The sequence below is a fragment of the Meriones unguiculatus genome, chromosome 17, assembly GCF_030254825.1.
Source record: "Meriones unguiculatus strain TT.TT164.6M chromosome 17, Bangor_MerUng_6.1, whole genome shotgun sequence".
NCBI lineage: Eukaryota > Metazoa > Chordata > Mammalia > Rodentia > Muridae > Meriones > Meriones unguiculatus.
The window spans coordinates 58,960,082-59,089,572 of NC_083364.1; the positions used below are offsets into that span (position 1 = coordinate 58,960,082).

At 40.8% G+C, this 129,491-nt stretch overlaps 2 protein-coding genes across 5 annotated transcripts; both read right to left on the reverse strand.

The window, feature by feature from the left end:
- Window positions 1-244: 244 nt before the first annotated feature.
- LOC110546884 (transmembrane protein 45A) lies at window positions 245-80,102 on the reverse strand. 3 transcript variants are annotated; one of them, XM_060370573.1, is made up of 7 exons: window positions 79,753-80,102; window positions 20,202-20,394; window positions 18,348-18,554; window positions 17,137-17,321; window positions 5,084-5,229; window positions 3,426-3,598; window positions 245-774 (listed from the first exon to the last, which is right to left on the reverse strand). In XM_060370573.1, the coding sequence occupies exons 2-6, from the start codon at window positions 20,389-20,391 to the stop codon at window positions 3,448-3,450; spliced, it is 879 nt and encodes a 292-aa protein (XP_060226556.1). In that variant the 5' UTR covers window positions 20,392-20,394; window positions 79,753-80,102; the 3' UTR covers window positions 245-774; window positions 3,426-3,447. The 3 variants fall into 3 exon arrangements, with proteins under 3 accessions (XP_060226556.1, XP_060226557.1, XP_060226558.1); XM_060370574.1 differs by lacking the exon at window positions 79,753-80,102 and adding an exon at window positions 25,022-25,248; XM_060370575.1 differs by lacking the exon at window positions 3,426-3,598.
- Window positions 80,103-101,900: 21,798 nt separating this feature from the next.
- Lnp1 (leukemia NUP98 fusion partner 1) lies at window positions 101,901-119,096 on the reverse strand. Of its 2 annotated transcripts, XM_021663551.2 has the most exons (4): window positions 118,898-119,096; window positions 118,595-118,789; window positions 105,363-105,593; window positions 101,901-102,246 (listed from the first exon to the last, which is right to left on the reverse strand). In XM_021663551.2, the coding sequence occupies exons 2-4, from the start codon at window positions 118,748-118,750 to the stop codon at window positions 102,097-102,099; spliced, it is 537 nt and encodes a 178-aa protein (XP_021519226.1). In that variant the 5' UTR covers window positions 118,751-118,789; window positions 118,898-119,096; the 3' UTR covers window positions 101,901-102,096. The 2 variants fall into 2 exon arrangements, with proteins under 2 accessions (XP_021519226.1, XP_021519225.1); XM_021663550.2 differs by lacking the exon at window positions 118,898-119,096 and having other exon boundaries at window positions 101,903-102,246; window positions 118,595-118,891.
- Between the last annotated feature and the right edge of the window lie 10,395 nt (window positions 119,097-129,491).

Sequence of the window (129,491 nt, forward strand, 5' to 3'; positions counted from 1 at the left end):
TAGCAGAGTAAATGGCATGGTAGCCACGTGAAGCTGTACTAATACCATGATTCTCCTCTGCTAATCTTTGACAGCTTTGAAACCATGTGTCTCAAGACCATTCCTTTTTGAAAAGCTCACAGGAAGACTTTTGGTCTACCTTTTATGTCAAGTTCTCCATAAAGGAATGGATTCCTGTACACGCTGATTCTGAATCATGTGAGGGTGAGGCATACTTTAATAAAAAAAAAAAAAAAACCGAGGATTTGATGTTTCTGCACCAAGGTGCACACATTTATTTATTTTCCATTGTGGCAACAAGATAAACAAATAAAATTCAATATTTAATGTAGTACAGGTGATGGCAAGACCACAAATCTTGAAGGTATATATCAGGAAAATAATATATATAATATATATAATTTTTATAATATCGACACGAAACTATATATGACTTTGGGAAAAAAAATCATGATTACTCCTGAATACCATGGCATGCACAATATGCAAAGTGAATTTGTCACCCAAGGTACTTTCAAAGCTGAAAGTAAGACGTTTCAAGTCCAACACTTTAAGAAAACTGGAAATACGAAGAGCATGGAGTCAGGCTCAGACGACTGCTCTCTAGACAAAAGGTCAAGAAACAAGGCCATGAACAAAGGCAATGCAAAAAGAGAAAGACTAGAAAGACTAGATGCCCATCACACTTCTTCTTCAGACTCTTGCTCACGTTCAACATTTTTCAGGAGTCCAACTTCTGAGATGCAGACCTTCCTATGTCTAGATTTAACTAACCTGGGGAAAAAGAAAATCATCTCTGGTTAAATGATATTGAGAGTCAAAACTTCAGACAAATATACATCTAAACTGTAACAAATTATAGATTATCCCCACAAATGAACAGAGGCAGTCTCCAAAGGGAAGTGATTTATAGTTAGCTTTCAGGTACCTGAAAATAAGTGTGAACTACAGCAAGGTCTATGTAAATATAAAAGATATGTCTCTCAAATGTATTATGATATTGCTCAGTTACATGCCAGAAAACAAAAGATCATTTGTAAAACAGGCAGAAGGCTCTATTGACTGTGACAAATGTAAATGAAACTGACATTGGAGGAGCATCTTCATTAAACCCACATCTACCTACGGATTGCAAACAGACGTCATCTCCTGTAAAGAAATACATGACATTTCCCTAGGGTGATAGCTCAACTGAATACACAAATCAAGTCTGGGCTGCATTTCTCTTTAAGAAAAATTTCTTCAGCCTGTTTACACTCTGACTTTTACTTTCTCTCTTCCTTTGTCTGGCTTGCTCTGTCCATATATCGTGCTATTCCCTGTGCTCTAGATGCCACACAAAAGCTTCATAAGAGCTTCACCAACATCACCCCATTTTCTGGCCTAACCCTAGCCAGAGTCAGAAGTGATTCTAACCTATAACATTTGACACATCAGTGACATTTGTAGCAAATTGACAGGAGGTCACATCACTCATCTGTGACTAGAAGCTGCCAAATACTCAGCCACCACAAACTGACAATAGCATCTCCAATAAACAATAGCTGAGCAGAATCTCTAACTTCTGTTGATTCAACAGCAAAGAAAAACAGCTCAGTTATTTGCCTTGATTATTGACTACTGATTTTATTCATTTGTTCTGAACACTCCAAGCCAGTACCTTTGCGAAAGGTTGATGTTCTGTAACAGGATAAGGGCTGGGGGGCATTTGCATCACCTTAAAAAAATCCCACACATTCTTTCCATGTAGCACAATACCAATTCATGTAAGATGAAAGGGAATAATCAGTTATATGCCCTTCTTTAGACTTGGGTGGAAAGTAAAACAACTTACTGCTTACTGGGAACGAAATGTTAACATGCCAGTCACTCCCACTACTTCCTGCTCTTTCTGGGTTGTACCTGCTCTTGCTGCAAGCCACTCAGATCAGACACATTCACACCTTTATCAGGTTTTAGGTGTCTATGGCTCATGTGCAGATACGATCCCAGGAGGCAGTGTGAGAGGTGGGACGGAAAAAAAAAAAAAAAGGAACTGGCTTGGTGGCACATACCTTTAATCCTGCCACTCAGGAGCAAGAGGCAGGTGGATCTCTGTGAGTTTGTGGCCAGAAAGTTGTAGGCCAGTCAGAACCACATAGTCAGACTCAAAACAAACAAACAAATAAAAGACACTCAAAACAACACATCCCAAATAAAAGTAAATTGATTAGATAGATAGATAGATAGATAGATAGATAGATAGAGATAGAGAGAAAGATGATAGATACTCAGACATAATTGCTAGTTACTAGAATGGGGAAAATTAAAGAAATGAAGATCAAGACATGTCTCTGATCTTGTTTCATATTCTCATCAATAAATGTCACAAAATGCAGGCCTGATGCAAGAGTTACTTCCCTGAACCTTAGTGCCTGGCGTGTGAACAAACTCCACTTTGCTCTTTACAGCACCTCACATGACTCACTGTGGAAAACATCTCTGGAAATAGGCCTTCTCACTTATAGGCAAGGACTATTGAAACAGTGGTTTGCAGCAGAGGTGCATGGATGGGACACATTACATATGCAACAAGATTCCCAAACACGTATGTTTTACTTACGAGCTTACGTAATCAAGGCTGCAGGCAAGGGGAAGAATGAGGCAACCTTGAGCCATTCTTTTGCAAAACTGAGATATTTAGAGCTATCGCTCAAGGATTTAAGGAGGAGAATTCTATAGTTGAGATGTGCTTGTGTGACACTCATTGTGCTATAGCAGACAAGTTGGATATAATTAATGTCTGACACTTAATGACGTGTGGATAAGCAACAACTTTATAGTCAAACCCTGACTAAAGGAGTTTCAAGGATCCCTATTCTCAAAATTAGGAGTGAATGAATTATCCAGGTGATTTCACTGAAAGATAATACTGAATCTTTGTGATATTTTAAAACGGTTGATCAAGTATGTATCAAAATACTTCAGGGAAAGTTGAACTCTTGGTCTTATCGTTTCAATGTCAATATTAAAGGAAAATTGAGAAACATATAAAATATGATTTCTAAACAAATAATTTATTTAAGTACCTCTGGAATGCAGACCTCAGCTAACAAATGTTCACTGAGCACCTACTATATGTCTGGCAATGTGCCAGTAGGTATGTGGCTATGATCATGATTGTGTCCAACTCAGGGACACAATCTAGCTGGCAGGGAGTACTAACAGGAACTAGTAGTCAACATATGACAATTGGTAGATTACAATATTTAAAGTTACAGTTCAATATGAACCAGAAGAATTATAAAAGGTTTCAAAGAAGAGATGAGCATTTAGTGTGAATATGCCAGGCAAAGGGAACTGTCTAGTCAAAGAGATTAGAAAACCATGTGGTGGGGACTGGGAAAGGTTGAAAAATAAAACTAGAGTTTCTTGTTGCTAGGGACCTGTAAGTGGACAAGCCATTTATTAGGCATCTGAAGGCTTTTGAAACAGGAAGAGACAGTAGTCTTCTCTTGGCTCTGGAGGGGAGCTGACACGAAGCAGAGTTTTTCCTTGCATTCTGGCACTGTTCCTGAAGACTGCCCGGCCCCTAAGTAGATGAGGCTCAGATGTCAGCCTAGAACAACAGGGGGAGAAAGCAAGACTCAGTAGCCCAGCCAGCCTTAACAACGAGCTGAAGCGCATGCTTTAGGGGAGTGCAACAGGACGACCAGAAACAACCGAAGGAGAGAGAGAGCACCTACAGAGGAAAGTGTGACTACCCAAAGCCCAAGAGGGATGAGTGGAAGCTAGAGAAGGTAACAGGTTTGAGTTTCTTTTTCAGTGCCCCAGTGTCACAGTTGCTCTAGTGAAGAGCTCAGGGGAGGAGGGATGAACTAGAACCCATGCCTACGGGATGCAAAGCCATTTATGGCAGAAGTTGACAAACCGCAGGGCCTAGAAATAGCCATCATGTTCTAGGAACCAGGAGAACACACAAGACGTGCAGTATCCTCCATAGTATTATGGATTGTGTCTCCTTATAAGTTCTCAGGAGTTAGTGTTCACCATACTGAACACTAGGTACACATGACTGCAGGTGTAGAATATCAGACTCCATGAAAAATCTGAAGAATTGAGTGTTAGAGTCTTCGTGGCAGTAATTAGGATCAGCTGAGCCCACTGTGCTTTGGTACTGGCTATCCTGGAAGCCGTGGTCATCCTCTTTCCTTCCTACTCATCTTTTGAGCTAACGTTACCTGCCAATTGTGTGAAGCCTTCCTTGTGCAACTGTTTCTCTCTACTGATTCCACTCACTGCACTGCATTTTAATTGTCTACCTCTCTAATTTGCCCTGGCTCCAGGACAAAAAACTATGAAGTAGCCCCATGGGAGGGTCTCTACTTCATAGTTTTATAGCAAATAAAGAGGAAGAGAATATGGACAAAGAGACAAGACCACTTGTTGAGGTTTTACATCTTCAGGAATGTAAGCACAAGATTTCATTTAGGTTCTAGTATCTCTATTTAGTAAACAATAAGATTCATACACATTGTGGTTGAGTAATGAGTCTGAAGTCTTAGCTGATAGGCAGTAGGACTAGTATTCTCAGCAATCTTCTATGTTGCTCCTACCATGCTCAGAGGTGAGATCAGGATTCGTGTATAAAAGAATGCATCATTCAACTTTTAGAAATCCTAGAGTTATTGTCTTATTTAATTTTATTCATATATATTTGTCAAAACAATGGTCCCAAGGTTCTCAAATAGGACAATAAGAGTATGGACCCATGAGTAAGTGGAGACCTCACTGCACGAAGGGGAAGTGGACATTCAGAATAGAGAAGAGTACATGTGAAAAGACAGAGGATCCAGAAGGCATGCTATTGGGTGAGGCATAGGTCCGAGGCAGGGCAGCCACACCACTGAACCACTACAACTTTAAGTCAACATGGACCTTTTTGCTGGCCATTTTTTGTGTAGAGATAACTTCCCAATACTCTAGTCTGTCTTATGAGAAGCTAAGAATAAAATCCTTTTTAATTTGAAGTTCAACACTGTCAAGTCTTGATGGTCATGTGTCAAGGAATGGACCATCAATTAAAAAAAAAAAAGTAACTTACCAGGTGATAAAAGCATATATTGTTCCGATGACGACAAAGATTGATCCATAATGCCAAGAAAAGCACATGGTGAGAAACATTTTATTCTCAATATCTGACAGATTCCATGTGGGTCTTCCACTAAGGGGGTATAGGACAAAACTAATCTGCAATCCAAAACAAGCATGCATTAAAATAACCATATTCTCAAAGAAGGTTCATTTCAAAATGTTTGCTAACTAAGATGACTCCCATTAGAGATATCACAAACACAATGTCAGGTTTTTAATGTACATTTTCAGTGTATATTTTTGAAGAAATACACATATTTCTTCAAGGCATATTTTTGAAGAATCATTTTAAGCATAGTTCAAATTTCAAAATGTTTATCTTTGGCCTTGGATACATTTCTATTTTAGAAATCCTTGGGGCTCTATACTGCACAGCCTCACTCTGGTATTTCAAAATCAGACTGCAAAATGCATTTTAATTAAATAGACGCCCATAGAAACGGTTATGTTAAGTGGCAAAAGGCTGGAACTTTCTCCTGAGGATCAGGTAAAACACAAAGATAATAGAAATTATCACATCCACTAAATGCTGTACTGGAAATTCTAGGCAAGGAAAATTAGTCAAGAAAAATAAAGACATTCATTTTGGAAAAAGAAAGAGTAAAATGATCTATAATTACATATAATATAATCTCACGTATAGAAAATCATAAAAAACTTATCACCAAATTATCAGATCCCATGAAGGAGTTTCACATATCTGCAATTTGAAAATCAGCCACAGTCATCACATAAATGAACAATGGAAATCCCACAATAAAGCTTTTTTTTTTTAATGTACTTACACTAGCACTGAGCATCTAAGTGAAGCGCTCAAGAACAACCCTGGAAATATAGCTCTGTGGTGGAACATCTGACTACGATGCGGGCTCTAGGTGCCACACCCATACCTGCACACACACTGAACACACACACATTGACGAGCTTGAAAATGTATACGGCAGAAGCTGCGTAACATCGGTGAAAGAAATCAAGAGCCCAAGAAAATGGAAAACCACCTCGAATTATGGGCTAGATGTCTCAATATTATTGAGACAGCAAAAACACCCAGAGCAACCCGCAGAGCCAAAATAATAGCTATTGAAATCTTAGTAGTTTTTTTTTTCACAGATTTTATTTAGTTAGTTAGTTAGTTATTTAGTTATGTTTTTTGTTTTGTTTTTGAGACAGGGTTTCTCTGTGTAGCCTTAGCTGTCTTGGACTCACTTTGTAGACCAGGCTGGTTTTGAACTCACAGCATTCTGCCTGCCTCTGCCTCCCTGAGTGCTAGGATTAAAGGTGTGAGCCACCATGCCTGGCCATAGACATTTTTTAAAAGAGCTGATCATAAAATTCATATGGAATTGTATTATATCCATTACTAGTTTTTAAAAAGCAAGGGAAAAGGTCACCAAACTGTAGGACTCCCAGCTTTCAGTTTTAAAACTTACTGCTTGACTATAGTAATCAAAACTACTGCATTGATATATTGATAGAAATACAAAGTAATGAAATAGATTAAGAATCCAGAAATAAATCTACATATTTATGATCAATTAGTTTTTTAGAAAGGGGGCAATCAAGAGGAAAGAATTATCTCTTTGAAAATGCTGGCACAACTGGATATCCACATATACAATAGTGAGTCTGGATACCTGTCTCACATCATGTGGAGACTTACTTCACAAGATGGCAAAAGACTAAATATGAGAAGAAAAGCCATTTAACTTACTTAACAAAACACACAGAAAATTTTAATGATCCAAGATTTGATAATGATGGTGCTGAAGCCAAAATTAAGACTTCTGTCACAGTTAAAAACGAGATCTTTCGACTTCAAAATATTCCATCAAGAAAACAGCACGGGAAAATATCTGTAAATTCTACACTTGATAAATACACAATGCTTAAAATATAAAAAGTACTCCTAAAATTCAACCAAAATTTATCTCAGTGGGCAAAGGGCTTCAGGAATCATTGCTCTGGAGGAACTAAGTTTACAACTGATTACTAGGCACACAGTAAAGGAAGCAACAGCTTTAGGAAACAGGGATGGAAAATCAAAACCATAAAGAAAGTCCATGTGTTCTCAAAAAGATACAATCAATAAACAAAAACTGGACTGATTTTTTTGATTTTACGGCCGAGTTGGAATCCTTGTTCATGGCTGATAGGACTATAAACTGGTATGGGCATAATGGTTTAATTGTGGTAGAACTTCAGAAGATGAATATTAAATTTCCATATGATTAAGCACTTTCAATACCATCTTCCCCCATATGGAGATGTGAATATTTAGTTGTGCCATTCAACCTTGGGAGCACATATCTTTTTTTTATTCTTAAGGTAGCATAGCTAAGAGTTTGCCTTCAAGCTCTAGAGGAGACCCCACACTTTGAATTAGCCCCAATAGTAGAAGAATTCACATTTTGGAGACCTTTGTAAGCGTCCTGGAACATTTTTAGTTATTAGGTGTCCATGAGCTTTCAGAGTTTTGAGAGGACCATTTTGACTTAGATCCTGTGTCTTCTAAAATGTCATGTGTGGAAGCATCGCAGTGCAGATGGTGCTGGACCAGTAGCTGAGAGCTTTATATCTTGATCTGCAGGCAGGCAGGCAGTTAGGCAGGCAGCCAGGAAGATAGGCAGAGAGACACTCTGGGACTAATCTGGGCTTTTGAAACCTCAAAGCCCACCAGTGACATACTTCCTCCCAAAAGGCCACACCTCCTAATTCTTCTAATCTTTTCAAACAGTTCCAGTCCTTAATAAATAAGCATTCAAATATATGAGCCTATGGGGGAGTACCATTCTTATTAAAAACCACCACATTCTATTCACTGGCCCCGATAGGCTTATGGGTATATTATAATGCAAAATGCTTTCAGTCCAATTTTAAAAGTCCCCATAATCTATCACAATCTCAACATTGTTTAAAAGTCCAAAGTCTTTTCTGAGACTCATGGAATTCTCTTAACTGTAACTCCCTATAAAATACAAATAAAAATGCAGATCACATACTTCCAACATAAATGACACAGAACATATGTTATCATTCTAAAAGGGAGGAAAGGGAGCATAGTGAGAAAATACTGGATCTAAGTAAATCTGAAAACCATCAGTGCAAATTCCAAATTCTATATCTTTATGCCTTATGTCAAAGTGCTCTTTAGATCTCTAACACACTTCTCTTGAGCTGGTGCTACCCTCAGTATCCAGCTCTCCATGGCAGGTACCCTACAACTCTGGCATCTCCAACATCTTGGGGTTTCCAAGGCAATGTAGGTTTTACCTTCAGAGCTTCATGCAATGGCCTCTCTGGGCCTCCATGCAGGGACAACCCTGACACACACATGACAGCTTTCCTTAGCCACAGTGGAAGATTTCACAACCCCTTTCCTTTATCCCCAGGTTGAAAGCCAGAATCACATGGCCAATGCTGCCAAGTTCTTCTGCTCCATGGGGCTGGAACTTGTCCCCCTCATTCAATTACATTTTCATGAGCTTTCAGTTATTGACGGTGATGCCTAAGCTTTCCTTTTCTTCTCTAGTTGGAAGCTTAGCTGGGTGAGGTCTTGCCTTGAGGCCACCACTCCCTTTATTCCATTTAGCATCAGGCTTTTCTTTAAACTTTTTATCTCCATGAGCACTGGACTTAACTCCATGGCACTTTCTGGTACAACTTTTTTTCTCAGTATGTACATTTTTAATTTCTCTTTGTTCAATTTGCTCCTTTTCATTATATGTTTTCATATGAGTGGTAACTAGTAATCACATGACAGTCAATAAGAGGCTGTCTTGAAATCTCCTCTGTGAATGCCATTAATCTAAAACTCTTCAATTTAGTCTCAGGCAGATTTTTAGAACAAGGGCAAATGGGAGCCACATTCTTGCCAAAATATCACAAGAATGGTCTCTATAAATACAAACATTCTTCCCTCTGAAATTTCTTAAGTAAACCCCTGCAGTTAAAATCTCTCTTAGCACTGTCTTTCATGCTCTTACTAGGATGGCTTAATCAGCTCTGCTTAAAACAACCAACCACTTTTCTACTCCAAAGTACCAAAGTTTTCCTTCCATATTCCTCAATAAAATAAAGTAAAATAAAAAAAGCATGATTAGTCCTGCCATACTCCAGTCCCTGGTACTAACTTCTATCTTAGCCACTGTTCTATTCCTGTGAAGAAACACCATGGCTAAGGCAACTCTTATAAAGAAAAGCATTTAATTGAGACTTTCTCACAGTTTCAGAGGTTCAGTCCATTATCATCGTGACAGGAAGCATGGCAGGAAACATGGCACAAGAGCAGTAGTTGAGATCTTTAGATCCTGATCTACAGGCAGCCAGGAGCCTGGCTTAGGTTTTTGAAACCTCAAAGCCCTCCTCTAGTGACACACTTCCTCCAACAAGGCATACTCACTCCAACAAGGCCACACCTCCTAATCCTACTAATCTTTCAAACAGTTCCACTCCTTGGCAAATAAGCATTCAAATACAAAAGCCTATGGTGTGGGGTGGGGTGGTCATTCTTTTTCAAACCAACAGAAGAGCACTCCAGGTGGTGCTGAGAAAAACAGATGTAATTTTTGAAGAAATGAACACCACTGAAGAGAAACCTGTGCTATACTAGGACAATGGGAGAGGCTTCTGAAGGTAAAAGTTCACCTCTCTGAGGCTCTATCTTCTGAAGAACTAAGTTCATCTGAAGGAAAAAAAAGAAAAAGCTTAAACTGAGGGGCTCTCCATTCCCTGAAGGAAGTGTTTTCCCCAGAGTCAGTACATTGAAACTGATATAGCTGTAGATCGAGGGGCCCAAGTCTGTATCTCAAGCTGGAAGCAGAACTTGGTCACATGATGTTGATTTTGCATACACGGAATACAGAAGATTTAATGAGTAGTGGAGTCTCATTCTATGGTTTTAGAGAACACCCATGGACAGGGTTAGAGTCCCTGAGAGGCCATTATGTGAATCCGTGACCTTGAAGCCTAGGATGCAATAGAGACCCCAGGATATTAAAGATGTCAGAATCAGGCTTTTCTCGGTGTGCTGAGGAAGGCTGCATACACAGAGCAGAGCTAGCTCAAGTGGAGGCTGAGTGTGCTATAATTTTTATTCTCCAAGGATCTGTGTGGTTTCTCTAGTTTCCATTACAACTCATTTCTAGCTTTATTCTTCTACAATCTGATATGATTCAGGGAGTTTTTTGTTTTTTGTTTTTAATAATCTCTTTCTTTCTAAAAAATTTATGTGTGTGTGTGTGTTTGCTTCCTGGTCTGGACATGCAGGACCCACACGCAGGTGCCCACAGGGCCACAACTCCTGGAACTGGAGTTACAGGTGCTTAAGAGCTGCCTGATGTTTGGGTGCTGGGAACTAAAGCCATGTCTACAAGCACAGCAAGTGCTCTTCACCAACAAGCCATCTTACCAGTCCCAATTCTTTGGTATTCTCTAGGCTTGTTTTGTGGTCTATATCCAATCAATTTTAGACAGTTTTGAGAGCTGCTGAGAAGAATATGCATGATATACCTCTTAGATGAATTTTCTGTTGACATCTGTTAATCCAGTTGGTCTGTTAAATAGTTTATCTCTGAAGTTTGGGAGGCCTACATAATGATATGGATAGGGAATTAAAGTCTCCTATTATCATTATATTAGGTCCTATCTGACTTTTCAGGCATTTTAGTGTTTGCCTTGTGAAACTGGGAGGCCCAATAATCCATGAATAAATATTTACAACTGCTAATTTTTTTGAATTGTTTCCTTTACTATGCAGTGGCCTTCTGACAACTTTTAGTTTGTAGTCTACTTATCAGGTATCAAACAGGTCTTCCTGTTTTTTGTTTTGTTTTCTTACAAGTGCAGTATATATTTCCTGGAGACACATACTTTGGTCTTTTTTTAAAGATTTATTTTATTTTTTAAAAATTTTATGTATATATTATGTCTGTGTGTAGGTATGAACACATGAATGCAAGTGGCTGAGGAGGCCAGATGCATCAGTTATGCAGGAGATGGAATTACAGGTAGTTTTGAGTTGCCTGATGTGGGTCCTGGGAATTGAGTTCAGGTCTTCTGCAAGAGCAAGAAACACTCTTAGCCTCCGAGTCTTCTCCCTACTCTCTAGATCTTGTTTTTTTGTTCAGTGAATTAGTTTGCATCTTTTCATTAGGAAGTTAAGGGCATTTTCAACTGAGAGTATTATTGAGTTGAGCTTGCTGTGCCCTACAGTTTTGCTGATTGTTGGGGAGGAAGAAAAGAAAAACAATATTGACAACCATCATGTTACAGAGGAAGGATGGTTGTCCAAGTCTATTCTGTTGAAATATAAGCTACCTTGGGACAACTCAACAATAGAAGTAGAAACCTACACATTCTAAAAGATAAAATTAAACATGATTAATGACTAAAATATGAAATAAAATGAAGTACAGATGCTGTAATTCAGTGTCACTTCTGAGTGATGCTGAATGTGGTATCTCTCACCTTTTTGCTTCACCATTTGTCTCTGCAAGTGAGGGCAAAGCTGCCAGGCTCATTAATTCACACAAGCCAGGCTGGTACATCCACCTGGTGAGACAGGTTTTGATGTAGAACTCCACCTTCTGCTAGAATTATTCAGACTGCTATCTCCCCATCTTCCAGTTAACACTTCCTTATCTAGTGTTTGGGAAATCTTTTTCCATCCGTGTAGGTGGCACTGAGAATGTGTGGAAAGCCTGCCCTCCCATACCTGTCTTTGTCACTAGATAGTGTCTTTCTGGCCATGGACAGACCGAGGCAAGATCCCTGAGCCAGTTTATGCCCTTATTTCTCAGGTTCCCATGGAGTCGGTAGCCTGGGCAGATGGGAGATGGATCCTTCTTGAATAATTTATTCCAGTGTGCCCATAGAGGAATCTCAGCCTTAAGGACCCTATCACATTGTGTCTCCAGCTCCATGGCCGAAGGGGCTCGATGTCTCCTGACTAAACATACCTGGAGCACAGAGGTGAGAAAAACAAGGCATCTCCCAGCTTCCAAACAGTGCAAGTAGTGTGTTGATGTAGATGACTGGCTGATGGATTTTTCTAGCTGTTTCTTTATTAAAATCTCGTGCAGGCTTATTTCTTTCCTCCTTCATCTCTCATAACTAGGGACAGAGTCCCTAAGCATATTTTTACCCTGGTTCCCCTCTTTTGCTGGATCTTACAGAACTCTGATCTAATCTCCCATTTTACCCAGAATCCACGGTTGCTTTGAGAAACTTGCAAACTAAACTGTTTCAAGTAACCTTCATTAAACCATCATTAAAGAATAATAATAAAAAAATTAAAAAGCTACCATTTTAGAAAATGAGTTTACTGGTTGGTCCAAGAGTAGAGGTGTTTACAATGAATTGATCACAAAATGACTTAACTATTTTTATTATTATTTCATGTCAGAGTGACAGGAAACTTGTATTTCCTGGAACCTCACGGCCTAGGGTTTGAAAGCTACATCTATGTCTAAACACCAGGGTGCAGCCCATGAACAGGGGCCATGAAGACAGCTACTATGGAAGCCAACGGACTTTAAGCTAAACTTAAGTCATTTAAGAACATTGTAACTCAGGACCAAAAACTAATAAACCTATTAGGCCATCATTTAAAATGAACAGAACACTTTTATCAGCTGTAGTAATTTATTTTCTACTATAAAATTATAAGAGAAAGACCTATGAAGAATTTTTTTTACTATATTTTGTATGCCACCCCTTCTCCCCCCAAATGTGCTTAGTTTAAAGCTTCACTATTATTAGTTTTCAACTGTAGTTAATTTTTTTCTCTGATGAGGAATAAGCCAGAGTGACATTTTCTATAGCTTACAGTAGGAATTTGATATTGCTGTATATTTTGATTATCTCATTTATGTCAATATGAAAACTCCAAACAAGTGTTTTATCTACAATATCGGGCTTTGGAGGACTACCATGAATGAATCAGTTTGCCATTTTAGAATGGATGTTTATTTACAATAAAGATTTATCTATTTTATGTTATGTGTACGAGTGTTGACCTGCATATATGTGTGAACAGCACTTCCGTGCCTGGTGCCAAAAAGCGACAGAAGGTTGCGAGCCACCAAATGGGTGATGGAAACCCTGGGCCCTCTGCTAGAGTGCCGTCTGCTCGTAACTGCTCAGCCATTTTGTTTTTCTTAATGTCCGGACAAGGATGAGTTACAGTTTGGACTCAAAATCCAGGCAGTTTTCCAGTGAGGCATCTTTGGGACATGGGAACAAATGGAGCTAAGTTATACACAGGAGACAACTATGCGCAGTAAAAAAGAAGCAGCTTCCCCACTGTCTTGTGCTCTGAGGAGGTTGAGGAGAAACAAAGAAGAAAGCCTAAAGTGAGTTTCTGAGTTGCTCCCCCACAAGGAGATTTGGAAAAGACTGTCCTGGAATGATGGGCACAAGGGAGCTTCTTTCTTTTTTGAGTTACATGAAATGGCTTAGTCATTAAGTAAACATGTTTTAAATGCCATGTGATTCGGGAAAGAAACAACTTTTTTATAGGTTAGGAGGGGAATTTCTCTTCTGTCCAAATATGACACAATCATTTCAACGTGAGTTATAAAAAATGACCAGTCTGCATATTTGTCTCATTCAGCTCACATCTCCGTAAGTACAGTTCCAAGAGTCCGAGTGTGCTTTCTCTAATCTGCCTGTATGTAGTTTATGCACTAGTGTGGGCTACTTGTGAAGAAGATGTGGCAAGCGACAAAAGTGGCAGAAAGCAAATCACAATGCAATGCCATTAGCTTAGGAAAGAGATTTAAATGTAAGCGTCCACAATACTGCACATACCAATAAAACACGGTGCAGAAGACATTCCTCTAAGCTGCTAAACATTCTTATTTCAGAGGAATGAAAGCATGAGGATGTAGTTAAACAGTTATTTCCTGTTAGTGTAAATTTACACTGGTAAGAATGTTCATTTTTTTAAAGGGTCCAAGACAATGTTTAGGCTAGACACTTAGTCATGCAAGAGACTAATCTAGACATATTGGTAGGTTAAAAAAAACTTCTAAATAATGAAAAATTTATCCCTAGAGATTATAACCAAATTTTGGGGTTTGTTTTGTTTGGTGTGTGGATTTTTTGTGGTTTTGTTTTGGAAAAACTTTTCAGGAAATGTGAAAATGTTATTTTCGTGCCCAAAGCAGCAGCATTAAGCTGTTCTATCCTTGGTTGAGGTATAATACGGCTTCTCTCTTTAGGTCAAAGAAGAACTAATCAGTAAATATTAGCTAAATATTGATTGATTTTATTAATTGTAATCTTGTAATTCCTTTCTTCAACTCTCTATTTGTTTCCTCCAAGGTTCTTACTGGCTTTTCTTTACATGAATATTAAGTTCAATAGTAAAATCAAACTAGTTGTATGTATGCTACAATTTGAATAATGCTTGGCTTCTCATGATCCTTTAGGTAAAGGCTTGCTCTCCATGCTGTCACTATTATAGGTCATCTAACCTTTAGTTCTAATGACCTAAGGAGTCTTTTAGGCCCTTAGGTCATTAGAGGCCTATCCTTGAAGGAGAACTCTAGAACCCTAGCCATCACCTCTCTCTCACTTCCTAATCCTGAGACAAGTATTCTCTGTATATATTCCTGCTGTGATGTGCTCACTCCCTATAGCCTAAAGCCAAAGGGACTAGAAAAACCATGGATCAAGACCTCTAAAATTATGTGGGAAAATAAACATTTTCTCTCTATAATTGATCACTTTAGGTATTTGATGCAATAATAGAAAGATAGATAACATAAAATCCTATACTGAGCAAAGTGATATATGCCCTTTCAAGCACACAGAGAATTCATATTGACATCATGCTATATACTAAAGGAAGTGTTTGCACCCTTCATATAAAACACGTTCTCTGAACACAATGTGATTAAACTGGAAATGAGTGATATTTAGAAAAGATACACTTTGAAACTTAAAATTGTGTTACTAGACAGAGGGCTCCAAGTCAGTGATAGGTCATAAGAAAGATGCTCATTGAGCTGGAGGCCACATTTTTGGTCCCCAGTGCCATGAAAGAAAAACAAAAACAAACAAACAAAAAACAAAACCTAGAGAAAAAGGAGTTAAAGATAACCTCGTAACAAAGGAAAAAATGAAAATAAGAATTCAACCAATCCATACTAGTAATGTAAAACTCCCACAGACTTCTAGACACGAATCTGAAGAAAATGATCACAGATACCCACAGTGGGACATGGCACAAGAGCCTGGCTTTACCCTAACAGCTGCCCCGGACTAGCGCCTGCAGGCCTCCAGCTCAGCTCTGCTCCGGCCATGCACTTCTATTTGACCTTTGGCCCACACAACTTCAGGCCCTGCTTTTGTCTTGAGTGAAGTTAGATGTTTTAATTTTTTTTTTTTTTTTTTGCCTTTTCTTTTTAAATTTCTTTTTTCCTTTTCCCCTCTTCTTTTTCAAATCCCTGCCGCCATGGATCTACCTTATATGTCTTTGCTATGTGTTCAGAACAGAGACTACGCACTGAAGTGTAAGCTCACTGTGTCAACTTGACCAGAACTTTGCTCTTGGGAAAACAAAAACAAAAACAAACAAACAAACAAACAAGAAATACACCATCTTTCCTTTTGACCACTGAACATATATGCATGTGGGGAAACACTGCAATTCAGTGTACACTAGCTCTTTCTGTGCCATCCTCTTTACTCCATTTAGGTTCCCCGCGGTGGGTTAAGACCCTATGTAAGCTAGCTATAATCAGGAATTGTCTGCTTGATCACCTTACAGAATATTTACCATATTTATCATAAGGCACACTTCAAACTAACATGTGAACCTAGCCCCATCTTACCCTAGGTCTTTGCACCACACGCTCTTCTACCTTCTCCCGAGTGTGAATGTCACACCATCCTACCCCGTTTAAAACATTGCACTTCTCTCTTTGGCAATCCTTTATCAATCATGGGAAATTCAAGCCCCCAAAATAGCTTTATTACCCAAAATCCTGGAACTCTAGTGACTAAAAATCTCCTTAAAGTCTTGCTCAATCAGACAACGTCCTTGCCTCATCCTAAACTACCTGAGATTTGGGATTAGAGAACTCTAGATTTAGATCCTGCTTATAGTACTGTTTGTGCATGAGGAAATAGCTTGTTCTTGCTCAAGATACCTGTAGGCAAATTAGAAGTGATAATACCTAACCTCTGGATTGCTGTGAGTATATGGGGAATACAATAAAACAAAATGGGCTCTACTTCTGAGCCACACCGCCAGCCCCTCACTGAGGAATTCTAGGCCGGGGCTCTAGCCTTGAGCAAGGTACCATTCAAGGCCAGAAATGCAGCTAGAAAAATCTGGAATTAGAGGAGTTAATGAGCCATGAGTGCTAAAAACAAAATCTTTGTCCTCTCTAAAGGTTCACCACTGAGCCATCCTGTTAGCCCCATACTGTTCACAAAACCCTGAACTTCATTCTGCATCACAGACACCATGACTTGTTGCTTCCCTTTCCTCTCTGGTCCTGCCATTCCTCCCACCTTCTGGTCCCCTTTCCATTCCAAAATCTCTCCCTTACTGTATTATATACAAGATAAAACATGAGATAATTGTTTTCTGAAAAAAAAAAAAACAACTATAAGATAAAATAAGATATACATAAAACCTATATGATGGCCATCATAGTTGTCTCTCATTAAGTGTCCTCTGTCTTTGGCTTTCATATACTTCTTGAGCTTATGACCCATTAGGCTATTGTAGTATGATCAATCGCTTAAAAGCAGAATTATCAGCCTGGAGTTCCTACATAAAGGACAAATGGATCTGTTGTGAAAGAATACACAACCTACTTCCTCCACAGCAGCTCTGATGGCATTCTCACTATAACCACCAGGTTACTCCAAGAACACCATTTCTGTGGCTCTCACAGAATAGAAGTATCGAAAGCAAGTGCTTCATCGATTAAGACAAGAAACTGCAGATAAGTGGCACCAGGTCTAATAGCTAGAAGTCCTACTCACCTGCCAGAACCAGGTCCCTTGTAGTATGATGAGACTGGAGCGCAGGACCTCCAGAAGTACATTGGTTTTCATGAGGAACTCCATGAAGGTAACCAGACCCGCCACGATGGTAGTGAAGACCAGAAGTTGGTGCACAAAGATATCCAGCATCTCCCGACCGTGTGTGTGGTTGAAGAAGATAAAGGCTAATAGAGGGGACACATATATTTTTCTGATAAAAACCAAAGGCTTCCCCCTGTACCACTCTCTTTCCACAGAATTTTATACAAACAAAGCATTGTCCCAAACAGCAAATCCCTCACTGGTTTCCATAGAAATGTACTTTTGCTTTGGGGGAAGGTAAACATTGTCTCTTAGAAAGAGAATCTTTGAATTCTAACCCCACTTGCCCCTTTCTCCAACCTTTGTTTTCTCTTTTAACATACCAAAAAAAAAAAAAAAAAGAAAAAACCTCAACTATTGTTCAAAGAATTATCTATGTAAAATAATATATTGTAAACATGACTGTGGTGGGGAGCTATAATTATTGTGAATGTACAGATGAATGAGCTGAATTCAAAGCCTCACTTTCAGGGATTCAGCAAGCATACTTCAATTATGATTATTGAACACTTGTTTGATCCCTCTCCTTTTGATAATCTGAAAGAGCAGCTAAAAGAAACATCTTGTTATTTTCATTATCTTCTCAGAATTAGGAAGTCATTTCTTAGATACTACACAACACATTTGGGCACAGTTTGTGTTTCTGATATCGGAAAAGCTCATTAGAGGTTGGTAGACATTTTCTATTGTGAGTGGTTGCTTTAAGTAATTCGTGACTTCTACTCCAAGGTCATCTTTCACTGCTGACAGTGAAAAGAACGAAGGGCTCCAAAACAACCGAGAGGTAAGTGCCCACTGCAGATGACTTAAAAACAAATATGAAATGCGAATAAGGCTTTTTGAGTGGCTGTGTCTGCCCGATCTATTAAGTTAAGCTGTAAAGATGGAAGAAAGGCGGTACCTCATCTAGGAGAGCCATCAATTCAACTATGACCCAGACAGCCCTGCCAATCAAAGGCACACACACACACACACACACACAAGATGTGGGGTTTTTCTTCTACCATGCCACACCACGGTTAAGGTTAGGGTTAGAGTTGCTAAAGAACTACATCAATGCCCACCGACCAACAGAAAAAGAACAGAAAACATATTGCTTTCATACTTACACTCCACAAAGATGGCATTTGATAACATTAACTTGCTTAAGGAAAGAGGAAATAAGTTGGTAGTGAAACATAAGATCTGTGCTACACCCTGTAGCCCAAAGAAGAAGTACATGGTTGTGTGATGCCACTCCAGAAGCAAGTACCACTGGCCATCTTTATACAGGGTGAGAAAGGGTCCTCCCGAAGTAAACTGCTCCCCAACCATACCTGAGGAAGAAAATATCACAGTTTTAGCAAGCCTCTTCTTAACTCTACTCTGTGTGTGGGAAGACAACAGGAACATGTGGTCAATGCTTACTCCAACCTTATGACATTGACTCCTCCCTCGGAGTTTCCTCCAAAAGCCTAGAGATAGTGATCGGGACTTGATTCAAAAGTTTAGAGGCTGGTTTGGGTAACCAGCTTTATCTACATATACACAAATGAGCCAAGCAACTGATTCATACCCTTAACACTGGTAATTTTTATTTAACAATTGTTTCTAATTTAACGACTCCTTTGAGGTTTAGATTTATGATATGTGTCTTATCAAGGATTATTACTTTCTTTCTAGATACTGCAATCTTAGGCAGCTTTTTCAAAGTAGGGTGTTGTCCCTGATTCCTGATAAAACTGATAAAGAATTTAGCTTTTTCCCCAACTTCTGAATAGATGGTTCATGCAGCCTCCACATATAGCTACGTATTCATGGAGACAGTTTATTTCCCTAGAGACACTGTCTTGTTAACCTCTAGAATGGGCAAGAAAACTCCTCTCTTTGGAAGTGGTTACTCTGCAATTTCATGGTCATGACAAAGTCCTACTGACGTGAATGAAAAGACTCATTAAGAAAATTAGAAGTGCTACCTTAAAAAAAAAAAAAAAAAGGAGCGGAGCGGCTAAAGCAGTACTGTAAAAATGCAAAACCTTCTCATAAAATGTTCACTAACAAAGGGAAGTTACTTAAGTTAAAAGTTACCAGCACTCTGTCCAATTCAAGAAACAAAGTGTATAAACATGGAGCAAGATATCCTTAAGCCTTGACTCTATCATCCCTCAGCAATGACTTGCAACTGAAGATTTCCCATAATCATGTCACTGTTTTAGTATAATTTACAAAATGGATTCTCACAGAGTTTACTCTTTGAAGGAACAGAACATCTATTTCATAGGCTCTAACTTATGATACAAAAGGAATTCACCTGACTGGATATGCAAATTAAATACTGACTCATTAAGGATTAGGTTTTCATATAATTATGAAATGTCACATTCCTAAGATTGCGACACTTGTAAAACATAATTGGGATGAGCACTAAAAGACATATTAATACAAAATTCATTTAGCATATCTAAATCTTTTTTAAATAAATTTTTATTTTTTATATTAATTACAGTTTATTCACTTTGTATCTCAGCTGTATCTCCCTCCTTCATTCCCTCCCAATCCCACCCTACCTCCTTCATCTCCTCCCATTCCCCTCTCCAAGTCCACTGATATGGGAGGTCCTCCTCCCTTCCATCTGACCCTAGCGTATCAGATCTCATCAGGACTGGCTGCATTGTCTTCCTCTGTGGCCTGGCAAGGCTGCTCCCTCCTCAAGGGGAGGTGATCAAAGAGCCAGCCACTGAATTCATGTCAGAGAGACAGTCCCTGTTCCCCTTATTAGGGAACTCACTTGAATACTGAGCTGCCATGGGCTATATCTGAGCAGGGGTTCTAGATTATATCCATGAATGATCCTTGGTTGGAGTATCGGTCTCAGAAAAGACCCATGTGCCTCTATGTTGCTCTAAATCTTGTATTGAATTTATTTGTTGTTGTTCATGAAATACTGAAAAGGAGAAAACATAACAGAGCCAGTCCCTACTTACCAGTAAAAGCCATGATAATCACGACAACTCCTTCCCATATCTCTGCTCGACGTAATAATGTTTTGGAACTAAGGTAGCAGGTCTTAGTTTGCTTTTTGTAGACATATTTCAGGATACCCTTTGTACACCACCAAAAGCCCATTATAATGAAGAATGTTCCAGGGAGAGCATGACCTCTGAAACTCCCCATGTCCTACAAGGATCAAAAATAGACATTTCATTTAAACCCAGCAGAAATATTTCATGCCGCTACTGAATATATTGTGTGTGATGATCTATACGTATACAGTAGATATTACCATAAGATTGACAAGTAAAATTAAAATAAATTTTAATAATTTAATAAATTTTCAAGTAAAATTAAATAGAAATTTGCATTTGTTTAACATCCACCATGTATTAACCACCATGTCGAGTGTTTTACATGCCATCCTTAACCTAACTTTTGAAATATACCTACAGATGAGAACTCGCTACTCAAATTTCAGCTGAGACCTAGGTTTGGGGAAGTTAAATGACTTGCAAGGATCTTATAATTGATAAGCAGATTTTTTTTTTTTATTTCTTCAAGACACAGTATGTATAATAGCACACACTTACACTTTACGCATAAAGCAAAACAACATGAAGGTTTGGGAAAGTGTGTTTAATTTGATACTGCCTATAGATCTTTAAGTACGTAATTTTAAAGGATCAAGAATTATTAAAGACAAGTAGGATTCCTGAGCTATTTGTACGTTCTTTGGCATACTAGGCAGGCTGCATTTGCTATGTTTCTAATTCCGGAGAGTTGCCTGACCAAGGATTTGGTTCATGCCACGTTCAAGCTGAGTCACCTAAGTCTACTTGAGAACCTTAGCTCTCCTCTTGCTTCAGCTACTTCGGCATGACACCTCCAGTGCACAAAGATGGTCAGCTAGCCTGATGCAGCTGTGTGTGTGTGTGCGTGTGTGTCTGTGTGTGTCCCTTTATTAATGTAGATCACTGAAACTTTGAGGTTTACATTTACAACAGCATAGCCTGATAAACACCGACCCAAATCACATTACAAGTTTTCCTCACATTCTTGCCACACTCTAACAAACAGAAGTGCCTCTCAGGTTTCAGTCTGGGGTACAAAACAACCTTGAAAAATGTGAGTTTCCAATTTTGGGGGAAGTCTTTCTTTCAAACATATTTATTGTACTATCAACAGAACAGCGAAGGAAGAGTCCAAAATTATCCTGCAAATCTAACAGTAGGTCAGATCCAAGCAAGCTCACAAAAGAGAATTTCATGGTATTCCTAGTCTAGGAAACTAGAACCTTTATTTCTTTGAGCAATATTTCTACCGGGCCTCTTAGTTTAGGTTACTCCCCTCTGACTTAAAGGGATGATGTAAAGGAAATGGATGCTGACCCACATACTGCATCCTACATCTACAATCAAGACCCCGGAAGCTCATTTCATGCACCCTTTAGTCATCCGAACTTTCCAAGAGTCAGACTACATGACACATCTCTAAGTTAGGACAGGTTCTGACCCTGACTCTCTGTGCTATAGTTTGGACCATGTACTTTACTTAACATGTTTAGGACGTCCGAACCGTAGTTCTTTGTCAGTAAAAAAAGCGGGTAGACCTTGAAGATGCATGGAATTTCATCTCTGACAAGCTTCCACTTAGCAAGCTAACCAGCAGCATGCTGTTGATTCCACCTGTCTGTCTGGTGGAGACAATCACATGAGCTATAATCACACAAGTGCTTCTGCACAGAACTCAGAAACACACACACCCAGCATATACATTTTTAAAGTTTTCTCTTTGTTTTTTTAAGGAAATAATTCCATATGATTTAGGGATCTTGAAACACTCTGTTATTTCTTAATATAGGAAAGTTTGTTTGTTTGTTTTTTAATAGGGGTTTCCAGAGTCTTAAGATTTTAGATTAAAACTAAAAATTTTTTAAATTTAATATCAAATAAAAACAACACATATGTCAAGAATTAAGAGAATGCTTAAAGAATTGAAAATACAGCCATTGAAAATACAGTTTTCAAATAATAAGTAACATATTTAGTAAAACTAAAAGGATAAAAATGAGGAGAGGCATACCCTTCATACATCATACTCCCCCCAATAACTACTAAAAATAATTTAAAAATTTAAAAAGCATATTTTTTAATGAGAGGAGGGGCTTGTATTCAGACTAAGGAGACATGAATACCAACTTAATTGCTTGTTACTTATGCGGTTTTTGTTAAGTTACTTAACCTTTGAGTGTCTGAGTTTGCACCTTTGTAAAATGGGATGAATAATAATACCTGCATCTAAAATAATTACCCCATATCACTATCAAACAATGAATTCTGTCCTCTACCTTCAAACCACTAGAGCAGTGGTTCTCAGCCTATGCATTGTGACCCCCTTTGGGGGTGTTGAATGATGTATTCCCAGGGGTCACCTAAGACCATCAGAGATATCAGGCACTTACATTACGATTCAAAGCAGTAGTAAAACTACAGTTGTGAAGTAGCAATAAAAATATTTTTATGGCTGTTGGCCACCCCTAAATAAAGAACTGTGATAAAGGTTTGCAGTGTTAGGAAAATGGAGAACCACTGTACAAGAGCAGAAGAAACTCGAACCTAATAATATCAGAAGCTTCAGCATTTTAAAATGCCTTTAAAAGGAAGTGACATAAGATGAAAACCAAACAAAAGGTAAAGAGAAATGGCAGGTGTGAAAGAATGGATGGCTGCTCAAAAGTGAGCTGATCTAGGATGACACCAGTGGGCAAGCAAAAAGTGAATGCAGAAAAGCCCATGAGGCCTCAGTCCTGCTCCAAGAACTGCAGGCAACAGAGGAAGGCTGGGGACAGAACAGATGGGCTTCCCCTGGGAAGAGCACAGCACTGATTGCTCAGTGCCGAATGGTCAGCTCTGAAAACATACACACAAGAAACATTACACGGACTGAACAGGTCCATACACACCTGGCATATATATTTGGGGATATATATGGACATATATAGACCTCTATGTGTATAACAACAGTTAGTAAAAAGTGAGGCCATAAATTTGAAGGAGTGGAAGGGTTTTGAGGGAGCAAATGGAAAGGAGAAATGCTGTAACTGTATAATAATCTCAAAAGTAAATAACTTTTAAAAATTTTAAAGAGAACATGAATAGCTATCTCTGCTTGAATACTGACTACTGAAAACCAAAAGGCATCTACATAATTCTTTTGTCAAGCCTAAGTGTGTAGCTATCAACTCTTCTTCTGCTACTGTCATGGAGAGTCATTGTGGTCTTCCGTGGTATTTAAATAAATTCCTCAAAAGTGGAGACTGTAAATGTACACTGCCACTTCCTTCTAACCCTAAGATAATGGCACAGAGGGACATACAGGGCAGGCTGTAGTTGCTTTCATGCTTTAGAGCTGCTTAGTGCACTGAACACATCAGTAGAAGAGCAATAGTTAACATAGAATCTTAAAACGTGTAACTCTTAGTCAGACAATCTTCCTGACTCGCCTCTTTGTTGAGTGCAAGTGGGACCATTACCCCTTAGTCCACTGCTAGGGTGTAATAAGGAATGTAATAAAGGAGGAGTCACAAAATGCTTCTAGTGTACATCGGATGATCACAGTGGGGAAAGAAATGAGTTCCTGATTCAGTCACAATGCCACTGTTCTCTTGTTCCAAAACAATTTGATAATTCAGATGTTGCCAGCTTTAGAAGACTCCGCAAAATAAAGACCCAACACTTCTGATATTTGCCTGGCAGAAGGTCCCAACACACAGTCATTCCTAGCAATTAAAATGGCAATAATTTCACTTATGTTCATGGCGGAGAGAAAACTTGCCCACATCCTCAAATACATATCTCTTGGCTTTTATCTCAGAAAAATCATTATCTATCAATCTTTTTGCTGCTTCCTAATCTACGGATACCTGCTGATGTAACTTGTTGCTTGGAAAAGCCAAGTACAGTAGCAGAGTCTGGTGAGCTCTAAACCCCTAAACTAAGCACCTTCATCATGGGACCTTCTTTCTCACTCACAAAGTAGAACTCACAAGGTAGCCAGTTGTAACCATGGGAACAGTAAATTAAGAGAACCTTCCTCTTGATCTTTATTGATTCTATCTGCAAGTTCAATCACTGTCCTCCAGATATGGTTCATTCTATAATTCAGACTCTTCCCCCATCCAAATATACCTATCATTCCAAACAACATCAAATCTTTTTCTTTTGGATGAAAAAACAAAACAAAACAAAACAACACCTTCTTATATCCCACTGCATCATTTTTGTTGACTATAACACAGACACACACACACACACTTACCTAGCACCAAAAAGAGATATGTTTTAAAATTCTAATACTTAAGAGACAATATTATATTGTTGTAAAGCAAGTGTGTTACAGCCACGCAAACTACAGACTTGCCCTGTAAATAGAAAGAAGGGAAACTCAGCCAAGAGTAAGATATTTTTCAATTTTCTCAGTAGAATCACAAAGAGCTCATTTCAATAAAAAGTGAATATTAATATGAGAAAGAACATAAACTACATTTTTTTCTAGAGCTACCACTAAAAAAGTATTTGTCTTACTAATTCATATTTCAGGACACACTTGTAACTTCTATTTCACTCACATAAACTCATACACACACAGCAACTATTTCTTGAACATCACTTTGCTACTGGCCTCATTCAAAGAAACTGATACAGGCATATGTTGCTTTGAAATTCCTTAATTCTCCATCATTCCACATCAGCAGTTTACCTCCCCAATGTGAACTCTTTTTTTTAAAGAAATTTTCATAAATTATCCTTACCTTAACCCTGTGCTCAAAATCAAGTCTGAGTCAATTGTCTTCTCTCCAGAATGTATAATGGTCCCAGAGTCCGAAAGGAAAAGCAGCTGTTGAATGCCTCTAAATCTAACACTGCCTCCTCCTGTTGCTTTGACACTAAGCCTATGTGCTTATCTTTCCAGCATGAAGTCAAGCAGTTAAGTTTCAGATTGTGTCATAGTATATTTAAGTCCAAGTAACACACCCTTCTAAACATACTGCCTCCCACCTGCCGGGCTGCTGGCCTGAACCACGCGCTACCTGCTCTGTGGGTCAAATAATCTCTTTTTCAGGACATAGAGACAAGGAAAAGACAAGAATAATAGATATAGCAATGATATTTAATTGTGTGCTTGAAGTTCCTCAGAGGTAAACCAGTTCCTATAATGTGCAGTACTGCAAGAAAGAGATTGCCACAGATTGTCTGTGATTGAGATTGCCTATGATTGAGTCATAGACAAATTGAAGCTATAGGAATAGAAACTACTGTAGGTCAGCACTACAGCTCAAAGAATATGGAGCACTAGCCGAGCGTCTACCTGTATTGCACCATACCATCTCAGGTTCTCAGGATACCTACTGGTAATAGACATAGCTCCTGCTCACACCAGAAAGGAGAAAACAGCAACTGAAGAACTCCATTCCTTACTAACAGGTCAGTTATAAGTTTTTATGACAATTAAGATGCTGGCACACATAAAATTGGGATAAGGTTTCATTCTAGAAGGATAAATAGTGGAAAAGGGTCACTGTAAGGAATGAAGTGAATGAATGACCCATGGTAAGCAGGATACAGGGGAGAGATGGCATTCTTAGAGAGTGAACTAAGGGGAACTTTTAAGTACCATTTGCAGAAATGTAAAGTAGTGTGCCCATCATAGAAAGCCACATGGCTATAAGATTCGGTAATTCCACACTACGTAAATATTCAAAGGAAATAAAATGAAGTAAAATATACATAATAAAATAAAGAAAAAATAAAAATAAGTGTGTCAAAGAGACAGGTTCACTCAAGCTCACAATAGCTAAGACATGGAATTAACCTAAGCATTCTTCAACATATGAATGGATAAAGATGGGGCTGAAGAGATGGCTCAGCAGTTAAGAGTGCTTGCTGCTCCAACAGAAGACCAGAGTTCAATTCCCAGAACAAACATCAGGCAGATCATAATCACCTGTAATTCCAGTCCAAGGGAATCTGACTCTCTTTTGGCCTCTATGGGCATTTGCATTTATGTGCACATACTGGTACACATATACAAAGAGATCAATAAAATAATAAGTGAAAAATGTTTATGCACATATACACAGCCAATACTACTCAGATGGAAAAAAAATCCAGTCACTTGCAGCAACATGAATGACTTCAGGCGATTTCATGGTTCAGAAAACAAGATAGATATAGAAATAAAAATAACTCACAATCTCACTTATTTGTGGAGTACGAAGAGGTTGACTCTATAGCAGTAGAAATGAAATAGAGGCTCCTAAAGCCTTTTTACAAGGGGGGTAAAGAGGGATGAATTCAGATAAAGACTGGTCTGTGGGTACAAAGCTACTTCTAGGGAAGAAGAATTTCTGATCATTTACTGCCCAGAGGGAGAATCAATTCAACACTAAAGCATTAAACATTTCAAAATAGCAAAAAAACAAAACAAAACAAAAACAGTTTTGAATATTGTGCCACAAAGAATGACAGCTAGATGAGGTGATGGATGTATAAAATACACTGATTTGATTTTTGTATGTTTACATGGATCAAAACACGTTTTTCATAAATACATACAATTTTCAATTAAAAACAAATAATAATAACATAGGATAAAAACCTTTTAAGAAGAATGGGAAGAAAGGGTTGGGGAGAAGACTGAGCGGTGAAAGTGCCTGTTGCTAAGGCTGATGACCTGAATCTGATTCCTGCTACCCACACGGGAAACAGAAAGAAATGACCCCTGAAAATTATTCTTCAGCATTTATACATGCACTGTGGCACACCCACACACAGACACCCACAGCAAAATAAACACATTAAATTATTTTAAAAGTAACAGGGGAAGTTACACAAGTTCTAGCAGATGCCTAATCTGATCATAGGATCAAACTCCAATGTTTCCAAATATTATTGAGTAATTCTGTTTTGATTACTCAAACCTTGACAGTTCTTGGAGAAAAAATAAAGACAATATACTTTTCTCTGCATAGTGTATACAGCGATAAAGGAATATTTAAACACATTTATCTTATTGTCAGATGCTTAATCTTTGAAAACTTTAGTGGAAGTTCAAATAGCTCCATACAGTGTCTTAAAGGTTCATGTCCCAGTGTTCTGAACATAATTTCCATATCTTCCTAGTCCTGGTTTCCCCAGTCAGAAGGCTTACATGGCTTCATTCCACTTACTCCTCTTTACAGACGAACTCAATACATTGTGGACACCAAATGCCTATTTTGATACAGATATATCAGGTCAACCAACTTGCCCTAGTTCTTTAGCCCAGGCTTGTGATCTCAACTACATGGGAGCCTGAGGCAGGAGAGCTGTACATTCAAGGGCAGTCTGCACAATTTAGCCAGACCCTTTCTCAGACTAGACTATAAAACAAACAAACAACAAAACAAACAAACAAACAAAACAAAGAAATAAACAGGGTAGGTAGGTCTAGAGGGCATAGCTCTGTGGTAGAGCACCAAGCAAACAATAGCAGTCATGAGAAGGACCCAAGCTGTGCTGGCTTGTTTTCTATTACTATGATAAATGCCAGGGCCAAAAGAATGTATTATCTAGTACTTAGCTTATACATCTCAATCACAGTTGATTATTGAAGGAAGTCTGGGCAGGAACTAAAGCAGGAAGAGAGGCAGGAGTCATGGAGAAACTGCTTACTGTTTTGCTTCCTCTGTCTGGTTCAGCCTGCTTTTTTATACAACTCAGGACCACCTGCCCAGGGGTGGTATCTCCCTCACTGGGCTGGGCCTTCCTACATCAATAAGAAAGAAACTACACCCTTTACAATAGACACAAATAACATTAAGTACCTTGGTATGACTCTAACCAAGCAAGTGAAAGACCTGTATGAAAAAAAACTTTAAGTCTCTGAAGAAAGAAATTAAAGAAGACATCAGAAGGTGGAAAGATCTCCCATGCTCATGGATTGGTAGGATTAACATAGTGAAAATGGCTATCCTTCGGATGGCATTCTACAGATTCAATGCAATTCTTGTCAAAATACCAACACAATTCTTTACAGAACTTAAAAGAACAATTCCCAATTTCATATAGAAAAACAAAACACCCAGAATTGCTAAAGCAATCCTGTACAAAAACAGATCTTCTGGAGGTATCTCCATCCCTGATCTCAAGCTGTACTATAGAGCAACAGTAATAAAAACTGCATGGTATTGCTATAGAAACAGAAAGGTGGATCAATGGAGTCAAATAGAAGACCCCAGAAATAAACCCCCACACACTTATGGATACTTGATTTTTTTTACAAAGAAGCCAAAACAACACAATGGAAAAAAAGATAGAACCTTCAACAAATGGTGCTGGTCTAACTAGATGTCTACATGTAGAAAAATGCAAATAGATCCATATTTATCACCTTGCACAAAAGTAAAGTCCAAGTGGATCAAAGACCTCAATATAAAACCAGACACACTATACCCGTTAGAAGAAAAAGTGGGGAAGAGCCTGGAACTCATTGGCACAAAAGACAACTTCCTGAACAGAACACCAACAGCACAGGCTCTAAGAGCAACAATTAATAAATGGGATCTCATGAAACTGAAAAGCTTCTGTAAAGCAAAGGATACTATCATCAGAACAAAATGACAGCCTATATATTGGAAAGTATCTTCACCAACCCTTTATCTGACAGAGGGCTAATATCCAAAGTATATCAAGAACTTAAACAAACAAACTAAGTAATCCAATTAAAAAATGGGGTACAGAGCTAAACAGAATTCTGAATAGAGGAATATCGAATGGCAGAGAAACACTTAAAGAAAAGATCAATTTTCTTAGCCATCAGGGAAATGCAAATCAAAATGACCCTGAGATTTCACCTTATACCCATCGGAATGGCTAAGATCAAAAACTCTAGTGACAACACATACTAAAAAGAATGTGGAGAAAGGGGAAGCCCTCCTTCATTGCTGGTGGGAATGTAAACTGGTACAACCACTTTGGAAATCAATCTGGTGCTTTCTCAAAAAATTAGGAATAGTGCTACCTCAAGATCCAGCTATACCACTCCTAGGCATATATCCAAAGTATGTGCTCAACTATACAACAAGGACATTTGCTCAACCATGTTTGTAGCAGCTCCATTCGTAATAGTCAGAAGCTGGAAACAACCCAGATGTCCCTCAATGGAGGAATGGATACAGAAATTGTGGTACATTTACACAATGGAATACTACTCAGCTATTAAAAACTAGGAAATCATAAAATTTGCAGGCAAATGGTGGGATCTAGGAAAGATCATCTTGAGTGAGGTAACCCAAAAGCAGAAAGATACACATGGTATATACGCACTCATAAGTATGTATTAGCCATATAGTATAGGAAAAACCTACCAAAATCTATACTCCTAAAAAAGCTAAACAACAAGGAAGACCCTAGGGAAGATGCTCAACCCTCATTGAGAAGGACAAACATGACAGACATTGGAAGCAAGAGAAGACAGGGAACAGGACAGGAGCCTACCACAGAGGGCCTCTGAAAGACTCTACTGATGGAGGTATCAAAGCCAAGGTGAAGACTCATAACCAAACTTTGTGCAGAGGGCATGGAATTTTATGAAAGAGGGGAGAGATAGAAAGACCTGGAGAGGACAGGAGCTCCAAAAAGAGACCAACATAACAAAAAATAAAAAAAAAAAACAAAAAACAAAAAATACCCCCAAAACAAGCAAACAAACAAACAAACAAACAAACAACTGAACCCTGAGAGCCCTGCAGAAACTTTTGCCCCAACTAAGGACACTGCATGGAAAGGACCTAAAACTCCAGTTCAGATGTAGCCTATGAACTTGGTATCCAAGTGGAGTCCCTAGTAAGGAGAACAGGGGCTGTCTCTGGCATGAACTCAGTGACAAGCTCTCTGAATAACTCCCCCTGGGGGGTGCAGCCTTGCCAGGCCTCAGAAAATTACAATGCAACCAGTCCTGATGAGACCTGATAGGCTAGGGTCAAATAGAAGGGGAACAGGACCTTCCCTATCAGTGGACTAGGGAAGGGGCATATGGGAGAAGAGGATGAGAGAGTGGGATTAGGAGGAGACGAGGGAGGGGCCATATCTGGGATACAAATTGAATAAATTATAATAAATGATAATAAAAAATTTTTAAATCATTAATCCAAAAAAATAAAAAAGTCTCACAGACATGCTTACAGGTCAGTCTGATGGAGGCAATTCTTCAAGTGAGATTTCCTCTTCCCAGATATGTCTGGGTTTGTGTCATTGACAAAAAAACCAACCAGCAGAAAAACAGAAACAAAACAAAACAAACCAACAAAAAACCATTAGCCTTGACAAGTGGTACATTTTCATTTACTTAGGAAGCTGAAGCAAGAGGATTATAAGTTTAAAGCTGAGTTCAGCTATAGAGTAAATAAGAGGCCAGCCTGGTAAACTCAGTGAGATCCTTTCTCAAAATCTAAAACAAATAAGGGGCTACAGATATAGTGTGGTCATGGAGTACTTGCTTATATGTATTTGAGGTCCTAGATTCAATATACAATATGATAACAAACTAACTAACATAACACAGAAACAAACAAAAATAGTCGCAAGCAGGAAATATGTGATCTAGTAGAAACGAGTACACAGATTACTCTAAACCATCAACGAATATATAAAAACGGGGACAAAGAAGGAGCAACATTCTGACTGTAACTAACCTACGGAGCTAGTGGCCCCCAGCTTCTTGGTAAATAGGTCTCATTTCCTCTCTCGGTGTTAAACCTATGGCAAGCAAGAGCTGTACTTCTCAGGACACTCTGTATCTAACTAACAATTAGAAACAGCCAATGAGCAATGTATGAATCTATTTCTAGGTCGGAGTAAAGAGTGGAAGCTTGTTAGCAAACACAGGCTCTGTTCTTCATGAGGAACTACGCCTCTTGCTGCCACCACCACCTGTAGGGTTCAACTCCAGCCTCTTCAGTGGTCCAGAACAACATTACCCAGAACCTCCCCTGAGGACTAAGACTGCATCGCTGATCTTCCTTCCCCTGAGGATAGCCTCTTCTTAGAGTGAGCATGTACCAATGTTCTGCCTCGACAACATTCAGTCATTTGAACTACTGAGCTTTCAATCATTTATCCAGGCCAATATATCCCCCTTTACTGATGAAGTATACATTTCTCCTTTAAACAACCTCTGTAATACAAATACCAAGAGCACGACCCATGAGAGAAAAAGGTGTGTTGGTTAGACGTCATTAAAACTAAATACTGTCTATGTAAAAGTACTAAAAGAACAGAAGGCATGGCACAGAGAGAAAACACTTAAAAAACAAACCTGACAAGGGAGCCTCCCCTATCAGTGGACTTGGGGAGGGGCATGGGAGGAGATGAGGGAGGGAAGATAGGTTTGGGAGGAGATGAGGAGGGGGCTACAGCAGGGATACAAAGTAAATAAACTGTAATTTGTAAAAATATAAATAAATTTTTAAAAAGTGGAAAAAAGAATTTGTCTCTAAAATATATATATTTTTTAAATTTAGGATTCAACAAGAGAAGGTAACTAAACTAAAAATTTTACTGAGTAACATCTGAATATTTATTTCATCAAAGAGAGTATACATATCAGAAACAAACACATAAAAAGATGCCCAATGGAGACTTATAAAGGAGAACAGCAGTATTAGCATATGCTTGTTTAAAATACTGTAATCAAAATGCTAACAATGTGAAATACTGGTGTGGCTAGAAAACTCATTTCTATGCATCTGGTTGGGCAGCTTCTCACTCTGTGATCCAGATTTGTGCTCACAGACATTTACTCATATGAGTTGGGATCTTAAAAACCTGCATATGAACGCTATTAACTGTTTTGTTCACAACTACCAACTCTGGGGAACCACCATGATGTCTTTCAATATGCAAAAGCATAAGAAAACTAGTATGTGGGAGAATATTCAGCGATAAGAAGAAATAAGCCTTCAGGTGTCAGGAGACACCTCTGCTTGCCAGTCCTTGGTATTTTAGCCTGTGTGCATTACAGCACAAAGTTCTTGTTACTGAGGACCTAATGAATGCACAGCACAAAGAAGAGACTTAATGAAACAGAAAAATGAGTGTATTTGCAGCATCTTCTCCTGCTAGAAGGTCCTTCCCTCTTTCTCTGCCACTTCCTCCATGAAGTCTTTCCCTTTTTCCTTCCTTCCTCCCTTCCACAACTGGGATTTGTTCTCTGACAACAGGTGGAGGAAATGAGGGCAAGAGAACTGGTGCCCAGGAGTCTTGGGAAGGGAGATGGCCTGTGAGTGTCCATCCATTGTCCTGTCTCAGCCTCCTCTCGCTCTGTGGGAGTACTACGTGTGCCTGCGGTAAGCTCTGGGGATCCAAACTTAGAATCTCCTACTTGTTTGGCAAGTGCTTTACACAGGAATCCATCGCACCAAAACAAAAACAGAAGACCTGTGGGATGGTCCCAAATATTTCAATTATTAAAATGCAGTCATAATGGGCAGTAGTGGTGCACTCCTTGAAATCTCAGCACTTGGGAGGCAGAGGTAGGTAGGTCCCTGTGAGCTCAAGGCCTACAAGGTCTACATAGCCAGCTTCAGAGCAGCCAGGACTACATGGAAAGACCCTGTCTCAAACAAGCAAACAATCAAACAACAAATAAAAAGCACTCATTATATTCAAAAGAATAATTTTATTGGTCCAGCTGTGCACATCTGTAGGCTGGATCCCTTCAAGTTTGGCATCTGCTATTCAGTCTTAAAAGTCTAACCTTTGATGTCAGTCTCCCCCATTTAAAGTTCTAGTTTCTGTGGTTTAAGATATCTGCAGTCAGCCATGTCCTGAAAAGATTATACAGAATGTTCCAGAACTCAACAATTTGCAATTGTGTTATATTGCTGTAACTAGTTTATGAGTTACTATTTTACCCTCTTAGGGTGCCTACTTGCATGCTGCTGCTGAACTCCATTTCCATCCCTTTCAATGCTGTTCTGAAGTCAGCTGTATGGATCTGTTCCTGTTCTCTTTGCTATCAAGGGTCGTTTGTCTTTGTGTATAAACTTTAGAATCAGAGTGTCTGTTCTAGGCAGGAATTTCCACAGAGTATGACTGGAATTAGCTCCCATCTTACACTATAACCTATAAATTTATAATGAGGTACCCTTGCCTTGTCCGTAAACCTTAAAAGGTATCTAGGTTTTGACCATTAAGTCTGAGTCTCTATGACGTTGGCGATAGATTTTGTTTGGATATCTTGGATCTAGTTGAGGGTGTTCTTTTTCTATACTTACTTTGCCTTCTATCTGTTTTCAATTGAGGGTGGGCACGCACACACAATGAAAATCTACAAAGATAGTTAGAGTCAGATAGTAGAAGACAGTACGTGTTGGGCACCATGGTAAGGATTGTAAGGTAGCCATCTTAATATAATTCAGTAAAGAAGGATCCTTAAATCATCCCACAACACAAAAGTCTAGTTTCTAGTGAAAGACATCCAAGAAGAGGGTTTTCCTGAAGGACTTTTGTAGCATATCCTAGAGTCACAGATAGTTCACTCTCATTTAACCTTGCATTGAAGCATGCCTGAATTCCTTGCAGGTCCTAGAAGAAGCTAGAGAATCTTCGTCAGCCTCCGAAATGTTTCCAATTGAAGGCATGACTCCCCAAGGACGATTATACCACTCACTGTGAACACAGAAAAAAGAGCAGCTAACTCTGGTTTACACTGGAGTCACAGACATCCAGCAACTCAAGCTAACTTACTTAAAATAAATAAATAAGAGCATGAAACTAACACTGAGCACACCTGAATCACCAGCGCGGTAAACATTTGTTTGTATAATATCACCTCTGATGAAAGAGCTGTTGAAAACCTATACAAAGTTTTGGATGTCCTTGGCATATCTAAAGAGAACATCTTGCAGATCTGTCCTCACAAGATTGGCATTCTTGACGATTCTTTGCCTGCCTGCCTGCCTGCCTGCCTGCCATCCTGTGTTCTCACACCGTCTCTCTTCAGCCTTCCACACCCAATTCCCAGGAGGGAAGAAAGGAAATAAAAACTACACAAGCATGGGCCCATCTTCTAGCTGCTTTTGTTTGAAGCCCATTTATGGCTGCCATGATACAGTGATGGATTTTGGCACATCCCTAGAGTTTCTTGAGAGAAAATACCACTTTCCTCAGAAAAGTGCCTCTAAGGTTCTTTGAGGGGTAGGTGTGGGGAAACTGGGGCACGTGTCTGTCTGCATATTCACTCACACCCTCATTCCTCCATCTACCTACCCATGTTGTCAAAAATACTTATAATAAAACTTTACTGGGCCAGATATAGTAGTACTAGCCATTGGTGACATGCGACAAACAAGTCACATCCTTATAGAGTAACTAAGGCAAAAAAAGAGTCACAGAACAACACAGTGAAGCCTTTATTTTACCATTACCTGCACCACAAGGAAGTTTGTCAGAGGAGCAGGCTCTCAGGCCCCTCCCTAGTGCTAACATCCCGAGTCCTCATTTGAAGCAGATCCCTGGTGACTCACAAGCACACAAAAGATTGCGAAACATTAGTCTCAGGCAAAGCTTCTCGGCAGCAGTGTCACTGACATTTCACACTGGTTCCTTCTTTCTTGTATCGGTAAGGGCACTATACTACCTAATGCACGGTAGCGTGTGGAGGGGGATCCCTGCTCTGCACTACGACATGTGGCCAACACACGGCTTTAGCTGTGACAACCAAAAAATACCTTCAAATACTGATAATGTCCTCTGGAGGGCAAAATCCTGCTTTATTTCCCAATTAAGAAAGTCTGGTCCAGGAGATTCTTGGTCAAATGCCCTTAACATCAAAAGGTTTTCTTTTTTTTCTTAAGAAGAAAAAAAATCCAGAAATTTGACTGTCACTTACATTGAAGTAAGTAACACCAAGGTGAGGTGTTACCTATTATCAGGGATATACAGTACATAGTACCACAATGAAGCAAACACACAAAAAAGCATTCGGAAAAAAGTTTGGGCAATTTCTGAGTGAAATACTTCACCCAGAAATCTTTGTTTGTGGTTTAATATTGCAATTAAGGATAAAGGTGAACATTGGAATTAAAGACAGCATACATCCTGTCAAGGCCTCATACTGCACTGTCATCTCTGGCAATTATATTTGTACTAGCTGCAATCATATAAAGGTGTTTTGTTTTGTTTAATCAATGGGCTATTGTGCACTATGATGAATATCTGTCCTCAAGCAGCAAAAGTCAGGCATGGAGATGATGTTTTCAAATCCAGTGAAGGAAAATTAATACACTCTATAAGCGAAGCCTGATGCTGGTGCTGTGGTGTTAGTGAAGTTCAGTTGTGAGTGGAGCAGAGGTGGGGTGGGAATTAAAGTGAGTACCTCTGGGTCTCTGCATCGGGAAACGTGTTTCATTTTTATTTTCCACAAGTACTTTCAAAGAAATACTCATGCTAGGATAAAGTAACTTCTGATTTTGACAAATGCCTATGACAGGGTAACAAAGAAGATAATTCCCATTAGAACGAAAATAAAACAGGCCGCAAAATAGTTCAGGCTGAGCTTGAGGAAAGAGAGACTTTGGCTCCACTTTGAAGATATGAGCTCAGCTGTGTGGAAGGATGGAGCCTGTGGTAGGGATGACATTTATAAAGGGGAAGAGGTCAGCCATTCAGCCCTGTGGCCCAGCATTGTAATTCCGTCTTTTTCCAAAGCAGCAGCTCAGTTTACAGGCACTTGATACTTTATCTCAACAATCCCGAGCTAACCATGAGGAACAAGGAACCCAGGGCTCCTGTATTCTTTCTATTGCGGGTTTAACAGGTTACAGGTCATATTTACTGTCTTGCCCCTCTGAGGGTCATAAGTCTGGATGGGCCTCAGAGGCAGAGTCATACAGGATTGGCAGGGCCAGGCTCCCTCTGAAATCCCTACGGGAGAATCGCTTTCCTTGCCTTTTGCCTTTCCCTGGAAAGTTACTGCATGCCTGCACTGCCAGGCATCCTCTGCCTTCAAGCCAGCATTAAAGCATCTTCAAACCTCTGCCCTGCATCCTGACCTCTACTCTCCACAGATCTCATCCTCTTGCCTCTGTCTTACAAGGACCTTGTGATTACATTGGGCCTACTGGGCATCAGGTGATCTCTCCAAGCTTTAGTCACACCTGCAAAACCTTTCTACCATGTAGAGTAACCTCTGCCTGGTTTCCAGAAATTAGGAGGCCTCATCTTTGAAGGTCTTTGTTCATCTTACTAATATGGCGTTTAAGAAGACCTGTCACAAGGATATGTGGCATTCATAAAAACAAACTAACTTCAAAACTGACCAAAGTCACAAGAGAAGACAATAGCAACAGGAGCTTCTACATATTACTACTTTCAAGTTATTTGAGGTAGAGACAGAAGATTACCATTAAGTCCTCAATGCAAGACCCCCATTAGAAACCCTTGACATCTCATTAAAAGCTACAATGTATCGTAACTATATTTCATTGGATACATGTACAAAATTCTCAAGAAGAAAGCAAAATTATTTCAAAATTACAATGTCAGAATCACAATCACCACAAATTCTTTTCAGTTAGGTTGAGTGGGCTCAGGATACACATTTTTCAAGTTTTCCAATGATATGGAATTGAGATGAAATATGTTAGCAGGGCAGTGATGGCATATAACTTTAATCCCAACACAAAGGAAACAGAGATAGGTGGATCTCTGTAAATTCTGGATCAGCCTGGTTTACATGATGAAGTCAGGGCAGGACCCCATGCTGATAAGATAAGGCTGCTTACAAAGACAGTCTAGGGTTCAAAATGACAAATTTTTCCTTAAAGTTACTACGTATATTTTTATAATAATGTCCTTACTCATCTAGAGGATGGATACAGATCAATCTTAGGTTTATGTAAGGAAAGGATGATGTCATACTGCCCTAAAGGACCAGCCGATCTCTTTAGTAAGTGGGACTCCCTTGGGAAAACCATTGCCAATAGGCATTTTGGCCTAAAAGGGATATTCTGTTAATCAATATAAGGACCCAAAGTTAGGCTGGGAGGCGAACACGCAAGCTGCATGCCTCCCACAGCCAAAAGCTTATTAAATGCTGACTGAGTTGGGGTGTCATGCTGCTCTGGACAGCCAGCTTCTCCCTCTAGTTGGGAGGTATTTTCCAGGATGATAGGTGGTGGTCATGCCTGGTACAGAGACACAGAGGTCTATACATGTGGCAAACTATACTCCAGCCTAAGCTAGGTCCCCAAACTCAAAGGCTACAATTCATATGTTTGCAAGGTGAAACCATCCATTCCATATGGAGAAAAGGATGGGACAAAAATAACTGTATCAAATGCAATAACCCAGGCCCAAAGCTCTAGTACCTTATACCCAGAATGTGCTTAAGCATTCAAGGTAGAAGGGAGTTTATATAAATATATTTAAAAGGTAATGTCTTTTCTGCTGCTCTGGGTGTCTGGTTTATCCCTTTAGACATCAGGCTCTTACTTGGGGGATAGATGGCAGTTCGGCCTGATGTAACAGGGGCCCAAAGGAGGATATTTGAATCTATACAGTCTTGTTCTGACTTCAACAAGATAATGATTGTATGTTCAATGGTAATGGTAATATTACACTCTCTCAAAACGGAACAGACAGGTAAAAGAGAGGCTGCTAAATTAAATCATTCTATACTTATGTGACTTCAAATTACAGAACAAGTACGTAACTTATATTGCTGATCCCACTATAAGGGAATAGCTCTGGGACTGGCTGAGGCATGACTGTGCATAAACAATAATTTTTCATGGCTACAGAATCCCCAAGACTTATTATTACATGCCATCTTTCATATGACATGAATGAAGATTTACAGATATCTTTCTTTTGCTCATACATAGAGTAGAGAACCACCAATAATTGATCTGTGCATCCTGCACATCTTATACATTTATAGTTTTAGAACTGTATAATGCTTGTGAGAAATTGTATGTTTTCAGAGCAAAAGAACTGGACACCGGTGACACTGGGTCAAACCTGACAAGATTCGTCCTTCAGGATACTGAGACACTGACGTTTTTATTCCAGCACTCTACATGCCCCAGCCATATCTGCTTCGGTTGCTGGTCCTTCAAAACTTGCTCCCAGAACAGCTTCCGAGAAAGCTGCTGATCTCAACTGGCCCAGCATTTCAAACTGTTCCAAAAAGGACTTCTATTAAGCCTAAAATTTCTCAATATTTAGAGACTGAACCACAAATGTTATTTTTAGCTTGATTAACCATTTTTTTTCCAATTTTATTTGGGTTCCCAAACGGTATCCTATGCCCCCAAATCAGCAGGAAGCAACCTTGAGAAGAACAACATCCAATTTCCCTTAAGATGGGGTGGCCTGATTTTTGGTTGTTTTCTTAAGTAATGGATGTTTGTTGTTATCAGTTAGGAGAATTGGTTACAAGTTATTAATGTTAGAGAAAATGAGGTTAGACTCAGGGGTTTCTCTCTTTTCCTTTTCTTTTCTCTATCTTTCTTAGGTAAAGAGAAATGGGTTGAAAAGAAAGAAGGGGGAATATAGAAATAAAGGAATAATAAGACAAAAGGTAGATTATTGTTTTTATTCTTCAACTTAGAGATACGGTTGTATTTAAATAAGGTTATTTTGATACATTGGTATAAATTTTGGTATATTGAAACAAATTCAAACCTCCAGTATTTTTAAAGCTGCATTACAAACTGTTTAGAATAATTAAATAATGTAAGTCAATTGTTACTTGATCAACTCATGGTCTTGTCAGATACTAGACTATCACAAGAATATATGTCCTACGTTTAGCAGATTGATATGATTCTATAGATAGACTATGTAAAAAATGAATAGATATATAAGGTCTTCAAAAACCTCAGAGACCCATTGAATATAGCATTTAAAGATATTTTTATTATTTTAAGGATTCTTTGACAATAAGACAGGTCAACTCCTGGCAGTACCCAGCTTACCTCAAAAATGAGCATCAAAGAACCTCCATATAGAGATGGCTTCATCACTGTTTCTACAACAGACAGTACCCTGCCTAAACGGGCAGTTTCGGGTACAGGCCAAGTTGATTGCCGAGCTCTGCCAAGACAGAGTAAACAAGTCCTTAACAGTTCCTGCCTCACAAATATGTCTGTCAAATACGCTGGGCCAGAAGGCTGAAGATGATGCTCCAGCATTATAGAGTTTGGGGCTTTTGTCCAGGCAGTGAAGCGTCGCTGTCATTTTTTTTTTTTTTTTTTTGGAAGCCGTTAGTCTGTACTCTGATTTACTCAAGTAACTAATTTTAATCCTTCTCAAGTCTCTGATGGAATTGAAGACCAGGTAGTTATAGTTTTACAATTCAGTTTAGTTGCTTAGGAGTTAAAAAGATGTTTTATGGCATAGGTAGATATTTTTAGGTTGATAAATACAAGCTATGATAGAAAATAATTTAGGTACAAAACTGTAGATTCATCCAGATAGGATAAATATTATTTTCTTCAAGATTGCCAGACACCTTTAGAATAGGCATGATGGACGTAAGTCTTACCTACTGGTTCTTATAATTGTTTTTACTCTACATAGTTTAAAAATAGCCTTTTCATTAGACAAATTAATTAATTAGGGAGGGGAAGTGCTTGCTGTCTCTTATGAGAACATTCTCATGTACACCCGGCCTTGTTGTGTAAACCTTGCTTCACCTAATTTAAATTTGATTTAAATTTGGTTAATAAAAAGTGCTTACACATCTGGGTTGGGCAGAAGCTCGGGAGGCATGGCCAAGGTTCCCATGCTTGGAGGAGGGAAGGAGAGAGGAAGAAAGCAGAGAGCCAGGATGGGTTAGGGTGGAGAACAGCGCATGGCCGCATCCACATGGATAGAGGAAACCAGCCTAGATGAAGAATATTAGCAAGTATTTTGAGATTATGGATGGGAAGCAGCCCATGTAGAAATTATTAGAGCAGATGGTGTGGGATGGGGGCTTGAGAGGCAAAGGTAGCTTAGGAGGTAACATCTGCCTTGTCCCAGGTGAAATACGGCTATTCTGAACTCTATCAGGCATCTGTGGCTTTCATTGACTGTGATAGCAGGTTAGATAACACCGCCGTAATAGTTATAGGACTAATAATAAACATTACTAAACCACACTTTTAAATTATCAACAACAGAAGTATAAGCGAATATAATATTAGCAAAATGACTTCATAAAGCCAGAGATAAAGACGGAAGTAAAGTTCCCACCTTGCAGCAAGCGACATCTGATGAGAGAAGCCACTTTAACTGCAAACTCCTCAAATCTCTCCAGAGGAAAACCTAACTTTCCTTGGATGGGAAACAAGGGGATCTCTAACCTTTTTCTTAGTAGAAAAAGATTAGAAGGTAGTGAGCACAACCTGCCCTGCCCCCACTCATCACTGAGTGAGAAACACTTCAGAAGGACTCACCCTGGTGTGATGAGGGAGAGGAAGCAGAGCTGTGGGGTTCCCCTCACACTGAAATGTAAACGTCAGGTGGAAGAAGAAACCAGAAGGCCTGGAGCTGCCAGTGGGGCAGTTTGTGGGATGTCGGGTTGGTCTAAGAGCAATCAGGACTTGCCAGCGAGTGTGGTGAATCTCAGCCTCGCTGCTTATGCAAAACATCAGGAAAGTATAGCAATATTGAGTGTCTAGTCCCTGCCCTAATCTGATTAAGTCTGAATCTCTGGGCTAAATCCCAGAAATCGATCTTTTATTTTTCTTCCTTTCTTCCACATTTCTTCTTTTCTTCCTTTCTTTTTCTCTTTCCCTTTCTGTCTTCTTACCCATCCTTTTTTATAATTTTCTGTCTTACACGTCTGAGCAGGAGCGGGAAAAACAGCATTTCTCAAACATGTAGCATGCATACTTCTTGCAAAGGAAACCAAATCAGAGTTGGCATTTTGGTTTAAACTAATACTATGAATGTTTTTTTTTTCTTTTTAAAAATTTTCATTCTACATATGGATGTGAACTTTCTTAAATAATAAAAATGTTTGGTAAGCTAGAAAAATAAATTGACTGACTAAAAGTAAGTGTAACTGTAAAATCAACACAAGCAAGCAATCATTTGCAAGGCACTGAGCACAGAACAAATGTATGACAAACAAATAGTTAACTGTCATAACCAAACTACCTCTTAAAGTTTTTGCCTCCCTTACCAGGGTAATATATTCATGGTGAGGAAACATTCAAACCAGAGCAAGTATTGATAGTTACACTGGATAGCCGGTTTGCTTTAGAATGTGTGTGTGTATGTGTGTGTGTGTGTATATATATATATATACATTTACATATTACTATGTGAACCATATACATTATAATATGTATATGTAAGTACATAAAAGTATTATATATAGATAATATATATTATATATATATATATTTTACTATGTGAACCAACTTTACTCAGTTTCCTCTATTCAAAATAAACCTGACTGAAAGATTATTTGGCATATTGCGCCATCTTCTTTCTTCCTTAGCCTTGAGAATTAAAACAGTGCTGTTTGCACCATCATAATCCTAAAGATAAACTTGAATTCCAACACAGATTACTGGCTGACCACCAAGAACACACAAACATCACCTACAAGCCGTGTGTGTGTGTGTGTGTGTGTGCATATATACATATATATAAATGCTTATGACATTTCCTAGGCATTTTAGAGATGGAAATGCAGAACTATGTTATTATATTTAAAGACTGGCAGGTATCCAACACAGGACAAGCATAAGAACAAAGGAGCAAACTCCAAAATTATGCCTAAATGAGGGGAAAATCAGAATTATGCCTGAATGAGGGGAAAATCCTCTTTCTGGGAATATATCAACCAACAAATGAGTAAAATAATAGAATTTAAATTTTATAAATCCCAAATTAAATTAACAGATTTGGTCAATGCTAATGAACACAAACCTACAGAAGAGGAACAATCCAATATGACACACCTAAAATATCCCTGTAAAAACAACAACAACAACAACCCAACACTAAATCTAAGTGTGACCTGGATTATCTGTGTGATAACCAATTTACAGGAAACCGAAGAGCAAGGGACTGTGTTAAATAATATCATAGGAATGCAATCAGTGAAATCTAGATGATGCAATATGCTACGAACAAAATGATATGTTAATGACAGGTAACTTGTGGCTACTGTTTTAAGTAAATACAGAAACCATGGACCACAAATCTATCCTGGGTTATAACTATGAATATACTGTATGGTCTTTATTTGGATCCTAATTTACACAAAAGTAATATATGATTATTAACTTAATAGAGATGATAATAACATACGTTTAACTTCTAAACTGTATTTTAATTGGTGTATATTCATTACATATGGTACTGGGTTTCATAAGGACATTGTAATACAAGTATGTAATGTACTTTGAGCATAGCACTCATTTCCCCTTTCTCACGCTCTCCTTCCCTGGTTAGTCTCTTTTGTTATCTTAGGCAGTTTTGCTTCTACTTTCATGACATACACACACATAGAAAATTTTATAAAATCTAAATCTATATAAAAATCTAAGATCCAGAATCAAAATTAGTACTGGCCTGATTCCCTTAATATAATAACCTCCAGTTAAATGCATTTTTTTTTCCTGAAAACAACTTTGTTCTTCTTTACGGCTGAAAACGTCTACACACAAACCCCTTTGGTTTATTCATTCCTCTGTTGACACAGACTTAGGGTGGTTTCCTATTAGCCATTGTGAGACGTGCTGCAGGAAGCACTGCTGGGAAACTTTCCCTTTCAGGCTAGTCCTTTACTGTGGGTCATACGGTAGACCTGTTTTTCTCTTTTGAAGACTTTCCATACTGATTTGCATACTGGCTAGACTACTTCACATTCTCACCATCATGGAAGAAGGGTTTTCTTTTGTCCATATCTTCACCTGAATTTGTCATTTGTTTTCTTAGTGATGGCTGTTCCGAGGTGGGGTGAAATGAAATGTCATTGTAGTTTTGATTTGCACGTCTCTGAGAGGACTGATTTTGATACATTCATTAATCATTTGTATTTCATTACCTGAGAACTGTGTTCATTTCATTAACCTATCGATTGATGAGATTTTTTGATGTAATAGCCCTTACTGTTTTGAGTTCTTTGAGTACTGTAGATGGTAATCTTCTGTCAGATATCAAATGAGCAAAGATTTCCCTCTCATTTCAGAAACTGTCTCTTCACAAAGTTAATTTTTCTTTTGTTATACAGAGGTTTTTGATGCCTTGAGTCCCATTTCACTTACTGCTGACACAATTTCCTAAGTTGTCTTGCCTAAAACTATATGTTTAAGTATTTTCTCAGATGGTTTCATAATTTCTAGCTTTACAATAATGTTTTTAATCTACTTGTAATTGATTATTGTGCAGGACGAGAGACAGAGAACTAGTTTGATTCATTTATAGGCAGATACCCAGTTATCCCAACACAGTTTGTGAAAGAGGCCATATTTTCTTCAATATATATATTTGGTATCTTTGCAAAAAACTCAGGTGTCTATTGCTCCATGGCTTCATATCTGGGTTATCTATTCTACTTCGTTCATCCACACATCTGTTCTTATGCTAATGTTGTATTGTTTCTATCACTATGGCCATGTAATAGAACTTGATGATGATGTATCCTGCCTTGTTCTTTCTGTTCAGGATTGATTTGGCTATCTGGAATATTTTGTGCTTTCATATGAATTATATTACTGTTTTTTTTCCCTGAAGATTGACATTGGGGATTCGATAAAGATTACATTGAATCTGTGGATTGCTTTTGGTTGGATGGCTATTTTCACAACACTAAGTCCTTCAATCCATGAGCATGGGAAATATTTCCGTCTTCTATTGTGTTGCTCAATTTCTTTTATATCTGCCTAAGTTTTTCTTTGAAACTAGGAAAGGATAAAAGAGATGGAAGAACGAGGGCACAGAGTCTGGATTTTCAGCATAGGGTTTGATTAAGAACTAGCATCGCAGAAGCTAAGGCTGTGCTGAGAGTCTGTGACCCCAAGAGTTGCAGTGAACCTGCTTGACCTGAAAGGCTGAAGCTCAGAGGGAACTTTTTCTTTGCTCTTTAATCCACTGCACTCCCTCCACCTCCACAGCATCTGCACCTGCATCTGCTCTGTTCTTCATCAGAGTGGTTCAGGCACAGCATGTTGACGTGACCTCTGTCACCTCGATCTCCTCCCACTAGCCCAGAGCAACTTGTTCATCCGCACACCAAGTCGTCTTCACTCAAAATGTCTTATAAATCAATCAAATAATGCCAAGAATGGGATTAGCTAATAGCCTTGCAAAAGCACGAATGGAATTAAGTAGCATTTCTTAAAATCATGTGCTCTTGCCTCCTAACTCTCATTTCCTCTCAGTTGTGAGAGGCTTAAGCAAAACTCTCTTCAATGTCTCCACACGGTAAGTCCAGTCTGGACTCCATAACCGAGCATATGTCGCAGGGGAGAGAAAAGTCCATCTAAGAAATAGGAGCTTGATTTTTAGTGTTTCCTTCCCACGCTCCTAAGAAACATACCTTTTTGGTCATGTGGTTGAAGTCATTGCTGCCCTGCTGAGATAGCTCTAATGGGAATATTTGCTCACATTGGTTGTTTCTTTGCCTTTAGCATAGTGTTCTACATGATTCCTGGAAAATAGCATTGATCTTATCACCTGAATTTTTGAAGCTGTAGGATATTCCATTTATAAATTAAGTATGCTGAAAAAAGTATTTTCTTCTGAACCAGAGAGAGGGCAAGTAAGAGAGAGAAAGAGAAACAGAAAGGTGTAAAAATAAGATAGAAACAGACCATAAATTCTAGTCTCCTTAAAAATCAAGTTCAAACGAGAAACGATAAAACTTTCAAAGCCTGCTATGGAGAATACTTTGCCTCCACTTCAAAAATGTAGATTCTGATGGACGTAGGCTGCCTTCCATCCTCCCCTGTCCTATTATTCTTCAACACTTGAAGCCATAATTTGTCTCAAAGAACTCTCCACCTTTGATTCTGTCCTTATGTCACATGGTAAGAATGCATGACAAAATTTTGAGGTCACTGGGAATGGACCAAGGGAACAAACAAGAATCACTGACTGTCTCAGGAGTTTCAGGGCCAGGAACTGAAGTAAGACTCCCTGAGGTGATCCACGCTTCCAGCCTTTGACACTGATTTGAAATGTCCTAAGAGAATGAGTCAATGCTCCGAGTAGACAGCTGTAGAGGAAGTCGCTCTTGTTCTTTACCATCTGTCACCACTATGGATACCTAAAGGCAACACTTATCGATAGCAACAACAGCAAGAAAAGCACAGGACTCCAAGTTGGGGATTTAGCTTGGTGGTGGAATGCTTGACTAGCAAGCACAGGGTCCTGGGTTTGATCCCCAATGCCAAGCAAAATCATAAAATACAGGTTACCCGGTGAAATTTCTGTTCCAAATATTTCATGTATTTAGCCTAAATACATCCAATATATTTTATGTGTGATTCAATTCTCAAACTTCGGTAAGCAAGTGGAGTTTTTTTTTTTGTTTTGTTTTGTTTTTTTTGTTTTTTGTTTTTGTTTGGTTGTTTTTTTTTTTTTTTTTTTTTTTCTTTCTGGAAACTCAGAAGGGATTGCTAAATTCTAATAGCTCAGGGTGACCTCTCAAGCAATACCTGGCATCTCTTACTCAGTGTCCTAAGTTGGCCTGACTATCAGCACTGGGTATTTTGACACGTCTGTTTGAATAACCCTGTTTTTACGAATCAGATCCAGGCTATTGCTTACCATAGACTAACTTTCTTTGCCTCTCTTGTACAATGGGATGCTTTGTCTAAAATGTTGTTGGTACCACCGGGTAAGATGGATATTATTGGGCTATGGTTCCATTGCCAGAAGCCACATGAATTGGGAATATGTCTTTTTCATCAACCAAAAAATACTAAAAGTATATCCCTGAATTGCAGAATGGGATGAGATAGGATCTGAGGCCTCCATGTAATACATATCAAGGTTGATATTATTGGTTAATAATGATTCCTTATGCTTCTAAAATCTTCAGGATTACCAACACTCTGGCACCCAAACTGTTAAATTATTATTCTTTACTGGATCAAAACAAGTGGTATAAGGTCCACCTTCTTAAACTGGGTATCACAATGCCATATGAAGTCATGAAACAAAACCCAAAGGCTGTGGAAAGCTTGCTCAGAGTGAAAGGGTTTTGAATGTCTAATGACCAAGAATTAATTAAAACTAAAGCATGTAATTAGACCAAGACGTTTCTGGAAGCTTCTGTCTATGCTGCATCATAGGACCTCACTGTATCCTTGACGGGAACCAAACAAACAAACAAGTGTTTGTTTCCTCCCGTCTGTGACTCAACACCAAGGGACATGGACTTCAGCTCAGATTCGACACTATTGCTTTGCCATGAATTACAATGGGTCTTTTCACTGTATGTGCAAAGTTTTCTCTCATAGAAACATGATAGTGTAATAAAGACTTTTTTTATAGTGTTTTCTTACTGTCATTTCTCACCATGGAAATATCAAGCAAGTATATCTTTGAATCAGTACCGTGTTAAAATACTGGATTTTTGAAAATTGCTGCTGACTTGAGTTTAGTAAAAAAAAAAAAAAAAAAAAAGGAATCATTAAACTAATTTTAACTTGGGATTAGGTAGAATTTCCAAAAATTAACAGAATGATCCTAAACACACTTCTGCCAGTTTGTATTATCTATTTAGACAGAGTGGCACTCTCAGCATTGACAATTATCAAATCAAAATATTGATTAACTTTGAAAAATGGTGAAGATAGCCAGTGCCCTGCATTATCAAATATTTAAGCCAAGATGTAATTCATTTTATTTGTGTTTATTTGTTTTCGTATGTGTATCGGTGTTTTGCTTGCATGCATGTGTGTGTACCACGTGCATTCAGTGCTCATGGAGACCAGAGAAAGGCATCAGATTCCCTAAAACTGGTGCTATAGATGGTCATTAACCACAAAGTCAATGCAGGGATACAAAATCAGTGTCCACTGCAAAATCATCTACTACTCTTAACCACTGAGCCATCTCTTGAGACCACAATGTACTTGGGAATGTAACTTTTTATGTAACAATAAACAAGAATATTCACTCCGTTGGCGTGCAAATCTGTTTTCAACTTCTTAGTATATACATTTGATGTTTATGAGTGTGTGCGCGTGTGTTTTTACAACAGGTCATGTCTGTGTGCAAAGGCCCAAAGCTGATGTTGAGTCATGTCCCTCAATTGCTTTCCACTTTATTTGTTGAAACACAGTCTCTTACTGAATCTGGAAATCACTAACTTGGCTGGACCAACTGGCCAGCAAACCCAGGGAGCCTCCTGTGCCTGCCTCCCCAGTTTCTGATTTACAGGTGTGTTGCCCAGTCTGGCTTTTACATGGATGCAGGTGATAAGATTCTAGTTCTCATGCTTACATGAGAAGAATGTTATTGAGTGAGCCATCTTCTCAGCCCTTCTATCAATTTCAATATGTGAGACAATTATATGTCCACCAAAGAATTGCTTTAAAATAAATTTCATGATATGTTAACAGGAAATGAGATGTATATCCATTTCACAGGTCTGCATGCCTAAAGTCATTGAAAAATTTCTTGGACAAAAAAGCATCCATAAAAGTGGAAAAAGTTTAAGAAGTCTTGGTATTGCAGAGTGAAATCTTGGAGCCCAGAGAGAAGAGGACAGTCATAAAGCTGTTGTGATGAGTGCTGTTAACTTACTGTTTCTTTCAACCTATTTAAAACAGATGGAGAACTGTTATAGTCTACATATGAAATCCTACCACGGTGTCACATGTTTCATGATGGTCTTTGAATGTTTTAGAAACTTAAAAAGGTGGAGCAGGTTATACCTATCCTCTAGTCCTTCCCTTGCTCTCTCTCCTTCCTATCTTTCATGAGATGAAAAACCTCAGCCATGCTCTCCTGTCCATGTTGTTCTGCCCAGGTTCATATGACCAAGAGACCATGGACTGAACCCTCTGAAACCATGAACCAAAAAATATTTTGTCTTCCCTTGAGTTGCAATGTCAAGTGTTTTATCACAGCAATGTGATATATGAATAGTAACCGAAGCAGAAAACTACCGGTGCAGTGTTGTCATTTCTGTGTTCACCTAACCTCTTAGTCAGAGACCATTAGGGAGAAGTGAGTTAGGAAACCATTACATGCTAGAGGAGAGCTTGTTGAGTAATTCTAGTGGGAGTACAGATGATCAGATGCCAATAGGAATGTAGAGAGTAAAGGCCAGGCTTGTAGAGTTTCAGACAAGATAAAGGATTTCGTGGGAACTGGACCATTCCTCTTACATTCTGACAAGTCATTTCCCATACTTTGTCTACTTCCTGAGATTTTTGAGAAAGCTGAGTTTAAAGATAGCCAACTGATTAGCCTAATAGAAGAAATTTCAAAGCCATAAAACATTTAGTCAGTTGCATGGATGATGTGGGCTGCTTTTGGACAGCTTTAACATGAGACTCAGGAGCAAAAATTAGAAAAATATAGTTAGGTAATGAAAGTCTATATGAAGGGCTAAGGAAGGCATAGTTTGTAAATAGACTATTGATATTACAAATGAGCCAAGTAATTTGTATTGGATCAGTAGAAAATATATTCTGAGGGCATCTAAGGAATATAAGCAGAACCCACCCATCCCATGCTTCAGGGTATAAAATTATACACTCCTTTAAGTTTCCTGTGAGGAAAAAGTACAAGAGTTCCTGTCTCAGATAGGGCCATTTAGGTGAGTAGTTTTCTAAGTTTGGCCACTCAGGCACTCAAAGCTACTATAGCCATGATCCTAAGAGTCCCAGCTATTGCTTGGACTCATGGTAGACTCTGTCTACAAATGTGTGGGGCTAGTTTTTCAGGCAGGTAGAATGAAGAGTTACAGGATCATACTGGCTTCCACCTAGTCTTCATAGAGAGTCTCAGAAACCAGGCAAAATGTGGCAGGACTGAAGTTCCTATAGGCAGTCCCTGAAACGTTGCTGTATGAAGTTGTGTGGGTAAACTCAAGCTTCCATAGAGACTCTATAACACTGTTAACAGGGATGAAGAGCAGCTGCTAAAGGAAGAGTAGGTAAGGAGTGGAACCAGTCCAAAGAGAGGGCCCTAATACTGCAAACAGAAAGGCCATAGCACACACATTAAGATGTCCAAGCACCAGAGATGAGTAGTAATGCTGAAGATACTGACTTTGGAAACTCTTGGAGACTGTGTAAATACATTTTAGATTATGACATGGCCATGAGCCCTTGAAAAGAAAAGGTAGAGAGTTACAGCTTGAGTTTGAAATGTCCCCCACAGGTTCACATGTTAACCAATTTCTTTCCAGCCAGGAATGCTGTTTTGCAATGCTATGGTAACTTTTGAGAGGGTTGGGCTAGTTGGAAGAAGTAGGGAATATGCTTGTAGAGGTTCTAACTCCCTCGCTTGCTTTCTCTGCTTCTTGTCCAACACAAGACGAAACATTCTCTACCCTATACGATAGCATAATGTGAGTAAAACAAACCTTTCCTGCTGTTAAATAGTCCAAATCAGGTATTTTGTCATAATGAGGTTAAAAAAAACTAATAATGCTGATACATTTTAACAATCTGGCAAAAATAAATGATTTTTAAAAAATATTTTGTTTTACCAACAGCATAGGCTCTAAGAGCAACAATCAATAAATAGGACCTCATGAAACTGAAAAGCTTCTGTAAAGCAAAAGACACTGTCATCAAAACAAAACGACAGCCTACAGATTGGGAAAGAATCTTCACCAACCCTTTATCTGACACAGGGCTAATATCCAGTGTATATAAAGAACTAAAGAAGCAGAAAAGCAACAAACCAAGTAATCCCATTAAAAAACGGGGAACGGAGCTAAACAGAGAATTCTCCAAAGAGGAACATCGAATGGCAGAGAAACACTTAAAGAAATGCTCATCCTCATTAGCCATTAGGGAAATGCAAATCAAAATGACCCTGAGATTTCACCTGACACCCATCAGAATGGCCAAGATGAAAAACTCAAGTGATAACACATGCTGGAGAGGTTGTGGAGAAAGGGGAACCCTCCTCCATTGCTGGTGGGAATGTAAACTGGTACAACCACTTTGGAAGTCAATCTGGCGCTTTCTCAGACAATTAGGAATAGTGCTACCTCAAGACCCAGCTATACCACTGCTAGGTATATACCCAAAATTTGCCCAAGTACACAACAAGGACATTTGTTCAACCATGTTTGTAGCAGCTTTATTTGTAATAGCCAGAAGCTGGAAACAACACAGATGCCCATCAACGGAGGAATGGATACAGAAATTGTGGTATTTTTACACAATGGAATACTACTCAGCAATCAAAAAGGAGGAAATCATGAAATTTGCAGGCAAGTGGTGGGATCTAGAAAATATCATTCTGAGTGAAGTATCCCAGAAGGAGAAAGACAAACATGGCATATACTCTCTTATATAGACCTACAAGATATGATAAACATAATGAAATCTACACACCTAAAGAAGATAATCAAGAAAGTGGACACGGGCGAAGATGATCAATCCTTATTTAGAAAGACAAATGGGATGTGCATTTAAGGTATGAGGAATCTACCGCAAAAGGCATTTGAAAGACTCTACCTAGCAGTGTTTCAAAGTAGATACTAAGACTCATAACCAAACCCTCGGCAGAGTGCAGGGAATCATATGAAAAAAGGGGAGTTAGTATGATATGGAAAGGTTAGGAGCTCTACAAGGTCCAAATATATCCGGGCACAGGGTCTTTTCTGAGACTGTCACTCAACCAAATACCATCTATGGATATAACCTAGAACTTCTGCTCTGATGTGGCCCGTGGTAGCTCAGTAACCAAATAGTTTTCCAAAGTAAGGGGAACAAGGACTATTTCTAACAGGATCTCAAGGTCAGACTCCTTGACTCCACCCCCCCCCCCAGAGGAGGAGCAGTCCTGTTAGGTCACAGAGGAGGACTCTACAGCCAGCCCTGAAGATACTTGATAAAACAGGGTCAAATGAAAGGGGAGGAGGTCCTTCCCTATCAGTGGACTTGGAAAGGGGCAGGAAGGAGACCAGGGAGAGAGTGTGGGGTTGGGGAGGGATTGAGGGAGCAGGATACAGTGGGGACACAGAGTTAACAAAATGTAACTAAAAAGAAAAATAAAGTTTAAAAAAAATAAATTTTGTTCTAAAAACACCGAGGAACAGTACTCTGCTCACATTAACTCCTTTTCTGCCTGTGACTTCAAAGATATTAATGGTGAATGAAAGCTTTCCTTCTACATAGAGTCACATTTAAATTGCTTGAGAGACATAACACACCATGTCCCCAGCTTACTGGCTGTACTTACAGTTCCTCATGGTCAGAAATGAAGCCAAAACTTAAGAAGATCAGAGGCAAGTGATAAGCCAGCAGCTACATGACTCTGTGGAGAGTAGAACAGCAAAGAAGAGACAGCCGAGCCAAAACAGCAGCAACAGTCAAAGGAGGGCCACTGAAGCCTCTCAACTCACTCCCTGGCCTGTACCTAGGGTGCCACGTAGGAGCGCAGGGATGACACAGTCTCTGGAAGTCCCATGCACCTCCATGACACCACAACGCAGTGGTCCCTATCCAGTTGTGTTGGACAGCAGCATAGAGCAGTTGGGCCACATCTCAATCTGTAATAACTGATAGCAATGTAACAGAAATCTAGAGGTCCCATATGCAACCTTATTCCTTCATATGCATGCACTTTACCATGGATGTAAAACATAAGGTCTGGGTGAAGACTCACTATGAACCAGGAGCTCATCAAATACTTCACGTACATTGTCTCTTGAGTCTGCTCAACTTTGAGAGGTTCAGTCAGTGCCTTGGTATTAAAAGATAGAGAAGTTAAGGGTTGGGAAAAAAATAGCAAGAAAGTTCTCACAGCTGGTTTAGTAACAGAGCTGGGGTTTGAATCTGTCTGGCAATTCTAGCATCTGAGCTCTTGCAGACATAATTCAGCCACCAAGCTGAGTGTGCTTAGCTTTTGAGAGACGGGGAGGGTGCCAACACATGTGATCCAGAGGTTAACACAGGACAGGGAAAAGCATACGCCATCCTGTCTAGAAGTTAAGCTTTATTGTCTGCTGAAAGTCAGCTAAGGGGAATGGCTGCAGGTCATGCTTCTCTAACTCTGAGAAGAGAAGGGCAAACCGGAAAGTGAAATATGAACAGTACCTCCCAGCAGACTGATCTTCTGCCAGGAAAGTGGTAGAAAAAGCTGTGGCTCAAGGAAAGCATGTGCGTCCATGGTATTTCAACAAGTCTGAAATGACAACCATGCCTGGAATATATGAAGGGGACAAAGAAGCTGTGGGTGAGGAAACCAGTTAAGCGTTTATTGCAGACGCTCATTTCTGAGTCAGACCAGGGTGGTAAGAAGAAATAAAGGGACTAGTATTCATGCTATCTATTAACTGCTTTGAAGGAAGAACACACCAGTCCAAGGAATTTGCACCACTGAAGCCAAGGAAGGAGCCAAGCCCAAGTCCTGCCCACTGACCATCATGTCCTTACATCTGGCCTTTCTTCTCACCAGAGCACAAGTTCCAAGGAGTCAGGGAGCCTGCATGGACCTGTCAGCGCAGTTTTCTCACTGCTGACGGGGAGATGTTGGGTAAGTCAGCAGGTAGCCTCTGTCAGGCTGTCTCCATTTTCCCATAAGGATACTGCACGGGGCTCTCCCAAGGCTCAGCACTACTGAGTCTCCTCGGGAGGCTTTCTTTCAAGGTGCTCCAAATTACAACATTCTATTTAATATCCACGGAGACTTAACTTCATGATATATATCATAATATAGGATTTTAGGGTTTTTCTTGAACTTCTGTTGTTTTTTTACCTTCTTCTGCAAGACTACTAAGCTCAGCTATGTCAGTTTTGTTACTTCGCGCTGTAGAATAACCAGCAGCTAGAACCACAGTTCCTGACAGAAGCAAAATGCAAACTTAAGTATGGATCTATTTGCATTTTTCTACATGTAGACATCCAGTTAGACCAGCACCATTTGTTGAAGATGCTATCTTTTTTCCATTGTATGGGTTTGTCATCTTTGTCAAAGATCAGGTGTCCACAAGTGTGTGGGTTTAATTCTGGGTCTTCTGTTCGGTTCCACTGATCCACCATTCTGTTTCTATGCCAGCACCATGCAGTTTTTATACGTGTAGCTTAAGATCAGGGATGGAGATACCTCCAGAAGATCTTTTATTGTAGAGGATTGTTTTAGCAATTCTGGATTTCTTGTTATTCCATACGAAGTTGAGAATTTTTCTTTCCAGGTCTGTAAAGAATTGTGTTGGTAATTTGATGGGAATTGCATTGAATCTGTAGATTGCTTTTGGTAAGATGGCCATTTTTACTATGTTAATCCTGCCAAGCCATGAGCATGGGAAATCTTTCCAATCTTCTATTATCTTCTTCTAATTCTTTCTTCAGAGACTGTAAATTTTTTTCATAAAAGTCTTTGACTTCCTTGGTTAGGGTTACACCAAGGTACTCTATGTCCTTTGTGGCTATTATGAAGGGTGTTGTTTCCCTAATTTCTTTCTCAGCCCTTTTGTCTTTTGTATACAGGAGGGCTACTGACTTTTTTGAGTTAATTTTGTATCCAGCCACTTTGCTGAAGGTGTTCATCAGCTGTAGGAGTTCCCTGGTAGAGTTTTTGGGGTCACTCAGGTATACTATCATATCATATAATGATAATTTGACTTCTTCCTTTCCAATTTGTATCCCCTTGATCTCCTTCAACTGTTTTATTGCTCTAGCAAGGACTTCCAGAACTATGTTGAAGAGATATGGAAAGAATGGGCAGCCTTGTCTTGTCCCTGATTTCAGTGGGATAGATCCATACTTATCACCCTGCACAAAACTAAACTCCAAGTGGATCAAAGACCTCAACATAAAACCAGACACATTAAATCAGTTAGAAGAGAAAGTGGGGAATACCCTAGAATCAAGAGAGAGGACCCTGACTAAAATGCTCAATCCGTATCCTGAAAGGCAAAGAGGAAGGACATCAGAAGAAGAAGAAAACAGGAAACAAGCTAGAAACCCGCCACAGTGGGCTTCTAAAAGGCTCTGCCCTGCAGACTATCAAAGCAGACACTGAAACTTATGGCCAACTGTTGGACAGAGTGCAGAGAATCTTATGTAAGAAGTGGGAAATAGTAAGAGCTGGAGAGGACAGAAAGCCCACAAGGAGAGCAACAGAACCAGAAAATTTGAACACAGGGGTCTTCCCAGAGACTCATACTCCAACCAAGTACCAGGCATGGAGATAACCTAGAACCCCTGAACAGATGTAGCCCATGGCAGTTTAATGTCCAAGTGGGTCACATAGTAATGGGAAGAGGGACTGCCTCTGACATAATCTGATTGGCCTGCTCTTTGATCACCTCCCCCTGAGGGGGGAGCAGCCTTACCAGGCCACAGAAGATGACAATGCAGCCACTCCTGATGTGATCTAATAGACTAAGATCAGAAGGAAGGAGGACCTCCCCTATCAGTGGACTTGGGGAAGGGCATGCTTGAAGAAGGGGGAGGGAAGGTGGGACCAGGAGGGGAGGAGGGAGGAGCTTATGGGGGTATACAAAGTGAATAAAGTGTAATTAATAAAAAAAAATAAAATTATACATTAAAAAATGCAAACTTAAATCCTCAGTAACCCATCTGGTAAGAGAGTAAAGGCTCTCAGAGAGTAAAGGCACTTACAGCCAAGTCTTGCCACCTGACTGCAGCCCTATGAACCGTCATGGTGGAAAGAGACTATAAACTCCCAAAAGTGGTCCTCTGACCTCTGTTTCTAAACATGCATGCCATGGTATACCAGCTCATGCATAAACACACACACACACACACGTGCACATATATAAACAAATATAATAAACTTAAGTTTGAAGTACCACATTCATAAACTTTAAGCTCCACAAAGTCAGTTTACCTTTTTCCATTGAATGCCCAGCAGCAGCAGCTAGTACAATGCTGCCAGCAGAATGAAATGTAAATAATGTAGTAATGGTAAATCCTCAGTAGCCAAGTGAATTTAAGCTTACTGATATACACCATTGGACTTAGAGGTAGCTGTAGTGTATCACACAAACATGTGCCCAACAGAAAATAATTGCTAATAAGGCAGTTGGCATTTCATTTTCCCCTATATAGTATATTTTCACAATTCCATAGAAAATAAGAACATAACGTGGGAATAAATCTAAAATTAAGACTTGGTCTTTTATGAAAACAAAAATGTAGGGAGAAAGAAGAGAGCAGCTGAAGGCCCCCTCAGGATCCAGCTAAATCTGGCTATTTTTAGGAAGACTTCCAAAAACTCAAAAAAAAAAAAAAAAAAAAAAAAAACAACTGTGTCACCTGGCCCCTGGCCTAGGGGAAAAATGGGCTGGAAATAACAGTTTTCAAACAAGGCAAAATGACTTTCACATTCAATTTCAATCAAGATTTCTCACATTTCATGTGTTCAGTAGCGATATGTGGTTTTAACACAGAAATCTACCAGACTTTCAAAGAAAAGATAAAACCAATACTTTTCAAATTATTCTACAAAATAGAAACAGAAAGTACACTGACAAACTCATTTTATGAAGCAAATATTAAGGGAATGTCCAACCAATTCCTGGCCTAACCTGAGATCCACACCAAGGGACAGAGCCAATCCCTGACACAATTAACAACATTCTGCTATACCTGCAAACAGGAGCCTAGCATATCTGTTCTCTGAGAGGCTCCACCCAACAATGGATCAAAGCCAATGCTGAGACTCATAGCCAAACATTGGGTGGAGCACATGTAGCCTGGTGGAAGAGAGGGGAAAAGGATAGAAAGACCTGGAGGGGACAGGAATTGCACAAGAAGAGCCAACTGACCTGGGCCAGGGAGGCTTACAGAGACTGAAGAACTAACTAAGGACCATGCACTGTCTGGACCTAGTCCCCCTATACATATGTACCTGATGGACACCTTGGTCTTCATGTGGGTGCCCTAGTAAGAGGAGTGGGGGCTCTCTCTGACAAGGACTCTATTGAATGCTTTTCAGTCACTTTCCCCTGGCAGGGTTGCTTTGCTAGGGCACTGAGGAAAAGGATATGCTCAGTCCTGATGAGACTTGATGTGCTAAGATGGGTTGGTAAGAGGGCTCCCCTTTTCTGAGAGGTAAAGGAGGGGGATAGAGGGAAGAGGGAGGGAGGGGCCTACAATTGCGATGTAAAGCCGAGAGCTCAGGCATATGTGGAAGTCATGTGAAATATGATCATAAGGTAAGGTAGGAGGATGTAACGCTAATGAAAGTGTGGTCAGAGAGCTGAGAGCTGGCGTGCTGGCCTCGAGAAAACAGAGGACACACAGTGCTGTGTTCTCACATCCTCCCTTCCACCACAAGACAGAAGTTGTTAGGCATCTCCGAGTATTAGATATCCCAAACAGAACTTACTTCCTTATTACTCCCGACATCCTAGACAAAAATGTTCCACTCTCTAGAGTTAGCATGAGGCATGTTTATGAGTGGAATTCGTAGTTGTGCCTTAAACTGTCTGTGTTATAATTACTTACCTTTGCTTCCAAACACTTATTTGCTCCCAGTAAGGAATTGCTGTACCAGAGGGAAGTCTATCCTCCTGCCTAAGCCCCAGCAACAAGCAGATGAGGGTAAAAGAGATCCAAGGGATGTAGTTAACAGGCTTAAATGGTTATATTAAATAGTGAACTCACTCCTTTTCATACATAATACCATGTCCAAGTATTCTATCACACAGAGAGTTGGAAGTGAGCTGGAGAGATGGCTCAGTGGTTAAGAGCACTTGCTGTTCTTGAAAGGACCCAGGTTCAGTTCCCAGCATCCAACGGCATCTTATAACTACTTTTAACTTCAGCACCAAGGACTCTGACAGCCTGTCCTGGCCCTTTTGAACACCAGAACACATGTGGTATATATATTTAGGCATATATACACATAAGATAAATAAAAAAGTCTTTTCAAAAGAGTTGGACTCTGGAAGCACTGAGTTAAGACTATAAGCGATGAATGGAACTGGGTGCTGTGCCACACACCTTGTAATCCCAGAACTCTGGGAGGCAGAGACAGGCAGTTCTCTGTGAGTTCAAGGCCAGCCTGGTCTACAAGGTTAGTCCAGAACAGCCAAGACTACACAGAGAAACCTCATCTGGAAAAAAAAATGAAAGAGGAAGAGAGATATAGAGACAGGTGAATGTGCAGGACCAGGAAGATGGGACTTTTAAAATGTATCTCCATCTAGGGTGGGACATGATGGTATTTGAGAGGCACCAAGAGCTAGCCTGTTCCTCTATGCCAAAGAACTAAAACAAGAGCATATATCTGTGTGTGTAGGCATGGGAGAGGGCTGGAATGAAATTTCAGACAGAAGCTGCTGAAATCCAGTCTTGAGATAACATCCTAGTACAAGAAACAGTGTGTCCCAGCATCTTCCTGTCAACCTCATGGTTGCTGGGGAGAAGGAGCCCCACTTGGTAGGGGTGAGGGTTGAAAACGAGTGAAAGAGAAAGCCGTTATTCAGCTGTGTTAAGAAAAAACTTGACATCTCATAGGCTTACTGTCACTACAGATAACACGACCTGTGATCAATACAGAGCAGGCTAACATTAAAGGAGTTTACGGTACTTCTGGCGAACTGTCAGGATACCGAAGCTTAGAGGGGTTTTGAAAGAGTCCTGAAGTTTGAGCTAATCCTGCTTGGGCTGTGGGAAGACAGGCATCATAGTTTCCTTTGAAGATCTGGTGGCTATTACACCTCTCCACCAGAAGAGGACGCTGTTCCACAAGGTCTTGGCTCTAGGGAGTGGCTCTACCTTTAGGGTTCCATAACATAGAGGGGTGGAATGTAATGATACTTCCCTCTAGAATTGGCAAGTAATGGAACCTGCCCTCAGCCAGGGTCATGACTGTTTACAAGTGGAATAACTCCCCCGGGATGGAAGGCAGTAGATTCAACAGTCACTGCCCCCACCCTTCCAATGTAGGACTTTGTGGTTCTGTTGCCCTTAACTGCCTTCAAAGTGGCCTGGCAGCTAGTGCTGACATGCTTCCATGCCATGCAACACATTAAATAAGTACATACATGCATGCATACACATGCACGTGTGGACACACACACACAAACACCAACCGCTCCACTCTGTAGGTCTGGCATAGCCACATTCCGTGCTAACTCTTTCCACCCTGAAACTCAATTAAGAGGAATTTCAAGTTTGCTTCAGCTGCAAATCACTCCTGCTTGACACTTGGTGGATGTGTTGATAAAATGAATGCAGGGTGTACGTATGTGTAAATGAATGTATGTGTGAGCATGGGTGCCAGCCCCCGGCCATACCCAAAGCACCCAGCCTAAGACGACCCTGAGCAAAGCTGAGCTCAGCGTACGTAACCATCCTCTAGCCCTCTCCTTCACTGGTCCAAGATGTTTATACCCCCGTTCTTTGTTCTATGTTCATTTATTTATTTATTCTTTTCTGTTGCTGCTAATTTTTATTTGATTTTTTTTTTTTTTGCATTAGAGCCCAAACTCAGTGCCTTGCACATTGGGCAGATGCCCTGCCAACTGAGTTTCACTTCTCATTGTGGTCCAGATTAATTATATTCAGTGTTTAACTTCTCATTCAAACCCTGCAAGACACTTCAACCTAAAGAATGGGGGCGGGGGGCAGGGGTGCAGAACCAGGCAAAAGCTTCCAGCCATCAGCCTTTTCTCAAGTGGGCACAGCGAGGTCTCACTCCTGGAAAGGCACACCCATTTCAGCAGGACAGAATTACACAATTTTTGTTGGCACTGCACCTGTGTGGGTCCCCTACGCTTGTCAAACACAAGCCTTTATCAGATGCGCCCTGCTGACAAGCATGTATGGGACTGTCAAGCCGGAAGACCTTTGACTCCAGCCCAGGCATCTTCCCATGAATTGCATGGGTCTGCAGCAGGGTCTGATCAGAAGAGCTTCAAGTCCTTCATCACTGTCCAGAATCCCTTGAACAAGTACCAACACTGCCTATGGAGATCCCCATCACTTGATAGGCTACTATTGCGCAAGTAACTATAGAGGGCGCACCCCACACACTCAGCCATCTAGACCACAGCTGCGTGAATTACTAGGGAGTTCCAGCTCTTGTAAGTGGCACCAGGAAGTGAGTCGTTTCAACTCTTGAAGGGTAGGCATTACGTTAAGACTACTAATCGCTACCAACCAGGGCAAGTGAGAGGTGGACTATATCATAGTGGATGTGGCAGAAATAAAGTCGACATTATGTAACAAGCCAATATGCCAAGCTGTGTTGTCACTTCCTTGGTGGTACATTTGCACAATGGCCACTAAAAACAAGGCAATCATGAAATTTGCAGGCAAATGGATGGAACTACAAAAGATCATCCTGAGTGAGGTATTCCAGAAGCAGAAAGACACACATAGTATATACTCACTTATAAGCATGTTTTAGTCTTATAGTACAGGATAAACATATTACAATTCACAGACCCCCAAGAAGATAAGCCTGATGGGAAGGAACCTTTGGCTTCATGTGGGCCCACTAGTTAAGGGAGTGAAGATAGCCCTGACAAGGACTATGTTGCCTGCTTTTTGATCACTTCCCCCTGACTTTCCTACCAGGCCACAGAGGAGGAAAGTGAACTCAGTCCTCATGTGAATAGAAGAGCTGGAGTGTCTGGGTAGGGGGGTCCCCTATTCTGAGGAATAGGGGAAAGGGGATGTGGGAGAGATAGTAGGGCTGGAAGGAGAGGAGGGGCCTATGACCTAGATATAGATTGAATTAATTAGTAAAAAGTAAAAAAAGAATAGAAGCATGTCTGACTTAAACAAACAAACAAACAAACAAAAAGGCCATTGCAGCTAGACATAATGGCACATGCCTTTGATCCCAGCACTCAGGGAGGAAGAGGCAGGCAGAAGAAGGCCATCACACACACACACAAAAAATAATAATAAATAAATAAAAATTTTTAAAAGTGCAAGGACAAACAAATCATAGCAGACATGTAGAGGGAGGGAATGAGATAAAAGACCCGGGATAACTAAATTCATGCATACTCAGCCAACCAATTTTTGATGAAGTTCACAAAAATTAGAGAACAAGACAGTTTCAGCAAATTCTGCTGGGAAAACTGTATACCTCATGGAGAACACTGAATAATATCCCTCATCCTGTACAAAAATTAACTCCAAACAGACAAAACAAACAAACAAACAAAAAAACCCAAAACCTTAAGCCAGACTTGAAATGCAGAAAACATAAGAACACCCTTTACAGCTGGCAAAAGCAGGGCTCTCATTCAGGGATTTCCAGCACAAGGGAACTAAGGCCTGGGAATGGGATTCCTGTGCAGAGGCTTCTGTACAACCAAGGAAACTGGAGTGGCGGAGAAGACCGCACAATGGGAGGACACTTTATCAGCTTTATCAGAAAGAGCATTAATACCCAGCACATAAACCGGGTAATCCCAGCCTGTAATTCCAGCACTCAGGAAGGCAGAGGCAGGTAGAACAATGTGAGTTCAAGGCCAGCCTGGTCTGCAAAGCAAGTCCAGGACAGCCAAGGTGACACAGAGAATCCCTGTCTCACAAACAAACAAACAAACAAACAAAACAAACAAACAAAAAACAACAAAAAACAAAAACAAATCCCAACCCAGCCCCAGCACATATAGTTTACTCCAAGAACTTAAGGAGAAATAATGCAATTAGAAGGGGGAGATCGAAAGCCCTGGAGGGGACAGGAGCTCCAAAAGGAGACGAATAGACAACAGAGCGGAAAAAAAAAAAAATTAAGCCTGGGGGCCCTGAAGAGAATGATATCCCATATCCCAACAAGGGCAATGCATGAAGAGGACCTGAAACCCCAGCTCAGAAGTAGCCCATAGACTCAGTCTCTGAGTGGGTTCCCTAAAAAGGGGAGCAGGGGCTTTCACTGGCATGAACTCAGTGACAGGCTCTCTGATCACCTCCCACTGAAGGGGGAGCATCCAGTCCTGATGAGATCTGATAGGCTAGGGTTAAATAGAAGGGGAGGAGGACCTTCCCTAGTGGACTAGTGGACTAGTGGAGGGGCATAGGGAGGGAAGAGGGAGGAGGGTGGGATTGGGAAGAGATGGGGGTGAACACAGCTGGGATGCAAATTAAATAAATTGCAATAAGTGATAATAATAAAAAAGAAAAAGAAAAAAGAAAAAATAGGCAAATGACTGAATAGACAGTTCTCAGAAAAAATGGCCAACATATTGGAGAACTGCTAAATATCTTTGCTAATCTGGGAAATGAAAATGAAAACTATGATAAACAAGAAACAATAATGAGAAGAGAAAAGTGTGGGGAGAAGGGGAAGGAGGGGGATATGGAGAGAATATATTCTATATAAAATATGTTCCAGTATGAAATTTTAAAAACCAATCATCCAACAAATGAGAACCTAATAAAGACTTGCAAGGGCACGAAAGGAGAACCCTTATGCTGTTGCTGGGTGTTTGGAAATACGTCACATTACCATATTACTCAGCTCTACCGCTGCTGTGTACACACATCACATGTAACAAAGTTGGCATATAAAAGAGGTGCTTGCATGCCCATGCTTGCCAAGCACAAATCAGGGCGGATAAGATACAGAAACTGCCTACAGGGCTTTTCAATGGATGTATAAAAATACTACGAGGAAGAAAGCTAGCCATTTGCAGGAAAATGGATGTGGAGGAGGGCACTGTGTTAAGTGAAGTGGGTGAGAGACAGAAAAGATGAGGTAGGTGTGAAGGAAAGAGGTTGACAGAGAAGGGAGGAAGGAGTAGGAAGGCAGATAGACATGATCAGTGCGGAATACACACACGTGCAGAATGTTGGTGAAGCCACTGATGTTTGTAATCAGCATGTTAATAATTGCAGCAAACGTATAAAAGGATTCTGCTTTTAAAGGGCCGAGCTGATGGAGCACAGTGGGCTACGACATCAGGCAGAGTCTGCCTCGCCTAACAGCCTGGCAGATTAATGTCAGTGCAGGACAAAACCAACCTGGCTTTATGGAATTCCGATGGAAGGTGGGGCAAGACAGCCTCACATGATTAAAAATGACTAGGTCCACAGGGGTAAACTAGATAATCAAGAGAAATGACGTGCTGGAAGGAAAACAACACATCCCCATCTCCTTTTCTAGCTGGAAAAGGCCTCCAAAAGAAGATGTTACGAGTGCTGGTGAGGATGGAAATAGGGAGGCGTGGATGGAGGGTTGATTTCCTCAGGGAGGTTGGGTTCACAAATGTTCACCTTTCAATATTGTTACTCTTTATCTTAATCATAGGTGTGACACCAGGATATGACACTGGAGAACAATAACTGCCTCAGAAGAGCCTTAGGGAAGAGCTTTGACAAAACTCCCAAATCAACCCCAGACAAAAGCTCAGCATTTTAAAACCAACACCCCTCCTTGTCTCTATGAGGCTGAGGCGATCACAAAGATACTTTGCAGTCATGAGCTGGAGGTGGCAAGTAGTATCTGATGACCCCAAGCAGGGGCCAGGCCAGCTGTTTGAGATACTCTGACTTGCGTCGTTCTCTTCCTATAGTCTGTATGGGCAGCATGATGCCACACCTGGCAGGCACATGATGGCGACAGGGCATGTGTGGGAATGCTCAAGCAGACTTACACTGTCGCAGGTCCAGCCAAGAAGATGCCGCAGCTGAGAGCAAAATAAACCCTGCTGAAGTGAGGCTGGATGAATAGCTTCCGATATCCCTCCTCAGTCAGAGACAGGCTTTTCCTGGGCCCCATTTCTCCACATTGCCAAAGGGGCCTGAGCACATGGAGGAAGGGCCTTAGCTTCTAGCAGGATCTTTGCCTCCCATCCTAGGGTGACTCGCACAGGTGTGCCAGGGAGGAGTCCTGAACGACCTGATCTATGACAATCTTGTCATCAGACAGAGAAGAAAGAAGCTGCAGGCCCTGGACTCAACGCAGGCTGGAGACAAACTTATCTAGACGGGAACTCCCACCTCAGCTCATTCCAAAGGGCTGACAAAGAGAAACAGTCTGCAAAGTAAAATAAAAGTGAAGGAGAAAGTGGGACTCCGAGGTGGCATTAGGGACTCCCAGGCGGCATCAGGTTCTTCTGGATTGTGGCAGGGGGAGAGTCTTGCAGCAATCCCATAGCCTCTGCCTTCAGCCTGCCCCACCTTATTCTGCTATCATTTGCTGTTCCTCTATCATGCTGTCTCAGCAGGTCAAGAGAGCCCTGCATTTTCAATGGAACACCCCAGCTTCATCTCACTCCAGCAGAGTGGTGAGGCACCCCCTCATCCCTGAAAAACATCTCCCCCATCTGTTTTCGTGTATGGAGGATCCTTTTCTTGAGTCTCCTAAACTTCCAACTTCTTAAGACTGGAATGTCTCACGGGGTCCTCTTTTTAGGATCTTATCTGTTTTAGCTCTGTTCTAGGGGTGGGGTGTGTGTGTGTGTCTGTGTGTGTGTGTGTGTGTGTGTGTGTGTGTGTTGTATGCATGCTAGTTTCATCCTGCATCACAGCTTGAAACACCGTGTTCTGTACCCACTTCAGGCACAAGGCCTAACCTCAGGCCAGATTTATCCCTGAACGTTTCTCTACCCAAGTGTTTAGCATGCTTCTTAAACCAAGGACTGGCTAGAACGTGAAAAAAACAGGCAGAACACACCTCCTGACACACCTGACTAGGGAGGACCTGACTGCAACAGAACTTTTAGTCATCCTTGACTCTCCACTGAAAATCACTCCACCTCCAAATATGCCTGGATCTGGCTGGTTCTCATCACCTCCACTGCAACTACTCTTGTGCAGGCCTCAGTTATTACAATGGTCTCTGAGGTGGTTTGAATTGATAACGGTCTCCATAGGCTCATGTATTTTAATACTAGGCCCCTAGTTGGTGGAACAGTTTTGGGAAGGATTAGAAGGTGTGATGGCCTCACTGGAGGAGGTGTGCCAGCAGGGGTGGGCTTTGAGGTCTAAAAAGCCCAGCCTCTCTCACTCTCTGCCATGTGCTTGCGGATCAGATGTAAGCTCAGTTGCTGCTCCAGCACCATGCCTGTCTGCCTGATGCCTTTCTCCCCACCGTACTGATACAGACTCTCCTTCTGAAACTGTAAGCAAGCCCCCAACTAAACGCTTCCTTCTGTGAGTTGCCCTGATCATTATGCCTCTTCATAGCGTTAGAACAGTGACTAAGACACCTTCCCAGCTGCACTCCACTTTGCCTTGGCCCTTGGTGTACTGTCCTCAAACAGGAGCCAGCACTCTTTTGTAAACATGCAAGCCAAGCCCGAGTCCGCACAAGGACACCTGCCCCATGACCCACACAAGCTAGATCGTCACTTCTTCAACTTCTCAAAGTTAGAATCTCTTCCCCACCAGCCACACTGCCTTCCTGCACCTCCTGAAACATGTCAGGCTTGCCTTCTGTGTAAAGCATTGGTGTCTGCAGCTCCTCCAATGCTTTTCCTTCTACAGCTATGTTCAAGTGTAGTCTTTGCACATCACCATACTTTAGAAATTTGCTTCAATACCTCATCTCTTTTTCCTACTTTACTTCTTCTACAATAATTCTCTTTTAATATACTGCATAATTGACTAAGTCATTGTGTCATTTTATTTCACACCCTCTTCTTTATGAGAAAAATGCCCTATAAATCCTGTTTTATAAATCAAGGATTTCTTTTGTATTCTTCCTCATTGCCAGATTCCTAGTGCTCAGAGCTATCATGTAATAAGTATTTCTATAGAAAATCCGTGGATACATAGGTGGATGAAGAATAATGTAGATGGATGAATGGATGGGTGGATGGAAGGATGGAAGAATGGATGGAAGGATGGATGGATAGATGGATGGATGGATGGATGGATGGATGGATGGATAAAATGATGGATGGATGGATAAAATGATGGATGGATGGATAGAATGATGGATGGATGGATAGATGGATGGATGGATGGATGGATGGATGGATGGATTGAGAGTATGGATACAAACCTTACAGTGGATGGAAGGGCTTTACAGGTCATTTTGAAAATCCCTTACAGTCCCAGATGGGGAAATATCACAGAAATCAAATGAAATAAAATGTGGCATTAAAGATCTTTAATGTCTTCTCTGGCTAACCAATAGCAATGGTAGAGTCAAGCATAAAATAGATGGTATTTCCGTAAACTCTTTAGACTTGGGTAGTTGAAGCTCTGTCTCAATCTTCTGCAACCCATAATAAGCCAACTAGGGCGATACCTGTGATTTTAAGAGTCAGACTTGGCTGGCTGTAGCCCCAATGCTAGAGAACGCAGTTAGAAAAGGAACTGGCAGACCGAGGGAGCTCGATTTCGTTGTGCTGTTACTCTGTGACAGACAGTACAACAGGCCCATTGCTCACCTTACCTCGGAAGATGCCTACCTGAGAACCTGATATCACGCTGTTTCACAAGTAAAGGAACGGAGGCTCGGAGGTTAAGTTATTTACACAGGTCTTCAATGCATGGTAAAGTCTGCGTTCAGACTATGTTCCTATGAATCAAAGTTCTTATTTTGTACAATATCAAATGAAAGGCTATTTGCAGTATAGTAAACGAACTGTTGATTGTCACTGTCCCACATCTACCTTCTAAGTCACTTCTCTGGCTTGGTTTCAGTACACCAAGCACCTCAGAGTGACACAAGAGTGGTAAGAACAGCTGCAGTCAAGACTTTATTTTCAAGTCAATGCTGAGAAGTTTCTAGAATAAAAGAAAAAGTGATAGGTTAATGCTGCTGAGCTTTCAGTCTCTCTCTCACACACACACATACACACTCCTACGTAGACATATTCTCATATGCACTCACACACACACATATTCACCCCCCACACACACTCATGCACATGCACTCAAATATATGTGTTACACAGTAGCTACAGCCGAGAAGACGTGACTCACCACCCAGACAAGTCCTTCTCACTAGCATCAGCCTCGCGACAACCCCACTCCCAACTCTCTTTTCTTCCTTCCACTCACAGTTTCCGCGCAGACCTTTTGGTTCCTGCCAGCAGGCTCCACCCTAACTCATCCTACGGGAACCTGGCCCACAGCACTCCACTACTAAAGTCGCATAGATCTGGTTGTCAATACACTTGGAAGCCCCTGGTTTGCCAGGGAACACCGTCTTTTTCAATCAGAAGCTTAGTCAGTTAACAGGGGCTTCTCCTGTAACTGAGTAGGAGCTACTCTGTCTCTCTCTCTCTCACTGATCCTGCCTTCCCATTTGCCATTTCTGTGACACTGTTGAACTGGCCGAGCTTGCCAACGTAAAAGTACGAGGTTCCCAAGAGCTTGTTGTCCAGCTGCCGGATTGGCTTCTCTCACTTGGCCAACCTACCAAGCCAACCACCTCACACTCATGCCAACCCAAGGAAGGGGAAAAATGCCTCAGACAACACCTCCTGCGCTATATTCATGAAGACTGAAGAAACCCAGAAACAAATACTCACAGACAGGGATGCTGATTTTAGCATTTGGATCTACCAGTAAGAAAAGATTAGTGGTGTGCATCTATGTGGGAGAAGGTCTTATCATAAAAAAAAATTAGAAAATGATTGATTTGTGTGTGTGAACGGATGTGTGCGCGTGTGTGCAGTGCCAACACTCTGAATGAGGATGCAATTTATTATAGAAGAGGAAACAGCCTCCAAAAACATATTAAGTGAGGGACATTAATTCAGTCAAGACAAAGGAGTGGGCAGCAGTGCCTATGATCATCAAAGATACTCTTCCACTGCTTTGTTTTAAGTTCTTCTCAATTCACCCACAGTAAGGAACACTAGCAGTGTGTAAATGTAAAGAACAGATGTAAATGTCACTTGTTAGGCAAAGCGTGGAAATTAACTGAAATTGTGCCAGACAGTGAAGAAAAAGAAAATAACCTTTTAGCCCATGATATTTTCTGCAAACTTGTCTTTTCAGGCCCCTCCATATTCCTTATGAATTATATTCCATAGCCACGTCAGCCCAGAAGTCTTATGACTTAACATTACCAGAAACTGGCAAGGCACAGAAACATAGTTCTTAGATTCAGCATAAGAGCTGACATGCCCATGTTCACATGGGCTATGAGTGGGTATCCTGCTCAATGATGAAATTCCATGCCAGGATCAAGGACACCTCAAAACAAAAACTACCTCCTTAATTGACCTCCTTCCAGTCCTAACTTTTCAAAATCTCTATCACTGGAAAAACAAACTCATAGTTTGGTTACTTGTAGCTTAAAAATCCATTTCCCACAGGTCACTACCTCTTCAACACTACAGCAGAGCAATGGATTCTGCGAGTTTACTAAACTCTATGACTAGCCTGGTGACTGGCCCCTCTTCTAGTTCTAAACAAGGAAATCAAATCTTCCCATCCACCCACACTCATTCAGTCTACAAATCCTCCTCCATGACTAGAAGCCGCAGTTCTGCACAAGGATGCAAACGTAGGTATGCTCTTCTGAGCTTTGCTGAGTGTTCTTCCTGACAAGGCCCAAGTGGGACTTTAGGCCTGTCCGCACGAACTTGGATGATTCTTAAGTTTATTAGCCTAGTAATGACCAAACATTCTTGACTTCAGCTTCAGTAATTAATTACAAAATGGACTAGCCTCAATCTTTTAAGAAAAATGGCTTATAAAATATTTGTCTGTAAAAGTTGTATATGTTTTTACAGAAAGTCTATTTCTTTGAACATAACAAGAGGGAAGTCTCAGATTTAGTTTTTTTCATGCCCTTTTGAAAATTGCAACTTCTCTAACTAGAAATCTATTTCTTACAGCTTTTTAAAAACTTTGTCATGATCAGTTCTAGAGTAGATACAGAAACAGCTAGATGTGTGGACTGGTTGTAGAATAAATCGGACTCAAAACTATGCAGGCTTAATTTTCCAGTCTGATTTTGTATTTAAGGATCACAGGTAGATGTAGGGTGTTTGCTCCCCTGTTGACTTATGAAGTTGTAAAGTTCAGGAGAGGGGTCCAAAGTGTTAACCATGGGTGCAATGCACAGGGCTTACTTGTTCAACACAAGTTTAAGCCTGGTGGCGTCAATAAACAAATGTGTATTTCTTTTCAACTAAAAAAAAAAAAAAAGAAAGAAAGGAAGAAAGAAAAGAAACAAACTTGTATTTTTGGAGTTTTGGAGTTTTTTGTTTTATAATGCTTTGTTTGGGCTTTTTTTTTTTACTTTATTATTAGTCTTTTACTTATTTATTTTATTTCAAAAACAAAGAAGGAAATAAAATGCCTGATTTGCATGAAGTAGAAAATAGCCCACAGCAAGCAGGCAGGTGGGATGTGATATGTGGATGGCATCTAAGTAGGGCCAAAAATAATAATTAGCAGTCCTCACATTGCAAAAGCAGTTTGGCTTCGTTGGGTTTGTCTTGTCAACCTTCTATTAAAATTTCAATCTCAAATACTATCTTAGTCTTTTTCTCCTTATTATGCCTAGACTGTAATGTATTGTAAGAAAGAAAATAATTAAAACTTCATGTGCACACAAAAACAAAGGGAAGGAGGGAGGGAGGGAGAGAAAGGAGAGAGAGACTGTTGGTAAAGTATAATGCTCTTGACCCACAGTCAGGCTAACTCTCCTCTGACAACACCACCTTCCTTCTGAGAAGGTAGCAGGCTTATCTGAATTATCTGCTTATCTGAAACAATTTCCTTCCGTCACCACACCCTATTTTGCTTATCACCACCACGAAACCTAATTACAAACCAGAAGCGAAGCCAGCAACACCTTTCATAATTAGCATCACCTACCTCATATCCGGTTTCAGTGCATTTCTCAGCAGGAAGCTTACCCCGTCCTCAGTTTCACCATCTTAGACGTGTCCAAAAGTACAGAGGACAATCCTGAGCTCATGAGACAGAAACAGCAAGCTTCTTAGTTTCCTTTCAATGTCCCTTTCTCTTGGAAAAAAACAAACAAACTATAGCCTCCTCCAGTGCATAATTAATTACTGGAAGAAAAGAAACTCTTAGGCACACTCGATGCACTATGCTTAGGGTTGTAGATAGCGCTGTAATTGTTAAATCCTATAAGAGAATCAAGTGAATCCTTCTGACCCCAAAGATCGCAACTGTAGGCTGTGTAATGACACCGCATCGTGATATACAAGTTGAAACTTCAATACAAACGGGTTTTCTAGCCACCAAGAATCTAATAAATTATAGGGGAAAATATTCCCATTTCTGCATGGGCAGAGTGAAAAGGAACATCTGAGCTTGGTTAGTCTAAACAAAACTTGCTCTGGCAGCGAAATGTCTAACGAAGATAAGCAGAGGTTAGAGTGTCAGGCTGACCCTCAGGGTTGGGGAGGATTGAATCAGACAAACAGCCCTGAGACTCAAGTTAAGAGCTGTTAAAATTATGAAGGGAGAAGAGATGCCAGGCTCAGCCTGCAGCACTTGGATATGGACGGCAAAGCTGCTGTCCTGACAAGACCCTAACAGCAGCCTTGGCTGCCATGACACTTACAGGATATGGCTGTCTTCACTCTTGCCATGTACCACACTGGGATTCAAAGGTCCTGGACCTTAATTTGTGCAGTCCTTAAGCTTGCTCATACAGTGCCTCCCCAGTGATGCCCTTACACCCTTCTGAGACTTCTGTGTCTTACTCATAGTGCTGCCTCACTCCCCTTCACTGTCAGAACATATCACGTAACTGGGTAATAGCTCAGCTGAGCTTAGCCTGCTGCAGTTCACTAGAGAGGTATCAAATCCAGGGAAATATGCTTGTTAGACAATAACAGATGTCAAAGAGGAACTGCTCCTCAGGAGACAAAGCAAATATCAACTCAGATGATGGTCTGGCAGTCTCTGGCTTGTGATATACAAAAAGTTACACTGAAGTCAATTATGTGACTTAACCAATTGTGGAAATATTCCTCTGGGGTGGCTAGGCATAGTGACCTTCTGTTCTAAATACAACTGATGCACTATTTTAAGGTGCCAGACATTGGGTTGTTTTACCTAAATTGGGAGTAGATATATATTTAATTCTTATAAATATTTTTCAGCTCTGAGTAAGGCTAAGTGACTGCAAAGAGTGGGGTTCTTGGGGAAGCTGCTGCTCTGTGATTTGTTGGTACACAAACAGCAGCACGAAGACAGGTACCAGTAATTACCCACTACTGAGGAAGACCTCCTAACTGTTCTATCCAGGGCTCATGGATCAGGGGCTTCCTAGCATGACTGGGATGGACAACATCCCTGGCCTTCTGTGATTTCGCTTTGATCTAGTCCTCACAGGACCAGATGTAGGGAAGTTCATGGGCACAGCACGGGGTGTTGTTCTGGAGGCAGAGGACTGTGCTCCAGAGGAAAACAGCAAGCCATTAGTGCTATTACAGAGGCCCTGCCCTCATGACCTCAGCTAACCCTCATTACTCCTACAGGACCCACTCCCACATGACCATTAGCACACACACCTGGGAACTAAGTTTCCACACTATGAATTCGTAGGAGATAGATCTAAACTTAACAACCCTCAATCCTGGCTTACTCTTATGAATCACAATGTAAATGCCAGCTATCTGATATGAAGCACCTGTGGGGTTCCACAGGTTACAACCACTGATGTAGAAGATGAAATAACAAGCTGGAGTGTATCTCACACCCTCAGTCATTGGATGTCCTCTATTTGATCCCACGTTTCCCTAAGACCTGAACGCTCTTTATTAGCACTGAGGATACCTATTGAGCAAAGGTAGGGATGGAAGATGGCAGATCCTACACACTTTAGACACAGGGACCAGAGACTCCTGAGATGGAACTGACCTCAAAGCCACCTCTCTGAAGACTAGCTTTCATGGTCCCAGAAAGCACCACGTGAGCTTCTGAAGGATGGAAGTGACCAGCAGTCCTACCCAGCTATGATGTGTATGAATCACAACAACCACCACCAGGGTGGACTAACCCTAAAGGTGCATTACTGGTGTTGGTATGTGTACCTTGGTGGTAACCAACAGCTCTTTAATTGGACTTAAGACCTGCTCAACAAGAGGGAAATAATGTTGAAAATGATACTGAAAACCTAGCCAACTACCCAGGCCTCGTGAAGTCATGGACCTTGAAGGAGAACAGCCACTTTATTAAACCAGCTTTATCCCAAACTACATTCTAAACATTTGTCCTTATACCTACATATATGTTTCATCTTCACTCCCTCACCCCAACATCAAGGAAACTTCTGTTTGTGACAGAAGACCTTTGAAGAAACTACAACCAATCAAAATGCAGTGTTAGGGAGGCCAGCCCCAATGGATACATCTTACAACATAACTCCTGCACCTCAGGCTCAGGTATCATTGTAGAAGAGGAAATCGAAAGCTAGTAGGAGCCAGAGGAACAGGGAGTTTGTTGTCCAATTGTGTCTTCTAGAAGTGTCAGAAGCTACATCCATGAAGCCTCAACAACATGGTGTACTAAACATGAGCAGAACAAGGACAAGAACAATAGGCATGCCCATGTAGACCGAAGAAAGCTCAGGAGGCCTCAACCCTACCTACACAAGGAACTACAGGTAACTAAGGAATGGTGAGAGTGGGAAAAAGTCTTCCCCAGGGAAGAGCATTCCAATTGATTGTCCAAGCCAAATGGTCTGCCTTGAAATGCTATTCATACAGGTAACATTATACAGAATGAGCAGGTTGTATTTACGTATTTGGAAACACACACAGGCAACAACAGTTAAAGCAAAGAGACACCATGAATTTGAAAGAGAACAAGGTTGGGGGCTTTTTGTGAGGGTTTGTAGGGAGAAAAGGGAAGGGGGAAATGGTGTAACCATATTATAATCTCAAAAAAAAAAAAAAAGAAAAGAAAAGAAAAAAGAAAAAGAAAAGAAAAATGGTAGATATAGAAGCAAAGCCAGATGAATAACCTAAGGCTTCCTAAGACTGGGTAATTATTTGGTTTTATTTTAAGTGAAATGAAAAGCCATTGGTGATGGGGAGGGGGCAGCCTAAAATGAAGAATGGGTAGCTTTTATTTGTGGTACTGGTTTATTTGAACAATCTGTCTAGATGCCTTGTGGTCTTTTCAAGAAGCCAGTGGTGAAAATGTCATTCAAATTAGTCTGTAGACCAGGCTCATCTGCAGAGTGTGTTGATATCTTCACGGAATATAGAAATTGAAAGGAAATGTGTAGAAAAAAAATTAAATGTTTTTCAATACTTTGAAATTAAAGAAGAAAATTCTAGGCAACTTTTGTTCGTTTGTTTCATTGTTTTAGGTTTCTTTGTTTTTGTTTTTACAAAACAAGAATGGGCTGCAAGTATCTGAAGAACAAAATCCAAATGGTCTTTTACAGATACTTTAAGATCCACTGTCATGATTCAGGCAAAGAGTGATGGATGTTTAACCAAAAGGGGTGGGCCAGGTCCGAAAAGACTATTGTGTTACTGCCCTAGGACCACAAAGAACACTGACGAGAACTGGGCAACCGGGATAAGGAGTAGGTGCACCCAGGTGTACCCTGTCGATAGTTGTCCACACTAGACCTGAAGTTACCACACCCTGGAAAGTGGCAACTAGCAAGAGTATTTAGTTTTTAAGAATAACAGTATACATGGCATACAGTTCAGAGACTGGAGAGAGGAATCCTTGAATTTAAATTCTGATTTAGCACTCTACGGTCTTGGAAACCTTGCCTTCTCTTCATTTCAGATTCATTACTTTCAAAGTGAGAATGCAGCGTCTACCTCCTGAGGTTAACAAGCTCCGCAGTGGCGCCTTTCTGTGACACAGAGGATGGCCACATACCTACTCAACTCTGAAGCAAACACAGTGGACAAAGCCCAGCACTGCGCATCATTTCATTGTTTTTCCCATAGTGACTGTCAGAAATAGGGGTAGACAAGCCCATTTTCCTGAGGAGAAAAAGGATTAATGTCTGTAGGAATTCTCCCTCATGTGCTACAGGTGAATTCAGTATTGATTCAACCACCCATTCCCCAGTGGAAACAGTTCATCCAAGAAGTCATGGAAGCAGTAAGGGGGAACAGAGTCACCCTGCTATTGGGCCATCTGCCTCACATGCAGAGTATACCATAACTGAGCCCACAACTCAAAACCAGGATGAAGAAACTGGGGAAGTCTAACTTCCATGATACCTGCTTAAAGGTACAATGCATCCATGCCTCTGACCCTGATTCCTTCATCCTTCCTCAACATCTTCCTTTACATCACCCTGGCTTGCTCAAGGCTCTGTCTCCAAGTTCAGCCAATCTGGGTTGGATGTGGTCATTTTCAATGACCCCTCTTCTTTTCCACTACTGGTCTTAATATCTAAATCTTTATTACCTATTATATTAAAGTACATAGAAAGCCAAAAATGCCCAAGTGTACTATATATTACCAAATCTCTCTTTCTATATTGGCTTCTTATCTGCCTTTGCTATATTACTATAATCATAACAGTATACTATAATCTAGTTTGAAAATACAGAAAAAAATCAAATAAATAGGAGAAAAGCTCATTGTGCTGAAGAAAGATAAGTTTTGAAATTAAAAGGGCACATGAACTGCCATGGGCTACATCCATGCAGGGGTTCTAGGTTATCTCCATATATAGTCTTTGGTTGGAGTATCAGTCTCAGAAAAGACCCCTAGGCCCAAATCTTGGTTCTGTTGCTCTCCTTGTGGAGCTCCTGTCCCTTCTAGGTCTTTCTATTTCCCCCTTCTTTCATAAGATTCCCTGAACTCTGCCCAAAGTTTGGCTGTGAGTCTCAGCATCTGCTTTGACACCTTGCTGGGTATAGAAGGACCTTCTCTGACATGAACTCAGTGGCTGGCTCTTGATCATCTCCCTCTGAGGCAGGAGCAGCCTTGCCAGGCCACAGAGGAAGACAATGCAGCCAGCCCTGATGAGACCTGATAGGCTAGTGTCAGATGGAAGGGGAGGAGAACCTCCCCTATCAGTGGACTTGGGAGGAACATGGGAGGAGATGAGGAAGGGAGGGTGGGGTTGGGGAGGGGTGAGGGAGGGGGCTATAGCTGGAAAATAAATTGAATAAACTGTAATCAATAAAAAAATAAATTAATTTTTTAGAAAAGGGACACATGAAGATAAGAAATGGGGAATTCATGGCTGTGCACGCACACACACACACACACACACAAAATCAAACTGACAGGTGACATTTTTGTTTATTTTCACTCAAAACTAAAATACAGGGTCTACTGGGTGTGAAAGACATCTTCTGAATTGTCTTCTGAATTGTGTAGTTACAAGTTGGGGATTCCTTGTCTGAATGCCTGAAAGGAGAAGTGTTTCCACTTTCTAAGGTTGTCAGACTTAGTAATACTTGTAAAGATTTTATAACATTCTTAATCAGAAAACCAGGAACTCAAAATGCTGTGACATTTATAATTTTTTAGCCATTATATGAGCACTATAAAAAGTTCCAGTTTTGAGCCAGGCATGGTGGTGTATCCCTATAACCCCAGCACATAAGAGACTGGGGCAGGGAAGATCATGAGGTAGAGACCAACCTAAGCTTTATAGTGAGATCCTGACTCTGAGAAAGAAAAAGCTTCAGATTTGGGGTTTATAAATTAGAAAACGTTCTGCCAATACTCTTATTGTTATGATGTTTTCATTTATTGCTTCAGCTTTACAGAGATAAGTTGTGAAATCCTACAGAACATAAACTTTGAATTCTAATTCTTCTACTGTATTTAAATCAAATTAAATGTAATACTCATTGCAGAAAATGTATTTTGGGATAGACTCTGGGTGGAGCAGGATGGTCCTTACACAAAAGGAACAATGTCAGTTTGGCAACTCATTGTTGATGGACTGATTATACTTTCAGGTCATCAAGAATGAATAAAGAACTCCTAACTATTGCCACAAAATAAGTACGGCCCTCAGGAAACCTTGGCTCAGTAGCATAGGAGCACAGCATAAATCAGGGCTGGAACAAGTGGGGCTCATGGGAAGGAAGCTGCTGGATGAAAAGCGCCCTGTGTAAACATCCTAGAAGAGGTCTGAATTAATTTTTTTCATTTATTTATTTAGTAAGGACCTTGGGTGGAACTTTCCTCCAGCAGTGCCTATTGGCCCAATTCTAAGCACTGAGAATAAAGGGTACCAGCTCACTCATCGGGGTGATAAGCCCCAGTTGGAGACTCAATAGGGAAGCTGTGTTAGAACCACAATGCTAGTCTATAAACTAGTCCAAAGAATTGTGCAATCTTTTGGAGGTGGCAAGGGTATCCAAAAAAAAAAAAAAAAAAGAGAGAGAGAGAGAGAGGGAGGGAGACCTTTGAAATCAGAGACCTTTCAACTTTCTTCCTAATTAAGTAGCATAATTTTCTTTCTGGAGATCATTTTCCAAAGACATATTATTTTCTAAAAGCCTGTTTTCTGCTAAAGAGAATCATGTGAAAAATTGTAAATATTTTCTAGAACCTGTGGAATTTCAGGTACAATGGGGAAAGGTGCAGATAAAGTCACCGTGTACTTTGCCATGGAAAATGCCACCTTGTTCTAACTCATCGCCTTTCCATTTTTTCTCTTAAGGAATAAAAAATATCCACAGAGGACAGTCATCTCCGCTCAGGACAGCAAGAACAAACCCCATTAAACAAGATTTTCTTGGTGCCAATGTGACCTTAGAAAAACAACATTCTTCATCTGAGGGTCATCATCTGACCTCTGTGTGCCTCAGCTGTCAGGAGGAGACGTGTATATTATGTATTGTTGATATCTTCATTGAAGCAAGGTCAGAACAACATAACGAAGTCCCATCTGTAACCTTTAATTAGGCTGAGGAGAGACTCCTAGAGAAAGCCAGCTATCACAAGGAGGTTGTTTGTTGGCTACTCAGCTTTCTGCCACTTCCCTGCTGGGCATGGTAGGGCACACCTGTAAATGCAGACCTCCGGAAGCAGAGACTGCTGGTTTCAGTCCGCGAAGGACTGGCTCTGTTGATTTGTGCCTTTGATGATGCAGTACATCATGGCAACAGCATTTAGAAGAAAGCTCCTATTCATTTCAAGTCTGGGTGCAGAAGAGAGGGAGCAGAGAGGCCATGGCCCCAGTAACCTGAATCAAAGGCATGTTAATATTTTTATTCAAGCTCAGTATTTATTTTATTCCATTTGCTAACTCATTCATTGACAAATCGATGGGGCAGGGAGATTCTGGTGAAAGAATAGTGTATACAGTTTCCCAGTTGCGGTGCACACTACTTGAAATTTGCTCTTGTGAAGCTTTGGGGAATGATCTAGAGCCATTTTTTGTCTAAAAGACAAAAAAAGGACTGTGCTCTACATCCAAAGATTCAATAACACATCAGTCATCTCCTAGGTCCTTTTGACACCAACTGACATTTATTGTCTACGTTCAATTCAGATACTATAGTGAGTTCTGTTCAAACATGATACGAAGACAGATGTTTACCTGCAATGAAATTCCCTTAATATACAAATATGATGTCTCCAATCACCATGTGGTACAGAACATACTTTCTAGACAGAATCCTGCTGCTACTCTGGTCTCTCCAGGCAAATATTATCAATGCAACCCAGGACCCAGTGATCCTCTTTCCATCGACTGGTTGACTCTTCGACCACCCACTAGAACAATGAAGCCTGGCACAATGGACAGCCTATGATGCTAGGGCTCAGGATGGTAGAACAGGAAGATCACACATCTGAAGCTAGCTTAAGCTCACAGCAAATTCTTCCAAAAAGAAAGGAGGAGGAAGTGAGGAACAAAACAGGGAACAAAGAGGGGGGTGAGGAGGAGAGAAAACGGGGAGAAAAAAGCAGAGCCAGTTTCTCATATGCTTAAGACTGTGCATCCTAATGGTTAGAGCTTAAGTGTCTGGTGTTAGACTCTGAGTCTATGCCTGCCACTTGTTCACAAGGAATTGTGGGCAAGTATTTCAATCCACCTGTGCCTCTATCTCCTCAATAATAAAAGCAAGGCTACGTGGGGTAGCGACCCTCAGCAGGTTCCTTTCTGTCAAAATGCCATGAGCTGAGTATTCAGAACACTTACCGAATATTAAGTGGTCAAAACTAACAGCTAGGAATATAAAATAGTCACCTGTGGACAACAGAGTGTTCCAAAATTGGTAGATGAATATATGACCACCCAAGGGAGAAGGACCGTGAAGATCACTCCACAGATGATATCCCAGAATGATAATGGCTCAGTGTCTGGCCTAAGGTCAGGCAGCCACGCCAGAATGCAGCTCTCCGCCACAATATCATTGACAGGAGGCACAAGAACGCACACCTGACCCTTCACTGAAATGCATCTCATAGGTTGTATCTACCCCAGGAACTGTAAGTTTAACACAGGAATAGATAATTTTTGTTAGCAGGATGTTAAAGATCCATTTTGCGCACACCCGGTCGAGTATGCGAACAGGACAGGTTTCTAACAATCACTTTCCTGTCAAAGCCCTCCAAGAGGCTTTTGTTCATGAAAAAAGTGTCTCAGGGTACCAAACCACCAGAACAGAGCTGGAAGACATCACTGGAGGTGTTCACATTGTCAGGTCTCCCAGCCCCACCCCCACCCCAGCTGCAGGGGGAGAGCGTGTCGGACAAGCAAGGACAAGAAAGGAATCATCTCACCAGGCTTTCACTTGGCCACTGGTGTCGGTTCAGCTTACATTCCCCATACTGTCTGCTTCAAACACTCTCCTTCACTGTCTGACAGTCCAGCCACCCTCCTGGTTGGACTTGCCCTCTCAGCAGAAAGCTTCCCACCATCACACACACACACACACACACACACACACACACACACACACACACACTTCTCATGGATTTTCTCAATGTTCCCAGAATAGCTCCACACTTTCCAGCCATTGCATCTTTGTCATACTTCCTCTTGCTCCTAGATGCTGTCTCAGCACTATGACCTCGTACAACCACCACCCCTAAAACAAACTGGCAAAATCCCTTCTCAGAAATGGCAGCCTTTCCATGAAACTACCCACCACACATTCAGACAGGCTTCTCTCTTTTCAGACAGGCTTCTGTCTATCATCTGCACTCCAGGACCTCCTATGTCTAAGGCCTCAACTGATTCTTTGCCGTCTCTTTTACAACCTCACATCATGCCTGATTAACCAGTTTATCCAGAAGTGGATAAACCCTACTTCCTAGAGGAGAAGAAGTAAGGCAACTGAAGACATCGATGCACGGAAGCTGAGAAGGAAAGCAACAAAGAATGAAAACACAGCAAAAGACGTGCTATATGCCAGGCTGGCGGAACAATGGACACAGTTTAACTCAGCACTCTAGACATTATCAGTATGTGTGATTATTTATCATTAACACAATACAAAGGAGGAAACTGGGGAATGGGTGGGAATGAGGCTTTTAGCCAAGATCATTCTGTGGAGCTGTGAACTGATCTTGGCGGGCCAACTCTCATTGCTGCTTTGCAATATTGTCCCTTTAACCCAGCATCCTAAATGCACTTTAATTGTTCTACCTTTGTGGACCATGACTAATAAGTTTTGTACCAAATCCCCACCCACCGCTTTAAGAGGCAGAAATGAAAGATCTAGTTCAGTCAAATCTCTCCCCAACAGTAAACAGATGCAACCTAACTTTGAACTTCAAAACATTACTCAGACGGGGGAAATCATAAATGTTTCCAAAGGAATGGGCCTGGAGCCACCCATAGCGAAGCATTTCCGCCACCTCATCTCTCCATGCTGACATATAAACTAGAGCTATCTGTGAGCACACATGTATAATAACCACCCTGGGTATTTTGGGGATGGAATTACAGGTTTAAATATGCAATTATAGGATCACAGGCACATAAAGTGGTCTATCACATGTTTAATTATTTTGTTAATATCATAAAGGAATTCAGGTGTCCCTCTTTGAGACATGATATTTGCCATTACAACTACATTCAAACTTTAAGCGAAGGATCCGACAAGTGCTCTGTATGATTCAAGTTTTAAATAATTTGTCAAGAGTTGTGTTAATTCTGAATGCACCAGAGAGTTTTCTCAGCCTTGCATCCAAATAGGGAGTGGAGGATAGCTAGAACATAGTAAGACACAGTGTTGTACCGGAACGAGAAGAGAAGGAGGAGGACGAGGAGGAAGAGGAAGAGTTTAACTTTGGGATGAAGAGAGGTTTACAACAAAACAGCAGCCAAAGATTTGTTTCCAAGAAATCTTACACTAACACAACCCTTAATAAATTTTAAAGAGCAAGCCAAAAATTGTCCAGAAACCAGGAGAGAAAGAGGCCCGACGTCCCTGTAGTCTTTCCCAGTGTGAGGTATTTTTCGCCCCTTAAGGAACAGGCAAGAAGGGCAGAGGCGCAGGCTAGAGAGCTCAGCAGGACGAAGATGATGTCCCCAATCCTTCAGGACTTACCTAGCTTGTCCTGGTTACTCAGCACCTTACTTTCCTCACTTAGCCAGTGAGGATCAGACAGCGGCTGGGCTTTTGTTGTTGGTTCTGTTCTTTTGATAGCAAAGCCCCATGAAAATTAAACTGTGTTGAATGTGATGTGGCCTCGCCTCGCATGGGGGAGGGGGAGAGAAAAAGGTTCAGGCTTGGGTTGCTGCTGATTGCTTCTTGGGTGAGTGAGTAAGTCCTAAGTGCCTAGCAGGAGGCAACGTGGGGGACGTGCCTTTCGGATGGTAGGCCTGGAAGGGGTCCACAAACTTTCTCAGCACAGCTGTCCAGATGTGCTTCATCTGGATCCCGGCGGAGCACTTGGGCTGCGGTTGGGAGGGCCAAGCCTCCTCCCTGGTTGCCGATTGGTGGAGAAGCCCGCCACTCCCGCTAACTCAGGCTGCCTCCGCCCACTGGGCCGCTCGCATCCTAGAAAGAAACTAAGCTCCGCACGCAGTTCAGTCGCTGATGTGGCACAGCGTGGCAGCGGGGTCCGGGGAGGGGCGGAGGAGGGGTCGTTAGAACTCCGACCTTGCCCCTGCCCTCGCTCTTTGACGGCAGGCCTTGTAAGGAGCTAGTTTGTTTAAACGGGGTGATCGCTATAGTTTTGGGGAGCTCACAAGGTCGGAATCTTAAGCTTCTGGTATTTCCGAATGGAAGGGCTTGGAGAGGAGCTACCCACGCCTCCAAAAGGGCGGTCCAGCCCACCTCAAGGCTTTCCTAGCTACGCTTTCTCTGGGGAGAGAAAAGTAGATGTCAAGAGCACATTACTTGGGGACTGTATTCTATTGAAGGAATAACGAACCTTTTACTGAAATCCGAATTAATCAGAAATGTGATCAACTCTGTGGAGAAGTCCTGGGTGGCTGCTTGAAGGATGCTTGGGGTCCCTTTACTGTTGAGAAGCATAGTACTTGGGAAGAAAGGGAGAACTGGAGAGCTGCACCAACTACGTTTTCATTCTGTAGGAAGTCATTTGTATCCTGTGTTCAGCTTTCTAAGTCATTTGTAATTTCTCAGTCGTGCACCTTCTGTCACGGAAAGATGCTTCACAATGGGCAGATCATCAAGGACCAATTACCATCAAAAGGCGTCAGATTTATTGGCTGCTAGGACGGGCTCTGTAAAAGGAACGTTTATTCCGGATTCAGTTGTTGTCTTGGAGGATTATTGTCTCCGTCTGCTAGCCTAGGCATAGTCCTGGAAGCTTCTAGCCTCTGTACAATCTAACCTACGGTAGAAGGTTGTCAGCCTCTGAGACTTGCTGCTGAATAAGCTCACCCTGTCTTGTTCTCACTGTGCTCTTAGCTGGCTGGTTCAACTCAGATGTTCTGGCTCAAACTCCTCTCCCAGGTAACTTAGTCTGGTTTTTCTCTTGGCCTCTGAATTGCTCTGCTTGGCCTCAAACTAATTGCAGCAATCTGTTCTAATCTTCTGGCTCCTCATTCTCTGGCTCATTCTCTCATTCAGCCTCTCTCTGTAAAACTCTCCAGGTAAAACTGCCTCCTCTCTCTTCATTCTGGGTTGCTCCTTTAAGTAGCTTCCCTTTCCTCTCTGTTTTCCTGAGAGCCGGGCATATCCTATTTTGTCTAATCTTCCTCTTATTCGTCACTTTTTTTTGTCACTCAATTAGACACAACTTTCAAACATGGGTGCTTCCTTCTACAAACTAATTTTACCTTCATTGTTTGAGATTAAAGTCATGTACCACCACACCTGGACCTAAGCTTTTCTTTCCCTGAAACTTGCTCTATACAAGACTGACCTTTAACTCAGATCTGTTTACCTCTGTCTCATAGATTAAAGGTGTGTTTATATTCCAGCCAAATAACATGGACCTAGAAGGTCTTTGGATGTGATTTCTTGCCAGAGAATTCATGTTCTGAATTAGAAGTCCTCTACAAGGCTCTGAAAGAAAGAAAGAAAGAAAGAAAGAAAGAAAGAAAGAAAGAAAGAAAGAAAGAAAGAAAGAAAGGAAGAAAGAAAGAAGGATTCCTTCTGCTTAAGTTTTCACACAGCTGTACATCACCAACCCTATTGGACATAAACATAAGCCATCATGAAGAGATTCTGAAAGGCTGAGAAAAGAAGGTGGCCCACTAGAAATCTCAGCATCCAGGGGGCCACTTAATGCTGAGGTTTTACTTTTGACCCATTATTTCAGACTTGATGCAGCAGATGCCAGTCTGGGTCTAGAACATGTATTAAAGGCTGAGAACGTGGAACCATCAAAGTCAAGGCCCAAAAGAAAGAAGTTAAGTCATCGTGGAGCATGATCTGAAAACATATATTGGGCCCCAGCCCTTTCCACTCTCTCTTTCTGCTTACAAGGCACAAATTTGCTCTACCATGCGTTTCAGCTATGATATTCGGCCTCATTAGAGGCCCAAAGGTGACTAAGGCAAACAATCATGAGCTAAAATCTCAGACACTATAAGCCAAATAAACTTTTCCTACTTTTAAGTTATGTATTTCCTCACAGTGAAGGGGTAAGCTGACCACAGAACTACAGGAACTAAAATGCAAACAGGTACAGAGACATATGGGTTGGGGAGCCTTCAATAGCCCAGGATAGGGAAAAGGAAGTCTAGAGAGGAAATCATCCTTCCCACACACAAGAGCTGGCCTCAGTCATTGGAACCCTAACACTTAGCAAATAGGGAGCTAGCAGGCCTCACTGGGACACTGGCACATGCACTCTTGACCTATTCTCCACTGATACTCTGACCTATCCACAAGGCTGTGTATCTTGAGTGGAGCCAGTACTAACTTCTTTCTTTCCCTAAAATATAGTGATCGCCATCTTAAAGGTAATTATAAGAGGCCTGTAAGTGTTTTTAACCAACAATAACCAAGTAATTTTGATTACTAAGATGATCTCTTTGGGAAAGAATAACTAAGAGAGATGGCTACAGACATGGTAAAGACACTTGCTGCCAAGCCTGATGACGTGAGTTTGATCTCCAGAACCCACATGGTGGAACAAGGGAACTGACTCCACCAAGTTGTCCTCTGACCTCCACATGGGCATCATGCTATGTACATATAAACACACACACTAAATAAAGAGACAAATAAATAAAAATTTAGAGAACAAGGTATCCCTTAGTTACTTAGAGGAGCTTCCCAGAGCATTAAGTGACACATTACTTATGTACATCCTGTCGGCCATTTTACCTACAGTAAAAAATTACTCAGAAAAAAAAAATTGTGTAAGCTTTGCCACTTACTTTAAATTAAGTCGTTGATGACATCACCTTAGACTTTCAAGTCATTCAGGTTAACTCCGGCTTACTGGCATGGATGGCTGTGAATGATGCACACAGCCCTTGCCATCCACAATAGTTGGTATGGTCACTGAGCCATCCTGTTGAATCTGCGTAAGTGTGTGTAACAACTGAAATGGTGAAAAGAGAGAGAGGGAAGAAGAGGGAGGGAGGGAGGGAAGGAGAGGGAAGGAAAGATTGGCTTTATAAGGTAGATTTTAATGGCTTATGACAATTATGCACCTGGTTTGATCCTGGAGATGATCGCATTGCTGTTGATGGAGCTATATGACATAAGTGAGGTAGATTTTTGTCCCTGCCTCCATCGATTGTATCAGATTGGCTGATGTCATGACACACTCAGGAAAAATAAAATGTTCCTAGTAAAGATGGTGTTAGGAGATACCTTTTTCCATAGATGTCCCAATAGCAGTAGCACTGCCAGCTCTTTTTCAAACATCTACTCAAGAATGTTCGTGCAACCTAGAAAAATGTCTCCTGGTGGAAACAACCTTTCATTTAATAACAAAGATAATGTCCCATGCCAGTGAAAAGCATGAAAGGCTTTCTTTCTATAATAGGGCTTTCTAGGGTTGGGAAGCCACTAAATAGATGTCCTTTTACCCCAATAATCATTACATATCCTATAGGATTCTGGGAATGAGCACAAATACTGATGCTCTGTCTACCAATGTCACTGTGAATAGTAAGCTATCCTTCATCACTGACTCTGGAGTATCAAAAGACTAACTTACATGAAACACAAAATCTCAGAACTTTCTTCCAGATTTACTGGCTACCACCATGGATGCCAACTGACCAAAGCCCTAATGTTGCTATTCTAGGCTTTTGATTCCAGCTCCTATCATTTTGATTTTTCATGATCTAGATTTTTAAAATATTTCAGGCCACCTGCTTTGCATGGTGTCTCTCAACTGGGATTTTCTTGATACTCTTATGATTTGTGAGTTTTTGACAGCAATTTCCTTCAGTATTTTCCATTCATCTGCCTCATTGCTTGTGATTCTCTTTTTATTCCTTGGTAAGATGTTGTCTACCAGGCTTTTTACTATGAAGTAAGTTTTACATATTGTATAATCATCTATTAATTATGCATATTTGTACTTCTTGAATAATACATATTTTGTATGAAAATATTTATAAACTATGTCTACATTTGTGACTTGGATTTCTTTTTCCATTTATTTATTTAATCACTTTACAGGCTGATCCTAGCCTCCTCCATCCTCTCCTTCCAATGCTATCATGCCCTTGCTTCCTCCATTTTTCCATTTCCTTCTTCTCAGAGAAAGGGAAGCTCCCAAGGGGTACCAACCCACTCTGGCACATCAAGTCTCAGCAGGACTAAGTGCATCTTCTCTCAATGAGACCAGACAACAGAGCCCAGGTAGGAGAAAGGATCCAAAGGCAGGCAACAGCATCAAAGACAGTCCCTACTCTCATTGTTAGGGGATCCACATGATGACCAAGCTGCACATAGGCTACATATGTGTACGGGGTCTAGGTCCAGCCCATGCATGCCCTGGGTTGGTGGTTCAGTCTCTGTGAGTCCCCATGGGTCCAGGGTAGTTTAGTTTACTCTGTAGGTCTTCTTGTGTCCTTGACTCCTCTGGTTCCTTCAATCCTTCCTTGCTTTTTGGCACAAAACTTCCCTAGCTCGGCCTATTGTTTGGCTGTGGGTCTCCGCATCTGTTTCCATCAACTTCTGGCTGAAACCTCTCAGAAGACAGGCTCCTGTCTGTAAACATAGCGGGCTGTCATTAATAGTGCCAGGGGTAGGCTTTCTTCTGTGGGGTCGGTCTCAAGTTGGGCCAGCCATTGGTTTGTTTGTTCCTCAATCTCTGCTCCACCTTTATCCCTATGCTTCTTGTAGGCAAGACCAATTTTAGGTGGAAGGCTTTATGGGTGGGTTGGTGTCCCGATCCCTTCACTCGAAGTCCCACCTGGCTACAGGTGGTAGCGATTTCAGCCCCATATCCCCCGCTGCTAGGAGTCTCAGCTAGGGTCACCAGCATAGACTCCTGGAAGCCTCCTGTCCCAGAGATTCCCCCACCCCACCAATTTCTGCTCTCTCTCCTGGTCCTACCCCTCTCCCACTCTCACTCTCCCCATACCTGATCCCCACCCTGTTACTCTCCCCATCCCTGCAATTCCCTGCTTTCATCTACTTCAGATGTCTATTTTATTTCCTCTTCTGAGTGGGAGTCAAACATCCCTTGGGCTCTCCTTGGCTTCTTTGGGTCTGCGGATTGCAGCATAGTTATCCTGTATTTTATGGCTAATACTCACTTATTAGTGAGTTCAATACCATGTGTGTCTTCCTGAGGCTGGGTTACCTCACTTAAGATGGTCTTTTCTAGTTCAATTCATTTGCTTGCAAATTGCATGATTTCTTTAATAGCTGATAGTAGTTCATTGTGTAAATGTACCACAGTTTCTTTATCCATTCTTTAGTTGAGGGAAACCTGGGTTGTTTCCAGTTTCTTGCTACTACAAATAAAGAATCTATGAATATAGTTGAGAAAGTGTCCTTGTTGAATAGGGAAGCATCTTGTAGTAGATCTATTCCCAATTTTCTTAGAAACCTCCAGATTGATTTCCACAGTGGTTGTACAAGTTTGCATTCCCACCAGCAATGGATGAGTGTTTCCCTTTCTCCACATCCTTACCAGTGTGTGTTGTCACTTGAGGTTTTTATCATTTTTACCATTCTGAAGGGTGTAAGATGGAATCTCAGAGTCATTTTGATTTGTATTTCCCTGATGACTAAGGGCATTGAACAGAAGTAAATTGTACATATTGTATAATTACATATTAATTATGCATATTTGTACTTCTTAAGTAATAAATATTTTGTGTGAGAATGTTCATAAACTATGTCTACATTTGTAAAGTGGTTTTCTACTATAAGCTAAATTTTTTCTTCTTCCCAAATGATATGTTTATTTCTATTATTTATATCAGAATCCTAGATTTAATGAGTGATATAAAATTATTTACTTTGAGTCTTAAAATTTCCCAGATTTCACAAATAGGATTGCTTTAATTCAGCAGCTCATAAGTTTTTGTTTTATTTTGTTGAGACGTATTTTATGCATCCCAGGTTGGCTTCAAACTTGGTGCGTTCTTAAGGATGACCTTAAATTTCTGATCCTTCTGCTTCTATCTCCTGAGTTCTGTGTTACAGGCATGAGCTATCATAACACACCCATTTTACGTCACATAAAGACCAAACCCAGGGCTTGACGCATTCTAACCAAGCACCATGTCACATTCCCAGGCTCTAATAGGTCTAATGTGTCTTTTCCACATGTCCTGTCACTCACTGTGCCATTGTGTTTTGTCTTATTTTCTGGCTCAAGGATATAATACAGTTTCAACTGATATTTTCCTATACCAGCCTTGGTGTCTGTCACTCATTTCTGTAATATCTCTGGGCTCTTTATAGTGGAAAAAAAAAGTACTTAGAAATCAAGATCTTGGAGTGAGGTGTATTTTTGATCGAGATGCCATTGATTCTAGTCTCTCTCAATAAACAAGTGTGTCTGTATAAAATGTCATTGTTAATTGGTTGAGCTACATAGTTATGGTTTGACGCGAGTTTAAGGAAGGTGTCATATTTTTTAATAAACAATGTAGTACAAAGTAGAATGGGCATTTTGTGTGGAATTTCAAAGATATGTGCACATATATGCATCTACAGATATATATGTATGTTTTAAAAATCTGCTATTTCAATCCCACATCAAAGGGCATTTTCAAAATCTTTTCACACATAACCACTCACATGCACACACAAATATATCTGTCTATTTTTCCTATATGTAACTGCTTGATAGTGAGAGAACTTGCTCAGCCTAACCTCATCATATGAAGAGGAAGAAGAAAAAGAGGAACAAGGAAGGGAAAAGGGAGGTTAACTAATGATTTTTGGACCAAATTGTTAATTTTTTGTGGGACAGGGAAGGAAAAGAAGAAGGAAGGAACTGAAGGAAAAAGAAAAGGGGAAGGAAAAAGGGAGGGATAAAGGGAGAAGAGAGAAAGAAGTAGGTATAAAGGGATAGAAAGACAGAAATGTCACAGGTTACTACTATATAATTTCTTAAGGAATTCAAATCTACTTCCAAAAATAACCACAAAAAAAGATGTAGACCTTTGGCAAAATCTGGTATCACTTCATGATCATACTCATGGAGAGACTAGGGATGGAGGGAGCATATTTCAACATAACAAATGCTATATAAGACAATCCTATACTCAACATCATGCTTATTGGAGAAAAACTCAAAGCATCCCCATAAAGGATAATAGTAAGACCAGGGTTCCCTCTGTCTATACTCCTATTTAATATAGTGCTTGACGACTTATCCAGAACACTAAGACTAGAGAAAGATCAATAGCTACCTAGGTCAGTAGCCTTTCTATGCACCAACAACAACCATTTTGAAAAAAGAAATCAGAGAAATACTCTCCTTACAATAGACACAGGCACATACACATTCAGACAGCGTTATACCCACATCCATATGAGTGGCCCTGTTAAAACACAATGGGTCACTAAGCAAAACAAAATCTCATTAAAGGAGAGTTGGGAGTTGATAGAAGAATTGGAGTTGATGGGGATGGGAAAAGACGAAAAGACAGCAGAAGGATGACTGTGACAAAATTGTATTATGTATACACATGATATTGTTAAAAGAAATGAAAAATAGCCCTAAAGATAAGAAAGAAAGAATTTTTAACAAATGGTTGAACAATTGGTTATTCTTGCACAAAGATAATCACTGAAATGTCACAAGTCATTTTTACACTTTGAAAGGTATAAAAAAATACTTAATTAAAAATCATCATAAACCTTAATTTAGTAAATTTCTTAAAATTTACTAAAATTGTGAAAGTTCTAGAATGCTAGGGCCTTGAGTTAGAAGATAATTTATTCAATATGACAACAGGACATCTATAAAATGAAAAGAGAAAATTAGCCTTTTCTCTTGTAATTCAAAATTGCACTTTGAATATGGTTATTTATTGTATGCCTGTTATACCTTATTTTAATAAAATAAGGTTGTGGCAAAATACCTTCAGACAAAAATCTTTCGACTCACAGTTGTCCCATACCTAGTGTTTTGCTTTATCTTTCTGTCTGTGATGCTATGGGTCAAACCAAATGTCCTGTGTATTCTAGGCAAGTACTTGGCCAGGGAACAATGCACCACCCAACTTTTTTAATATCCTGCCCCCCCTCCCCTCTGTCCTGCCCAGTGTTTCTTTATCTCTCTCCCTCTGTTTCCCCTCTCCTTTTCCCTCCCTCTCTTTCTTCTTTCCCCCTCTTTCTTCATGGCAGTGAACCTTCACATTCTCTAGCCAAGCACTCACTCTATCACTGAGCCACATCCTCAGCCCTGCAATTTTTACTAAATTTTGGAAGGAAATGTACTGAGACAAATAATAGTAACAACTGTATTGCTCTTGTTACAAAAACCATTTTCAAGGAAGATTAGAATATTTACTATTTTAGTGTATTATTTTTTAAATTAAGCTTCAAGAATCATTTTTATTAAAATTTGCAAATTTTTACAGGCAGGTGCAGTGGCACATGCCTGTAACCCCAGCAGTGGGGAGGCAGAGGCAGGAAGATCTCATCTACAAAGCCAGTCCAGGAAGGCAAAGCTACACAGGGAAACCCTATTTGGAAAAACCAAAATAAATAAATAAATTGCAAATTTGTTTCAAATGACCTCTTGTTTTCTTACCTTGTTACAAAGTTACAAATACCCTCTTACATGTTTCTTAAAATGGCTAACTAACATTTTCGAAAATTTCTTCTTCTCTCATATAATACATCCCTACCACAATTTCCCCTCCCTCCACTTTTCCTTCCTTACTCTCCACCTCCTCTAACACTTTCCCTCAGATTCACTTCTCTGCTTCTGTTAAGAGCAGGCTTCCCAGGGATATAAACAGAATACAGTATAACAAGATACAATAAGACTAAGTACAAACCCTCAAGTCAGAGATGGGAGAGGCAATCCAGGAAAAAGAAAAGGGTCCCAAGAGCAGGAAAAAGAGTCAAAGACACGCCTACTCCTACTGTTAGGAGTCCCACAAAAACACCAAGCTAACAACCATGACATATATGCAAAGAACCTAGCGCAGACCCATGCAGGCTTCACGATTCCCACTTCAGTTTCTGTGAGCTTCTATGAAACCTGCTTAGTTGATACTGTGGATCATGTTTTCCTGGCGTCCTCAATCCATTTGGCTCCTAAAATCCTTCCTCCACCTCTTCCTTGGTGTTCTCTGGGCTCCTAAGGGAGAGAACTGTTGGAAGGTTTCCAATTTGAACTCTCTCCCCACCTAGTGATTGACTGTGGGTTGCTGCATCTGCTCCCATCAGCTGCCAGAAGAAGCCTCTTTGATGACAATTGGGCTAGTCACTGATCTATGAGTATAGTAGACTATCCCATTTATTAATTTGTTTGTTTGTTTATGCAGTATTCTGCCTTCATGTGTACCTGCATGCCATAAGAGAGCAACAGATCTCATTATAGATGCTTGTGAGCCACCATGTGATTGGTCGGAATTGAACTCAGGACCTTTTGAAATATAGCCAGTGCTTTTAAGCTCTGAGCCATCTCTCTTGCCCTCTCATAGACTATTCCTAATGGCTAACATTTTATAGAGAAATTGACGAAAGATTCATAGGAAGTCACTTAGAATAATGGGACCTTGAAACAAAAGTTTTGTAAAGAATGATCAGATGTAGGAGTATACCCTATCTCAAATAACTACAGTTACCTCATTCACGAGTAGAGAAAGACCTTTTCTCCTGAGAGAAAAAGGCAAGAATGAATAAAATTCTACCAATAGACATATTCAGACTCAGGACTGAGAAAAGTCTTTGTTTTATTTGGGTGGATGAGGAGCGAAAGAAGGCAGCATAGTACCAATGTCAACTATTAAAATTCTACCGAGCTGGATTATCTCTGGTATTCCAATATTCCAATAGAAGGAGTTCCTGCCTCAAATAGTTAATATTGAATCTAATGATCTTAAGTCTGTATGTTATTTTACTCATTTCCTCTCCTTTACATCTTTTCCATCTGTGTCCATACTTCTCTGAAAACAGTGACTTATTTTACTACAGTTTCAAATCAAAGGATACAAAGAAAAGGCACTGCTCATAAGAGCACAGTGAGCAATGGATACATTGTAACTGACGACGGTTAGTAGAAACATTTCAGAGATGACAAGATATTCTTGAAGCAGCATTTGGCCCCCTCATCATATTAAAAGAATTCATAATCAGTTCAACATCTTTATTACACCTTTAATTATGGGTTAGTCAATGCCCATCCCAACTGGAGAACCTAAGCAAACAGATACAGTAACCATTTTGAAATTTCATTGACTCATACCTATGCCTCCACCAAAACACTCGAAGGCAATTTCTACAACAGTAATGACTATATCCTGTGATGAGAAATAGACTTCACATACAACAAGAAGAAGGAAGAGAGAAGGAAGTGAAGGATCTGAAAAATACAAATCTTCATTAAGGTTTCAAAGCCAGAAAAGCTGGTATATGAGGATATAGGAAAGGCTTTTATTTAATTCCATAATTAATAAAGAATCCACCACAGCCTTCAAGCTTGAGAGAGACAAGGTCTTCCTTTTTGCTTTTTGAATGAATTACCTCAGTGAACATGATGTTGGAGGATCATACAGTGGGAAAATGGCTAATTATTGTGTGAGAAATATAGTTCATGATGGAGTGCTTAGCTGTCACAGTTTAACCTTTACTGCCACAATCAAAACAAAACTGTTCCAATTAGATCTGTTGATTTGACACAGCCTGGAGCTCCTGAGAAAGGGGTTTCAAATTGAGGAATTGCCCAAACCAAACAGGCCGGAAGACATATCTGTAGGGGATTGTCATGGTTATTAACTGATGTAGGAAGGCTCAGCCCACTATGGGTAGCACCATTCTCTGCGCTGCTGGTGGTTCTTAGATATATATGAAAGCTACTTAAACGTGAGCCCAAATGAACCCCAAAATAGCATTTCTGCATGGTTTTTGCTTCAGGCTTCTACTTGTGTTTCTTTCCTGACTTTATTCAGTGATGATCTATAATCTTGTAAATTTGAAATAAACCCTTTCATCCTCTAAGTAACTTTTTTTTGGCCAGAGTTTATTATCATAATAGAATGAAATTAGAACAAAACAAATCAGTGAAGAGCAAGTGCTAAAGGCTATTGAAATAGGTGAGATAGATAACATCAACTTGTATAGTATTTGATATAGTTGCTAGAATGATTTGGAACTGGAGCCTTCACTCATTTCCTATTTTTAGGGTAGGACACTGAAGTATCTCCAATATCACTTGTACTGTAAAGCTCTCTTCTCACTTAATGTTCAATGTAAAAAGATGAAGAAATTACATTTAGCAGAACTTCTCTTGGGGGATAAAATTCATATGATTTTTTAGGTATATTTTATTTTTATCTTGGTGAATGAGTGTGTGTCAGTGTGTAGTTATGTGCACTTGTATTCAGATACTTGTACAAGCCAGAAGAGAGTATTCAGTCCTCTGGAACTGGGCTTACAGTCAGTTGTGAACACCCTCATGTGGGCAATCGGAACCGAATTTGAAACCTCCGTAAGAGAAGAATGCACTCTTAATCACCAAGCCTTCTCTCCAGCTCTCACAGGAATTCTTAAAGAACATTTTAATAAGCCACTTGATACAAAAAAAGATCCCAAAAAGTATGAGAATAGAAAGTCACCAAATTCTTCTGTCCATTTATTTGCTCAACAATTAGAGACTGCTTGCTTGCAGCTGGATTCCAGGCACGAGGGATACAAAAATAAGTGAGAAACTCCAAGTTTTTAATTAAACTCTTAGTTTGCATTAGCATAATTTGTCCCAGTCTCATGGGGAACAGTTTGAGATCTGAGAATTTCAACTAAAAAGTTTGAGAATAAAGCTAGTGTGTGGTCCAACAATCCCATCCCATATGCTCCTAATGTATATTGAATAAGAGTGCTCCTGTGATGCATTGTCCCTAGTAGCCTAGATAAAGAAACAATGTACGTTATCTGTGTCCATAGGGATAAACCCAAACAAAAAGCCAGAAAGCAAGCCAGAATTTGGTATTAACCTTAAAGCAACTCAGTCTTTCCTGAGCTCAGAAATCCCAGGAAAGACACCTCAGTGGGTCAGTATGAAGGTGGCTTCTCTCAAGACTCCTTCCTCCCTATCTTAGGGTTGTATTGCTGTGAAGAGACATTATGACCGTGGCAACTCTTATAAATAAAAACATTTAACTGGGGCTGGCTTACACTTTCAGGGGTTTAGTCCAGAATCGTCATAGTAGGAAGCATGGCAGAGTACAGGCAGATGTGCTGGAGAAGCCAAGAATTCAGGAGACTGCGTACCACAATGGGCAAAGCTTGAGCACAGGAGACCTGAAGCCCTCTCCTACAATGATACACTACTTCCAACAAGGCCACACCTACTCTAACAAAGATACATCTCCTCATACTTCCACTCCCCATGGGCCAAGCATTCAAACACATGAGTCTATGGGGGCCATACCTACTCAAACCACTAAGTTCCACTCCATGGCCTACTTAGGCTGGTAGCCATAACATAATGCAAAATGCATTCAGCCCAACTTCAAAAGTCCCTGTAATCTGTCATAGTCTCAACATGTTTTAAAGTCCAATGTTTAAAGTCTCTTCTGAGATTCGTGCAATGTATAACTGTAATCCCCTACAAAACCAAAGTCAAAAGCAGATCACATACTTACAAAATATCATGACACAGGATATATATTACCATTCCAAAACGTAGGCAAGGGAGCACAGAGAGGAAGTAGTGGGTCAAAACAAGACCAAAAATCATCTGGGCAAACTCCAAACTCTGCATCTCCACATCTGATGTCAAAATGCTCTTCAGATCTCTGACTCCCTTCAGCTTTGTTGACTGCAATTCACTTCTTTCTCTTGGGCTGCTTCTCCTCCCCATTAGCATCTTTCCTTGGCATGTATCCCACAGTTTGGCATCTCTAACCTCTTGGGGTCTCTAGGGCAACCCAGGCTTCACTTTCACAGCTTCACACAATGGCCTCTCTGGGGCTCCATGCAGGTATACCCCTGCTGTATGCTGGGCCTCAGCAACTTTTTGTAGTCATGGCAGGAGATTCCATTAACACTCTTCTTCTGTCCTTGACTCTAAAGACAAAACCACATGGCCAAAGCTGACAAGTTTCGCTGCTTGCTGGGACTGCAACATGGTCCCCTTCTTTAATTACATCTTCACCAGCTTTCAGTTTTCAACAGTTTCCTTCACTGCCTAAACTTGGATGTCATGGAACTTGCTTTGTAGGCCAGCCTAGCCTTGAACTCAGAGATCTGCATGCCTCTACCTTCTGAGTGCTAGGATTAAATGCATGTACCACCACACCTAAACCTAAGTGTGTTAAAAATTCCTTTTCACAAGATGGAAGCTTAGCTGGGTGGGTTCTTGCCTTGAGGTCACCACTCCTTTAATTCTATTAAAAAATTTTGTTTGTTTGTTTTCGTTTTTTCAAGACAGGGTTCCTCTGTATAGACTTGGCTGTCCTGCTTTGTAGAACAGGATGGTCCTGAACTAACAGCGATCTGCCTCTTTGAGTGCTAGGATTAAAATCATGTGCCACCACTCCTAGCTTCTATTTATTATCTTTAATCTGTTTATCTCCTTGAACACAGGGCTTAGCTCCATTCCACTTCCTTGTGCCCCTTTAACCCTTGAACCCTACATTTTTTCTAAGCTTCTTTTTTTCCCTAAGTTCTTTAAGCTTGTTACATTTCATCAAAACATTCTTCATGAGTGAACCCCAGAACAGATTCTACAAATCCTAGGCTGTTTTGAAATTTTTTTCCAATGCAATTCATATAAATCTTTTCACCTTGGCCTCAGGCAGACTCTTTAGACAAAGGCAAAAATGGGCCACATTCTTCACCAAAATATTACAAGAATGATCTCCTAGGCAACCTCCTAAAACTCTTCTCTGAAATTACTCTCAGAACCACTGTATTCCACGCTTCTACTAGTATGGCACATTAAGTGCAACATAAAGCATCTCACTGCCTTCCTAATCCAAAGTCCAAAAATCTACATTCCTCTAAACAAAACATTCCTCCCATCAGGCTTATCACACCTCACTTCTGGTACCAACTTCTCTCTTAGTTTGGGGAAAACATTTAATTAGGGCTGGCTTACAGTTTTAAATATTCAGTCCATTATCATCATGGTAGAATCATGGCAGCATCCAGGTAGACATGGTGTTGGAAAAGGGCCAAGAATTCTATATCTTGATCTGAAGGTGACAGAAGAGGGTCTGTCTTCCACACTGGGCAGAGCTTGAGCATGTGCACACACACACACACACACACACACACACACACACACACATACATATATATATATAACCTCAAAGCCCACCTCTACAGTGATCCACTTCCTCCACAAGGCCACACCTACTCCAATAAGGCCACACCTCCTAATAGTGCCATTCCCCATGGGGCAAACATTCAAACACATGAATCTGGGGGGCCCATACCTATTCAGACCACCACACTCCCATTAAAGCCTCACTTATTATTCTAGTACCTCTCATACCACTATGCTCAGGGACAGGCTTACAATGTAAGAGCATCAGTGGGACACATAGCATGGTCAAACTATAGCAGCTCTTCCTAGTAGCTTTCTTCTTCCTCCAACTATGCCTTCACTATCAATTTAATCCACCAAAATTCTTATCTTTTAATGAATTTTGTTCTTACTGTAAAAAGAAAACACTTAATCAAGTTTTTCTTTCTCCCTTTCCTTTTCCTCTCTTCCTAGGTTTATACATTAGCACATATTCCTTCACAGAAACTGTTTTTCTGTCCTCTGTACCCAAACCCCTAATTAAAAAAGATATGTTGGTGTACTTTAAAAAAAAAACTCTTATTTATATATTTTTTTTACATCTCTTTTTCCCTACTCTACCTCAATCCCTTCCCATAGGAGAGGGAAAGGGTTATTAGGAGACGGGGTGCAGTTCTCTTAGCTGCTTCCTGCTGGTTAGGGTTGTTGGGTTCCTTGGAGCCAGTCCAAGTTTCAGGACATCTCGAACTTCTTGTCTTACTGAATCAATAGCAACCAGGAGCAGCAGAAGGAAAGCAACAGCAGCCTTGTTCTTCATCAGGGCTCCTCAATACTCTATGGGCTCTGGCATTTATCCTCTCTCTAGAGTTCTAATATTTAAACTATCTGTAGCTGTCAAAAAGCTCCTCTCAGAGCCCACACGAGGCAAATAGTTCGCTGCTGTAAACTATCTGAATCAATCTCACACCTGGGATTAAAACAAAAATATGTTTATATCCACAACAAACATATGTATTGTATATATTTAAGGTACACATAATAGATAATGGCATGTTCATAGTATAGTATAAGATAATAAGATCATGGCTATAAAGAAGAAAATTAACATTTCCTTTCTCCCACAATTATTCCTTATTTTTATTTGTTTTGTAGCAAAAGCATATAAAGTTTACTCACCCTGTAGGAATGCATATGCAGTACATCACCTCTATCACCTCTGCATCTAAGTGGTATTTTATCTCTCCAAACTGGGCTCATCTACAAATCAAGGGTACACTCTGACCTAAACAATTCTACCACCTCCCTCACTACCGACCACTTGCAGCCACTCCTTTAATCTTTGTCCGTGTTATGGTTCACATCTTAAAGATTCTCCAAAACTGACATGTTGAAGACTTGGTTTCCAGTTGTGGCACTGTCGGAAGAAAGTCTGGAGATGGGCCTAATGGAAGGAAATAGGGCTATTAGTTTGGGGTGGCGGTATACTAGAAAGAGATATTAGGACCCTACAACATCACTGCTTTCTGAGAGGAGAACCATTGCTCCACTGCATGTCCTCTGCCTCGAAATTTTTCCTTTCCATAGACCTACAGCGTTGGGGCTAAACAATCATGACTACAAGCCCTGAAAACATAAGCCAAAACGAACCTGTCTTTTTGGAAATTGTTTTCCCCAGGTATGCTGTCACACAAGTGGGAAGGGGACTAACATGATTAAACATATGGGTCTGGTGCTCAAGAGAGCATGTAGCAAAGGAATAACCTTAGGAGCACCTAGCACAGCGAGGTGCTGCTATAGGGAACATTTTAGATTTTTACAGAGAGAATGAGGAAGCAAGATAGCTAGTGTGGCAAGAGGGCACAGGAAACTAACATTCACTGAAGACCAACCAGAAGCACTGTGAGCGGCACAGGGAAACTCAGGAAAATTTATGCTCAACAGCCAAAGACAGAACTTTAAGAGTAAGAGAATTGTCAACTGTGTTAAATGCTTCAAGAAAGACAAGCAAGGTAGGTAGAGGTTAGGAAGACATCTGTAACTGAAAGGAATAATATCCAAGGAAGGTAAGAACAAAAGTCACACTGCGGCACACTGAAAATTGAAGAGAAAAGGCAAATAATTCCTCAAGGAGTGTCCCATGGAAGGGACGAACCAGAGGCAGTTTTCAAGGCTGTATCATGAGGAAAGGTGGTGACGCAAGGGACTTGACACTGTTAGTCTATTGGAAATGAGCCACTAAAGTAATGTAATAAGCTATTTTGTTAATTTAACTGAATATTAATAAATTTTTGCTGACTTATAGAGACTGTGACTGAAAAAAGAAGCATTTATTATAAGTGTGTTCGTGAATACCCGTAGAAAGACAATGTGTCAAGGCACCTTATCTTTGAGTAGGGATCGTAACATAACTTTAATTTATATTTTTTAATGGGTAACAAATTTTATTTCTGTTTTCTATATATAGAAACTTCTAATATAGTTATTATTTGTGAATATTTTATCAATTCTTTAAAAATTCCATTCAATTCGCAGTCAACCTCCCGTTTCTTACCCTAACTATTCCCTGATATACCCTCACCTCTGTAACTCCAGCATCCCTGCAGCTTCGTGTCTTTTAGTCTTTTAGTTTCTATTTTAAATGACTCATCAAGTCCAGGTGTACTGTGCATATACTCCTGAATATGAGGCCATCCACTGGGCCACACCTTGAAAGAAAAGTGATTCCCCTCTCCTCCAGAAGCCATTAACTGGCCATAGTTCCTCAGTTAGAGGACCCATGAATCCCTGCCCATTCCATGCTAGAGTGTGAACTGACTTAATTTTGGTCAGGAAACTGCAACTGCCATGAATTCGTGAGTGCATTGACCCAACTGTATCAAGAAAAACATTGTTTCTCTTCAGTCCTCACTGGGTCTTAACGGTCTTTCTTCTTCCTCTTCCCTGACAGTCCCTGAGCCTTGAGGAGTTGTAATGTAAATGCCTCATTTTTGGTTAAACAGTCCACAGACACTTTTCCTATGCATTTTGATCAGTTGTGTGTTTGTGTGTTAACTGCCATCCATTGCTCACAGAAAGATCGCTGATGAAGTCTGAGGGTTATACTAATCTCTGTGTATAGAGATACAAACTTAGAGGGCAGTTTGATACCATGTACATTTAGCGTAATAGCAGTAGTGGGTCAACCCTGGAGCCATGAGCTCCCCAACCATGGGTTCGTGGCAAAATTTTCAGTACCATGTAGAAGTTTCCTCCTATAGATCACCCTTTAAGTGCCATCATAGAATGGTCAGTTAGCCCTATCCCATTCATGTCACTACTGCACACATGGACATATCTTGCCATGCCAGTCATTATTGCAGTTCATAGGATTCACATCTGGGAAGACTACTGAGGAGTTTTACCCCCAAGAGCTTACATAGCAATGCAATAAGATCATGATTTTTTTCCATGATCCACAATCAATGCACATGGCATCTACCATCAAGTCCTGATGGGAAAACAAGAGCAATCACAACAGCCTATATTATTTGGGAATTTCCTGGAACATCTCTAACTACCAACTGGTTGGAAGTATCTCACATTTGGTACTTGGCTTTTTCTTTGGCAACCTATGGCTTCTGGGAAGGACATAATCCCCTGTATATGAGAGGGCTCAATAAACTCTTTTATATGAAAGAAATATGTCTGTAGTGTATAGAACAGTAGTTTCCACATGGCTCTTTCAAACATTCTTATAGTTATCTCTCTCCCATTCTTCTCCTCTGCTCTTTCCTTCTGTTCCTCTCTCCACTTAAATCCCTCACTATGATCCCCCATCACCTTCATATTACCTGTGTTACATTACTACCCCCTCCTTCAATATTACTGTTTGTACTTTCTATCAATGGCCCATTCTAATTTCCTGGATTATCTGGGTATTCCAAATTAAATTTTTGGAATCTAAACTTAAAGTTTCAATGTTATGATCCATCCCCGTCTGCCTTAGTTAGAGTTTTATTGCTCAATTTCATTTTTGATATTTTTCAACATTAAGGATAAATTAAGGTCATAGTAAGAGAAAAAGAGCTGGGTCAAAGGTGCCTCCAAAATTAAAAGGTGATTAGAATCGCCACAGGTAATTCTAATGAGTAGAGTTCAGGAAGTGAAAATATCCCAGGAGGCTTAAGAGATGACTCCGCTCTTAAGAGTGATTGTGGAGCAGACACAACCATCTCTTTGTGCATTAAGGTCTGAAAAGTCTACCATAGCAGCTCTTCAGCGGCGGCAGCTGTAAGTAGCCTTTGATTTTCTGTTGAAATCTGTCAGTTTCAATGTGTTAGTTTTCTTTGTTCATGTTAGTGTTTTATATAATATAAAAAGCTTTATCAAAATTAAAACAAACCAAAGCATTAAAGTTGTAACAAAAACATCTTCTTAGCTCGAAACAGGCTGAACCCATGGGTAGTTGATAGAGTGCTTGTTTTCGAGATGGAGAGGAGAAGAAGAGAAAGATATTAAGTAGAGGCCAGGTCTCTGTGTGAACCTAGAGCTAACTGATACAGTCAGTCCAGCTGCTAGGCAAGCACCAGGAACATGTCTGTCTCCATCTATGGTGGTTTGAATGAGCAATGCTACATAAGTTCTGCTATTTGAACACTTTGTCTTTAGTTGCTGGCGTGGTCTGAAAGGCAGATTTGCTAGAGGAAGCATGCCACAGAGAGCAATCTTTAAGAGTTATGTAGACTTGCCCTATTTCCAGTTCACCCCCTCTGTGCTTGCAATTCTGCTTGCGATTCAAGACCTGAGCTCTCAGCTTCCTGTTCTAGACACCATGCTTGCACCCATGTTGTCCTATATCTGCCCTTTATCTCTGCAATTCTAAGCCAAAATAAACTCTCCCTTCTCTAACAAAATAAAAATAAATTAAATTTAAAATAAAAAGAAGTGGAAAGGCCAATTCACTTTCAGAGAACTGGGCTGGCTTTGCCATTCATCCCCATGTTGCCAGGCAGCCATGGATGCCTTTGCTCAATTGGGATAAAAATCAAGAAAAAAAAAAAAAGTGAAGTGTTGCTCCCCTCGTGATGCCATCTATCTGAAACAGCAGCAGCCGGTGTTACTAGCACAGCCTGCTTTGCCTGAGATTGAAATCAAGAAAAACCAAAATGTAAACAGCCAGTAGAGGCTTCATTTAGACTTCTGATACAGCCCAAGCAGCTGTAGAGCAGACCAAGGGTGAGACTGCTGCTTTTGTGGGTTTTTTTTTTTATTTTTCTTTTTTGTTATTATTTATTTCAATTTATTCCCTTTGCATCTCTGCTGTACTCCCCTCCCTCATTTCTTCCCAGTCCTACCCTCCTTCCTTCTTCCACTCCCCAAGCCCACCCACCAAGTCCACTGATAGGGGAGGTCTTCCTTCCCTTCCATCTGACCCTAGCTTATCAGTTTCATCAGGACTGGCTGCATCATCTTTCTCTGTGTCCTAGTGTCACCTCTCCAGGGGGAGGTGATCAAAGAGCCTGCAACTGAGTCCATGTCAGAGATAGCCCCTGCTCCCATTATTAGGGAACCCACATGGAGACTGAGCTGTCCATGGGCTACATCTGAGCAGAAGGTCTAGGTCCTCTCCATGCATGGCCCTTGATTGATTCATCAGTCTCTGAAGGACCCCCTGAGCCCAGATTTTTTGGCTCTGTTGGTCTCCTTATGAAGCTCCTGTCCCCTCCACTTCTTTCTATCTCCCCTTCTTTCATAAGATTCCCTGTACTCAACCCAAAATTTAGCTATGAGTCTCTGCATATGCTTCAATACCCTAATGGGTAGAGTCTTTCAGAGGTCCCCTGTGGAAGGCTCCTGTCCTGATCCCTGTCTTTTCCTACTTCCGATGTCTATCCTGCTTACCCTTCAGAATGAGGATTAAACCTCTTCTCTAGGGTCCTCCTTGTTGTTCAACTTCTTTAGATGTACAGATTTTAGTATGTTTATCCTATATTATATGTCTAATATACACTTATGAGTATATACCATGTGTGTCTTTCTGCTTTTGGGTTACCTCACTCAAAATGATTTTTTTTTCTAGTTCCATTCATTTGTCTGCAGATTTCATGATTTCCTTGTTTTTAATTGCTGAGTAGTATTGGAAATCAATCTGGTGCTTTCTCAGAAAATTAGGAATGGTGCTGCCTCAAGATCGAGCTATACCATTCCTGGGTATATATCCAAAAGATGCTCAAGTACACAACAAGAACATTTGCTCAACTATGTTCATAGCAGCTTTATTCATAAGAGCCAGACTCTAGAAACAACTTAGATATCCCTCAACTGAAGTATGGATACAGAAATTATGGTACATTTACACAATGGAATACTACTCAGCAATTAGAGACTGCTGCTTCTTATAAAGGAATAGGGACTCGGGCATGCACAGTGTCTCTGGGTGAGAAGGGTGTTCCTTTTGGACCTTACTGGAGGTGACTGAGGTTCTTACAGTCCTTTGTTGATCAGAACCATGCCTGGAGTTTCTACCACCAAAGCGAAAGCCCCTGAAACAGTCATGGATACTAGGACAGTTTTCTAGTATGACTGTGCGGCATTTGAGGAAGCCACAAGGGGAAAAAAAGAGTGAAGTTATCTTCTAGGTAATGTCAGGCCCTCCGGACTCAAAGAAAATTTACCCGCAGCATCCCTGGTCCTAAGAGCTTGGAACTTAGCCTGGACATACTGTCTGGTTCTTTAGCTTGCAGAAGGCCTAGCACGAGATTTCTGTGCCCCAAGATGATGTGTGCCAACTCCCCTAGTAAATCTGCTCTTGTGCCTTTCTGCACAAGATTTGAAGTTGCATTATATCCCACAAGCTCATGTGGGATGCTTTGTCCTCAGCTGCTAGTGGTTTTTCAGAGGTGATGAAGACTGAATAGTGAGTTATTGTTGAAGGAAGCAAGTCATTTAGAATGTATCTTCGAAGGCCATATTCTGCCTTTTCCACTCATGTCTTACTCTGTTTCCTGGCTCCATGATTTTAAATTCTCTGCTCCATCCTGCTCTGTTTTCCATAAAGACCTCACACCTATTAAACCATGAAACTGAAGTTGTTCATGCCAGGAATCCTGCCACAATGGCAAGAAAGCTCATGCTGTGTCCTTTCAGATCTGACTTTCAGAGGGTCCCAATAAAAGGTCTCACTTCTGTGTCGTAAGGATTGCCTTAGGTAATATGGTAAAACATTAAGGGTATATTTCACTTGTTAAATACTAAGTTTCATTAAGTAATAGCTATTGCATGAGCTTAATTACCAAGAATGAGGAAGTAAATTTAAAGACAACAATGACTTTTGTTTAGGATGATCTAGGTTGATATGGAAAAGGCGTCGGTGATACAAGTGGCTCATTAGAAACTACATTTTGCAATTTCAGAAATTCTTTTATTCTATTCTTTTATTTTTTATTACCATGAAAGGACATAAAAAGCAGATTGCACACTCAAGTAGCACAAATCATAGTGACAAGCAGCCACTCCAGCTGCCCACTGTGTCAACATCTGCAGACACCCTCCCCAGCTGCCATTCTGCAGGAAGAACTGAGTCTCAGAACAACCAGTGACACCTGTCACAGCGATGCTGATGTCGAAACAAAGCGTTATTCTGGCCCCTTTTCAAACAGGGAAGCCATGGGGGCATCTCCGTGTGCTTCCTTCATTGAGCTCCTTCTGTCTTCCAATCTCTTGTAGGATCTCATGTCAGTCTCTGGACAATGTCTTTCGTTTCTCTCCTTCCTCCCTTTGGGTCCCTAAAAGAGCATCAGAAAATGGTTAAAAAAAAAAAAAAATCACCAGCAGCTGGCCGTGTTCCACATTTGTCCCAACAGCTAGACAGAAAGCTCTGATTTGGTAGCAGATGTCCATGTCTTACTTTCTAGCATGTAAATGAACATCAACCCAATTTAATATATCAATAAAGGTTTTAGTCATAAAGAAAAGAGTTTTTACTACATTTTAATGTAAGAGCTGTCTGAACAATGCAGTGTTTAGGAAGGACATACAGCCAAATCATCATTCTCCCCTAGACTGGCTGGGAGGAGAGTGGTGGGACCATTTACAGTACTTCACTGATTTATTGAACATATACTGTAGTTCTAGGATCAGAATATACAGCATTAAATAGATCTACCTTCTAGTCACTCCACCTACATGGAGTGAAAGAAAGCATCAGTACCTAAAACTAAACAGAAATGAATAATAATAATTTTAAAAAGGGCTGATAGTACAATGATAACTCCAATAGTGTTATATGATAGGGAACTTTGGGAGAGGATTCTTCAATTTGGATGTTTGTAATGCCTTTTAGAGTACTTTTGGAGCAAAAACAATGACATCGATAACTGCCACATCTATGTATATTGATGTATTTATAAAATGATCCGTTAAACCCCTCTCCCCTTATTTGAACTAGAAAATTAAAAAGAGTTGAGTGCCTGTGGAACATATGCTATGATGAGTGGCAGTCATGTGACTGCCTCCGCCCTACTACTGCAAAGTTATGGAAGTGTCTGTTTCAAGTGGTGTCATCTTAGACACTCTACAGCATAAACGAATAAATTTGCTGTATTTCTAGCCAACGTGGTTCCTTCATTAAGGTCAGAAAGAAAGATGAGTACTGAAGCTGAGGTTAAAAAGAGAGAGAGAGAGAAAAAAAACCTGAACGTTAGTCCAGCTCTGGGAACGTTCTGACAAATGTGTTTCATTAGTTCAATCACTTATATTCATGTAATCAAAATTTATATTTAGCAGTCAAGAATGTCTCTAGCACTTAGTAGAGCAATATAAAAAGGAAAATTACAGTAATGATTTTCTCCAGATTAGCTTTTCTCCTACTGAAATTAGATTATCTGAAAAACACTCATCAATAATGAACTCACGGAGAGTAACTTCAAGCCCAGGATCAAGCCAGCCAATGTTTGGAGGAGGGATTCTTAAGGCCCCGCTCTTAGGTGATGAGCTATTGACAACTGATGGTTGCTAGAGAAGGAAGACTCAGTTCTCTTCAGGGATGTGGTCCCGGAAGGGATTGTTGCTGCAGAAGATGCACGTGCGTGCGTGTGTGTGTGTGTGTGTGTGTGCGCGCGCGCGAACACATATACATACATACATACATACATACACACACACACACACACACACACACAGAGAGAGAGAGAGAGGGAAGCAGCACTAAACAGACTCATTAACAAACAAATAAATAAAAACAGCTGGAGAGAAAGAGAACCCAGAAAAAATGAGAGGAAAAAGTGGTTGGGGATAGAGACTGTCTTGTAAGTGAGAGGGTAGATTTGAACAAAATGCATTCCATGCATGTATGAAATTCTCAACCAATAAAAATTCTTTAAAAATAAACCTAAAGCATAATAAGACTAATACTGGCTGATGATAATACAGCTTTATTGACATGTCATAATCATTGAGGATATCCTTTACTTGAATGGATTTTAGGGTGTTTGCATAATATATCAATAAATAGGTTGGAAAAACTATAAGAATGATATTTTTCCTTTTGTTTGAAAATCAAAATAGTCCAATTGAGTTTTAATATCAAAATAGAAACTTTGATAGAAAAATTTAGCCAGGCATGTTGACATATGCCTGAAATTCCCGTACTAAGGAGACTGAGGTAGGAGAATCAAGTGTTTGAGTCCAGTATAGGCTTTGTAACAAACTCCAGGACATCTGGACCTTCACTGCAAGACTCTATTTCAAAAAGGAAAGGAGAAAAGAGTAGGACAAACAGAAGGATGAGAAGGGGGAGGGGAGAGAAGGGGAGGAAGGAGAGGAGAGCAGAGGAGATGATAGGAGAAGAGAAGATAGTAGAGGGGAGAGGAGAGGAGGAGAGGGGAGAGAAGAGAAAGGGAGGGGAGGGAAGGAGAGGGAAAGGAGAAAGGGGAAAGGGGAGGGAAGGGAAAGGGAAAAGAGGAAAGGGAAGGCAAGGCAAGGAAGAGAGGAACTCATTATAATCTAACATTGCTGGTAACAAGCAGGCCACAGATGCAGCTTTTGGCTCTTTTTGCTCAGGTTTATAAAAAATATTACATCCAATGTTACTAAAATTTTGTCTTTAAACAGGAGATACTGCAGTTGACCTTCCCTAACCCTGAGCTCTTTGCCTGTGAATTCAAACAACAAATTAGCAAAAATACTCAGGGAGAATTTTTTGTACTGAAAATATACAGTTTTTCTTTGTATTCCCTAAACAATATATGTTGCAATAACTACCTCCATAGCTTGTACATTGTGTTAAGCATTAAAAGTGACCTAGAGATAGACTACATGGAAATGTGTGCATGTTATCAGGAAAGACTTGAGAATACTCCAATTTTAGTATCCTGGCATTTTTGAAAGAACCAATGGTTTAGAATCTCCCTTCCTCCCTTCATCTCTCCAAATCCCTCTCCCCCTTCCTCCCTCCTTATCTCCCTCCCTCCCTCCCTCCCTCCCTCCCTCCCTCCCTCCCTCCCTTCCTCTTCCTTTGAATGTGCAAATGTATAAATTTACTGATAAATTGCACCATTTAATATATATGTTTTAAAATTTATTGACAAATGCCGCATTTGATGTAGCTATCTTAACACTAGTATGTGGCTTACACAGCAGGAAAATATTAAAAAAAAAAAACATGCCTTGTAAAATTTTAATTTTGCATTGGTGCTTTACAATATACTCTATTTAGGGCTGATATGAAAATAGATATTTACTATTAAGTTATCATAAAAATACTGAGTGGTGTTTTTCAAGGCGCTTATCATAAGCTATGAATAAAGAAGTTAAACTTGGCACCCTAAAATCTGAAGAAAATGAGAGCTTTGGACTTCCTGCCCCATGGCTTAAATAATGACCCGTTCTGTCTGCCACATACCGCAGAGGGAGAGTGCTTGCTTCGAAGGCACAGGTGTTGCTCAAAGGATTCTGAAAATTCCTGCATTTTGGAATGAGCGCCTCTTGGTGGTTCCATTGGCTCCTTGAAAGGCCCATCCGCCGAGCATTTTCTGTGATACCGCATGGGAAAGTGGCTTTGGGATCTCTGGTCCTCATGTGAATGCCGTCTAGGGTGGCAGTCAGGTGATGTAACGCTGGGAAACGCAGGAAACTAGGAATATAGAATTTTTTAAATCTTAACTCATAAAGGGTACGTATACTAACACAGAGACAGGATACACATAAAATAACAAGTAAAGAAATCATATGTTTTAGGAGCAGCTTATCGTCTTTGTAAGAGCTTCCCCCTCCTTTGAGGCAGCAGAGTACTCCAGTCTACTGTCATTGCTTGCTACTCTCCCAGGAGGACAGTGAAGGCCTCCAAGCCTTGAGTAAAATTGCCAGAACAAATTTCAAAAAATTTAGTGGCATACATATGTTTCAGAAATAACGAAAAGATGGATATTTATGGATTCTCTTATAGAAAAATATTGGAGAAATTATGAGGAACAATTAATTTAACCTATATTAAAAATTACTAATATGAATCAAAAGTGTTTCTATGTAACTAGCTTCCTAGGCATAGGCCTGGAAGCTTCTAACCTCCATACAATCTAATCTTCTGCAAGCCCGGACCTTAAAAGCTTCAGCTTCCAGCCTGAAGGTTAACTTCTGCTAACCGAGGCCTAGAATGTTTTCATCATCTGAGACTTACTGCTGAATAAGCTCACCCTTTCTAGTTCTTTCTGGACTCTGGCTGGCTGGTTCAACTCAGCTGTTCTGGATCAAAACTCCTCTCCAAGCTGACTGATTCAATCTGGCTTATCTCTACTTCTCACTACATTGCTCTCCTTGGAAAAACTGTCTCTAAACTCCAGGAACTGAACTGCACAAACTCAACTACATTCAACTAAACAGCACCAAACAATACTGTATTCCCAAACTGTTTCCACCAACTCCCTGTCTTCTCTCTGTGATATTCTTAGGTCACTTCTCTCTCCTGTCTGTTCTCCTGAGAGTTGGGCATATCCTATCTCTGAGTCATTCTGTCAAATCATTCTCTGATTCATCACTTTGTCTGCCCCTCAATTAGACTTCATTGTTTGGGATTAAAGGTGTGTACTAAGGGTACACACTAAGGGTGTGTTTGTATTCTAGCCATATCACACAGGCCTAAGTCTTTGGATGAGACCCCTTGCCATATTACTGAATTAAATTTCCTCTACATGGGAAAAATGAGACAGCTGAATTTCCCATCCAAGCAGGCTAGTTTTAGTAGGCATGCTGATGAAGTAAGCCCTGATTTGATCCTTATGTAAAGACAGAGACCTTAAGTATCTTCACATTAACCAAAAAGCCATTTTCCTACTGTTTTGTCACCCTATCCCACCTCTTAAGAAAAAGAACTTGGAAATGATCTAGTTCCCACCCCCCTTTATTTCTCCTGTTTTCATTCTCTCTGTGAATTTAAAACCAATCTCAGCCCATCAGAACACCCGTTACGCTACTTAGAATACAGATACGAGCACAGTGATGGATCCACTAGCAACCTCTTCTCAATAAATGCATCAATTTGAATAATATTCATGCACCAAGTTACAGGAGATAAGGGAGCCAGGAAAGAGTACTGTAGTGTGTGGTTTCAGAATGTAAGAGGGGATGACACATTGAAGAAGACAAGAAGAGTTCTCTTGTTGCCCAGCTCTAAGCAATGCACAGCCTGTGGATGGGAGAAGGAACTAAGTCAGGGCCTTAGGCTAGAAACCCAGTATCAGACCCACTACAGTGAAATCCACTGCTGGGAGCCCAACAGCCCCTGAGTCCTGGACAATCCCTGACCCAGGATAGTGCCCACAGATTAAAGTTCTAGAACCATGTTGGACAGGCAGCCAAGGCAGCACTACCCCTCCCTTACCCTTGAGCAGCAGAGGGAGAAAACTGAACATTGTAGAGAAGGACATAAAAGTTGCCGTAAGGCTTTGTATTGTACTTCAGGGCCAGGGCTTGCTACAGTGATGCACCAGACAAAAAAACGAGGTTCTAGATTTAAGCCCAACTGTATAAACTAGGCCTCTAGGCATCCCCTTGCAGCTGGGAATCTCTATACACAGACAGGTCAGATCTATGATTCAGCTTATGTCCTTACCAGGCATGGGATGGGCATGTATCTGAGACTTCGGATCTTTGTAGAAACCAGGCTAAGATACCAAGTTCAGCATCAGTCTAGAAAGCCAAGGGACCCTATAGACAAAACTATCCACAACTTCAGACAGCACAACAGGGAGTAAGAGGTGTGACTTTGCCAAGGGTATGGATGGTGTGAAAACAGGACTGCCTTACAACTCAGTGACACACCTGTGACCCCCGTAATGAGGCCAATGCCACAATCAGAAACTCTTCAGCAGTCCCAATGCCAGAGAAAGAGATGTCAGCCAGCTGTCTCTGTCTGTGGCTGGTTACAACAGTTTGGAGCCACGAGTCTACCTCAGCAAATGGCAGTATATACCAGTGTGGCCCTTAGTCTTGCATGGGTGCTGCTTAACCCAATAGGTGTTAAGCTTGTACTGAGGGTGTGAGCTAACATTTTAGTACCGGTCATCACACAATTGCTCATTCCAGTTCTTCCAAAAGTCCAAACAGCATAATATAGAGAGAACACTTTCCACTTAGTGAATGTAAAGGGAGGCAAGAGCCAAGCTGTGGCATGAGAGCCTGAAGGTGGTCCTTCCACAGTAAGTTTTCCAGGAACTGGGCAGATTGCCACAGTGTTACCACAGGGCCAGGGACTATGGACAAACAAACCCTCTGTATCTACCTCGGGCAAGGGAGAGGCTGTGGGAACAGAACACCTTTTTAAAAGTGCCGCTTGAGTCATGCCATACAGCATACCAATTTAGGGTTTGGAACAAAACCGAACTTGGATTTCCCTCTAGTGTTGAAATATAATAACACACCAACAGCGAGGCTTTAAACAATTTACTGGAGCTATCTTGTGATAAAATAGCAGAAGTAACTCTAGGTTAGGAAAACAAGTAGACACAAATAAAACTAGATTATACAAGTACAAATAACCCTTTAGTGCACATACAGTATTACATATCAGTAGGAGCTGCCAGACAGAGATCCAAGATGGCACCCAGCATTCAACATATGGTGCCAGAAATTGACTACATTAGACTATGCAGTAACTCTTAATGGAAACCTCAAAGCAGCTGCTTCAGGAAATGCAATGAGCTTCAGGAAAACACAGAAAAACAAATTAAATACTCTAACAAAGAAATTTCACAGAAACATGGAAGCGGTTTTGAAAAAAGGGACTGGACTCTGCATGGGCCAGAAATCAAACCCAGGCCTCCTGTGTGGCAGAAGAGAATTCTACCACTGAACCATCCATGCTGTATGCTGTAGCAGTTTTAAAAACAAAACTAAAATATTTAGGGTAAATAATACATTAAGCAAAACTTAAAACACAATGAAAGGCATCAAGAGCAGAAGAGATCCAACAAAAGAAAGAATAAATGCAGGAAAAACAGGCTACTTAGAAGTGCAAAGAAGTTAAAAAGAAGGAAGAAAAAAGAAAGTGTGGTATCCAATGGGTACCATGAACAGAGAAAATATTCAGCTCAGCGGGTCTCTGGGGAAAACTTGTGACTATCAAAGGGAAAGCTTATCAGAGTTATAGGAGAAAACTCCCCAGACACCCTGGTCAAAAGTCATAGTCAGACTCCACTCAGTCAAATACACTGTAACTTATAGTCAGTTCCCCCAAACACACCACAGAGTTAAAACAAAATTTCCAAAGGTTAGACAGCTATAATAGAAGACTGTAAACTCAGAACAAGTACAGAGACAAATAGCACACAGGTGTATTCAACGCACCTTATTAATATCCTGACAGAAAAGTTGGATGGGGGGGAAGAGTGGCATGGCATTTTCACGGTACTAAGGAAAAATCAAACCCGCCCACCAAAAATACTGGGCCGAGCACAGCACTTCTTTAGAAGTGACTGAGAGATAGAGGGAATCCTAGATGAATGAAACCCGGGTCCATTCATTTTCCTGAATATCTCCTAAAAATTGTGAAGAATGAGTTCCCTAAACTGAAAAAGACACAAATGAGCAAGAAAGAAAAAACAAAAAACAAAAAAACAACCACAACAAAAAACACTAGATGCTAAGATTCACAGTTCAGACCAGTTGAGCATGCTCTGATACTCTAAACATGGTGTAAAACCCATCAGCATGTTTGGTGGGACAAAGAACTAACATAGTAAGAAATACATCAATAAGCTGAAAGGAGATTGCATACGGAGATGTGAAAGGGGCATCACAGGTGAAACTATGCATAAACAGAGTGAGTATGCAGAGGTCCTGCTTTAGAACATATTTCTATACTTGTTTCTTATCCTTACAAAGATGGCAATTGCTATCATTTCATATAACTAATAAATTTTGCTTTATGAATTGAATTGCTGCTGAATTCTAGAACTGAAAATGAAGTCAAAATCTTCACATTCTTATAATTTTGTTCTTAAATAGGTCCCATCATAATGGGTCCCAAGTGTCCTTCAGTGTTCCCATATTCAGTGGGTGGCAGTACCTTTCACTTGGTTTCAGGACACGGAGAGACTGCCCTCAGTACCCAGATGTGCAGTCAGCAGATTCCCTTTCTCAAGTGTGTCTCAAGAGCAATCATTTCTTTAGTCCAAGTCATCATTATCATTCGTTGTTAGCTTAAGGCATTGATCACCCACTGCACACTCCTTCCACATTTTGTTTTCCTTTTCCTAAAGCAAATAAGATAGCTAGAACAACAACAAACTCAAATCTGTCCTCGTTTCATTTTGTACCATCTCAGCTGAGTGACCTGGCCTTGATGGTCTTTGGTGAGTGCTCCAGCTCTCCTTGCATGCCCAGGATAGTACCATGGAGGGAGTCCTCCCTACAGTGCTCTCATCCACCATCATCACTCATCACTTCCCTAAAGGCTGTGAAAATCACTGATAAAAGCAGGATATGATGGTTCACACCTTTAATCCCAGAACTTGGAAGGCGCAGCATGTGGATGTCTGTGAATTCCAGGCCAGGCAAGAGTTGCATATTGAGGCCCCTTCCTCAGTGAAACAAAGAGGTCAACAAGGATGCCCTCTATCATGCCAAACCCTGACAAAATTCAGCAAGCAAAGCAGGAGAGAGATGCATTCATTCTCTGCCTACCTGACAGATTGTCTCAGGGCTTTTTTTCACAAAACAACCAAAGGTACAAAAACCACCAGAAAGTCCCGTGTATAAAGGATGGGATTTTCACACTTCTTACACAAATCCATATTTGTGTAGAGTTTACACTTCTTCACAATTGTAACAACTCTGACAAGATACTTTCCAACAATGGCACTCCCACCAAGTAGATGGTGACGCCTCCTTTGTGTCTTCAAAAATAAAGACCTTTGTACATAACCAGGCCATGCAAATTTCTCCATTTTTGTCAATAAAAGCTTTAGTGATTCTTTCCCTCATCACTTGTACCTGAGACTTGCCAGAGTAAGGATCCCACACTGTAATTAGATGATTCATTGCTGACTGTAGAATTCCATTGTGCTGTTGTCTGTTTTTCACCCATTGTTTCAACTTTGACTTGGGTAATTATTTTCACTCTCTGAAGAAACATAAAGCCTTTTTAGCCACGATGATAGCTAGCATCAAGTCTCGAGCAGATGCTGTCCTAGGTCCCTTCCCTCCCTTTTGTGATGCTACACAACTCTAACCAGTGATCTGGCTAAAAGTGCCCAGTGTGTCTCTTCTCCGTTAGGCTGTTTGCTTTATCACATCAAGGGCTATGGTGTAGTACCTGGCCCCTTGACTTGTTCATGTCGTGATTAAGATGTATACTGAATGGATGGATGCATAAAGAAATGAGAGAGCCAGAGTTCCAGGAGTTTGCTGTAGGACTGTGTCTCCTAAGAAAGTCAGAAGCTATACCTATAAAGTCTCACCAGTATAGCTGCCTAAATATGAGAAAACAAGAGCAACACTGATAGACATGCAAATGTGGACAGAGAAAGACCCTACACAAGAATTACAGGCAATTAAAGAATGCTGAGAACACAGGAAAAAATGGTCATTTTTAGGGATGAGCACAACAATTCGTTATCTGCTACCAAATGTCTAAAATAGACATAAAAGTAACATTAAAAAGACTGAGAAAATTGGAAAGTTGTACCTATATATTTAGGAATATATATAAATACCTATACATAAGTACAACTTGCCAATTTTATATATATGCTACTTTTATATATTATATAATATGTATATTGTATTATATTACATATGTTTATATAATGTGTATCAGCAATTAATGACAAAAAGGTAATTAATTTGAAGAGAACAAGAAAGGGTATGTAAGAGGATTTATAGGGAGGAAAGGGAAGGGGTAAATGATATAATTATATTATAATCTCAAAAATAAAAGTGATATTTTAAAATAAAAGAAAATAAAACATCTAATGACGGAAATTTTGTGGTATTCAACAAGATTGTATAAAATGGTCAAAGATAGCATAAAATAACAATTATACCCTTCAGGTTAGTCTTAAAAAACATATTTAAACAATACCAACACTGGTAAGAACACGGGAACCAGAATCTTGTAGATAGGATTATAAATGTGTAGAGCATTCCTTGAAAACCTTGGAATCTAGTGTCAAGAAACTTGAAATATGCCGTGCTTAGACCTAGCCATTGGGCATTGTTACAGTGTGAGTTGTGTTCTTCCAAAGCTCATCTCCTGAAGCTCCCAGGAGCTCAGAATGTGACTGCATTTAATAATAGGGCCTTTACAGAAGCAATTCACTTAATGAGGCCTTTAGAATGATCCTGAAGGGATTCTAGACCACCCGAGCGTGGCGAATATGACTCTGGCAGACCTTGCCCTTTCCTGCATTTTCTCTGCTTTGAAACAAACAAACAAACAAAAACATTAGATCACATTCCTAAAGCTAGCCCCCAAGGTCCATTCTTTTATTTGGCCATTTCCTTCTCCTAGAGCTGACTGTCAATGCCCATCTATCAAAGTATTGAACCCCAACAATCAAAACTCCCCTTTTGGCCTCCTGATTTAACATGTCTAATCAAAATTACCTAACTCAACCTAACATGGAGTTTCACAGTTTTCTTTTATAGACTTCCATTTGCCTGTGGGCCATGTTTGTCTCCTCTGTATCTAGAGACAGTCCTTTGCTGCCCCTCCAGACAAATATCTCTTCCCCATATCCCTTCTTCTTTTCCCCCTTTTCTCTCCTCCCCTCTCTCCTGTCTTATCTCCTGTCTTTGTCTCTTATTCCCTGCCCTTTGTTCTTCTGGGGACAAATAAATCTCCTCTGTGCTGAGAACTTGGTCTTGGGGTATCTAGAGCCAACTCTGAGATCCCTATAGATCTGATTTTACTGGTTTCTTTGAAGAGGAAGAAGTTTGGGTGCACAGAAAAATATCAGGAACTTGCTCACCATAGAGAAACTTTGTAAAGAACCAATAAAGATGCACCACTGAGATCAAATCAGAGGCTTCCTAGGCTCCAGCACACCAAGAAAATGAATTTCTGTTGTCTAAGCCACCCAGTTTGCACAATTAACAAGCAACTCATCTATCTGGAATCTTATTCTCTGTGGTGGTTTGAATAGGTATGACCTCCATGGACTCATGTGTTTGAATGCCTGGCCCATAGTTAGTACCAATATTAGGAGGTATGGCCTTGTTGGAGGAAATGTGTCACTGAGGAGGTAGGCTTTGAGGTCTCCTATGCTTAAGCTACCGCGAGTATAAAACATAGTATCCTTCTGCTGTCTTTGGATCAATGTAGAACTCTCAGCCCCTTCTCCAGCTACGTGCCACAATGCTATCATGCCACAATGTTTCCTGCCAAGATGATAGGAACTAAGCCTCTGAAACTGCAAGCCAGCCCCAATGAAATGTTTTCTTTTATAGGAGTTGGCATGGTCTTGGTGTCTCTTCACAGCAATGGAAACCCTTGCTAAAGCACTCTCAATCAGAAATACACACACACAAACACACACAACCAAACAACCAACCAAACAAGCAAAAAACCCAGAATTTTAAAGCTGCTGAAATCCCTGAGGTAACTCTGTTAGTCTGTTTGCTGTGGGCCAGACATGGTACTTGGTGCTGTGGAACAGGTGGAGCACGGGTAGGTTCAGTATTAGCCTCTTCCATCAAGGTGTGCCTAAGAGACAGTCATTGTACAAGCAGGGCACATGACTCCCTTCTATCTGAATGCCATAAAATTTGACTTTATAGCATCATCTTCAGAGTTTATGCTTGGGAATCTCATGATCAAGTTACCAAAACAAAAAAGTGGAAAATAAATGTCTCCACGTTTTAAGCAAATTTACAATTTTGTGTTGGGTGGCATTCATGATTGTACTCAGCTGCATTTTCAGGCCAGAACATGCAGGGGAAAAGAACAAGATACAAATACGGCTACATGGAGCAAGAATAAGATCAACTGTTTGTATTTACACTGTGCTGGGAACCTGGATGGGGGGAGTTAGGGAGACTTCTGTGAATGTAGATGACTGAATTATCTAAAGAAACTGAGTGGGGAGCACAGACCTGAGGATGAGCCCCACACTTGGGTAAGGGCTTACTGGTGGTCTAGAGGGTAAAGAGGCACTAAGAAGAGAAAGAAAATTGGGGTGAAGGTATAATGGGATTCCAGCAGGGTCATGGTGCTGGTTGGCAGTGGTAATGCAGCCTAAACCACTTAACGTTTGCTGGGTGATGTGGGGCTATTTTCTTTCTTCTTTTAGTATTCTAGCAGTTTTCTCCAGCAATGTTTTATGATCTCTAATAACAGTAAGTATGTATTTGGTACCTGGTGCTGTATTGAGCATTTGTGTACATTACTCACTGAAACATCTGTGAGGGATGTACTATGACCACCAGTCCCATTTATGGGACTCTGAGCAAAGACATCAAGGACCTTGTTTAGAGCCATGCTGCCCGTGGAAGCAGAAAGCAGCACCAAGAGCCCCTTCCAAACCTGTCACCCTCTTTCCTGTGTAGCAGCTCCCTACCATAGCATCCCAGAGAGGAAAGGCACTATGCTAAAAGCTGCCCTATAGTCCTTCACTCCCCTGAATTACAGAATGGCTATGTATTCAAACTGAATACAAATGTAATGTAAAATGTGAGAAGCCTTTCGCCGCCAATCATAAAATGTTGCAGTAGCTCTTCTTTCTATCTTGGAGAAATACCTTTGGGGTCCAGTTCTAATTTACCTCTTTCGTGAACAACTACAGGAGAACCACTGCAGAAATGAATATATAACCACCCTTAGGATCACTATAGACAAAGATTAAAACTTGGAAAACTTACTACTTTAATTTGTAAATATGTCAAAAGATAAAATTAAAAAAAATAGGATGTGAAGAAAGAAAAAGAGAACATGCTGACTGTAGATGGATATAAACATGTTTGTTCCCCTCAAATGACACGATATCTATTCTGGAGCATGAAGGAAACTTAAGATTCTTCAGGGGTCAGAGCACTCAGTTTCTTCTCCAAGTGATGTTTCAAGTGGTTCAAGCCCCGCGTCCTCTCACATGGGGCTCAGAAGATGCAGAACAAGGTTACAAGAATCGTAGTAAGCCGTGAAAATGAATAGATAACTGAATCCATTATGCTATTAGAAACACATTCATACAATGTACAGAATAAGTGGTTGACAAGGAAAACTGGTTTACTTCTGTTTTGCACACCTGGGATGATGGAAAGAGAAGGCAGAATGCTTCCTAACAGGCTTCATCTTACCTTCCCCCCTACCTAGGACGATAGGATAAAGCCAGATTCCTCAAAGCCTTTAAACCAGCAATCGCAGATTGAATCTGAACAAAAAGCCATCTTCTCTGAGAAGGACTGATGCCCTCCCCCCCATTATACCTTTTTTTTTTCTGTCAGTTTATACTTTGTACTAGACTAAAAGTTCTATAAGGGTTTTTGGCCATGTGTGCCTGATTTTAGGTCATAATCTCCATGTTTGGCAAATTACCCATGACAAAATATGTATTTAATAAATATTTTGAATGAATTAATTATCTATTACTGTGTTGTTGCATTATAAGGCTGGTAAAGATGTATTAGAAAGAAGGAGAAATCTCTTCCTTTACTAATAGTGAATCTAGATTATTTAGATTTGGAGCAGGAAAGAGCTTCAATTAGAGCAATGAGAAAGAAAAGATAAGAATGAGAGAATTGCATTCCCTTATTAATCATTTTCATTGATATTAAAACAAAACACAAAAACTAAAAACCAATGTTGTCCAGCACTTGACAGTGAGGCCCTATTGCTCATGACACCACAATCATAGTCATATGAGTCATAGAACACGAAGATATCAAGCTGTTCCTTACCTGGAAGCTATATCATTACCAGCTAGTTTCCACAGTGCTGGAAAGGATGCTTACTAAAGAAGACAGTAATCATTAATCTATCCAGGTGTGGAGCCTGTGAGCTGCAATAACTCCTGACCTGGCATGTCCACGGGTACAATAGTGGAATGAATGTCACAGGGTAAGAGGCCACTTTCTGATTGGACTGAAGACCCAGATCAACATGATGAAACCCATGCCTGGCACCATTATCCGGACAAGAACTTATTGCTAGACTGACCATAGGCCCTAGGAGAGAACCTCGCACTATTAGTCACTAACTCCTATCGTTATATCCCTATACTAATCCACCTCTCAGCCTTCATCAGAGAAGCTTCTCATTTCACTAGGTGATAATCAACACAGAGACCCACAACTGGCCAAAGTGCAGAAAACAATCGACTTCAGAATGCCAAGCCCGAAATAGAACATATACACCACACCTCCCCATCCAAAAGCTCAGGAGTCCTCGTGACAGAGGAGAGAGAAATAATATAGAGGTTATATTAACACCAGCTTGAGGTGGTGTATGGCTACAAAGAAAGAGTGTCTTCTGCTCACAGTAGGGAAACTGCACATGTGAACACAGTGCAGTTATGACAACACATAATTATATGACAACACGCAGAAACCTGTAAAAAGCTCAAGATAAACCCAACCCCAGGATAAAGAGGGGAAGTGGCCATAAGGCTCCACTCTTAGTTGAGCACTGGCAATTCTTAGCTGCTGGAGGAGGAAAGGTTAGTTTCCCCTGAAAGTGTAGCCTCTGCTAGGCTGACCAAGTTGCAGTGGAAAGCCACACATCCAAGCACATGTGAGCAGCACAAGCTGCAGCTTGGTCTTGATGGGGGGAAAAGAGACACAAGTGTGGGCAGATCTGGAAAGAAAGGAAAATATGATCAAAACATGTTGTGTGAAATTCTCCGAGAACTGATTTAGAAATAAAACCGAAAACAATATTGCTCCAAAATAAGGAAGATTCTAGCCCGTTCTGATAATAAAATGCATATTTGATTCACAAATCTATAGTGTTCTTTATTTAAACAATGGAGAATCAGACTGCTTGCTTTCTATGACTGTGTGTCCTCTGATCAGTTCCTGCATCCACTTCTCCATCACCCAGATTTTCAATTTTAATCCACATTTTGTCTCTTTAAGTAAATACAAGTGCGTTGATCTGTTAGTTATAAGATGGATTATTTACCTGGAGACTAGCCAGGTTAAACTAAGAAAATGTTCAAATTAAAAACAAGCAGAAAATATTCTATATGTTTACCATTGAGGAACACTATTCCTCAATAGTAATAAATCTATAGTTCCCCAATAGTTTAAGGTAAGAAAAAAAAATACTGGAAGCTATGCATGAATTTTCTAAACAGAGTAGATTATATGTTTAAAAGTATTTTTAAAAAATACTGTTTATTCGGGAAACTATATTTTGTAAAGCAAGTTTTTTTCCTTTATTTTCACATTCCTATGACACTAGGAAGCCACCACAATGGATAGCAAATCACAAGTTTTCTCTTATTAGCTTTGCCTGGAAGCTTTAAGCTAATTGTACTCTTGGTTCACAGATTCTGAAAATCTCATCAGGTCTGAAACATTTTATTGTGTTGAGATTAGCTGAGAGCACACCATGCAGGCATGTTTTTTAAAAACAGGAAAATGGAACCTTGGAGCTGGGTCTCATAGAGGGCATCCAGTCCAACCTCATTTTTCATCCGAAGTAATGGAATGAGGTTCTTTTGGTTGCCATTGCCATTTGGTACCCACCCACCCCCTCTGCCTTTGAACATCCATGTGGTGAAGGGCTTAGTTTGAAATATTTATGTCTCAGACACATCTCATCCCTCGAGCTATTGACCAGTGGCATTAAAAGTAGTTTCCTCAAACACTTTAAAATCCTTGCGCATCTGGGACCCTCGAACTGACCTTGGCTAGGTTTACCCACAAGCTTACTTGGTTCTGGGGTTGGCAAAGAAGGGGTTTTGATAAGCTGCTTCTACTAGCTGGAGTTCAAAGTGACTTATGAAAATGAAATGCTATTATTATTGCTCTGTTCCTGTGGAGTAGGTGATGATGTGTGCGGACCCTTCCAGCGCTGCAGCTGAAGAAGGGAATGCGCTGGTGTCTGCAGGAGAGCCCTCATCTGGCCCAGGCTGCCCACCCCCACCTAGGTGCTTCCCTCTGGCATTGTGCACCCTGTCTCTGGCTGCTGGGAAGGTACTGAGGGCTGTTCCATCTCCAACCCTAAAAGCAATGGCAACCAAAAGAAAAAGGTGTATCATACTTATAAAAGGCAGTGATTTGCTATGTGGAATCTCCAGCTCCTTAAAGGCCATCATATACATGAGCTAATATCACTATTGCAAAAAGACAACTAGAAATCGTACTTTGACCCATAACACTTACACAGAACAACTACTAATTCCTTTCCTTTGGCCCAAATACTATCACTCAGTAGTATGATTTTTGATTCATCAAGAACTATAAACAGTTGTTCAAAATATCTTAGGTTACTGAAAATGAAGAAACCATTACTTAAAACATTAAAAACCAGACCTCTTAGGGAAAATCAAAACAGATAAAAAGATTTTTATAAGAATGGACAAAGGTTTGGAAATATTAATTTAAGCCAAAGAACTCCTCAAATATTCTCTAAGAAACCCTCCCCCAACTCCCCCCTTCCTCCCAGCCACTCCTGCTTTCCCTGACTTTATAACTCACTGGGCAGGGCAGAGAAGCCTTCCTGTAGCTTGCTTCTTGTGGTCGGTGGTGGTCCCGGAGTCCTCGCTCATCCTTGTCTTTCCAGTTGTGACCCCAAAAGCTGCTCATCCATTTGGCAAAAGACACATCATCATCATCATCATCTCTGTGCTCCATGGAAATGTGACTCACAATATTAAAGGCCTGCCCCTGAAACTGGCAGAAATATGACCCAAGATTTTATGAAATCCACCCAGAACACTAAACAAAACTGGTGTTTGAAATGGTCTCTGATAATGGCATCCTTAAAAAAGAAAAATTTACCAAACAACGACTTCATCATCAGGCAGCCTGGAGCAATGTCTATTTATAAACTGTGCAGCCCACACTCCCCTCCCCCTTGTCTCTTTAAATTGAGAGGCTTTTTAATCCTCCTGTTTCCAGGGCTGTGCCTTGCAGCCTAAGGGTAGGCAGCACAGTCCACTGCATGGTTTTTGCTGAGCCTTTCTGCCAGAGGCATGCGGTGGCATCTCCAGCTGTCAATGGTGATGAAGCGTGACCCTCACAATATGCTTGTCAGCTCCAGGCTGGCTCTGAAATAGGTCCACATCCAAGAGGCAGACAACTGCAGCTCACCACCTTGGCATGTCAGATATAAGGCTAGATGCTTTTCTAATAAATAAAAATGACATAAAATCTGACTCCAGGTCAAATTGGATACTTTTTAAATCTATGTATTACCTGTATACGCATAGATATGGGTGGTTATACATATAAAATATACAAATCTTCAGTTTACAACTTAATAAAATTGTATGTATGTATACTGCTATGCTACCACTGTAACTGGCTAATTACTGAACATTTTCAGTATCCAAGAAAGCTCCTTCTAACCCCTTCCAATCTATAATACTTTGAAAGGGTTACTACATCTGGCTTCTGTTCATAAAGCTTTCACATATTTATAATCCCCTAGTCTTCCTATTTTTTCTAAAAATGGTACATTTACAGAAATCTTACTGTGCAATATATATAAATACAAATATTTTAGAAATGTAATTTTCATTATAAGAATGCTGTAACTGAGAGCCATACATCACACTTTGTATGTAAAGAAATTGAGTTTCACACTGAACATCATTAGTCCAAATTTGAGCTACTGCTAAGCATCATGGCCAAGTTTAACCCATGAGCCTTTTTATCATCCTGCTGATATTCTAAGAGATTTGAGAAAATGTTGCAACTTCAGAGAAAGGGATTCCTAGTTAGCTGCCACATGGAAGTCCTTCTTGAATCCTGAAAAGAAGATGGGCTTGAAAGATATGCCAATATTCCTAGAGCTTTTTTTTTTTTTTATGTGATTTTGGGATGGATCTTTCTTTGATTCTTCCTAAGGTAAATGCTCTATAGTCATTACCTGAAAGTGAAATGTTGCCCCCCAGAAAATGAGGTAGGCTCACAAGTCTTAGGAAGTCAACAAAACGTACAAGGCTCAAGAAGTACATGGGACTTACAAGGCTCAGGAAGCCCCTCAAAGTCATAAGATTTTCAAAGTCTTTGCAGAAGTTGATAAATCAGAAAATTACCATTACTAGGAAGAGCAGTCTCTGGCTGGAAATCTGCCTGTGAATATTGCAGGGAGCTCCATGGATGAAACTTTCATGAGTCATCATCCATGCTGGGCTTTTCAGTGGTCTATTGACAGCTGTCTTTGAATCATCCATGTTTCTATTCATAACTCTTCACTCATGCTCCTGCAAGTAACTGATAAACTCAGTGTTTCCCTAAGCTATACTTGGTATCATAATTTGTTTGGAGTTACATCAAGGTTCTATCTGTGTTGACTAGATGTTTACATTTCTTCAGGTAAAGTTAAGACAGAAGAATTGGTACCAAAACAGGGCCTAATTGAACTAAAGATGAGTTGAGAATGGTTGCATGGCCCCTGGAACGTATTCTGAGACATTCACGTGAGGGTGAAACATACATGATTACCTTTCACTCTGTGGGATGAGGTGATGTACTGGCTAGTTGTGTGTCAACTCGACACAGGCTAAAGTCATCACAGAGAGGGAGGCTCAATTGAGAAAATGTTTCCTTTAGATCAAGCTGTAGACAAACCTGCAGGACATTTTGTTAATTAGAGATTAATGAGGAAGGGCACAGCCCATTGTAGATGGTGACGTCCCTGGGCTTGTGGTTCTGGATTATAAAAGAAAGTAGGCTGAACAAGCCATGAGGAATGCTCCAGCCAACAGCACTCCTCCGTGGCCTCTGCATTAGCGCCAGCCTCCAAGCTGCTATCCTGCATGAGCTCCTGCTCTCACTGCTTTTGATGATGGCCTAGTATATGGAACTATAAGCAAAATAAACCCTTTCCTCCCAAATTTCTTTTCGTCATAGAAAGGGTAACCCTAATCAAGACAGATGATGTCTCTCTTTGCTATGGTAACAGTTGAATGCTTCCTACAATGGATGGGACATGTAACAAAAACCAAGCTATTTGAGAAAGAAGCAGCCTTTGGGGAATCTCAAGATATCCATTGTGGTGATTTGAAAGAAAGTGGCCCCCACAGGCCCTTAGGGAATGGCACTATTAGCAAATGTGGCCTTGGTGAAGTAGGTGTGGCCTTGTTGGTGGAAGTGTTCACTGGAGTGGGCTTTGAGGTCTCAGACGCTCAAACCATGCCCAAAGTGGCAGTCTTTTCTTATTGCCTGTGGATAAAGATGTAGAATCCTCAACTCCTTCTTCAGCACCATGTCTGCCTGCACATCACCATGTTTCCCACTGAGATGATAATGTACTAAATCTCTCAACTGTAAGGCAATCCCAATTAAATATTTTTTTTATAAGAGCTGCCATGGTCATAGTGGTCATTCACAGCAATAACACCTTAACTAAGACAGTCATCTCCCTTCATATGGTATGAAGTGACATGCCTAACAAGTTTTCTGTCCATGCAATATAGGCCAGATTAGACCAGATTAAACGTAGATAAAGGCAGGTTTATTAGAGGGACGCTGCTCCTGGGCGGGTTTACCGGTCCCAAGGAATAGGATCAGAGAAATAGTGTGCCCAGGCTAAGGCATCAGGCAGATGGACATGAGCAGAAAACAGTAGGAGAATTGTCATTTAAGAATGAAGAGAAGTGGCAGGGTCTTAGTTGGGTACTAAGAAAGAAAGAAATTGGCAACAGAAATTGGCAACGGGACCATGAGATCCTAGTGAGAGCTCAAAACAGAGAAGGTAGCCTCCATGTCCACCAGGTGATAGAGCAGTAGCCCGGGCTCTGCAAGGATGATGGGAGTCCCCAAGTATGGACACCATCAGCCCTTCACCAGGCCAAGGAAATAGAAGACCAGAGGGTCTGAGGTGCCTATGCTGATGGTGCTGGACCTCTGTGACAAGGCATGGAAGACGAGCCCACATTGGAAGCACTCTAATTTCTAATGGATAGGCTGCTAGCAGACAGGGTGAATTGTCCAGGGCTGGGGCAGCCACAGTACCAGTGGTCTTCCTGGCCACATCCTGGTGAAGTTGACTTTGGCTGGACTCTGACGGCAGGGGGCCTGGCAGACCAACCCTGTTCCATGTGCAGGATTGCTGTTGGCCTCAGGGCAGTTGCCAAGGCCTGGGCCTGGAGTGTAGCCTTCTGCCTGTTGGGAAGATTTGCCATCTCTTGTCGGGCATTAAAGACCTTAAAGGCCACTCTTATCAACTCTTGCATGGGAGTTTGGAAACCACCCTCAGCCATTTTTTTTTTAGTTTTTCCTCCCCCAAATATCTGGCTATGACTGGGAAATAAAATGGGTAACCAGGACTGGTGCTCCCGCTGGGAGGGCTGGGTCAAGATGGGTATATTGGATCATGGTCTCTTGTAATTGATTTAGAAAACTGGCCAGATTTTCGTAGCTCGCTGTGTAATTTCACAGAGCTTACCAAAGTTAACATCTTTGTTTGAGACCTTTTCCATACCCTGAAGGAGTCATTAGACCGTGAGGCCCCTCCTCTAGTGGCCATTTTGATCCAGTTGGCAATTTCAATTAGGTTCTATAGTGTGTCACCAGTGTACCAGTGTGTCACCCACAGGGACCATATCATCCACTAGGTGGGTCTGGGCTGCATACTGCCTGGCTGCTGCCTGAACCTGTCTGCACTCCTTGGGCATGAAAGTGGAGGTCTGGATGACATAAAGGTCATGCCCTGTTAGGACATAGTCCTGGGAAAGGCAGCAGAACTCTTTGATTAGGCAGATGGGTTATTAGAAAAGGAGCCTAAGCACTTTTCTTTTCTTTTTTTTCTTTTTATTTATTGTATTTATTTTTTAAAATTTATTCATTTTATATTCCTATTGTAGCCCCCTTCCTCATCTCCTCCTGCTCCCACCTTCCTTCCCTCTTTCACCCTATTCCCCTCCCCTAGTCCACAGAAAGGGGGATCCCTCCTCCCCTCCCATCTGACCCTAGCTTATCAAGGAAGCAGAGCATGTAGTGGTGTAGAAGAAAGAGGGGTAGAAGGTGCTCGAGGAAAAGGAGGTGCCAGTGACTCAGTAAGGGCTGAAAATTTGTGGTCTGAGGCTCTGAATGAAAGGCTATCTGGAAGTTCTGCAACCCTGACCAACAAGATTTGGGTCTTTGAGCACTGGTTACAAAGGGAGGAATGGGAGCACAGCTCCCCAAAAGCCTGGGCATAAGGGAGTTCAGACCACTTGTCCATTCACCCACAGAAAATTTCAGTATCACTTAGGGTATTTCAGTTAAGAGTGCCCTCTGGAACAGGAGCTCCACAAGGAGAGCAACCGAACCAAAATATCTGGGCCCAGGGGTCTTTTCTGAGACTGATACTCCAACCAAGGACCATTCATGGAAATAACTGAGAACCCCTGCACAGATGTAGTCCATGGCAGCTCAGGCTCCAGGTGGGTTCCCTAGTAAGGGGAACAAGAGCTGTCTCTGACATGAACTCGGTGGCTGGCTCTTTGCTCACCATCCCCTGAGGGCAGAGGCAGCCTTACCAGGCCACAGAGGAAGACAATGCAGCCAGTCCTGATGAGACCTGATAGTCTAGGGTCATATGGAAGGGGAGGAGGACCTCCCCTATCAGTGGACTTAGGGAGGGGCATGGGAGGAGAAGAGGAAGGGAGAGCGGGGTTGGGAGGGACTGTTGGAGGGGCTGCAGCTGGGAAACAAAGTGAATAAACTGTAATAAATAATAAAAAAATACTAAAAAAGAGTGCCCTCTGGTGGCTATTTAGACTGGTTATCTAGCATGTACCTAGATCACAGAATAAAAGAAATCAGAAGTTTCAGACATAAGATCTGAAAAAACCCCAATTTTAATAATTTTTGCATCAGGAACCCCAAAGGAGACTGTGGATCAGGTTTAGACTCAGTGTTGCCTATTTCCAAGCCTGTGCTTCGGACTGAAGACTGGCACAGTATCCCACACGATAGCCTGGGGTCAAACAGTGGGAGGTGGGTTAGCCTTGGAAAGGATATGTCCAAATCCCTAAGGTTCCCTGGAACAAACACTGTCTCTGTTCTGGAATGGACGCGCTTGCTCTGGTGCAGCCATGGTTTGGCAGGGGATACTGGGGACCCTGGACCTGGAAGAGGCATCTTGATAGTGGCTGGAAAAGGCAATTTTTAAATTAATTTTTATTTTTTTATATTAATCACAGGTTATTTACTTTTGTATCCCAGCCGTAGCCCCCTCCCTCTCTCCTCTCCTCGCTGCCCCTTTCCAAGTCCACTGATAGGGGAAGTCCTCCTCCCCTTCCATCTGACCCTAGCTTATCAGGTATCTTCAAGACTGTCTGCCATGTCCTCCTCTGTGGCCTAGCAAGGCTGATCCTCCCTCAGAGGGGGGCAGGTAAAGGAGCCAGTCATTCAGTTCATGTCAGAAATAGTTCCTGTTGACCGGAAGAAGCCAGGAGCTTCACAAGGACAAAATATATCAGGGCAAGGGGGTCCTCTATGAGACTGTTTCTCCAACCAAGGACCATGTATAGATATAACCTAGAATCCCTGCTCAGATGTAGCCCATGGTAGCTCAGTATCCAAGTGGAAAAGGCAATTTACTTGGTGTCAAACGTCTATCATATCAGGCAGGGAGGCTGGGGGAGGCAGCTGGGTGCCCAACCCACTAGGCTGAAAACGCAACTCCTTTCTAGTTTTGATACCAAGATAATTGGTTTTCCTTAGACAAAATATAGGCCAGATTAGACCAGATTAAAAATAGATAGGTGGGTTTATTAGATGCTGCTCCTGGGTGGGTTCACTGGTCCCAAGGAACAGGGCCAGGGAAATCACAGGGTAATGCAAGGTGGTTTTATAGATCTTAGGTGAGGGATGATGATGTGTCAGCTAAGAACTGGGTTTCTGCCTATACATGGACAGGCACTCTTGGGTGGGTTGCCAGAAACATGAAGGTGAGAGTAGGAGCTGATGATGTGAGGGAAGGATAACAGACAGGGTTTCCTAGAGTATAGGTGGGCGAGCAAGGGTTCCAATTAAACAATACCCTCTTGATGAATGGTGTCTATGGTGCCAAATACAGAAATTCTCCCAAATTGTTGGTAGATTACAGTATATATTGCAATCCTTTTTATTTTTTATTTTTTAATTTATTATAATTTATTCACTTTGTATCCCAGCTGTAGCCCTCTCCCTCATCCCTTCTAATCCCTCCCTCCCTCCCTCTTCTCTTCCCATTCCCCTTTCCCCAGTCCACTGATAGGGGAGATCCTCCTCCCCTTCCTTCTGACTCTAGCCTATCAGGTCTCATCAGGTCTAACTGGATATCTATATGTAGAAAAATGCAAATAGATGCATATTTATCACCCTGCACAAAACTAAAGTCCAAGTGGATCAAAGAACTCAACATAAAACCAGACACACTAAACCTCTTAGAAGGAAAAGTGGGGAAGAGCCTTGACCTTATTGGCACAGGAGACAACTTCCTGAACAGAACACCAACAGCACAGGCTCTAAGATCAACAATCAATAAAAGGTACCTCATGAAACTGAAAAGCTTCTGTAAAGCAAAGGACACTGCTGTCAGAGCACAATGACAGCCTAAAAACTGGGAAAGGATCTTCACCAACCCTATATCTGACAGAGGGCTAATATCCAGAACATATAAAGAACTCAAGAAGTTAAACAGCAACAAATCAAGTAATCCAATTATATTGCAATCTTCAAGTAGCAAAATTGCTATGATATAATTAGGATTTGATGTCAGTTGTATGGCCTCTGTTGTAGATGATAAGAAATGCAACTGAGCCACAGACGCCATTTCAGAATGAGTTTGCCCAAGTAATGGAGGAACAGGGAAAAGCTAGTGGATGCTATCAGTTATATTAGACTCTGACTCGACAGAGAAAATGAGGGGAAAAGTTGAGAATCAAATGGATGTTTTGTAGCTGAAAAGATACAATAGGAAGAGAATGTAAATTGGGTCTATGATAAAGAGCCCTTTCTGGCCAAAGACTAGGAACCTGTGAGAAAACTGAACAATGGGGTTAGGGAGTCAACAGAAAAGACCCCTTAGGTCTGATCTTAACAAAAATAAAAGGGGAAATCCATGTTTCATCATGTGGATAGGAGCGTTTTTTGTTTGTTTGTTTTTTGGTTTTTTGTTAGTTTCTATTGTCCTGATAGACAATAGAAAGCAACTTGGGGAAGAAACCGTTTATTTCTTATACCTCTCAGTTCTTACTCCTCCACTGAGAGAAGTCAGGCCAAGGGCCTGGAGCCAGACATTGATGCAGAGGCCATGGAAGAGCCATTGGGAATACTTAGTCCCCATAAATATCAGGCACTAGGAGAAAATAAAGCTACTACTGCCTTGCTCCCTGTAGCCTGCTGGGTCTGTTTTCTTACAGAACCCAGGACCACCTGCCCAAGGGTGGCCCCACCCACAATGAGCTGTGTCTACATTAGTTATCACTGAACAAAGTGCCACACAGGCTTGCCCACAGACCAGTCTGGTTGGGTCACTTGAGGTTCATGCTTCCCAAATGACTGTAGCCTGTGTCAGGTTGACATCAATGCGAAAAGAAACGAAAACAAAAACTCTGCCAAGCAGGAAATACTCAGCTTCTGAACTGTTTTCATTGGGAGTCATTTAAACAAACAATGAAAGAACCCCTTGAGACCTAGCCCACTTGACTGTGAGACACAGAGTCAGATGGAATCACTCTGAATGTCACAGAAACCAAGCAATATAATCTCTTAACCCTCCTTGCGGTAAAAATTGTACAATCCGAGGAACCGTAAGAGAAATTCATCTCTAATGGACTGGTTACTGTATGAGCCATTGGGAATACTGTTACCTCTGAATGGGGTCCCAATAAATATCAGGGACTAGAAGAAAATAAAAAGAACTGGACCTACAGACATGACACCCGATGGCCACTTCACTGGTACTATTAAGTCTCTGTTCAAAGGACATGTATGAGAGAGAGAGATGTGGTTAGTAGCTTTCCTGAGCCCCATACTGGGATGTTATTTTTAAGAAATGAGAGAGCCTTTGGCATATCTGACAGATTTATATAGGCATAAAAAGTGGGTTTGTACGGTAATAAAGCAAGCAAGCACAGATGAAAAAAGGCAACGCAAGCAAAGATGTTTGTCAGGGTCACTCAAAGGTAAATGTGACAATATTTGGGTTGAGTCATGTTTTCTGGAGGGGAAAACAGACAGCCGGGGTTCTGAAAGGCTTTAAAGGCTGTCCAACAGTCCAGAGAAGACACAAATAATCAAATAATGCAGATAAAAGAGCTTGCCTCAGAGCATGTGTGTGTGTGTGTGTGTGTGTGTGTGTGTCCATGTGTCCTATATTTCCCTTCAAGAAGGTATGCTTGATATAAAGATTATTTATTCAGGATAGGGGCCCATTTCACACCCAAGAATGACTGATGGAAATTCAAAGGACAAGGTACTGGCCTAGAGACCGTTTCGTTGCAGACCTCACAGAAAAACCATCAAACAAAACATTTTTCAATTCAAAAGCTAAAAATTAAAAAAAAAAAACAGATTTATTTTATTTATAGCAACACTGTGACAAACAGCCTCCTCTACCAACCTGAGAGCTGCTGCAAAAGGTGAAGGCAGGCTTTTTAGAGGCACCAATCACAATTGTCTCAACTCTAGCATTTTTCTACTGCATTAGGCATTATCATGTTTTTGCCTTTGTTTTGTTTTTATGAGAAAGATTCTGAAAGCATAACGAGCGTTTGGTTAATATTTGAGAGGAAGGATTACACAATAAGGGAAAGGGGGTACAATTTTAGGAAGTGAACCACTGTAGCTCTGAGCTAAGTTTACTCTTTAGATTGTTGTCAAGACTCAACTACTTATGAGGTTGCCTTTAGGGTCATGATCTAGACATCCTGTGGTTAGTAATCCTTAGGATAAAAATAGTCCTAAACTTGGTATGGCAGCACATGCCTGTAATCCCAGCACTCAGGGAGGCGGAGACAGACGGATCTCTGAGAGTTTGAGGCCAGCCTGGTCTACAAAACGAGTCTAGGACAGCCAGTACTATACAGAGGAACCCTGCTCCTCCCCCCCCAAAAAAAAAACATCCAAAAAACAAAACCTAACAAACAAGAAAAAAGAAAGAAAAAGAGAAGAAAAGGAAAAGAATAAAGTCCTCCTAAGTCCCAGATTTTTCTTTTCTACACAGCAGCATAGTTTGAAACTCAGGTTGAAATGGAGCTAGTTTGTAAGCATTTCATTAGAATTGTTGGTGAGCCAGCTCTAGTAGCAGGCATGGCAGGCAAGAATGCATCACTGCTCTGCCTTAATCCTGAACCAAAGCAAGTTGTGCAACATGACCGTGTAGAAACTCCTGGGGGATGGATCCAATGCATGCTTGCCTCATAGAAGCAGCAGCAGCAGCCCAGGGATACAAGGCAGGCTAGCTGCTGGAGAGTGGCCATGGATTGCAGAGGGAGAGGTAGGCGGGTACCTCGCCCCACTCATTCCCTCCAGGCCACCCTACTCCATGACCCAGATAACACCATGCCTAAACGTCGATTCAGCACAGAATAATCTAACAACCGTTCTGCGCATTCATGCTCACCCCTACCTTGTTCCCTCAAGACCACCTATTCCCCACTGCCGACCACCCCAATCAAAATAAGTTTAACCTCCCTTCTACCTTCCTTCTGTCCAAATGATTGCCAAACATCCGCCACCAACTGACTCCCCAAATTCATTAACTATCCAGATATTTTCAGATATCAAACACTCAAAATAAATCCTCCCAGTTACAAGACGTAGCTAAACCTAAGCCATCTCCTCTCTGACACACACACACACACACACACACACACACACACACACACACACCACTCATGGCCAAAGCTTCACATGGGGCAAGGTCATCCAATAAACTCTCCTAAACTTCACTGATGCCTCCTTCAATGCCTCCCACTGCTTTCTTTACATCTTTCTTCAAAGCCCTCCATTAGTCTAAGTCCCTCTTGCTGCCAGTACCCCAACTACCAATGCCACACTCCCACTACTGACTGATTGTCCCACTGGCCATCCAAGCCCCCTTTTGAGAATCAAAGGCAAGTTCTCTCAACCTTTCCACACCAACCCCCAAAACCTGTCGCATACCATCCTCTCACTGTTTGACACGAACCTCCCCAATCATCATGTCCCTAAAATATTTCAGTTTTAGAACCCACTTGGCCAACCCCAGGAAAGTCAATTCTGATGTAACATAAGCCTCTCAACTTATATTCTCCCCCAAAATAACCAGACCCTGCTTTCATATAATAGTTGTTCCCCAATTAACCTCATACAGACAATCTAAATTTTCCTCTCGAGAACTCTCAGACTCCAAATAAATATTCCTGCCAGCCAACAGCCTAAGTTTTCCTGCATATTGTGTATTCCTAAA

Coding starts and splice junctions, on each gene's coding strand:
- LOC110546884 (XM_060370573.1), bottom strand. CDS start 20,391: ATGGGGAGTTTCAGAGGTCATGCTCTCCCTGGAACATTCTTCATTATA. Junction 17,322..18,347: donor AAATGCCATCTTTGTGGAGT/GTAAGTATGAAA, acceptor CCCCTCTATTAG/CCTTTATCTTCTTCAACCAC. Junction 5,230..17,136: donor AAGGGACCTGGTTCTGGCAG/GTGAGTAGGACT, acceptor TTTGGATTGCAG/ATTAGTTTTGTCCTATACCC.
- Lnp1 (XM_021663551.2), bottom strand. CDS start 118,750: ATGGAGCACAGAGATGATGATGATGATGATGTGTCTTTTGCCAAATGG. Junction 105,594..118,594: donor AGGCTTCTCTGCCCTGCCCA/GTGAGTTATAAA, acceptor CTATATTCCTAG/TTTCCTGCGTTTCCCAGCGT. Junction 102,247..105,362: donor GCAAGCACTCTCCCTCTGCG/GTATGTGGCAGA, acceptor ATGCTCTTTTAG/GGACCCAAAGGGAGGAAGGA.